The 144,179-nt window shown below is 37.4% G+C and overlaps 7 protein-coding genes across 10 annotated transcripts; 5 read left to right on the top strand and 2 right to left on the bottom strand.

Annotated features, from left to right (window-relative positions):
- The first annotated feature begins 3,351 nt into the window (after positions 1 to 3,351).
- On the top strand, positions 3,352 to 10,017 carry LOC129243401 (uncharacterized). Its single transcript, XM_054880377.1, has 3 exons — positions 3,352 to 3,366; positions 3,423 to 3,683; positions 9,781 to 10,017. The coding sequence occupies exons 1-3, from the start codon at positions 3,352 to 3,354 to the stop codon at positions 10,015 to 10,017; spliced, it is 513 nt and encodes a 170-aa protein (XP_054736352.1).
- Positions 10,018 to 17,902: 7,885 nt separating this feature from the next.
- LOC129246017 (TATA-binding protein-associated factor 2N-like) lies at positions 17,903 to 18,611 on the top strand. The gene is made up of 2 exons (XM_054884510.1): positions 17,903 to 18,003; positions 18,060 to 18,611. The coding sequence occupies exons 1-2, from the start codon at positions 17,989 to 17,991 to the stop codon at positions 18,480 to 18,482; spliced, it is 438 nt and encodes a 145-aa protein (XP_054740485.1). The 5' UTR covers positions 17,903 to 17,988; the 3' UTR covers positions 18,483 to 18,611.
- A 14,840-nt stretch (positions 18,612 to 33,451) lies between these two features.
- On the top strand, positions 33,452 to 35,356 carry LOC129245069 (uncharacterized). The gene is made up of 3 exons (XM_054883035.1): positions 33,452 to 34,560; positions 34,627 to 34,760; positions 34,828 to 35,356. The coding sequence occupies exons 1-3, from the start codon at positions 33,602 to 33,604 to the stop codon at positions 34,992 to 34,994; spliced, it is 1,260 nt and encodes a 419-aa protein (XP_054739010.1). The 5' UTR covers positions 33,452 to 33,601; the 3' UTR covers positions 34,995 to 35,356.
- A 45-nt stretch (positions 35,357 to 35,401) lies between these two features.
- LOC129243399 (uncharacterized) lies at positions 35,402 to 37,222 on the bottom strand. Its single transcript, XM_054880375.1, has one exon. The coding sequence runs from the start codon at positions 37,220 to 37,222 to the stop codon at positions 35,402 to 35,404; it is 1,821 nt and encodes a 606-aa protein (XP_054736350.1).
- Positions 37,223 to 40,214: 2,992 nt separating this feature from the next.
- LOC129243683 (uncharacterized) lies at positions 40,215 to 42,662 on the bottom strand. Of its 2 annotated transcripts, none has more exons than XM_054880886.1 (3): positions 42,550 to 42,662; positions 42,294 to 42,401; positions 40,215 to 42,224 (listed from the first exon to the last, which is right to left on the bottom strand). In XM_054880886.1, exon 3 carries the CDS (start codon positions 42,212 to 42,214, stop codon positions 40,304 to 40,306), a length of 1,911 nt encoding a protein of 636 aa, XP_054736861.1. In that variant the 5' UTR covers positions 42,215 to 42,224; positions 42,294 to 42,401; positions 42,550 to 42,662; the 3' UTR covers positions 40,215 to 40,303. The 2 variants fall into 2 exon arrangements, with proteins under 2 accessions (XP_054736861.1, XP_054736860.1); XM_054880885.1 differs by having other exon boundaries at positions 42,294 to 42,464; positions 42,550 to 42,660.
- Positions 42,663 to 42,875: 213 nt separating this feature from the next.
- Positions 42,876 to 52,888, top strand: LOC129243685 (uncharacterized). Of its 3 annotated transcripts, XM_054880887.1 has the most exons (10): positions 42,876 to 42,986; positions 44,187 to 44,438; positions 44,955 to 45,331; positions 46,788 to 46,979; positions 47,040 to 47,191; positions 47,394 to 47,756; positions 47,986 to 48,084; positions 51,058 to 51,194; positions 51,727 to 51,942; positions 52,010 to 52,888. In XM_054880887.1, exons 2-10 carry the CDS (start codon positions 44,315 to 44,317, stop codon positions 52,129 to 52,131), a joined length of 1,782 nt encoding a protein of 593 aa, XP_054736862.1. In that variant the 5' UTR covers positions 42,876 to 42,986; positions 44,187 to 44,314; the 3' UTR covers positions 52,132 to 52,888. The 3 variants fall into 3 exon arrangements, with proteins under 3 accessions (XP_054736862.1, XP_054736863.1, XP_054736864.1); XM_054880888.1 differs by lacking the exon at positions 47,394 to 47,756 and having other exon boundaries at positions 47,986 to 48,085; positions 51,047 to 51,194; positions 52,010 to 52,870; XM_054880889.1 differs by lacking the exon at positions 47,394 to 47,756 and having other exon boundaries at positions 52,010 to 52,862.
- Positions 52,889 to 58,671: 5,783 nt separating this feature from the next.
- LOC129245864 (uncharacterized) lies at positions 58,672 to 88,389 on the top strand. The gene is made up of 8 exons (XM_054884291.1): positions 58,672 to 59,806; positions 59,986 to 60,157; positions 76,353 to 76,682; positions 76,774 to 76,893; positions 81,740 to 81,895; positions 81,974 to 82,078; positions 86,806 to 86,943; positions 87,019 to 88,389. Exons 1-8 carry the CDS (start codon positions 58,925 to 58,927, stop codon positions 87,867 to 87,869), a joined length of 2,754 nt encoding a protein of 917 aa, XP_054740266.1. The 5' UTR covers positions 58,672 to 58,924; the 3' UTR covers positions 87,870 to 88,389.
- The last annotated feature ends 55,790 nt before the right edge of the window (positions 88,390 to 144,179 follow it).

Below are 144,179 nucleotides of genomic sequence, written 5' to 3'. Positions count from 1 at the left end.
GCAATATTAGCGACTGCTCACAAACAGCTGATCAAAACTAAACACGATTAAAACAGCGACTGATTAGGACATTTCGGTTGAGTTTACTATGAAAATTGCAAGTTTCAGGGTGAAGTGGACATGCTGTTAAGCCCACTCCGAACGGCAGATGGTTTGTTTTTTATGAGGACCTTTTTGTCACAGAAACACACTTGGAGTTTTACCATTGGAGCGACCACCATTAGAAAAAACTTTTCCTATCAATTGGTGTTTTATGTCCGGTGTTTCGAAACTGTGCACTTCCGAATGATAGTCACGCATCAACCTATTTTTAGTAGAGCTTCGTTATTTCCAAAAAAGTTGAATTTTGTTGCACAGAATTGTTTAAAATGTATATTATAAATAATAAAGAACGGTCAAGATTAAAAAAAAAAAAAATAGGAGGCGAAGAAGAAATTCAAAAACTAGCCTAAACCCATTGATACTGATTTGGGTTTTCCTAATCATAAAAAAAACATTTATTTATTTTGACGGCATATCAGAATTGTACAGTATACTTATAAAATTCTGTAAGCTCAAATTTTTATACCCAACGCGTAGACCGCGGCCGCCGTAGCCGCATTGATGGTGCGTGACTACCATTCGGGAGTGCGTAGGTTCGAATCTTCGTGCATGAAACAGCAATTGATAGGAAAAGTTTTGGCGGTCGCTCCTCGGCAGCCTATGGCAAACCTCCGAGTGTATTTCTGCCATGAAAAAGCTCCTCATGAAAAACAAACCATCTGCAGCTCGGAGTCGGCTTAAAACTGTAGGCACCTCCATTTGTGGAACAGCATCAAGACGCACACTACAAATAGGAGGAGAGCTCGGCTAAACACCTGACAGAAGAGTACGCGCCAATTATTTATTTTTTATTTTACCGCATTATGAAGGATGATTCCGTGTTTTGCACCTACGCAACTGGGAATGGTCAAACTGATTCTTCTACTCGTACATACGATTCCAGAGCCTCACAGCTTCCGACTTTGGTGAAATATCTGGATCGCAATACTGGATTCTGATATTTATGAGCCGTGTAAGGGTACATATAGATGGATCATAATTCAGCAGGCGTCTTAGGATATTTTTAAACGACATTCAGAATCTTAGCAGTAATTGTCTATACCTACTATCTTCTTCTTTATTTGCAAATTCTTAATACAGAATGTAAGCGATCAGAGTAATAAATTGCTCCATAATTTTAATACAAATGTGATAAATAATTCTTTCTTCTTTTTTACATTTAACAAAGCTATAAAATATTACATATAATATTATGGTAATTGTCTCTGCTTCAGGCTGCTTCAACCAACTGCCCAGTAGTCCTTAATCGTGTCCACTCTCTTATGTTACGTAGCCAAGACATTTGCTTCCTTCCAATTCCTCGTTTGCCTTCGATTTTACCTTACACAATCAGTTGCAACAACTCATATTTAGGACCAAAATATACGGTTTTGCGGCGCTTTATCGTTAATAACAGCTCTCTATCTTTTCTAAGTTTCGTTAAGGGGACAGATACCTGTAAACGGCCATATTTTCCCTGATTTTCATTAAAATTATTTAAAATGAAGAAGTCAACATATTTTTTTCAAAATTGGCATACAGTTTATTTATACATTAAAATAATATAAACAATTTTTTTTTATATTTTAATCATTTAAAATGGCGGATATATACTCAATTCTTCCAGGAAAGACGCAGCGGGGCTTCTCAATCGGCGTCAGTGACCTGAATACAAAAAACCCAAAATTTTTTTGTTTATTAATGTCCTAATTTCTATATGAATTAAAAAAAATAAAAAAAAAATCGCGCAATAAAATACTTTAAAAAATGCTTTTGGGGCGAATTTTTCTACTATGTTTGCTTCGCTAAAATTATTTTTTCGAAAAATTTTCAAAAACTTGTAAATTCACATAGAAAGTAATATATATCAATAACTTTTCGAGTTATCGTGTACGCCAATTCGAAAAATATAGTTTTGAGAAAAACGCGTCTAAAGTTTGAATACAACGTAACTATACCTTTCCCAGCGCTCGAACGGAAAAAATAGAGTCGTCATGGTTACCGATCTATAATACAAGAAATACTTAAATTTACGTTCTAAAAATTTTTTGACATATTCTTAAATGATTATATTAACATTTTATGAAAAAAAGAACATTTTTTTTTTTTGAAATTTTACAGGTATCTGTCCATTTAAGACTTCTTTGTTACTAACTTTGTCTGTCCACGATATTTTCATCATCCGCCGATAGCGCCACATCTCAAACGCCTCTAATTTATTCATACTCGTAACCTTTAGTGTTCAAGCCTCCGCACGGTACAACAGAACAGACCAAATGTAACATTTAAGGTACCGAGGACGTAATTTCATGTTCAAGCTTTTATTGGAAAAAACTTTCCTGTAATTGAAGAAAGCTTCCCTCGCTGCTTCAATCTGACAGCGAATTTCTCCTTCATTTGTCCATGTTTCGCTAAGCCAACATTCTCGGTACTTAAATCGGGACTGGATCGGATTCTAATTTACGTAAATGTTTGAATTGGTGATTTGTTGAGAATTTTTTTAGAACAACCATGAAATTGGTTTTTGGGTGTTAATACTAGTTTACGGTGTTAATACCGTATTGCAGACTTTTTCCGCTGACTTCTTTAAGGAGACATTGCAGATCAATAATTTTGTCAGCCACTATTGTGGTGTCATCGGCAAATCGTATGTTATTTATTATTTCGCCGTTGACTTTTATTCCTAAGTTGATTGATGCCAAAGCTTCTTCAAATCTATTTATATTCCGAGTATAAACTGAAGAGCATTGGTGATAGAGCACATCCTTGGCGAACTCCTCTTTTGATTGAAACATCACTCACTCGTGACATCGTTTTGTAGTCTCACGTTCGTAGTTTGGCCCCAATAAAAGTTGGAAATGCACCATATTTCTTTTTGATTAATGTCCATTTGCCTTAAAATGTCAAATAGTTTTGTCTGCAGTACCTTATCCAAAGTCTTTTCATAGTCACTACTCCATATATGCGACGATAGTTCAGAAGACATTTGTTTGAAATTATAACGTTTGCGAAATACATACATATAAATTTGTGCTTAGGGTATAAAAATTATGTTATTAATTATATTATTTATAGCAAATATTTGATTGTGCACGAGTTTAAATTTACTTACACGTTTTTCTTATTGTTGTTTATTTGGTGATAACCCACAATCCATTCACTTCAATAATCACTTACGGCTCTATAAAAGCACCATGGCCACCAAAAATTTTTTCAGTTTCAATTTAAAGATTTAATAAATAACCAAGTGAAACATTTCACGTTCTAAAAATGGTGAAAATTATGGTAAAAAGCTAATATCTCTTTAAATATTTCCTGTTACATTTTGAATTAAATTTTAGATAATCCTCGCTGTTTGTGTTGCGCTGGCAGTGGCACATCCACAACGTTACGGAGGCCATGGCGGCGGTCAAGGTGGCCACAATAGTCACGGTGGTCGAGGTGGTGGTCATGGCGGACAACAAGGAGGCTATGGCGGCGGTCAAGGCGGCTACGGTAGTCACGGTGGTCGTGGTGGTGGCCATGGTGGACAGCAAGGAGGATTTGGTGGTAGCTATCGTGGCGTAGGTGGCGGTGGCAGCCAAGATGGTCGTGGCGGTCAGGTCATATTACTCTAGCTAATAAGTCTATAAAATGGCCAACTTGAATCAAGTTTCGTTTAAATGTCAATTTTTTAAAATATAAATACATATGTATGTACATACTTGTATGTATGTTTGTAATTTTAAAGCGTAAATTTTGGCATTTGTCCCATTAAGGCCCAGTTTTTCGACACTTGGACTTAAATTTTCATTAAGAATATCGCGATACACATGCTTATCCATTGACTCATCTATGAACACGAGCTTTCCGACACTAGATGCAGCGAAGCACCCCCGAGCCATCACATTTCCTCCACCGTGTTTAACTGTTTTGAGCAGGTTGTTCTATTCAAGCTCTTTTGCCAAATCTTTTGTGCTCCATCTGACCCAACTAAATTGAATTTTAATTCATCACTAAATATGGTGGTGTCCTAAAAAGCGTCGGGCTTATTTAATGTGCCAATACTTTTTTGATATGAATTTGTGCCTTATTTTACCTTTCAAGGCTGAACTTGTAAACCTAAGTCGAAATTAATTTTCTTTTAGTTCAGATACGTAATAAGTAGATAAGGGCTGGGCCGATGTTGAATGTGAATCACACCTAAACGTCAAGTTTTTTTCTGCATTTCATTTGACGTTTTTCAATTTCAGACTAACTCAATTTGAACCATGGAAAGATACACAATCGAGCAACGCGTTAAAGTTATTCAGGCTTATTATGAAAACGGGAGTTCAAATCAAAATGCATATCGCGCACTTCGTGAGGCACATTTTCACCGCAGTGGATTCGTCAATAAGCAGAATTGCCGCATTTGGGCGAATGATCCAAGAGTGATTGCCGAGAAACCAATGCACCCACAAAGAGTGACAGTTTGGTGCGGTTTATAGGCCGGCGGCATTTCTTCCAAAATGAGGCGGGTCAGGCAGTTACTGTGAATAGTGTTCGCTATCGTGAGATGATAACGAACTTTTTATGGCTCGAATTGGATGATATTGATGTGGACGATATGTGGTTTCAACAGGACGGTGCCACTTGTCACACAGCTAACGAAACAATGGCTCTTTTGCGCGAAAAATTTGATGGCCGAATAATCTCACGTCCCGGCTATGTCAATTGGCCGTCAAGATCACGTGATTTGACACCCTTGGACATCTTTTTTTGGAGTTATTTGAAAGAAAAGGTGTACGTCGATAAGCCAGCAACAATTCAAGAGCTAAAGAATGAGATAATTCGGCACATTAACGGCATAGAACCTCAATTATGCCTCAGCGTCATCGAAAATTTCTACCATCGGATGGAGGTGTGCCGCCTAGGTGGCATAGGATAGGATTTCAGAGGATTCATTTTTTAATAAACAGCAAATGCGAGATAATGTTTCGCTCTAACGAAGGCCTTGTACTACAAGTACGTCGTTCAGTGCAATGGTGTAATTGGTGTAATGAACTTTGTTCCTTCGAGAAGCCAATCACTTGTAGGGAAGGCAGTTCGATTTAAAATGGAATGTTATTACTTTAGAATAGTTGCCACGGAGGCACCCTAGGAAGAGTTATTTTGATATGCTCGTTCACTGATTTCATTTCATTTTCGTCGTGAAGCTTATGATTCGATGTCATAAGAAGGCCTCCTGCAGCCGTACGTAGGGCCACACTCTGTACCGCTAGTCTCTATCATCCACACTCTACACAGATCAGCTGATTTCCTTTGTAAATTGTAGTCATGGCTTCCTAGTCTGTATTCCAATTGCCGTCAACGCTGGGCAGGGATTTGAAAAAGTTAGCAAGTTAGCAATTTTGGAAAAATATTTCACCTATTTCAATTTTTTCATTGCATGGATTTTTTCATTGCAATGTTTAGCGTAAAGGATGAGAGACATGTCAGTTTAGAATGGCGGATGCAAAATCAAAAAGTTGAGCTAAGGTCATCCAAGAGAACACTGAATTTACATTCGCCAATTTGAATACCGGATTTGTAATTAGCGATCCCAAAGACCCAATTATCTCAATTATATTTTTGTAATTTGGAATTTGTTTAAATCAATGGACCTTAATGGGTTAACCCCATTTTATTCAAAACTGCTTTTTTTTTTAAATACCACCTGTTCGGCCACCAATTTTAAAATTAATTAAAGCACTTTTATTTTCATACAACTTTATAATTTATTTTCCGATTTAAGATTTACGCGATCGTGTGTTTGTTGTTCTTTTTTTCAATTGCTAAAGTTAACCGGTCCCAGCAGATGTCGAAATTCAAGTCTCGAAATATTTGCTTAGCACAGCTTGTATATAATATGTATATGTATCATATTTAGAATGTAAGTCGATACGAAAGTTAGGAAATGACAAATATGGGAGAATTTGTATTAATATATATATAATATTTGCGCCATTTTCGACTCATGCATATACTTATATGTATGGTGGATTTGTTTTCTGTTCTACTATCGGGGGAGAGCCAGGTTGTTTTATGGCCGCCAATAGCCAAATCGAAGGAACTGCAGAGTTCAAGAAACAGTTTACCGCTGTTTAAGTTGGCAAGGGCATGTCTTCCCATCAGAGGCGTAGCGAGCTTTTTCAGCGCCTGAGGCAAGGTGGCAATTTAGCACCACGAAAAAAAAGTTCTCTATTATATCCGTACGATTTCGGCGCCCTCTTGGTCTGGCGCCTGAGGCGGCCGCCTTACTCGCCTCGCCCTCGCTACGCCTCTGCTTCCCATTATGTGTTCGAAGCCGTTGTTGTTGCGAGACACCAATATTCACTAAGTTACTGGTTGCCAAGATGAAATGAAATGAGTTTTGAAAAATATTATCAATATTAGGAACTGAATTAAAAAAGAAGAAGACTGTAAGACTACAAATTTTAAGAGCATACGTTTGTTAATTAGGCAAGAGGTTTGTTTAAACAATGCTATGCATAAAAATTTATTAAATAAAATAAATATAGTCAATCTGGAGCAATAACTATGTGTATGGTTGATAAAATTTTAGGAATTTTGTGCGATAAACAACTTCGACAAATATAATGTTTATAAAAATCGTTAATAACATTACATTTGTTTGTTTATATAATAATAATTAGTTTCATTCATAATCACTGTTAGACTAAAAAAATTGAAAATCCAACTGAATTCAATAATTAAATATTCATAATTCGAGCAAAACAGCTTTTGTCCACTTATTTGTTTATAACAAATGTAATAAATTTTTTAACAATGCAACCAATATCAAAATTTATTTGTGAATAATTGTTTTAAATATTTTAAGCTTCCTTAAGACAATAATATTATTTTACAAGAAAATATACTTGTATAAAGTGGAAAAAAAATTTTTTGTCAATTTGAACATTAATTAAATTATTTAAAATTTTTTTTTCAAAAAACAAAAACGGTGGCGTTATGCGCAATTTTATCAGCTTTAAGTTAAAAAAAAAAAGTTAAAAAAGAAGAAGAATTGACCTCTATCCTCACTTGTCCACGGGCACTTTTTTTGCCCCACTGTGCGGCAGGTGGTTTGTTTTTTATGAGGATCTTTTTGTGACAGAAACACATGCGCGTTGTTTCGAACCTGTGCACTTCCGAATGGTAGTCACGTACCAATACATTTTTGGTAGAGCTTCGTTATTTCGAAAAAAGTTCAATTTTGTTGAACAGAATTTTTTTGAAATGTATATTATAAATAATAAAGAACGGTCAAGACTAAAAACAAAAAAATAAGAGGTGAAGAAAAAATTCAAAAAATTAGCCTAAACCCTAAATTGCTATTAATATAAACAAGTACTGATTTGGGTTTTCCTAATCATAAACAAAACTTTTTAATTATTTTGACGGCATATCAAAATTGCACAATACACTTATAAAATTCTGTAAGCTCAATTTTTTATACCCAACGCGTGTACGGCGGCCGACGTAGCCGAATGGCGTGGTGCGTGTCTACCATTCGGGAGTGCATAGGTTCGAATCTCCCTGCATGGAACAGCAATTGATAGAAAAAGTTGTTTCTAATATCGGTCGCCACTCAGCAGACAATGGCAAACCTCCGAATGTATTTTTGCCATGAAAAAGCTCCTCATAAAAAACAAACCATCTGCTGTTCGGAGTCGGCTTAAAACTGTAGGCACCTCCATTTGAGGAACAGCATCAAGACGCACACTACAACTTTGTGTTTATTTATTCAAAATAATTGTGTTTATTTATTCAAAATAATCCCTTCTGCCCACGATACACTGTTTTGCGTTTCAAGTCATTGACTGGAATGTCCTCAGGATGTCGGTACAAGCCTTTGGATGGCCTCCACGGACGCAAAATGTTATCCTTTCATGGCAAAATGCAATTTTCCGTATAGGTAGAAGCCACAGAGAGCCATATCAGGAGAATACGGTGAGTGATTGTTGGTTAAAATCCGATTTCTAGTCAAAAAATCAGTCACAAGAGTGGATCGATGAGATGGTGCGTTGTCATGCAATAAGCGCCAGCTTCCTCCTTTGCAGTATTCAGGGCGAATCCGACGAATGCGATGCAACAAACACTTCAAAACGTCAAGATAGAAAACTGCATTGACGGCTTGGCCCGTTGGCATGAGCTCCTTGTGGACAATTCACTTGAAATCGTAAAAACAAATGAGCATCGACTTGATTTTTGACTTCTCCAAACGCGATTTTTTTGGGTGGTGGCTCGTCTGGGGCCTTCCATGCGACACTTTGACGCTTAGTTCGAGATTCATATTGGAAACACTCCGACTCATTACCCGTTACAGTGTTGTAAAGAAAGTTAACACCTTTTCTCGCCTCTTTAATGAGGTCTTTCGAATGTTGAATTCTGAGTAATTTTTGGTCCTCAGTTAACTTGTGCGGAATGAAACGTGCACGGATCTTCCGTGAGCCCAAATGATTAGTTTAAATGCGATAAATCGATGTTTTGGAGATATTCAGCTCTGATTCCATGAATTTAAACGATGATTTCGATTCATTTTTGATAAATTTACGAATAAATTTGATGGAGTTTTCGGTGATTACTGATTTTGGGCGGCCCGTATGTTCATTGTCATTTATGTCCGCACAACCATCTCTGAAATGTGTAAACCACTCATGAGCTCTGGCACGAGATCGACAATCATCCCCGTAAACTTTTTGCATCAATTCAAATATTTCGGCAAACGTTTCACCGATTTTAAAACAAAATTTGATTAGCTGGGAGCTCTTTGTTCGAAACTCATTTTTGTACCGATGACACAAACAGACTGACATTTTAGACGCAATAACTACGCTTCCACTGCACCGAATGTCACCAAATTTTCACTGGAGGTCCGCTAGGGATGCAACTTCCAACACACTAACTCATTTAAAAGATGGCGCCATCAAAAATATTTTTATGACGTCCGTCTTGTTTATTTTAGGCTTCACCTTGTACAAATAGGAGGAGGAGCTCGCCTAAATGCCTGATAGAAGAGTACGCGCCAACTATTTATTTTTTATTTTACTGCATTGTGAAGGATTATTCCGTGTTTTGCACCTACGCAACTGGGAATTCGATTCAAAACCGATTCTTCTACTCGTACATACGATTCCAGAGCCTCCCAGCTTCCGACTTTGGTGAAATATTTGGATCGCAATACTGGATTCTGATATTTATGAGCCGTGGAAGGGTACATATAGATCGATCATGATTCAGCAGGCGCCTTAGGATTTTTTTTAACGACATTCAGAATCTTTGCAGTAATTGTCTATACCTCCTATATGCGACGCTATTTTAGAAAGCACTTCTTTGAAATTATAATGATTGCGAAATATAAATTTGTGCTTTGGGTATAAAAATTATGTTATTACTTATTCTTAGCAATTAATTGCACGCTTATGTTTAAAAAATATTTGTTTGTGCACGAATTTGAATTTACTTACACGTTTTTCTTATTGTTGTTTGTTTGGTTATAACAAACAATTTATTCATTTCAATAGTCGCTTAGGTCCTATAAAAGCACCACGGGCTTGCAAAATGTATTCAGTTTCAATTTAAAGATTTAATAATTAAACAAGTGAAAAATTTCTCTAAAAATGGTCAAAATTATGGTAAGAAACAAATAACTCTTTAAATAATATATTTTCTGTTACATTTTGAATTAAATTTTAGATAATCCTCGCTGTATGTGTTGCGCTGGCAGTAGCACATCCACATGGTTACGGAGGCGGTGAAGGCCGTGGTGGACAGCACGGTGGTAGCCAAGGTGGTGGCCATGGCGGACAGCAAGGAGGACTCGGTGGCAGTCAAGGTGGTGGCTACGGTGGCAGCCACGGTGGTGACCACGGTGGCAGCCAAGGTGGTGGTCACGGTGGCAGCCAAGGTGGTCGCGGCGGTGGACATTATTGAAAAAGTTACTCTAGCTAATGAATCGATAAAATGGCCAACTTGAGTCAAGTTTCGTTTAAATGTAAATTTTTTAAAATATAAATACATATGCACATACTTGTATGTATGTTTGTAATTTTGAAGCGTAAATTCTACCTGGCATTTTTAATTAAATTGGCTGTAAATGCGATTTAAAAATTTTTTTAAAATAAGCCTGAGTATACTGAATCCTTGTTATTTTAATTGTCGAAGTTCTGATTGACTGAACCAGTGAAGCCCTTCAATCAGTCACTTCAGTAAAATGAGTTTTTTTCATTTGGATAGGTTAAAAAATCGTATAAAGCGAATTTCCCTCATTCTTCAATCCGAAGCACAAGCGCGTCCTGGGAAGTCAATTGAAATGTTAAAAAAATAAAAACTATGTGACGCGCACACTTCAGTTAGGAGTTTGGTCGAGCTCCCCCTCCTATTTGTGGTGTGCGCCTCGATGTTGTTCGGTTGCTTTTTTTTTAAATACCATCTGTTCGGCCGCCGTAGCCGAATGGGTTGGTGCGTGATCACCATTCGGAATTCACTGAGAGGTCGTTGGTTCGAATCTCGGTGAAAGCAAGGCAGGCAATGGCAAACCTCCGAGTGTATTTCTGCCATGAAAAAGCTCCTCATAAAAATATCTGCCGTTCGGAGTCGGCTTGAAACTGTAGGTCCCTCCATTTGTGGAACAACACCAAGACGCACACCACAAATAGGAGGAGGAGCTCGGCCAAACACCTAACAGAAGTGTACGCGCCAATTATTTATTTTTTATCTGTTCGGCCACGAAGCTTTTTTGGCAGCTATTAGTTTTAAAATTAATTAAAACACTTTTATTTTCATACAACTTTATAATTTATTTTCTGATTTAAGATTTACGCGATCGTGTGTTTGTTGTTCTTTTTACGATTGTTAAAGTTAACCGGTCCCAGCTGATGTCGAATTTCAAGTCTCGAAATGTTTGCTTAGCACAACTTGTATATAATATACATATGTACAGTTTGTCAAGAATATCTTTGCATAGTGAAGACAAATTTAAAATTTTAGCTTTGATCGAGAATTCCAACAACAAATAAAAAAGCAAACAAAAAATGTATACACACATTCCATTACTGTACTTGTCTACGACTATTAGGCGCCAACAGTTATTAAATAATCACAAACATTACAAAAACAACAACAAAACAAGATGTTTACTCTATTTAAAAAGTGTCAAAAAAATCTTTGCATAACTGATGAAAACAACAAAAAATGTATTGTAGTTATTTTCCGCGAATTTCATTCATTTGGGTTTTCTTGCAAATGGTATGGAATGTGAAAGGGGTAAGAAATTATTTTAAAAATAATTATAAATTTGCTTGATGAACTTTGTCTGTCAACTCCCGCAGCTTGCTTGCGGATGTATCTGCCCTGTCCAGTCCAAAGATCTGGCTGATGTGTGCCTGAAATATAATTCGCTTGTTTTAAAAACGTTTTTTGAGTAAATCTAATGCATTTTTATGATTAGCTTCATTTATCTCCAGAGATTGGATAGTGTCCAAAGCAGCACCACTCAAGCAGGAACGCAGGTATTGAAGCCTATCGCTTTACGTTAGGTCGCCATTGTTATCAATGACGGAGGTGAACATAGAGAAGAAGTTGCTCGACTCGGTATAGGCGCCACTAAATTTAGGCAACATTAGCAAAGGCAAGCGAGAACGATTGGCATTCTCGATGATCGACTGCGAGTCACCAGTGTTTGCTTTAAATGTCGAGCAGTGCTGACCTGTGCTACGTCTCACAATCTCTCGTTACAGGTTTGCCTTAAATTTCACTAATGTAGCATCGCATTTGCAGGGCAGGTCACTGGCAATAGACTCAAAGTCCATTTCCTCCAAACTGGTGTGAGCGACGGTGAATGTTGCTTTTAAATTTCCCACTGAACCCATAATTGCTGCCAAGCCGTACTCATCCATGCCTTGTAGCATTTCGATGTTCATCACTGCTGCTCAAGTCGATTAAAGTCGACTGACATTGTTTTCAGTTTTAAAAACGACACGCGATCTGAAGACTGTTGCCCACTCGTTGGTGCAGTATTCGGTGAATCGCCTCTAATGAAGGTACCATTACCTGGACTAAGCGACATGTTGAACGTTCGATTTTAAAAATTAACTGACCGATTATATCGATAGCGCACAAATATATGTATAGGTACGGTTCTATGTACACGGAAACCATTGAAAAAGTTAGTAATCAGAAAACGGCGCAAGTTAATTTTTAGCCGTAAATATAGGTTGCGGTTTCAACTGCTTTGTTTTACAAGCCCCGCAAAAAGTTACCAAACGGTTTTATTTATTGGATAGGTATTATAGGGTGGGCCATGTAAAATTTGCTTTTTGAATCGGCTATAAAAAAAAAAACTAATCAATATTTTTTCAAACTTTTTTTTTTTATTTTGAAGATTGAAGATTGTCATTTATGAATGAAAAATAGTATCGTTCAAATGACTGCCACGACTGGCTTTACAGTATGCCATTCGATCAACCCAATTTTTAAGCTCATTTTCGATTATTTGGGCTCCAATTTCATGAATGGCAACTTCGATTTCGTGTTTTAAAGCATCAATCGTCTCTGAATGGTTCGTATAGCATTTGTCCTTAACGGTTCCCCACAAAAAATAGTCCAAGGGGCTTAAATCACAGCTCCGAGACGGCCAATTGATATCGGAATTTCGGCTGATTATTCGGTATTCAAAAACGGTAGCCAAAAGTTCGAGTGTAACTTTGGCAGTGTGACAAGTTGCACCGTCCTGTTGAAACCAAATGTCGTCCATGTCATTGTCTTCAATTTTTGGAAACAAAACCTCGTTGAGCATGTCACGGTAACGCTCGCCATTTACTGTAACCGCGGAAGAAGAAGTACAATACAAGTAAAACACACGACAAGCACGTCGGGGCCACCAAAATGTTCGGCCACCAAGCTTTTTTGGCAGCTAAAAAACTTAAAACGAATAAAAATTAATTAAAACACTTTTATGTTCCTACAACTTTATAATTCATTTTCCGATTTAAAATTTACGTGATCGTGTGTTTGTTGTTCTTTTTACAATTGCCAAGATAAGAGGGAGCTTACAGCTTTGGCCTTCGGTGTGATTATAATTGGCGCGTACACCCTTTTTTTTGGGTATTTGGCCGAGCTCTTTCTCCTATTTGTGGTGTGCGTCTGGACGTTTTTCCACAAATGGAGAGACCTACAATTTTAAGCCGACTCCGAACGGCAGGTTTGTTTTTTAGTATGCCAAAATTAGACTAAGCGAATGGACCATTTGAAGCGCAGTCGCGGTCAACATTTGCATGAAATAATGTTCAAACATTAAGTTATATGGACTGCACTATCGATTTAAATAAAAATGTCACGCATTTTTCTGAATTTTAGTTGTTTTTTTTTAGAAAACTTTCCTATTGCTATTAAAATATCCTATAAATAATAAAGAACGGTTAAGATTAAAAACAAAAAAATAAGAGGCGAAGAAAAAATTCAAAAAATTAGCCTAAACCCTAAATTGCTATTAATATAAACAAGTACTGATTTGGGTTTTCCTAATCATAAACAAAACTTTTTAATTATTTTGACGGCATATCAAAATTGCACAATATACTTATAAAATTCTGGAAGCTCAAATTTTTATACCCAACGCTTATACCGCGGCCGCCGTAGCCGAATGGCGTGGTGTGTGTTTACCATTCGGGAGTGCATAGGTTCGAATCTCCCTGCATGGAACATCAATTGATAGGAATGGTAAACCTCCGAATGTATTTTTGCCATGAAAAGGTTCCTCATAAAAAACAAACCATCTGCTGTTCGGAGTCGGCTTAAAACCGTAGGCACCTCCATTTGAGGAACAGCATCAAGACACACACTACAACTTTGTGTTTATTTATTCAAAATAATCCCTTCTGCCCACGATTAGAGTTGGGTATTTCCCGAGAAAATCCCAATCTCGAGAATCGGGATTTCCCGAAATAACGAAAATTTCAATTCTCGAGATGCGGGATTTCCCGAAAATAATTTTTAAGATTTCTCGAGAATTCTCGAAAATTCGGGAAAAATTCCAAAAAATTAAAAAAAAAAATCTAAAACCAGTGTAAGAGCAATGAATTTCATAAAATATTATTTTTATTTATTTTTATTAAAGTATAAATTACATAAAAAAATATTTGAAAATATTACTATTTCAATTATTGCAAACAAAAAAGTGAAACAAAAATAATTACAAAAAAATTCAAAACAAAAATAATTCAAGATTATACTTATTAAAATAGGGGAAAAAAGTGATTGTAAACATTATTTCCCAAAATGGTGTTTTAAAAAATACAGATTCCTCTCATTTTGAGTCGATGTTGGCTTAACAGTGTTAAAAGCCCCGATCAGTCTTTCAACATTTTGTGTTTTCTCTCCAGTTTTTTCATATATATTCTTGAATTTCAAAACTATCTTGCGAACCTTTTTTACGATTTCAAATGCAGACTTTATAGTGACCGTCTTGTCAGCAACAAATACGATATTGTCGTCCTCGTCATCGGAAGCGTTTTCCGCATTAATGTCGGAAAATGAAGTACTGGCTGCATTGTTTTCATTTTCATCGGAGCCTCTATCATCCGAATCGTCTCTATCGCTTACGTCACTATCGTATATCCTGTTTGCGACTTTTCGTTTCTGGTACATTACCTCCATGACCGCCAAATGTATGCCGTGATTGTAGCAAATCTGTTGATGCGTTGGTGATAGTCTCCCAAATTTGATCATGACACTGACACCATCACTTGTAATAGCCACGATGTCGGACTGTAGTTTTATATTGAAGTCTGAAAGCTTTGCATTTACGAGCTCATATACTTTTTCAGCGGGACATGATTCCTGAATGCGAACCAGGCCAAGGTTGTCAGATTGTCCATCGTCATAATATATATGGATGTTCATGTAACGTCGGTTTCGCACGCTTGTCCACTCGTCGATGCTCAAGCTGAACTTACGCTGTGCAGTACTTCATAACCAAACCCAGAACAGCTTTGTGACACTTTGGAAGATGAAATCCTAAGCGGCTGATACTATTACGAATGAACTCACTTTTTGTTATCGCGTTTAGTGGAATTCCATCTTTTGCAGCCAATTTTGCTACAATTTGTTCAAGCGATTCAGGCGAGGAAGAAGTATTGAAAAAGTTGTGAAGAGTTCGGGTCTTCTTGGCTGGTGGCTGTTCTTTTGGAGCCTCATGTTCCCTTCGCTTCATGTTGTGTATCCTCTCCATGTGACGGTGAAGTCCAGATGTTGACGATGACTTGCATTTAATGATTTTATTGCATTTCAAACATGTTGCTTCGTCGTCAAATCGCTTGAAAAGCTGCCACACTTGGTCGTATTCGTATTCTGAACTCATGATTTTTAATGCTAAAAATTCAAAATTTGTTTTAAATTTTGTTTTTTAAAGGAAGTAACTAACCGGTACTCACAGTCAACGATACGTCGATTCAAAACTTAAAAATAAGTAATATTTGGACCACAAAATATTTTATTATACGGTGTATAATTTATACTTAATCAGGTACCACAAAATGAAATGCACCCGCTCACTACAAAAAATAAATTTACAAACGTCGTCTGTGCAGTCTGCGAACAAATTGAAATTGCTTGACTATTTTCAAAGCATTTCTAATTGCTTAACTGCTGCTACATATAAGAAACACATAAAACTAAACTTCATTAGCTTGATGTTACAGTGCTTTCCCTCGACATAGCATAGCAACGCATCTAGCATTTACTCTGTAGTCACCCTAAAACAAAAAAAAACAAACAAACAAACAAATGGAACAGTTATACTGTTGTGGCTTTTCGCATAGCAATTGAAACTATGGTGTGAATTGTATGTGATTCTGCGAAACAGTATGTAGTGTGCGATTCTTTGTAACATAATGGCCGTTACAGTTTGGTGTTTCCAGGTATTAATCATATCTATGTGTATTCTTTTACTTTTGAAAGAATTGTTTTTTCTGTTAATATTTGACAACAAAAATTAAAAAAAAAATGGATTTCTCGAGAAATCTTGAAACATTCTCGAGATTCGGGATTTCCCGAAATGCTAAAAATTTCAATTCTCGAGATTCGGGATGGAAAAATATCGAGAATTTCTCGAGAATTCCCGTCGGGAAATTCCCGAAACCCAACTCTACCCACGATACACTGTTTTGCGTTTCAAGTCATTGACTGGAATGTCCTCAGGATGTCGGTACAAGCCTTTGGATGGCCTCCACGGACGCAAAATGTTATCCTTTCATGGCAAAATGCAATTTTCCGTATAGGTAGAAGCCACAGGGAGCCATATCAGGCGAATACGGTGAGTGATTGTTGGTTAAAATCCGATTTCTAGTCAAAAAATCAGTCACAAGAGTGGATCGATGAGATGGTGCATTGGCATGCAATAAGCGCCAGCTTCCTCCTTTGCAGTATTCAGGGCGAATTCGACGAATGCGATGCAACAAATACTTCAAAACGTCAAGATGGAAAACTGCATTGACGGTTTGGCCCGTTGGCATGAGCTCCTTGTGGACAATTCCCTTGGAATCGTAAAAACAAATAAGCATCGACTTGATTTTTGACTTCTGCAAACGCGATTTTTTTGGGTGGTGGCTCGTCTGGGGCCTTCCATTCGGCACTTTGACGCTTAGTTTGAGATTCATGTTGGAAACACTCCGACTCATTACCCGTTACAGTGTTGTAAAGAAAGTTAACACCTTTTCTCGCCTCTTTAATGAGGTCTTTCGAATGTTGAATTCTGAGTAATTTTTGGTCCTCAGTTAACTTGTGCGGAATGAAACGTGCACGGATCTTTCGTGAGCCCAATTGATTAGTTAAAATGCGATAAATCGATGTTTTGGAGATATTCAGCTCTGATTCCATGAATTTAAACGATGATTTCGATTCATTTTTAATAAATTTACGAATAATTTTGATGGAGTTTTCGGTGATTACTGATTTGGGGCGGCCCGTATGTTCGTTGTCGTTTATGTCCTCACAACCATCTCTGACACGAGATAGACAATCATCATAAACTTCATAAACTTCTTTCATCAATTCAAATGTTTACCGATTTTAAAACGAAATTTGATTAGCTGGGGGCTCTTTGTTCGAAACTCATTTTTGTACCGATGACACAAACAAACTGACATTTTAGACGCAATAACTTCGCTTCCACTGCACCGAATGTCACCAAACTTTCACAGGAGGTCCGCTGCCAACGCATTAACTCATTAAAAAGATGGCGCTATCAAAAACATTTGTATGATGCCCGTCATTTTGGATCTCACCTTTTACAAATAGGAGGAGGAGCTCGCCTAAATGCCTAATAGAAGAGTACGCGCCAACTATTTATTTTTTATTTTACTGCATTGTGAAGGATGATTCGATTCGAAATCGATTCTTCTACTCGTACATACGATTCCAGAGCCTCCCAGCTTCCGACTTTGGTGAAATATTTGGATCGCAATACTGGATTCTGATATTTATGAGCCGTGGAAGGGTACATATAGATCGATCATGATTCAGCAGGCGCCTTAGGATTTTTTTTAACGACATTCAGAATCTTTGCAGTAATTGTCTATACCTCCTATATGCGACGCTATTTTAGAAAGCACTTCTTTGAAATTATAATGATTGCGAAATATAAATTTGTGCTTTGGGTATAAAAATTATGTTATTACTTATTCTTAGCAATTAATTGCACGCTTATGTTTAAAAAATATTTGTTTGTGCACGAATTTGAATTTACTTACACGTTTTTCTTATTGTTGTTTGTTTGGTGATAAGCCCCAATTCATTCACTTCAATAGTCGCTTAGGTTCTATAAAAGCACCACGGGCTTGCAAAATTTATTCAGTTTCAATTTAAAGATTTAATAATTAAATAAGTGAAAATTTTCACGCTCTAAAAATGGTCAAAATTATGGTAAAAAACAAATATCTCTTTGAATATTTCCTGTTACATTTTGAATTAAATTTTAGATAATCCTCGCTGTATGTGTTGCGCTCGCAGTAGCACATCCACAAGGTTACGGAGGCTATAGCGGCAGCCAGGGCGGTCGTGGTGGTGGCCATGGCGGACAACAAGGAGGGTTTGGTGGCAGTCAAGGTGGGGGCTACGGTGGCCAACAAGGAGGATTCGGTGGCAGTCAAGGTGGTGGTCGGGGCGGACAACAAGGAGGATTCGGTGGCAGTCAAGGTGGTGGTCGGGGCGGACAACAAGGAGGATTCGGTGGCAGTCAAGGTGGCGGCCACGGTGGCCAACAAGGAGGATTCGGTGGCAGTCAAGGTGGAGGCCGTGGCGGACAACAAGGAGGATTCGGTGGCAGTCAAGGTGGGGGCTACGGTGGCCAACAAGGAGGATACGGTGGCAGCCAAAGTGGTCGCGGCGGTGGACATTATTGAAAAAGTTACTCTAGCTAATAAATCGATAAAATGGCCGACTTGAATCAAGTTTCGTTTAAATGTAAATTTTTTAAAATATAAATACATATGCACATACTTGTATGTATGTTTGTAATTTTAAAGCGTAAATTCTATCCGGAATTTTTAATTAAATTGGCTGTAAATACGGTTTAAAAAAATTTTTAAAATAGGCCTGAGTGTACTGAATCCTTGTTATTTTAATTGTCGAAGTTCTGATTGACTAAACCAGTGAAGCCCTTCCAACAGTCACTTCCGTAAAATGAATTTGTTCCATTTGGATAGGTTAAAAAATCGTATAAAGCGAATTTTCCTTGTACTTGAATACGAGGCACAGGCGCGTCCTGGGAAACCAATCGAAATGTTAAAAAAAAAAATATTTGACGCGTACTCTTCAGTTAGGTGTTTGGTTGACCTCCTCCTCCTATTTGTGGTGTGCGTCTCGATGTTGTTCCAGAAATGGGGGGACTCTGAAGCCGACTCTGAACGGCAAGATGGTTTTTATGAGGAGCTTTTTCATGGCATGAATACACTCGGACGGAAGTTTGCCATTGACTGCCGAGAGGTCGCTATTAAAAACAACTTTTTCTATCATTTTGCTGTTGCCCGCACGGAGATTCGAAGCTACGCACTCCCGAATGGTAGTCACGCACCAAGCCATTCGGTTGCGGTGGCCATCGAAATGTTTATAATATCGCCACCTATTAGCCTTTGACCATTTTAGGAAATATTTTACATTTCCTCATCAACAGACGACATTTGTACATACAGTGGCTCAATAAAGAACTCGGACACCCAAGTGATATGGTTTTAAATAAAAAATATATATTAAAATGCAAATCTAATCAAATTTTACAAAATACCTCACAAAAAAGAACTCGAACGTTTATACAAAGTAGAGTTAGGCAAAAAATATTTGAGGAAAAAACATATAATTAATATTTAGTCGGCAAGCCTTTATTTTTTCTCACAGTATTCAGTCTTCTCGGCATGGATTCGACCAGCTTCTTGCATGTTAAAGGATCTATTTTCCTCCTCTCTTCTTTAATAGCATCTTTTCGGACTTTCTTAATTCTAATAACAAGCTTTTTCAGTGGGTTTTCCAAATGAACGCACAGATGTTCAATTACATTGATGTCTGGAGATTGTGGAGGTGATTCAAAGACTTTAGGTTAATTGCACATAAGCAAGAGACGGGCATCAAGTGCCTTATGCTTAGGGTCGTTGTCTTGATAGCATTGGAAATTGTCCTTAATTCGCAACTTTTCAGCACTTTGGACGAAATTTTCCTTCATTATTGTTAGGTATTGTTTGTGGTCCATATTGCCATTAATGAAGCACAAATTTCCAGTACCAGCAGCCTGAATGTACATACAACCCCATACCATTACCAACCCACCCACATGTTTAACAACCAAATACACATTTTTATGGGTTTTTACCCCCAATTTTTTGCAAACCACGACGAGTCCAACACACAAAATCACATCGAAAACCAGCCTCATATAAAAAGCAAATGTACACTTTGTAAGCCTCTGCTATTAAACCAAGTGTACAGGGCCCGGCATTCGAAGTGTTACCAATTAAAAAGGCCATAAATTTAGTTTGGAAAATTACTTTTATTCAATTCAAAGTAAAAAATGTGTAAAAATATAATAATACAAAATTAAGAATCAATTTACTTTTGCTCGATATGACCACCTTTTGCCTTGACTATGGCCTTGAGACGGTCCAGAAACGAATCGCAAGCTGCCCGAATTTGACTTGCAGGTATTTTGCCCTACTCACGGACAATGACTATTTTCAGTACCTCGAAACTGGTGAATCTTTTAGTTCGGACCTTACTCTCCAAAATGGCCCAAAGAGAATAATCAATCGGAATCGCGTCTGATGAATTTGAGAACCATTGTGTGGACGTTATGAAGTGCGGAACGTTGGCTTTTAGCCATTCTTGGTTCACTCGAGCTTTGTGAGACGGTGACGATTCCTGTTGAAACGTGTATGGTCTGCCACTGAAATGTTTGTCTGCCCACAGCTTCAAAGTAACGTCCAGAATATGTACCTCCCGATAATATTTCTCATTTACCTTGACGCCAGGCTCGATGAAAACGATTGGAGAGCGTCCATCTGCGGTTACAGCGACCCAAACAATTACCTGTGGCGAGTCCGGCCTCCTGGTGGCCAATCGATGATTCAAATGCACGTATGAACGGTTGGTCAAATAAACCCTCTCGTTTTGGAAGTTTACCAATTGCTCAATTTGAAAAAGTTTTTCGTCAGAAAACACAATGTTCGGAACACGGAAATTGACCGCTTTGGGCCAAGTGAAGCAACTCCTTCGCTCTCTCAAGTCTGACTTGTGGCTGCTTTGGTGTGAGATCATGCGCCTTTTGGATCTTGTAACGCTTGACTTTGAGATCATTTTTCAGTATGCGGGGGTGCTACGGTCAGATATTTCTGTTCTTTAGCCATTTAATTGGCTCTTCGTCGGGGGTCGGGGATTTCGCTCAAGTCGCTTCTTCACTTTTTGACTTTTCACGTGACCTTGCAGTCTTTTGATGACCACTTCCATGACGTTTCGCGATGCTACCAGTTTTATTGTAACGAGTAATGGTGCGATAAACAAAAACTTTATTTACTTTAAGGTGCTCGAGCTCACGTAGAATCGCTGGTTGTGATTTTCCAGCCAAATATAACCCTTTCGGTACGGAAAGCTGCTAACGGAAATAGAAATTATTATATATGTTTAATAGTTGCAATGGGTGAAATAAAAGTCTTTTGTCCCATCAAAATTGTAGGTATCTTCAAACATTGCCGGGACATATAAGTCGCGTTCGGACCGAAAGGGATAATGCAATCACACTATTATGTTTCAGATCCATTACTGATTTTCTTTTTTTGCGTTTACTCTCGGCAAAATCCTTCCGCGCGCTTGTAAACAATACTCTGGACTGTCATTTAGCCAACTTATAGACAGCTGATGACTGTGCGCGAGCGGTCTGAAGTTGGTTATACTTCGAGTGCCGGACCCTGTACTTATGTACATATGTATGTATTTATGTATACACCCATGATTATTTCTATGTTGATTTTAATAAAAATTTAATTCATACCCATGCATGTACAGAGTAATAATCACAAAGCTTTGGCCAACTGACCTTCATACTTACATATAAATATAAGTACATATATACTTTATATTCATATGTATGTATGTATGTATACAATACGTGCCAGTATATTTTCTCTTTTGAAAATCCAAGTTCAAATACGTGAAGTTAAGGGTTCACAAATAAGTGATACTGTGATTTTTATTAATTGTCTCCTTGGCTTTTGCGTCAGATGTTGCAATTATACTATTGTATATATGTATATATATTTTTTTTTATTTTTAATTAAAAATGCATGCGTGACATCTTGTTTTTGAAATTGATACCAATCGAAGTAAACAAGTACGTATTTACTTAGTATTTTGCTTTGAGTTCGAGGAGAAGAATGTTTTCGCCATAAAGAGCTATGCAATGCCTGTCCTAAATATGGGCTGAAGTAAAAAGTTCTGCATTTTTTTTGGAAAATTCTGTGAAAGGCGGCAGAGTGGAAGTAGAGGCTCTGTGGGCTGTCCTAAATATGGGCTGAAGTAAAAAGTTCTGCATTTTTTTTGGAAAATTCTGTGAAAGGCGGCAGAGTGGAAGTGAAGGCTCTGTGGCCTGAGTTTGCGAAACTGCTCAATAGCGAGGGACCCCTACAAAAAAACGTCAACGGATGGAAAGAAGTAAATGCAAACTGCAGTGTAGAGTGCAAACTCCTGATTGGCCCCATAATTGGTGATGCAGTTTGGTAATGAAGTGTGTAGTTATCCAACTACTGAGGTGCATGGTGAGATATTCATAAATTCCTTTTTGTGATATGTTGCGGATAGTATTTACATAAATTTTCTTAAACTAAGAATTTATTTTTATTCAAAAATTTAGATAATTATTATTATTTTCCATTCACAGGTATGGGCCGATTGGAGGGCTGCGTTAAAACATAAGTAACCCACAACAAACCTGAGGATCGAACCCTTTGGTGGGGCCAACAAATTTGTACTGAGAAGTTACGAGTGTTAACGGATACATACATACGTATGTAATAATAAATGTATTCAGTTTCAGATGCAGATGATCTTGTGAAACTTTGAGGTTTTTACAACACTTAAATATATTTATTTAAATTTTTCACTTTCGTAATCTGTTAATGAAATTCTTTATTCATCCTGTAGTGCGAACCAAGGCTATAAAGATAAGTCGAAATTTAAAGGTGATGACTTCTTCTTCTTCTTGATTGACGCAATAATCCCTTGCGCGATTTTGGCCGAGCTTAAAAAAGCGTGCCAGTTGGACACACCAAGTGAAGCCAATTCTTTCTCCACCTGATCTTTCCTACGGAGAGGAGGCCTTTCTCCTCCTCTGCTACCACCAGCTGGTACCGCATCGAATACTTTCAGAATCGGAGTGTTTAAATCCATTCGGACAACATGACCAAGCCAGATCTTTATTCGCTGCGCTATGTCTCTTGCGTCGTAAAGCTCATACAGCTCATCGTTCCATCTCCTGCGATATTCGCCGTTGCCAACGTGCAAAGGTCCAAAAATCTTGCGGAGAATCTTTCTCTCAAACACTCCAAGCGTCGCTTCATCGGATGTTGTCATCGTCCACGCTTCTACGCCATACGTTAGGACGGGCATGATGAGAGTCTTGTAGAGTGTTAGTTTTGTTCGTCGAGAGAGGACTTTACTACTCAATTGCCTACTTAGTCCAAAGTAACACTTGTTGGCAAGAGAGATTCTACGTTGGATTTCAAGGCTGACATTGTTATCGGTGTTAATGTTGGTTCCTAAATAAACGAAATCTTTTACAACCTCGAAATCATAATTGTCAACAGTGACGTGAGTGAATATACACGAGTGCGTCGATTGTTTATTTGAAGACAGTAGGTACTCCGTTTTGTCCTCGTTGACCACCAGACCCATTCGCTTTGCTTCTTTATCCAGTTTGGAAAGAGCAGAACTAACAGTGCGGTTGTTAAGGCAGATGCTGTCAATATCATCGGCATATCCAAAATTGTACGCTCCTATAAAAAATTGTGCCCAAGCGATTAGCACAAAGATTCACGCTGTCTAAAGCCTCGTTTGGTATCAAACAGTTCGCAGAGTTGGAGAGGTTGTTGTTGTTGTAGCAGCATAAACATTATCCATACATATACGGGGAATGCTGCTGAAGTGACAGTCCTTGGCCGGATATAAATTCGGGTCGTTGCGATAACGTAGAACCGACTGTCGTGGGAACGTTTGGAGAGGTCCTTCGACAAAAAGATGGTGTGTATCGATTATTCTTTCATAGGTCTTTTCCAATACTTGGCGAATTGTGAATATCTGGTCGATGGTGTATTTGCCAGGCCGAAAGCCACACGATAAAGTCTAATAAGTTGGTTGATGGTGGGCTTCAGCCTTTCACACAATACGCCCGCTAGAACCTTATAGGCGATATTTAGAAGACTAATCGCGCGGTAATTGGCACATATTGCAGTATCGCCCTTCTTGTGGATTGGGCAGAGTACACTTAAATTCCAATCGGCAGGCAAGCTAGTGGCAGCTCGTTAATTCTTGGTCAATTCATTCTGGCAATAAGGAGATCTAGCCTGTAATGAAATTGAAAAAGCAAGGGTGAAATGATACCCCCTGCTTTATCTTCCTCCGTTTGTGATCTCGAAAGATGACAGACGATTGCCGATCACACAGGTAATTCGCGGACCATCTCTTCAGTCCCGGCGGGGGGTCGACTATAGAATATCATCCAGTAGCGTGGAGGGGCTGAGTGTGTCGAAAGCCTTCTTCAAGTCCAGCGTTACAGTTCTCTTGAAGGGGCGATTTATCTGGATATTTATGGCGGTGAGTGCTATGGTGGTACTGTGCACTATGCGGAATTCATGCTGATGTGTCGCTGGGACAGATGTTTCATGTAGAGTAGGAGTAAGAGGATCTTAGGTGTCTGCACTACTGGGAAAAGGGGAGTTGTCAGCCTATAAGACTCGACTTGGTTGGCGGGTTTCCTAAGTGTCAGTATTGGGACCACTCTCCCTGCTTTCCACTTGTCAGGAATTATGAGAGTGGCCAAGGACACGTTGAGAACTCTTTTAAGGATTTGAGAACCCATGTTTTTCAGCATTGACATGGTAATTGCGTTGGGGTCAATGGCTTTGAAAGCTCTAGCTTTGTTGATGACTACTTGCACCTCATTGCTGTAGAAATAAAGCGGTGCTCCGTTGTTTGACAGTTTGTTCAGTCATCTGGTGGTACGACGCTTGGACCTATCGAGTGGATAGATTAGGTTAAAAAACGCTTGTGCATCTCTTCGGGGCCGACAAAGTACAACCACCGATAGTCAATGCCAGCCTGTCGTTGTACTCCGTCGGGTTCGACAGGAACCTTATTGTGGACTAGAGCTCACACCAGAGGTGAAGTTGCAGGTGCTCAGCCCATTTGATCTGCTTATGTTGAGTAAACAGTTGCCGAATCTTTAAATTGGGAATGATGTTGGTCGGGTGAGCTCCGAGTTTACTGAGGGGAAATCCAAGCCATTGCGGTCGGTAGAACCGGCTGCAATGGGAATGTCTTGTGTTTGGTAGTTCCTATTGTTTTCGCCTACCCCTCGTCCTCAGAAACAAGTAATTTCCCTTACTTTTATTTGTATATTCTCGATGCGTTGACGCCGCAGTGAATTCAGAAAACGCAATCTTGTATTCTATCATTCTTGAATCTGAATCACCCTGCGAATTACGAATAAGTCCTTATAATGCGTAGCTTTTATCGGACGTTTATCGAAATTGGCTGTCAAACTAAAATGAAGGAGTAAAAAAAACATGTTAAAAAACGTTTAATAATGACGAAAAAAATTTAAATTTTAATAAAGGTAGTAAACAAATTATTATATAGAGAAGGTTGCTGAAGCCTTAAGAATTGTGAAGGAGACTGAGAACTGAGAACTTATTCCACTCCCAGGAGAAGCAACTGCATCTTCTAAGAACTGTGAAGATATTAACCTCTGAATGTTTAACTTGGAGGAAAATTAGTCACTTGAGAAGTTTGTATAAACTTGTCAATACTTTTGTAAAATATCTTATTGCAAATATTTTACGATCGTACCGAATCTTTCTGGGAGACAGGCTAGCGGCGTGCTGATGAACTTGCCTTTAAAAGTAATTTTCGGATGAGCCGAAGGCTTTTTAAGGGGCTAGGGGTAGAGTTGGGTTTCGGGAATTTCCCGACGGGAATTCTCGAGAAATTCTCGATATTTTTCCATCCCGAATCTCGAGAATTGAAATTTTTAGCATTTCGGGAAATCCCGAATCTCGAGAATGTTTCAAGATTTCTCGAGAAATCCATTTTTTTTTTAATTTTTGTTGTCAAATATTAACAGAAAAAACAATTCTTTCAAAAGTAAAAGAATACACATAGATATGATTAATACCTGGAAACACCAAACTGTAACGGCCATTATGTTACAAAGAATCGCACACTACATACTGTTTCGCAGAATCACATACAATTCACACCATAGTTTCAATTGCTATGCGAAAAGCCACAACAGTATAACTGTTCCATTTGTTTGTTTGTTTGTTTTTTTTTGTTTTAGGGTGACTACAGAGTAAATGCTAGATGCGTTGCTATGCTATGTCGAGGGAAAGCACTGTAACATCAAGCTAATGAAGTTTAGTTTTATGTGTTTCTTATATGTAGCAGCAGTTAAGCAATTAGAAATGCTTTGAAAATAGTCAAGCAATTTCAATTTGTTCGCAGACTGCACAGACGACGTTTGTAAATTTATTTTTTGTAGTGAGCGGGTGCATTTCATTTTGTGGTACCTGATTAAGTATAAATTATACACCGTATAATAAAATATTTTGTGGTCCAAATATTACTTATTTTTAAGTTTTGAATCGACGTATCGTTGACTGTGAGTACCGGTTAGTTACTTCCTTTAAAAAACAAAATTTAAAACAAATTTTGAATTTTTAGCATTAAAAATCATGAGTTCAGAATACGAATACGACCAAGTGTGGCAGCTTTTCAAGCGATTTGACGACGAAGCAACATGTTTGAAATGCAATAAAATCATTAAATGCAAGTCATCGTCAACATCTGGACTTCACCGTCACATGGAGAGGATACACAACATGAAGCGAAGGGAACATGAGGCTCCAAAAGAACAGCCACCAGCCAAGAAGACCCGAACTCTTCACAACTTTTTCAATACTTCTTCCTCGCCTGAATCGCTTGAACAAATTGTAGCAAAATTGGCTGCAAAAGATGGAATTCCACTAAACGCGATAACAAAAAGTGAGTTCATTCGTAATAGTATCAGCCGCTTAGGATTTCATCTTCCAAAGTGTCACAAAGCTGTTCTGGGTTTGGTTATGAAGTACTGCACAGCGTAAGTTCAGCTTGAGCATCGACGAGTGGACAAGCGTGCGAAACCGACGTTACATGAACATCCATATATATTATGACGATGGACAATCTGACAACCTTGGCCTGGTTCGCATTCAGGAATCATGTCCCGCTGAAAAAGTATATGAGCTCGTAAATGCAAAGCTTTCAGACTTCAATATAAAACTACAGTCCGACATCGTGGCTATTACAAGTGATGGTGTCAGTGTCATGATCAAATTTGGGAGACTATCACCAACGCATCAACAGATTTGCTACAATCACGGCATACATTTGGCGGTCATGGAGGTAATGTACCAGAAACGAAAAGTCGCAAACAGGATATACGATAGTGACGTAAGCGATAGAGACGATTCGGATGATAGAGGCTCCGATGAAAATGAAAACAATGCAGCCAGTACTTCATTTTCCGACATTAATGCGGAAAACGCTTCCGATGACGAGGACGACAATATCGTATTTGTTGCTGACAAGACGGTCACTATAAAGTCTGCATTTGAAATCGTAAAAAAGGTTCGCAAGATAGTTTTGAAATTCAAGAATATATATGAAAAAACTGGAGAGAAAACACAAAATGTTGAAAGACTGATCGGGGCTTTTAACACTGTTAAGCCAACATCGACTCAAAATGAGAGGAATCTGTATTTTTTAAAACACCATTTTGGGAAATAATGTTTACAATCACTTTTTTCCCCTATTTTAATAAGTATAATCTTGAATTATTTTTGTTTTGAATTTTTTTGTAATTATTTTTGTTTCACTTTTTTGTTTGCAATAATTGAAATAGTAATATTTTCAAATATTTTTTTATGTAATTTATACTTTAATAAAAATAAATAAAAATAATATTTTATGAAATTCATTGCTCTTACACTGGTTTTAGATTTTTTTTTTAATTTTTTGGAATTTTTCCCGAATTTTCGAGAATTCTCGAGAAATCTTAAAAATTATTTTCGGGAAATCCCGCATCTCGAGAATTGAAATTTTCGTTATTTCGGGAAATCCCGATTCTCGAGATTGGGATTTTCTCGGGAAATACCCAACTCTAGCTAGGGGTAGTCAGAGGCTCGAAAAAATGATGACTTTTAATAATTTTATTTTGCTAGTCAATTGCTTTATTTTACAAAAATAAAAACATAGCATTAATACATCATGTTTCGACTTGGCTTTAGGAAATTTTCAAAAAAGAATTAATAATTGCAAAAGTTATCGCTGTTTGAGTGGTTTCTCCCGAAGTCCCTTGCGGTGATCAGCACAAGTTCTTGGATGCTCAATCGGGCAAGAGAAATTTGTTTTATTAATAGATAATCTTGAGCCTGATCGAAGTTTTTTTTGTTTGAAAATTAACAATATGGCGCCCTCAGGCAATATTTTTCAAATTTTCGAGAAAAAAACCGACAATTAATTATTAAAAAAAAATTTAAATTAAAAAAAATCCTTCGATCAGGCACGAGTTATTTATGTTTTTCAAAAGCAGTATAAACTTTATAGAAATCTACCAAGCGGTTTTTAAGTGGCAGTGATCACCAGTTCAAAAAACATAGTTTTGAGAAAAACGCATTTAAAGTTTTGCTATCTGCTCCGGAGCACCCGAGCGCTCTTCGTTAATTGTTGAATAACTCGAAAAGTATTTGTCTGACTCACTTCAAATTTTCACACAATATTTTTAAGCTATTATAATTTGAGAAAATAAAACAAAATTTAATTTTTTTAAAATTCTGACTACCTCAAACCCCTTAACAACAATGATAATTATAAAGTAAAGTAAAATCATAGGCCCTTATTATGAGCAACATTCGATCTTCGACTGTAGTCGAAAGGGCTGATCGAACGAATTTTCATTTGGTATTATGGTGCTCATTCGTTGAAGAATAGGACTATTGTGAATTTCGATCGCTCGACGCATTTACAATAGATAATTTTTTCTCAGCTGATACAGCAAATCAAAATAAAAGAAAAACCGATTGTATTGAAATTCTTTGCTAACAACATTTTTAAAAGTTAAAAAAAGTATTTTTTGTGAAAATGAGTACAACGGAGTTGTAGTTCGACGATTTATCGGACGATGAAAGATTAGCGGAACTAGCTAGAAGTAGAAAACAGTTGAGGGGCGCATCCAACCCCCTAGAAATGGCTTCCACTGAGTACGTTTAGAATTTTCAAAATGTGTTGACGTACTTAATATTACAGAAATTTCCTTACAGATTTTTAAAGAACTTTAGATTATCTAAAGAGGCGTTTATGAACCTACTGTCCAGTACAGAAAACCAGTTGCAGCAGTGCACCCGAGCCAAGAGCTCTTCACTATTCTCCAAAAAAAGCAACACAAATTATTAATGTGTGTGCAGCTTTGCACAACATTTGCTTGTTTTATAATGTTCAACTTCCGGATGAAGAGTTATCCGATGAGACCCTCAACGATGATGCTGAAGATATTGAAGTGGAGCCAAATAACGGAGAAGCAGAAAACATAAGAAATGAAATTCCTAGAATATTATAGAAAAATCTAAAAAGTATTAAATAGAAACCTTTACGCCACAGTTTCTGTTTTATTTTTGTTATAAATTTTCTTTATTCAATTATTCGTCATTCGAAAAAAATATGTATTTCAGTTCCTCTACGTCTTTCAGCCCAAACCTGCCAAAGGAAAATAAAAATGTATTTCTATAAACATCACAAAAAAAACCATTATTAACCTTAATCCATTTTGCTGCCGTTCTAACTGGTGGTCCCAAGCAATTCAGCTCCGTTGTAAATTCCTCCCATTTTTTTGCTGCTTGAACTTTGGTGCAAATCCCTTTTGCGAAATGTGGATTCTCTTCCATTAATGAAACTAGCCTTTCTAATTGCTGTTTGGTACTCACGACTTTCGACCTGCATAAAATTAACAAAATTAGTATATATTTATTATTTGGTTACTATAAAACCATAAATAATCGCAAACAACTTACATTTTAACAAGTTTACCCACAATACGCAACACAATCGAAAGCAAAATTGGATTCGACTCTAAATTCGGTATTCAACGAAAATTTCGACAGGGCTGCACCGTTCATAATACCAAATTGACATTCGATTTTCGATCTTCGACAACGAAAATCGAAGATCGAATCTAACTCATAATAGGGGCCATAGTGTTTAGTTTTTTCTCCACAACCGATATTCAATTCACAGCAAATAAATAAAATAATTCAAGTAACAACAACAAGAAGAGATACCAAAACGAATTACGTATACGCCATGGAAACAGGGTAATTCACGAATTACTTAGCGAATTACTTGCTGTGTAATGTATGCTCAACACAATCTCAGATTTTATAATACGTTCACATATGGCAGATCTACAATCAGCTGTCAATACTGCTTTGAGCGGTTTTTCTTCAGAGAAATTATTTAGGTGAAATACTTCGGTGTTTTTGGGGTCTTTAATTATTATTAATGATATGAAGGAAATACAAGGAGACGGAATAGCTAATTTAATTCAAGGAAATCCGTATGCGACATTTACTGAGGTTGCAAACAATTATGGCAGTGATACGCATAGGAAATTCTATATTACATTTTATAATAAGTAAAAGGAGGATAAAACGTTTATGGACACACGCTTTTTTCTGTAAAACGAATCCCTAATTAATAATATTTAACAAACATTTTATTAGAATTATGTTTAAAGACCTATTTTCTTTGGCGGCATCAATTTCATTTAGTTTTTATTACAATATTATTATTATTATTATTAAACATAGTATTAAATACAGTGCTTAATATCTAAAGAAATAGAGTACAAGCAGCTTAGGCCATCGACTCTTTAGTTTAATGTTAGGTGGTAGATACATGAAGTACGTGAAATATAAAGAAGTACGTGAAATATAAAGATAATAAGAACTAAAATTATAGGTTACATACATTATTACAAAATTTCATATACTTAAATTGCTTTCTTGGATGAAATTATATATGCTTAAAATATTACGTGATGTTACATATTTTAAAATAGACGCTGGGTTCGCCGAGCCAAAGTGTTTTTTCCTTAATCTCTCCAAAATTAAGCATTCGTTGAGGAAATGCTCCGCTGATGCTAATCTGGAGCAGAAAGGACAGGAACCAGGAGAACCTCCGGTGAGCAAATGCTGATGCGTTACGTTGGTGTGGCCAATCCTCAGGCGGGTAAAGATTGTTGATTGGTGATGGGTTGTTTTTGTAGGGTAAACTACTTTACTACGATCTGGGTTGGTACTTTTATATTTGTGAAAGAAACTGCGCCACTCTATGTCCCATTTTGAAATTATGTGTAGCTCTATGTGTTTCTTTAGGTCTTTTGACGTGATAACGTCTTATAATTCGATTTAGCCGGCTGCACGCACGAAAAAATGTGTCGTTACCTTAATCATGTATCGTTACCTTACTCATTTGTCGTTACCTTGCTCATGTATCGTTACCTTGCTCATTTGTCGTTACCTTGCTCATTGCCGTTACCTTGCTCATTGCATTGAATGAACTGCAAACGAAAGCGCGGAACGAACGACAAAGCAAACAAAGCAAACGAACGGCAACGTTCGACATCTTGCTCTCTCCTACTTAAGTGAGCGTATATGTGTATGTATATGCGCATATGTACATATATAAATTCACGTATTTGTATTTGCATATGCCTTCTTATTGATTATTATTAATTTGATTTACTTGAAGAATTTAAAATGAAACCAAGTTTGTTAATAATACCTGTTGTTTTAATGTTATTATTATTAATTTTTTTATTATATATGAAGGAAAACATGTATGGTAATATTTACCATATACCTTATAAGATATGTTGTCTATACTAATATTATAAAGAGGAAAACTTTGTTTGTTTGTAATGAATAGGCTCAAAAACTACTGGACCGATTTTAAAAATACTTTCACCATTCGAAAGCTACATCATCCACGAGTAACATGGATTATATTTTATTTTGGAAATAGGGCTCGAGATATAGGTCAAAACGTGGACCCGGGTAACCTTCGGATGTGTATGTACAATATGGGTATCAAATGGAAGCTGTTGGTGAATGCTTTAGTCCAGAGTAATTTTCATGCCACTCCTTGACTAGGGTCTCGAGATAGAGACCAAAACGTGGACCCTAGAATGTGTTTGTACAATATGGATATCAAATTGAAGCTGTTGGTGAATGCTTTATGTTATGTTATGTTATGTTATGTTATGTGATATTATGTTATGTTATGTTATGTTATGTTATGTTATGTTATGTTATGTTATGTTATATTATGTTATGTTATGTTATGTTATGTTATGTTATGTTATGTTATGTTATGTTATGTTATGTTATGTTATGTTATGTTATGTTATGTTATGTTATGTTATGTTATGTTATGTTATGTTATGTTATGTTATGTTATGTTATGTTATGTTATGTTATGTTATGTTATGTTATGTTATGTTATGTTATGTTATGTTATGTTATGTTATGTTATGTTATGTTATGTTAAGTTATGTTATGTTATGTTATGTTATGTTATGTTATGTTATGTTATATTATGTTATGTTATGTTATGTTATGTTATGTTATGTTATGTTATGCTATGCTATGTTATGTTATGTTATGTTATGTTATGTTATGTTATGTTATGTTATGTTATGTTATGTTATGTTATGTTATGTTATGTTATGTTATGTTATGTTATGTTATGTTATGTTATGTTATGTTATGTTATGTTATGTTATGTTATGTTATGTTATGTTATGTTATGTTATGTTATGTTATGTTATGTTATGTTATGTTATGTTATGTTATGTTATGTTATGTTATGTTATGTTATGTTATGTTAAAGTATATTATGTTATGTTAATTTTAACTCATTCTCTATATCCATACAAAATATCTATCAAACAAATAAAATTAAAATTTTCTTTTGAAAAATGCAACCATTCAATTAATATTTTCTTATGACGTTATCACGTTAAACTATCGTCAGTAAACCGACTTTGCAGACAACCTCTTTTTTTCTGTAAAATGAATCCCTAATTAATAATATTTAACAAACATTTTATTAGAATTATGTTTAAAGACCTGTTTTCTTTATCGGCATCCATTTCCAGTTTTTATTTTGATGTTTCTCCTTATATTCGTAATAATAGTTATCGATAACACAGAAAACACAGAGATGTATGTCAATAAATATCGTTATTATCTAGTATTATTTTATAATCTCAGATTTTGGGAGAGAAATTTTGTATGGAAAATTGCGCTTTTTAATCACGGATTTTGAGTAAAGCGCGAAAAAGTAGATCATCTACTTATATGTGAACGTATTATAATGCTGGCCGCTGTTTTTTATTATATACATCGTAAGTGGTGTCGCAGAAGTGTAGAGAGAAATCTTCGATAGTCGCCAACAACCAACGATATTTGACAAATATGCATCAAACATCGATAGCGCCACCGATGTTTGCTCCATCTCCATCGTTTTTCGTAATATTTTCCACAAGCGAGTGGAAAAACTAAATTACGTAGTAAAAGTATTAAGTTAAATAACAACAAAATATGTGCGGGAGAATCGCTTAATATAAAAGCAGTGGACGCGCAAAATATAAGTGTGGTGCAGAGTCTCCATCATGGCCATGTTAACGCGTAGTACCGCTCCCGGTTCGCCAAAAGCTTTACATCGTTTCCAAAATTGTATTGCTTTTCTTTGGCCGTCACTTCACTCTGCACCAACCCAAACACAAACACATTCATTACAACGGAAATCAACACAAATGGATCCCATTGATTGCTTAACTAATGAATTAGTGAATCGCAATTCAAAGAAGTGGGATAAGTTGAGATACTCTTTTAATAAGAAAACAAATAAAAGTGAATTAAACTCAGGTTCTTTTAGCGAATGCAATGACATTGCCTCGACTAGTTTTGGCCAGAATGTGAAAATTTTGTCCAAAGGGGTTGTGAGTGACTTGCAGTCTATTCGTGCGCCGCAATTGGGTCTAGATATACGTTCGTTGTCTCAAGCACAGCTAGACAATTTATTGTTATCAACTGTAGAAATAAGAAATAAACCCGATTTTCTGTACCTAATTCGGGAGTGCGTTCATCATCAGCAGCTACCATCGGATGAAGTGCTGGTGGATTGCCTTAAATACCTCATGCAATTGTGCCACTTTCAACAGATCGAATCATTGGCAGATCTGTGTAAATTACATGCGCATCCCCTACTTAAAGTGTATGCCAACTTTGCACCCTTCAAAGCGATGGCCATTTGGCGTAGCGGTTGTGCAGATATAGCATTGATGACTTTGCATCGCGGCTATAGCGATTGCGCGGGAACAGATGAGGGCCGTAGAATGGCGCGCTATGTGTTTCGTATCATCATTGAAGATACATTAGCGCTGAAGAGCGAAGCCGTTTTGGTTTCTCTACTCTACGTGGCACGTTCAATATACACGGACCTAAAGGATATCTTTGTTGTAGCGTGCGTGTGGAAGCAATGTTTCGCTAGTGACTGGTTTTGCGATCAGGAATCGGCGGCTGATCTATACGAAAATTACACAGAGTTGCAACAGCTCGTAGCCAGGCGGTAGGTGTGCGTAAAATACTATGTATATACAAGACATTTAAACATTTTCTTTCTTTCCGTTCGTAGATCGAGTTCGCTTTGCTCATCATTTTTACGAGCAAATAATGTGGATGCTGTGCATCGGCTTATTGAATTGTTTTTGGAAAAAGAACAACGAGAGGCGTGCGCTATCTGTCTCAGTCAATTATTTAATTATCAATGTTAGTAAAGTTTTACTATATATTTAGAAAGAAATAACACAAAAGGAAATACTTTTAAAATTTTCAGATTTGCGAAATGATTTGCGTGCATGCGCTGAGGTAGTGAAGTCCTGCAACGCATTGGATATGCCACTTAATGAAATTCAAAACGAGCAGTTTTTGAGTTTGTTCCTAAATCAGCCGGCCACAGCTGCTACACGAAAACCAATTAAAGAGTTTCAATATAAGTTTTAAAAGCTCGACGGCTATAATGCATCGCCAGATATCTCAACAGTACTGGAATCATATGTCAAGAGTTCTGGAATCATATCTCAACAGTTCTGGAATCATATGTTAAGAGTTCTGGAATCATATGTCATCAGTTCTGGAAGCATGTCAACAATTCTGGAATCATATGTCAAGAGTTCTGGGTCTATCTGTCGATATTTTTAAAATAAGTTAATCAAACTCTAGTGTTGATCTTTGAAAAGAGCGGTCATTCTTATTCACGTCATACTTGAAAATACTTATGTCTATCGCAATATTACACATGCAATGATTCATTATGTAAAGTTTATAATAAAGTAATATACTGTTTAAATGTTGCAAGTAGATAATTATTTCTTTTTATTATCAAATTCTACAAATAAAAGCTAGCGTTATTATTCGGGCAACTCTGTGACGCCCATGCAATCATTGCAACGTGCAATCAAATGGCGGTAACAAAGTGCCCGTAAACATTGCTGGCAACGCGTACGCGTTTGATATTTCGTGCAAATACAACAACGCTTACGCCGATCTAATGTTTTGGACATCAGCACTAAGCCTTCAGGTAAATTAATTTTCTCTAATGGTACAAAGCCTTTAGCTGAATTCTTTTTCGCTTCTTCACAAGCGCTGACTAGTAGTTTCTCTGTTGACTCACCCAACACTTCGCATATTTGTAGCTTTTGTGCAAGGGTGAGTTTGTTCCTCGCTTGAAGTTGCCGTTTTAGTTGCATTTGTGTGAGATAAAGACCTAGATCGCGTTGAAATTCACGTTGCGTTGGTGCGCTGCTAATACCCGATGTAGAGAGCCGTAACAGTATCCATGCATTTAAAGCGGCAAAGTTCATAATGCGATAAAATAAAGTTAAAGGCCAGTTGTTTGGCGTATCTGGGGCGGCGTTAGTAGTGCTAAAAATTTCGATAGCTTCTTCAAAGTGGTCACATGATCGTATGCTCGCTTTGAAAAGGCGCTCAACTGCTACTTTGCCAGGCAATCCATTTGATAGCAAAAACGGAGCTGCTTCACCACGCCCGCGCACTAAACAACCAATGTCAGAGTATAATTGCTGTTGTGTTTCATTTAATAATAAAGTTTTCGGTAATTCTTCGGATTCTTTCGGCAATGCACCCACCAAAGTCAATTGTCTTTCTCTCAACTTGTTCGCAATTTCCGTACTTGTGTAAAGTTCAGGCAAAACAATATTGCGATTGCTACCCTTAATGTCCGCTACCAAATGTAGAACTGAGCGTTCACGTCTATTTTTCGTACCCGTTTGATTTGTAATTAACATATTACAAATATACAAGGATTTTGCGTCGCATAATACAGTTAGGTGAAGGTTTTCCTGATGGTCGTTCATATCTACTTTCATATCGTGTACAACACAATTACCACTGGGAGAATAATACGAACGGCAGTTCGCTAGAAATCGTTCCCATACTTCTTGAATTTGCAAAAAATTCCCGAACGACCCACTCTTGGAAGCCGGTGCACCAAAGCTAATAAAAGCCGTTAAAAATTCAAATCGTTTCCATGGCATCGTAGCACGAAAAATCGAATTTCCTAATTCCCAGGTCCACAATTCCTTCAATGGGCCGGGATGCGAGGTGTTACGAAATATACCACATAAATAATTCAATCCCAACCATGCACGAAGCTCCACGATATCTGTACTTTTCTCAAAGGACGACTTCCCTTTATGGCTGCGTATCCGTTCATTAGTATGTGTTAGAATTGTAGCCAACAAACGCTCGTCCATAAGCAAATACCAAGCTTCAAGCGGATTTTTAAGCTTGGTTGCAGGCCCCTTTCCCGTTGGCAGCTGCTGTAGTACAACTGAATCAGTGGGAATAGGTCGTTTGTAACATGTTTTATTATTACTCCAAACACGTCCGTTAGGCGACTTAAACTCGTTTACAGTCTTTGACCGCTTACTACGACTAGGCATTGGCAGTGGACTCGATTCTTCACCTTCACTATGCTCATTAATAAAATCACATTCATTGTATTCTCCTTGAAATTGTGCGGATACTATATCTTGTTCTTTATCATTGAGGGGATCCGTGCACTCGTCTTCAGGGTCTATATCACTAAAAGATTGCTTCACTTCGTCTTGTAAAACGGGCTCAACATACTCTGTGCCTGCAGTAACTATTGATATTTCTTTTAAAGCTTGCAGAGATAGCTTATTATCGTCCTCCTCTGAGTCACTCATTTTTGCCGGCAATTTATCTGAGTGGTTTATATTGTTTCTCAATTAATAAAAATTGTCTATTATTCGCTGCGTAAAATCTTTGACTGCGTTTGACAACAAAAAGCGAAAAGGGTTAAGCTTAGTGTGCACGGTTGTATTTTTCATTAAGGGCTTACTTTGTTTACTTTCTTCATCCTTTTCAGTCTTTGAAATTGTTCGCCTTTAATATATGTACTGCATTGTACATATGTATATAATATATTTCTATGTATTATTATGATTGAACGTTGTAGTCAATATAATATTTTGATTACAGCGTAAAGGGTACATACACCACAATGGTTTGCTCGCGCCATCAAGCGATTGTGCCTGCCGTGGGATTATATACGGTACACTATAAAGGGCTAGTTTACTGACGATTGTGGGATTGTGTATGTGCTTCTGGTGGGATTGTACCAGCTGCTGATGCAATATCAATACGAGTATGTTATTTTTATTGTATTTTACGAATTTAGGTTATTGAAGAAGCAGTTTTTAAGTAGCTCTGTACCCAAATACACACACTTTTTTCTTTCGTTTTCTGTCCGAGGCAATAGCAATAAGAATCTCAGCGCTAATTTTGTCTTCATTCATAACGACCTTCTCCTCACACTTTATGTAAAGAAATAAATATTGTACAAGTAACTGGTGCGGTGGTAGTGTCGTGTATAGGCCCCTTTATATGATGAGCAGATACTTAAAAATGTTGCTGTTCTCTTTTCTCTTTCACTACAGTTTCTAAAGAATTCTGTTATCATTGTATCCGCTTCCGGAATACTTCTCTAAGCCTTAACGGGTTAGGCGTAGTCAGAATTTTCAAAAAATTGGAATTTGTTTTGCATTTTCTTAAAGTATCTTAAAAATATTATGTGAAAATTTACTGAAAAATACTTTTCGAGTTATTCAACAATTAACAAAGGGCGTTCGGGCGCTCCGGAGCCTTCGAGAGCAAGTAGCAAAACTATGTTTTTTGAACTGGTGATAACTTTAACTTAAAAACGCTTAGTAGATTTCAATAAAATTTATATTTCTTTTAAAAACCTTAAAAAACTAGTGCCTGATCGCAGGATTTTTTTTTCAAAATTTCGATTTTTTTTAAATGAATTGTTGGGTTTTTCTCGAAAATCTGAAAAATATTTCCTGAGGCCGCCATATTGTTAATTTTGGAAAAAAAAATCTTCGATCCGGCACAAGATTGTCTATTAATAAAACTAACTTCTCTTGCCCGATTGATTTTAGACTTCTGGAGAAATGGGCTCCACACAAACAGCGATAACTTTTAGAATTATTATTTTTTTTTTTTTAATTTTGCTAAAATCAAGTCGAAAAATGATGTATTAATGCTATGTTTTTATTTTTGTAAAATAAAGCAATTGACTAGCAAAAACAAAAAATTATTGAAAATCATAATTTTTTCGGGCTTCTGACTACCCCTAACCCCTCAACATTTTTTTCACGATACTATCGGCAGACATAGTTTAATAATTGATTTGATTCCTTTAAAATTACCCCATTATTGTCCACAGGCTACGGTTAACACGTTCGCGGACACTAAAAATTTCAAGGAGCTGCAAAAATAGACAGGCAATTATTTTTGAAACTAGTTGTAATATCCAAAATCTGAATATACATATATTATAAGAGTAGTCAGAACATCGTATTATAACTGTTATATGAAACTACTTAATGAATCAATTGTCCATTACTTTGAAATGTATATTAATTACAAAAACTTAAAGTTACATGAAATTAAATGAACAAAAGTTGGCTTTAAAATTTTTGCATCACTATAAAAATGAATGCTATAGCATTCACGTCCGCGAACGTGTTAAGTTAGTTACTCAATGATTTCGGGTTATTGTGTCCAAATTTGAGAGCCGACAAAAAAAATGGTAAAACACATTTCTAGTTAAGTTTCCAAACCATAATTTGAAACGAAATTTTTAAAACTTCTGTACACTAATTTATTAAATTTCGTTTAAATTAAATTTTCGTTTAATCAATCCATTTTTATGTTCACATTCACTTAATACAGAATATCGGGTGTTTTTTTAATTGCATGCGACCAATAACTATGGTTTGACAGCTAAGCATGGAAAACTGTGCTGACATTTCTGTTCAGTAAGGTTTGGAAAGACATCATGAATTGTTTAATACTGGAACAACGATTTGAATTTGTGGAAATTTACTTTGAAAAAATAAAATAAAAATCTATTCCCGACGTACTTAGAGCGAAGTGTTGAAAAAGACGCCGACAGTCGGTTCTACGTTACCGGAACGACCCGGATTTACTATATATTCGGTCAAAGACTGTCACTCCATACATGTATGGGGAATGTTTTTGCTGCTACAACAACAACAACAACAACCATGTCGATTCGTCCCTTGGTCTTTGCCCTTCGATCACGTAAAGATTTAGCTTCCGTACCTATCAAATACAGTTCGCGAAAAATTGGAGTTAAATGACCATCGTTTGCATCGCATTTCTGCTGGTTGGGCTCATTTAGATCGTAGCCGCAGCAGATGTATGCCGAGTATTATTTTAAAAAAATAAATACCATCTACCCCAGATTGCAATAAAAAAAATACATTACAATATTTATGTTTTATATTATCGTGTTATGTTCTCAAGCTCTTAAAACAACACCTGATACATGTGCATATGCTTATATGAAAAAATTAAATAGCTCCTGTTTTTTTACTTTTTTGCTCCTAGTAACTCCACATTTTCTATACCAAAATAGTGATTTACACCATTTTCAAACGACTCCCCTGGAGTCAGTTGATGGGTTAGCGCATACGTTTGTTTAAGTTTGGTACGCCGTTGTTGTTCTTGTTTTGGTACGCCGTCTTTCTAATCAATGGGTTTTTAGCTGTCCCACGCCCTCCACTTAACTGCTAATTAACTTAGCATGCCCCAATACAAACGTTGTTTAAATCACCCTGGTCACTTAAGAATAATTAAATATTTACATACATTTACTTTCATTTTTATCATATATGCATTATAAACCTATAATACGTTTTACAATATAAAAAAAGTTAATCAACAGACAACTGACACTATTCAAAGTTGAGAAGGTCATTATCATCTTGTCCTTGCTCTCCATCACTTTCACTCAATACAGGTTCGGCCTCCTCTACATCTGCACTTGTTTCCATTTCTGGAACACCTGTGCAATCACGGCATCGCAGTATAAAATGTTTCTGACAGAGTGGCCTTAAGCACTGTTGACATCTTGTTTTAGTTTTTCGTGAAACTTTGCTCGGACATTTCCGACAACGTGTGCGAGTTTTCAAATTCTTCGGCATTAGTTTAACACCATCTGGCAATTTTAGTTTTTCGTTGGGTATGGATGCAATAATGCTATCGTTTGTTGTTCCTGTCGTGACACTTGCAAATAGCTGATCTATTGGCTCACCCAGAACATCTGAGATTTGTATCTTCTGTGGCAACGTAAGACGATTGGAATGAAGTTGCCGCTTGAGTTGTTGTTGCGTTAGATATAGTCCAAGATGTCGTTGAAAGTCTCGTTGCTTCATACTGCCATCGCTATTCGAAGAAAGTACAAAAAGTATCCAGGCATTTACAGCAGCATAGTCAAGAATATTTTGAAAGAAATTCAATGCCCAGCAATCTTGATTGGGCTGTGCGGCATGACTAGTTGAATACATACAAACTTTTTCTTGATAGCTCCGGCTGGTGTTACAACTTAAACTGTACAGATGTTCAACTTTTATTCTATTCGGAATACCGCTGGTTAATAAGATGCCTAAATTTTGTTGACTGCATATTAAATTAGCAGATTTAGAGTATAACTTTCGTATTGTACTATTTGACGTCAGCTCTTGTGGCATTTCCTTAGCTGTATACGGCAAAATGCCCAGTGCTGACAGGTCCATGTCCAACAGTTTATTTGTTAGTTCTATGCTGGTCAGATGTGAAGGAAGTACGATATTTCGTTTGCTACCTTTTATGTCGGATACAAGTCGTAGTACGTCACGGTCTCTATAATCGTCGCCGGCGGGATTTAGAACAGCATTGCACATATATAACGTTTTGACATCGCATATCATTAGTAATCGAGGCGCATCGTTTATATTTGTAAAATTCATCAACACCTCACCCACAGAACAATTGCCGCTGGGTGCATAATATGAACGGCAATTTACTATGAACTTATTCCATATATCAATGACCGCCTGTGACTGCTGTGTCTTTCCTTGCTTTGAGTTTTCGCCAAATCGCATGCATTCCAATATAAACCTAAACCTTTTGAGAGACATTGTAGCGCGAAAGATAGCATTACCTAACTCTAGTGACCATAGTTCATCCAGTGGACCATTATGAGTTGCATTACGAAAAATGCCACAAAGATATGTAAGTCCTATCCAAGCGCGTAGCTCCACCGCGTCAATCAATCGCTGATGCGGCAACTTAACTTTCCGCTCTTTTATAGCTACATTAGTGTGGTGTACAATTTGGGAAACAATTTGCTCATCCAAGAGCAAACTCCACATTTCGAGTATATTGTTTATTGTATGTGCGGGCCCCTTCCCCTTCGGTTGAAGAAACTCTAAAGCAGAGTCAAAGCTGGCGTCAGTTGTAGCCGCGGCCTTATTTGTGCTCCATGTATAGCCATTGCGGCCTTTTAACTCATCTTCAAGCCGTTTTCTCTTGCTATGGCGACTTGTTGCATTGTCCTCATTGTCATCACTTTCATCAGTCTTTAAAATTTCCGTATCTTGATAAGTACCAACAAAACTATTTTGAACAAATTTTTCGACATTGCCAAGTAGAGGATCAACGTTGGCATCCAACTCTTCCTTGAAATCTTTGCACCTTGGAAGTATTTCTACTATCGGTTCGATTGCTGTTGTAGCTTCAGGAAAAGTTTTTATAATATCATATTCATCTTCGTCTGAATCAATTGCCTGTTTTATGTTGGCTAGTACTTTCGGCGAAAAACTCATTGTTTTTGATCTGTTGGTAGAATATACATAATCGTTATCGCACTTTGTAAAATGCAGTAGTTTTCATTGTACTACTCACTCATGCTCATCAAATTTTCATTAATCAAATGGGTTGATAGGGATATGCAGGGTTGCAACGACTTTTTAATTAATATACCAGATATTTTCATTGTAATACATCATCGTGCTAATTTTGATATAAAAGATACATTTTAAAAATTAAGTTAATGTCACTTGATAACAAAACTATCTGCAAGAGGAAAAACGCAGTATGAATATTTTTACAACCATGCAGAAACTACAAAGCAAAACAAAACGGCTATTGCGCTCTCTACCTTTGTTCAAATTCTTCTACGAATTTGTGTGCAAAACGAAATTGTAAAGGCGCAAAAGCGAAGCAAATTCCGCTTCGTTCGCTGCTTCGGCTGTCAAATCGGCTATAGCTGGTTGGTCTTTTCGTCTACTTTTTGATTGCATTTCTGGTATTCAATAGAATCGTTTCTTGTATGGTTAACGCAATCGGTGGAAAGTCGTGAACATTTCGGGAATATATAAAACTGTAATAAAAATATATTTTTAAAGTGAATTGCAGAATCCAAAGTCGCAATTCGTTGCTTTGAGTGTACACAATAACAAAATTTGTGCGTTGAAAATGTCAAATTGACATTTTTACCCAGTTGACGGACAAAACTTCATTTTTTCTGCTTTGTGAAAAATTATCGGTATTTTGCTGTCACTTCTGCTTCTATTTGACAATTGAACGACATTTGAGGTATGAAATATATCGGTGGTGTCAACGTAATATTTTGGCCATAGATGATTTCACTTAGTGCAGCTTGCTATGAATATAATGGATATTAAAGTTTGAAGTGAATTGGATGCTATATAGAAACTGTTGGAGATCCCAAGTTTGGCATTGTAGCACCATGTTGCGCAGAAGCTTGTTTCGTTGGTGTGCCTCTCCATTGACCTATTTTATTTTGTTGAGAGGGGGAGGGCGTAATATCGGTAATAGGAGCAGTGAAGAACATTGGTTATTCGTCTAGGCAGGAAATGGTTAGAAAATCATAGCTCCTGTAGCGTACAAAATAGTCTTGTTCCAAGATAGTTAAAAAGAAGTAGCCAAATAGCAGTAACTTCTGAACCATGTAATTATTGTCACATTTATGTTAACATCTGTATGTATGTATATTATATACATACTTATGTACATACGCATGTAGATAAGAAAGAATTTTCCAATGACGTTTCAATCGCCTCGCATATTTCGCATCAATTCTTTCGTTTCCGCCATTTTGACAACAGCGACAAAAAAGTGAGAAGTAGACCTGTTTACCCTTTCTTACTGAGAGAGGCTCCATGTGTCACTAGTATTGCGCTTTCACTCTTGCTTTTGCGGGGAATTGACTGAAGTGTCAAGCATCGTTCGGGCGAATGACAACTGTCAAACGCGTGCATAAGTTCTTGCTTCTTTGAAGTTTTTAGCAGGAAAAAAATTTTGAAGTTTAATTAATCAAAAATCGCAGAAAAATTGACGTTTTGTTTTTTGTTTACAAATGATTGTCAAAAGCCACTGGAGCCGGAAAACTACTGTGCACAACAGGCGCAAGGCTGGAACAATCTAGGAAAGCGATTGGCTGCATCCAAGCAACTATTGACTTGCGATTGAAAAGGCAACTTTGTTAAAAAATCCATTTTATGAAAATAAGTAAATTGTATTTAAGCGAAAAAACACTTGAATAGTAGCATATCAGTCAGATAGCAGCCGTTTGGCGCACATTTCAATTTTGACTAAAATTGAATATTTCACTTTTTGATTTTTGAAGGCATTAATTTGTCGCTTGGAAGCAACCATTTTATTAAACAAAAAAACATTGTTAGTGCATCTGCTTTATTTCAAATACAACTAAAGTTTATGGATAAAATACATTCGTCAAAAGGGGATACTTATTTGAAAATTTTTCGTTTGCAGGTTTACCAGTTGGACCGTTTTATATAAAACGTGAATAAGCACGTTTGAGCCATTACCTTCAATGATACTGTGGTATCGATTTTGTTAATTACGGGGAAAATACATATTCACAAATATAGTTTCTAAAAATGCTTTCGCCGGACACGTTGCACCACGAAGAAGTCAATCTGGCGCTGGACAGACAGGTGCGCCAAGACATACAAGATATGGCACAGGAGGCGCAAATTCAAGCACAAATTATAGAGCACGAAGGTATGTAAATATTCTTGATAAATACCATTTAGATAACGTAACGAAAAGCTTTATAATATATTACATATATGTATGTATATACATATACTTGAGAACTCAAAAAGTCTGCACTGCGTTCGGTATATGATTCCTTACTAAATATTAGTATCCAACATTTTACTTTGATAAGAGGCAGCAAGCAGTGTTGGCATTACCTCAAAAAGGAATATCACAATATAAGATGGGTGGCGCTTGACACCACCACTGGAGATGTCAAATTTTGTAATTTGACATAAAATGTCATTTTCACTTAAAGTCGAAATCAATACACAATTGCCGCTATATTTACATGCCATTTGAGGTTGTTGATTTCGTGAAGAGTGACTTGTTACACAAAAAACGGTGCCAGTTAGGTTGGTGGTTACATTGTTTAAAGCACGTATCACAAACTCGCCCTATTTCTTATTGAAAGCTCGAAAATTATGTTAAAAGTATAAGTTATGGAAACATGATTCTATTTTTATTTTCATTTTCTAGCGCGCGATCGTTTTCAGTCCACATCAAGCGTTGAGGAAGATGGGCATGAGGACATTGAACACGACGGCGTTACAGTGCTGGGTGTCGTTGAGGCGGATGACGATGACGATGGCGATCATCATGAAACCATTGTTGAAGAAGACTTGACCGAACACGATTTGTCCGATATGCAAGATGTTAAAGATTTCAAGGACATACTAATGGAGTCCAGTGACGCCAATGCGGACACTTCATCAATGCGCAAGCGACGTGGCAATTTGCCGAAACAATCAGTGAAGATTTTGAAACGTTGGTTGTATGAACATCGTTACAATGCATATCCAAGTGATGCAGAAAAGTTTACGCTCTCACAAGAGGCGGATTTAACTGTGCTACAGGTGAGTTACTAAAAAAAAAAATGCCGTTTCCACGACAGTCGGTTCTACGTTACCGAAACGACCCGGATTTATATCCGGTCAAGGACTGTCACTCCAGCAGCATTCCCCGTATGTAAGTATGGGGAATGTTTATGCTGTTATAACAACAACAACAACTAAAAAAAAAAAAAATTATTAAATCTAAATCTAAATTGGTGGCCGACGTAGCCGAATGGGTTGGTGCGTGATTGCCATTCGGAATTCACAGAGAGATCGTTGGTTCGAATCTCAGTGAAAGCAAAATTAATATTGGTGTGATTTACCATTCGGAATTCACCATGAGAACGTTAGTTCGAATCTTCGTAAAACATCAAAATAGCGGTCGCCCCTCAGCAGGCAATGGCAAACCTCCGAGTGTATTTCAGCCATGAAAAAGCTCCTCATAAAAAAAAATATCTGCCGTTCGGAGTCGGCTTGAAACTGTAGATCCCTCCATTTGTGGAACAACATCAAGACGCACACCACAAATAGGAGGAGGAGCTCGGCCAAACACCCAAAAAGGGTGTACGCGCCAATTATATATAATATTGGGTAGTCGAAAAAGTCTTCTCATATTTTGTCAATAGATGTCGTTGGAGTCATCTATCTTAAGTGGTGTTAGAAAGGTGACATTTTAAGCTTCATTTAACAAAAAAAAAAAAATTAAATTCGGAGAAGTTGAAAAAAGTTATAGCTGTGCGAAAGCTCAACAAATGGTCGCAAAGCCAGGATTGACGCCTCGAAAGGTTATGCTGTGTGTTTGGTGGGATTGGAAAGGAATCATCCACTATGAGCTACTCCAGCCTGCTCGAACGATTGATTCTACACTTTACTGTCAACAACTGATGAGATTGAAGCTAGCAATCGAAAAAAAAACGGCCAGAACTGATCAGCAGAAAGGGCGTCGTCTTCTATCAGGACAACGCTAGGCCACACAAATCTTTGACGACTCGGCAAAAACTGGGAGAGCTTGGCTGGGAAGTTTTGATGCATCCACCATATAGCCCTGACCTTGCACCATCGGACTACCATTTGTTTCGGTCAATACAGAACTCCCTTAATGGCGTAAAGTTGGCTTCAAGAGAAGCCTGTGAAAATTACTTGTCGCAGTTTTTCGCCGAGAAACCACAAAAGTTTTACACTGATGGAATAATGTCTCTAGAAGAAAAATGGCAAAAGGTGGTCGACCAAAATGGTACATATTTGGTTTAATAAAGTTCATTATAAATATAAAAAAAAATGAGTTGAAGTTTGATTAGAAATACGAAAAGACTTTTTCGACTACCCAATATACATATATATTATATATAAATCTAAATAATCTAAAATAAATTATTAAACCGATAAATCTAAAATAAATTATTGAACCGATAGCATAAAAGTTGTAATGTTTTTAAAATCTCTTACATACATTTTGTTTTTTTTTTTATTCAAAAAGGTTTGTAATTGGTTCATTAACGCACGCCGACGTATACTGCCCGAAATGATACGCCGAGAAGGCAATGATCCGTTGCATTTTACGATTTCAAGACGTGGCAAAAAACTCAACACATCTATAAACTCATCAAACAATCTTAGTACGTCTGGTATTGTACCAAATCCTATTACTGGCAGTCCAGCTTCGGAAGTGGTAAGCGAATGTTGTGCATGTAAATTCGTCAAACTTAACTAAAATATACTATCTTTTTAGATCGTTGGCGCCACAGAGGAAGTGGAAGGCGATGAGGTACATGATGGTGTGGCAAATGTGCTTACGGCCTTAGGTCATTTTGTGCAAACGCCAGGCGGCCACATGGTTAAAGTCGAACCGGATATGGATTACGATGATAGCGTAATTTACAGGTATAAAACACTCTTAATTTCACTCTCAGCCAAACCAAATATTCTCTATTTATTTGCTGTATTTAATTTGTTGGACCATTTCCTAACGCTAACATATCCTCCACATAACAACGCCATCCATTAATGTTTATAAAATATTGCGTTTATTTCCACTGTTCATCAATCAATCAATCTAATTGTCCAAACACAATCATGTATGCAGGTGGCAACAGGCGATTGCCGCCAATCCACAGGGCTTTCAAAATTTACATCCGCAAATTCAAGCGAAAATTTTGGCAAAGATTCAAGCAGCTAAACAAAGGCAAGCAGCGACAGCTGCCGCCGCCACAATGCAACAAATGCAACAGCCCTCATATAGTACAAGCACGGGTATAATGCAAGATCCGAATAGTGCTGCTGTTGCGGGTGTGTCAGCTACTGCTCTACCATCTTCAAGCAACTCTGGCGCGGCTGTCGCACGTTATACCAATAATACGAAATATTTCTATTCGCAGACACTCAATCAAATTTTTCACATCCAGAATAGTATGCCGCCTTCGAAGAATTCACATTTTAATGCGTTGAGGTAGAGGGACGATTCTCTTTTGTTATTCTTGTAGGGTTGATTTGCCTTGCCGTCCGTGGGCTTGATTGATTATTAGCGTATCATTTTGCTTTGAATTTGCTTCATTTATCTGTTTGCATAATTTTTTTTTTTTATTATTTCACCTTAATATTTCTAATTTACGTAATAGTTTGTATTTTGCACGAACAGTGAGTAATATGAATTAATTTTTCATTTTTTATTTTTGCAGATCTGAGGATGATAGTGTAAACGAATATGATTCATGCGAGCCACAGAGTGAAGAGGAAGGCAAATTCGAAAGCTCAGACGCTTGGCAAAGTGTTATGAAGTAAGTTAACTATTCTAAATACGCCGCTAACTACACCTTTTGCTGAAACGAAATCAAGTGTAAAATTTTAGTATATTTTTGATAACCATTTTAATTTATTATTTATTTATTTATCTGTTGGTTCTTGTGTTTGGAGGTTAATATTGGGTTGTCCGGAAAGTAATTGCCGATTTTACGTATAGACGTCGTTGATAATTGTTTTGAACAGCTCGTGGCTGTTTATTTTAATTTTTTCATTTGACAGTTATTAGCTGTCATGACTTAAACATCTACACAGATGGCTCAAAACTGGAGAACAAAGTAGGTGGAGGGGTCTACTCCGACAAACTCGGAGTATGCTAATCATTTCGCTTACCTGATCATTGCAGTGTATTTCAGGCGGAAGTCACTGCCATAAAAGAGGGACTTAAAGAAATAAAAACGAGAGTATTATCCACAAATGAAGTCTTCATTTACTCGGACAGTCAAGCAGCAATAAAAGCGCTGGAATCAAAAACGCACTCGTCAAAAACAGTTCTAGAATGTTTTAAACTACTAGATGACGTATCTAAGTGCTACAAGGTGCACCTTATCTGGGTACCAGGCCACAGGAACATCGCAGGAAATTGTAAGGCGGATGAACTTGCAAGAACCGGTATAACGCTCGATCTCGAACCGGATAAGGCGCTGATAACCATGCCCATAGCCATTTGTAAATTACTTATAGACAGGGAAACCATCAAAAAGGTAAATACAATCTGGCAAAACCTCACAACATGCGAACTAAGCAGACAGACATGGCCGAACTGGAATAGCAGTCGATCGAAGATCTTGCTAAGATTCAACAGAGAATCTATAAGAAAAATGATAGGTGTTTTAACTGGTCATTGTCTAATAGGCAGCCACGCTAGAAGGTTAGGACTCCCTTACTTCGATTTCTGTAGAAGCTGTCTTAATACAGAAGAAGAGGAAACAGTCAGACACCTTTTATGTGAGTGTGAAAGCCTAGCTATGAGAAGGCTGCGCACTCTCGATACAGCATTTCTAACCGATGTAGCGGATATAGCCCATCTAAAACTAACGAAGCTCTGCTCGTTTATTAAAGCAACCGGATGGTTTGAAAAGGAACACGTAGAGTAAGGATAAGCTCCAGTGGTATCACAATGGACCTGCCTAAGGTCTAAGTGTGTCTTACGACAACCACCCTACCTATCTACCTAGCTGTCATGTTTAGCTTGCTTTAGAAAAAAAATGCACGTAATTTTGTTTACATATAGTTGTTTGTTTGGCGTCAATTTTAAAATGGAGCCCACAAAAGAGCATTTTCGTCATAATTTACTTTATTATTTCCATAAAGGAAAAAGCGCAGGGAAAGTTGCTAAAAGGTTGCGTGATTTGTATGGCGATAAAGCCTTAAAAGAAAGACAGTGTCGAAATTTTTTTTATCAAATTCTGTTCTGGAGGTTTTTCACTTAAAGATGAGCCACGTTCAGGTCGGCCCAGTGATGTCGATGAAGACGTTATCAAGGCTTTAATCGAATTGGATCGTCATGTAACTTTGCCTGCGATTAGACAGAAGTTAAATATATCAAAATCAACCGTTCGTGAGCATATAAAGAGTCTTGGACTGGTGAAAAAGCTTGATATTTGGGTACCACATGAATTGAAAGAAATTCATTTAACAAACCGAATCAACGCTTGTGATATGCATCTTTAACGCAATGAAGTCGATCCGTTTTTGAAGCGGTGATGAAAAATGGATTGTTTACAATAACGTCAATCGAAAACGATAATGGGCCAAGCATGATGAAACGCCACAAACCACTTCAAAGGCTGATCCACTCATCTAATACCCTTCTCCCTCTGGATCCAACCCATCAAACAAGCTAGTTTCCTGGACCTACCGTTAGATGCGCTAGACGAAGACGACCGGTGATTACGCTACACTGACAGGGCAAAGGTACTGCTACAACAACAACAACTTCAAAGGCTGATATTCACCAAAAGAAGATTATGCTGCCAGTTTGATGGGACTGGAAGGGTGTGTGTATGTCTACTACCAACAATTGGACAAATTGAATACAGCCATCAACGAGAAGTGACCAGAATTGATCAATCCTAAAGGTATCATATTTCTTCAGCACCACGCTAGACCGCATACATCTTTGGTCACTCCTCGCCAAAACTTAGAGAGAGCTTGGCTGGGAACTTTTGATGCATCCACCATACAGCCCTGACCTTGCACCGTCAGACTACCATTTGTTTCGGTCTTTGCAGAACTCCTTAAATGGTAAAACTTTCGGCAATGACGAGGCTATAAAAACGCACTTGGTTCAGTTTTTTGCAAATAAAGTCTAGAAGTTCTATGAGCGCGGAATAATGAATTTGCCGGAATGATCGCAAAAGGTTATACAACAAAATGTAAAATATATAATTGTTTAAAGTTCGGTCTAAGTTTTGATAAAAATGTATTTAGTTTCTTTTAAGAAATCGACAATTTCTTTTCGGACAACCCAATAGTTACGTTTAAGTTTTTGTTTCTTTTGCGTGTTTTTCTATGCAAAAAGGTGTAGTTATTTTCCATTTACTCTTATATTCTTTTCATGCTTATACTTCTTTTAAATTTATTTTTTTTCTATTTTTTTCACTGAATATGATTTTTCTCGAAAAATTGCGTTTTTCACACGTTTTTGGTCTACAACCTATGATTTGCTCTTAAATTTTTCAACGTTCTTACCACTACTACTGCTATATCACTACCGCAAACATATGTTATCCAAATACCTTACACGCCACACGGAACCACGCCCTCATTCCGAAAAAAAACCTCTCCACCATTGTATTTGTGCGTTGTTGTCCGCCTTAAATTAACCATCTACCACTTGGTTTAAAATCATTCTGATCCATTTCGTTTGTTCGCTCTACTTTATACTGAAATGTGTGCGTACAAATATTTCGTCTATTGAACGTTTCTTTTTGCGGGACTGTTTTCAGTACCGAGGAAGTAACGACCTCTAGTCCAACAGCAACGAATAACACCTACTGGACGACAGCATCGCATCCGCATACGACGACAGCGCAGTCGCATGTGATAGGCGCGACCACCGGATCGACGACAACGGGTGCTATTGGTGAGTACATGATAACAACCGAGTGTTTAACACATTCCCGCCGGCGACCGAATTTGTTGTTCTCAGCATGTGGCAGCTCTGTAACGCCAAGATTGTTTCATCGGACGGCGCTGTTGTAACTGTAATTGCATATCGCTCAGTGAGAGTTGCCGACTATGTCTGCATTAGATGTAAACTATGTATCTCCTTTTTGCTCAGACAAACGTTACCAGCATTCTCAGAAAACCGCCCGATGAGACAATTGCGTATGTACCACCAGTGGTACAAACTGTCCAATGGGGCAGGCCTCGTTTCCACGACAGTCGGTTCTACGTTACCGAAACGACCCGGATTTATATCCGGCCAAGGACTGTCACTCCAGCAGCATTCACCGTATGTAAGTATGGGGAATGTTTATGCTGCTACAACAACAACAACAACACAGGCCTCAATGTACCACTGGTGGTACATGTCGGCGGGAACGTGTTAAGACCTCAGTGATTTAGAATGTGTCAGCATTTGAAAATTTGTCTTCAAATATTTTGCTTAACAGGCAACAATGTGATAGCTGCTGCTAATGTGAACGCGCTGGTGACACCCGTTGAATTGACAGCTGAAGCTGGTGTTACAGTTGGTGCCGAAGCCACGGTGGTAACGTCGGGAGCCTCGAATTTGGTCAATAATAACAATAATAGTGCGAGCGCCACCAATAACAATGCGATTACGTCATCTGTACAAGTCATACATCCTGGTAGTCATTTGGTGAAAGGTTTGTGTGCATGCCATTCTTTTTGATGAAGTCACTGTGTTAATTATTTGTTTAAATTGCTTTATAGGCGTTATACGTGACGATAAAGATAAATTCAAATGTCTGTACCTGCTGGTGGAGACGGCAGTTGCCGTACGCCAACGTGAAAAGGAACACGAAGATGATGATGTGCATGTGCTAGGCAATTAATAGAAACTGAAAATTAAGTCAATCCTTACACACATGCAAATTTGCATGTATGGAGCTTAAAAAGTGGAGAAATTAGTTTTGAAGCTGCGCTAGAATACGCAAAATATTGATTGCTCGCTTAATATGGGAGAAAACTCTGAACTTTTGATCATTTCTTAATAATGACGTGTGTGTGTAACAAGTGCTAGTAGTTTATTTTAGTTACTAAAAACAATTTTTCATATGCGCATTTATTAAAGTTGGTGGTGGCACTAGATCAACAACAATGTTTTGTACGTTTGCTTGTCACGGCAAAGTATTGGAAAAGTAGATGAACAAAAAATTTATACGCCTTGTTTTATGCTGTGCTGACAGCCACAGGGACGCAGCGAAAGAACAAAAGAAAAAAAAAAAAAAAATCAGCTGATTTACCAACACCACCTTTAATAGAGATTCGCCTTGCCTTAAATGCGCCGAATGCGGTGAATATGCAACACTTCTTTAACTTTAAAACTTTCAATCTTCAATTATCCAAATAGTTATTTCATCTTCATTTAGACTCAAAAATGCATTAATTGTTAAATGTTCAACATGAACTCTATTAAATGCGTATTATAATATTTTTAACTGAAAAAATTAATAACTGTGTTTTGCGCTAGGGGTTTTTTATATATTCATATTTATAGAAATTTGCGAGTTTTGTCGAAAAGTGCCAAATGAAAGTTTGCTAGCTTAGAAGCCTCGCTGTTCTTTTTTTTTTGTGACTAAAATACGAAAAGCGAAATTAAGACGTTTTCAATCTTTTTTTTTTTTCAAAATAATGGATTCAACTTGACAGTTACAATGGGCGAAGCATGGTTGGCTTGAGAAAAGGCTGCGCTTGAAACATTTCGTATGCAAAAGAGAATATCACTTATTATAAAAAAGAAGAAGAGTATAAAGAAGAGCCTTTTGAAAAACAAACAAGCAAAGTGTCGAAAGTGGACAGATGTAATAAATTGGAAAAAAGGAAAAACAAAAAAAAAAAAACGTAGCCAGTTAAAGAATTGCGACAATGCTGCTCAGCGCGCACTGATTTCTTTTTTTACTTTATAACTAAGTAGTTAAATATGATTTGAGTTTGTCATTAATAAGTTTTCAAATTTCGTGAAGTAACAGTACACAAAAATGTTATTCTGCACGTGCCCTAAAATATTCCCTAAATACATTTCACATGAATTGCGTGCATTTGACACTTGAACTTTCTAAATAATCAATTCATTCGTTGATTTTCAATAAATCTCTATAAAGAATTTGTGTTTCAAAAGCAATTGGACTCAATGCGCTGCCTGGTAGCCTATGTGTTGAGTAAAATTTTTGAAACGTTTGCTGCTTTATTTATTGTGGCTTCAAAAATCTCAGAAATTTTGCAAACAATTTAAGTAACCAAAACAAACGTGTAAAAAAAAAGCTGCAACTGCAATTGCGAAACAGTTTTTATACGCTTTTCATATTAAGTTTTAACATTTTAGCATAAAATATACGACATAACATAAATAAACGGCAAATTTTTCCCCATTTACCTTTTTTCAAAAATTCATTTTAAAGCAATCGCCTTCTTCTAAAATGAAATATATGCAAATTAAACCAAGAACAAAAAAATAAATAAATAAAAGTAAAAATAAAAAACACCTACACACATAAAAGTATAATATTCAAGAAATTTTACTTACAAATTAGTTTGATAAGAAATTTATTTAAGCGCATACATTTGTAAAATAAATTAAATGCCGGCTAACTTAGCGCAGTTACAAAAACAAAAACTGCACTCGTTTAAACAAGATAAATATAAAAAAAATATATATGCATAATTCTAGTGCGTTTCGTAAATAAAAAATAAGGAAATAATAACTTTTTGTACTGTACCAACCAACAACTAAGCAACTAAGCGTAGTTATTAAGGCTTCTTTGATTGCTAATTTTCGATTCAATCATTTTTCAGTTCTATGTCATAGATATAGAGATACATTTTTCTACAATCCTTTATTTCGATTTGTGTGCATGATGACGTCCATTAGTGGAAAAATTTAATTTTGCATTGCAAAACCTGCTATTGAAATTTAGCAATCAAACTATAAATTTATTATCTAAAATTAATTTAAAAAATATGATACAAAAATAAATATCCAAAATTGTTAATCATAAAATCAATGCATATATACAAAACACAAAAAACAACAAAAAAATCGAAATTGCGAATTGAAATAAAATTTTAAAAGAAAATACAATATGCTAGCTTTTAATTATTCTTGAAATTTATATGAAAATTTGTTGATGACTGCAACATGCACCCACAGTCAAAAATATTTACACAAAAGTCTTCACAATGTTCACCAGAAAGCCTTTCTTTGTTGTTGTTATGCAACACTATTGAAAAATGTTTTTGTTGTTGAAGTATTTAGAGTATGCAAAGATAACTGGTGCAAATTGAAATGCAACAACAGTATATTTCACATTAAAGCAAGCGTTTGAATTTATGCGAAATTTCAGCTTTGTGTAAATACTTTTGACTATCGCTGTCGTGAAGCTGCCCAAGAAAGGTGACCTGCGTAACACCATCTACAATATTGTAGCAGTGGTCATACAAAACAGGTCAGAGATATCGAACTCTCCTTAAGACTGTCACTGTATGGGGATTGTTTATGCTGCTACAACAACAGCAACAAGAAGTTTTGTTACGGTATCTGCTGCTCTCTGCCAATTCGTTTTAAACTGCTGTTCATTTCTTATTCCTTTTTTCTTCATTTTTAGCAATTTTTTTTTTTAACAATTGTCCAATATTTTTCAATGGATCGCAATTGTGGACAGTTTGGTGGGATGTGATCCTTTTGGACAACGCGTAATTTTCATAACAGTTCATAGCCAGATGCCTACACTGACACGATGCTAAATCGGACCAGAACAGAACTTAGCCTTTATGTTGTTTTATGAAGCAAACGTTTTTGCCAACACTGTTTCAAATAAATTTCTTGATTCTTAGTGCCCGTTGTAATGAACATTTTGCTTTTCATACCACACTGGCAGTTGGCTTGCCAAGCAAAATATTTTTTAGTGCACTTTCTTCAACAAGTTTAGCTTAAAAGCATCTGGAACTCTTCCGCTCTTCGTAGCAGTATGAAATTCAGCGCGCCGAATCTGCTTAAAGTCGACTTTGACTTATGCTTCATGGCCATATGGACCTGTTTGTCAGCAACTCGAAGTGAAAGGCGAGGAGTTTTTTGAAATAATGACACCACTTCTTGGGCTTTTGACTGCGGCACAAATCCTTTATTTCTTTCACATCCAGGCCTTGTTTCACCGACAAGGTTTTGTTACACTTTTTTAACTCATAAATTATGGCAATTTTCGGACAATTTAAAGTTTTTGCTATGCCATTGTGCGACAAATGACCATTTTCTTGCTTTTTGCGCACAATTTTCTCCACAAGCTCACATCTAACCGAATTTTGAAGAATGCGTAGAAGTTGCGAAAAGTGAATACGCCAAATTAATATTGACAACAAACACTATGAATATGTGTAATATTTTTTATTTACCGTTAATTTTACGCAAGTGATGAGTGAACACAGTCGACTAGTTTTCTACCTGTCCATTCTTTAATTTATTTTTACTTCCTTTTAATTGACTTTATTTAGCTTTTTCTATATTTATTTTGTGAGTTCAAGGCCGGTTGAACAAATGAAATTATTTTTTTATTTATTTGTCGATATTAGAAGGGCTCTATATCAGGGACCCTACACTTTGCTTTATTTTATTGTATTTTATTTTATTTTGTTTTAGTTCATTTTATTTTATTTCGCTTTATTTTGTTTTATTTTACCCCTTTTGTGTTACATTTTTTTATTTTACTTTATTTTATTTTATTTTATTTTATTTTATTTTATTTTATTTTATTTTATTTTATTTTATTTTATTTTATTTTATTTTATTTTATTTTATTTTATTTTATTTTATTTTATTTTATTTTATTTTATTTTATTTTATTTTATTTTATTTTATTTTATTTTATTTTATTTTATTTTATTTTATTTTATTTTATTCTATTTTATTTTATTTTATTTTATTTTATTTTATTTTATTTTATTTTATTTTATTTTATTTTATTTGGTTGGTTGGTTTAAGGGTGACCCTTTATTTTATTTTATTTTATTTTATTTTATTTTATTTTATTTTATTTTATTTTATTATATTTTATTTTATTTTATTTTGTTTTACTTTATTTTATTTTTTTTTTACTTTTTTTTATTTACCCTCTTTTATTTTATTTTCCTTTATTTAATTAAACTTAGTTTACGGTTATTCCATTTATTTGATTTTCTTCGTATTTGAATTTATTTTTATATGATTTTAACTTTCATCTCTTCACCTAATTTACTACATTTTCTTTGTTAGCTCTATTCTTTAAGGCGCCATATACTCGCAAGTAGTTGTTTCTCCGCGTTTGTAAATGTGTATGTGCGTACGTATCTCTGTGTACGGAAACTTTTATTCGTATGCGTGATTATCATTCGTGTATAACGTATCCGCTAGCACTCTCGCAACCCACTAAATACTCATACAAATGAGAGTATCATCAGAGAATTTATATACAAGTTATAACCAAATTCGGTCATAGGCGAGTATAATGAACTCTACGGTCAGAATGGCGGTAATAGACTGTTAGTTAGTTGTTCGAGTAAATTAGCTATATTCTGCTGGTAGATTTGTTTGTGGCATAGGCTGACAACAGAATTTGTACTTACCAAATTTGGTTTCGAAAAAACTAGACTTGATATCGATTTGATGATTGAGCGAACTCGAGTGGTTTTCGAGTGTATGGCGGCGGCTTAGCTAGACGATGACTTGGTAGACGTGGGCTTGTACGTCGGCGAAAGAGCCGGTCGAAATGGTAGACCAGCTGTTTCAAGAAATGGTTAGGGTGCTACAAGTGTATCAATGTCGGCTTAAAAAGAAAAAAATGATATGGGTACAAGTAAAATTGAAAGGAAAAACAAGTAAGCTCCTTAGTTTAAAATAATTTGCTATGGTAAAAAAAAAATATATATATATAATACTAGCTTTAACCCGCGGCCCCGCTCGCGTAGGAGTAGTTTTGAGGGATTTAGGATATGTGTATAAAATAATTACAAACAATAATTTCATAGAAAATAATTTTTTATTAATAACCATAATATTACAATAGCCGGCATCCGTTGCTATGCCTCGTTGAATAAAATCAAAACAACCAATCAGAAAAATATCAAGCAAAATTATTTTTATTAATTTTTATTAATTTTCTATCTCAAACCGTCTTTGAACTTTGCATTTGGGCCATAGTTGAACAGTTTATGCGGATTATGAAGTCTAGAGTGTGCTATAAATAGTGGAAATAGGAAAAACTAAGATTTTTTAGATTAAATTTAAGCAAATATTCGATTATTAGTGACGAATGAGAGTGGTGGCGCGGCATGGGGGCTGTGGGAAGGGAGTTCCATCAGAAAAACATGCCTATAACCTTCATTGGGTAAAAATATGAATGTATAAAAAATTTTACGTCATTTGGTGTTGTCGTTTCGTAGTGATGCGCGGACAACGTACAGACATCCACCTTTATAGTATAGAAGATAATAAAATAAATAAAAATAATAAAAAATATATATTATTTGGCATTTCAAACGATTTTTTCAAAAGCTGAGTGATTTTTTATTAAAACAAGTTGCCGACTTTTTCGTGGAAACCAAATTGTTGTCAATTTTGCTTGTAACAATAAATGAGCAAACATAAAACTTTAATATTGATTAAATTAATTTTGGCTCCTTCCCGCACTTGTCAGTATTGTGAAGGGCATCTCTCAATCCAACACATCTGTCCAACATCTCTGTCCAACACTAACCACCAAACAATAATAATAATAATTTAACTTTATTTTTGAATTTTTTGAAAAACAAAAATGAAATAAAACAAAATTAAAAAAAAAATAAAATTTTTCTTGACCACAAATTTTTTCAAAGCGTTTATATTAATTTACAGCTAGCGCTTATATTTTTATTGGCAATATATTTAAAACAATTTTTTTGGGCTAGACGGAAGGAATAAAAGGGCACTAAAATTGTATTTCTTCGATACTATTTTTATTTTAATTTTATACGTAAATTTATTTTATAGCTTCAATGAATCACGCATCTGATGATCGATTCATATTCCCTAAATGAAACGTGTAAGGAATTTTAGAGTCTGTTTGCTGTGTACATCTAACCATTTCGGCTGTAGTCACTCACTTCCGGTTTGATTTAAAACACAAGTTACAACCATCGATTCCACATTTTAGTCACATTCTCCAGTATTTGTGTGAGTACACATTCATACATACTAAAATGCAGTACTACTATATAGTATTAGTTAGGGTAGTCCGTGCAACAACAAATGCCACTCAAGTAGCAGCTGTTGTCAGCAATGCGCATGCCCACCACAAGTCGGTGTAGCGTACCGGCTGGTCGATATGCACGCAGCAAGGTCGCCTTCGTCAGCGGCATAGCCATCGCCATCGCCATCGTTTGCCAACTCGTTGGCTTTTACACTCATATTGCAGCAGTAGAGATTTGCTCATCGACGTGTACGTACTCATTTAAGTGAAAACGCGGTGCGAACGCAACTGTTCCGAAGCGGCGATGCTTGTACGCGAGTTGCGCTAATTAACATTTTGTTTATAAACAAAAAAAAGCCGGGACGCCAAAAATAAGCTAAACACGCCCCTTCGCAGGTGAAAAATCGAGTAGATTATAGAATAAAATGCAGCGATGGGCGGCAGCAGAAGTTACAGTGTGAGCAGCAATGGCAGCACGAGTAGCGGTGGCAGCAACACTAGCGGAAATTATAGCGAATACAGCGCCGCCGGCAGTGACAAGCTATGCAAGGCGACGGCAACAACACCAAAGTTGGTATACAGCAGAACTGCCAGTCAGCGAGGACCAGGAGGAGGAGTGACAATGGCGCCACAGCAGCAGCAGCAGCAAACGTACCAACGGGTGCGGCCACGTCGAATTATGTGTCGCTGTTGCCTATCTGAGCAGCAGCAGCAGCCCACAACACGCCAGTCACTGGAGTCATGCTCTGATGAGGATGCCCCACTCGTGGAGTTTGTGCCGCTGGACACCTTGGCCATGGTGGATTTGCGCGATGATAAGTTCATAACTTCGTCAGCAACCGGCAGTGCCAGTGATTCATACAAATCGACGTCGACCAGAACAGTATCGGCTAGAGGAAACAAAGTCAATGGCATGCCAACAACAACAGCAACAACGTTGGCCAACAGTAGTAGTAGTAATAGCAGCAGCAGCAGCAGCAGTAGTATCAGCACCACAACCCTGCTCGATTGCTTGAACGCGTGTGCGCGCATTGGCGCTTCGCTTGCGGACATTGAACTGCCCCAGCACATCTGTCTCGATTGCTGTCATACGCTGGAGATGTGCTGCGAGTTCATACGCTGCGTACGGAATGCGGACAAAATTCTACGCAGACGTTGTGCATTGCCGGCAAAACGGGCGCGACAACAACAACAACAGTTTCTGCAACAGCAGCAACTGCCGCACCAACGGCAAACACCAGGAATACCGGCTACGGGCAGTGATGTGTATGGTGAGGAGGGGCCAGCAGCGAAACGTAGGCGCCGTCGCGAAGAGGTGTGTGCGTGTGTATGCGCGTAGTTGTATACTAATACAGATGTACATACATATTTACTTCTAAATGCACAATTTCCATCCATAGCTGTATCATTTGTTGCTGAATTTATTTTGTGCTACTAAAAAATTGTGTAAATATTTTCATTGAAAGGAGTGCAAAAACATTTATTTTATAACAGAAAGTTCAGCAAGAACACCGCTTGAGTGTCGGTCGTGCCGGTGTCAGTGCAAAAAGTCTCGGCTACAACACGCCCATATCAATATCCTTGCCGAAGTCAGTGGCTGTGACGCCGACGGCGACAGCAGCAGCAGCAGCGGCAGCGATTACAACGACTAAGTGCGCTGAGAGAGGTAAGTGTGTAAAGACGACGACGATATAAATGCATGCATATACTAAGCCATGTATAGTATGTATGTATGTATGTATGTAGGTATGTGCATGTGTGCGTCATGAGTCAGGCAGTGCCATTTGTTTTTGTTTATTTCTTATTGCTGCTGTTGTTTTTTTGTGTCGTGCTTAACCCACAATTACGAAGAGCGACAATGTCAGCTGTGCTATTGCAGGTGTTTTTTCGATAAAATTCTGCGTAATTCGAGTTTTTGGAAATCTAATAGTTTGAGTTTAATGAAAAAATAATATGTGAGCTTAAGAAAAATTATATTTTGTGCGTTATTTAAAAAACTGTGTGGCAAAATGTAAAACATGCGTTGGAAAAAACGGTAACATCGTTCGTTAAGTGTACAGCGGGTGAAAAGCGAAATAAAAAAACTGAATTAAAAAATGAATATAAATTTTCAGCGCTTAGAAATTATAAACGCGAATTACAAATGAATTAAAATGTAACAAAATTATTTTTTTTTTATGTAGAAGGCGCTTTAAAATGTGAACTTCACAAAATAACTGCTGTAATATTTTTAAATACTTTCATAACCGAAATAAATAGTGAGAAGACATGAAATTGATTTTAAAATTTATGTTGTTTATAAAAATAAAAAAAACAAAAAAATTTATAGATTAACGAAACCAACGCAAGACGGAATCTTGTCGAGGCCCTATGCGAGGAGTGAATAAGGAAATAACCATCAGCGATGCATTAAAAACGAATTATTCAAAATTGCTTAAAACAGTATTTATGAATAATTGAAGTGAAATTCAGATGAAAGTGAAATTTAGCTAATGTTTAATGTGCCTAAAATGTTATTTTTAATAATCTATGTGCATGTATGTATGTATAAATATATGTATGCACATACTCCTGCGTCCAAAATAATAGGAAAGCTACATACGAGTTACCCATTTTAACTATTCTTTTAAATTAATTACTTTTGTTTTTATAAAAGTTTGGCAGAATTTTTAATAAAATCCATATAACTCAAAGCTCTAAACTTTGCACAAAAATTTAACAAAATTCAAAATATAAAATACATCAAATGTACGAACTTTTTATTTCAGAAAGCTGGGTATGCAGTTTTGTAGCTCATTTAATAAAGGGTTATCTAATAGGAGGTGTTATTTTGATATTCAAAGAAAAATTCTATTTTTTAATATCATATAAATGATCGGATGTTTATTTCATTATAAAGAGGAAGGTATGCCGTTAATAGTGGAAAATAACGTCAGGCAAATGAAGACCACAACTACGCTTACAGGACAATATCCTTTTCACGAAATTTTCCATAACCGAATTGCAAAGTGGCTGCCCTATGTCCTCGATAGCCTCACGAATTCCATCTTTGAGGTCTTGAATCGACCCTGGACTGTTGGCGTAGACCTTTTCTTTCAAGTGGCCCCAAAGAAAAAAGTCACAAGGTGTTAAATCACAAGATCTCGGTGGCTAATTGTGATCACCTCTTCGAGAGATAACACAGTTCGGAAACTTTTCCCGTAAAATATCAATGGTTTCGTTGCTTGTGCGGCACGTAGCGCCGTCTTGTTGAAAATAAACTTTGTCCAGATCAATACCATCCGATTCCGGCCATAAAAAAATGTTAATCTCTAATCTAATCAAAAACACCTGTTATTGGATAACCCTTTATTAGTATAACAAAGTGCAAGTCGCAAGTGTCTCAAAACTCTCGTTGATTTTTGACAATTTTTTCTGAACACTTGCAAAAAAAACAAAATTTAATTCACGCGATTTTTGAGGATTTCAAATCTACACTTTGTTATACTAAAATTGAATGGGCGATAAAACTGCATATATACATATATATATATAATTGCGATTACACCCTTTTTGGGTGTTTCGCCGAGCTCATCCTCCTATTTGTGGCGTGCGTCTTGATGTTGTTCCACAAATGGAGGGAACTACAGTTTTGAGCCGACTCGAACGGCAAATGGTTTTTTATGAGGAGCTTTTTCGTGGCAAAAATTCTCCCGAAGAGCGGCCGCTATTAGAAAAAACTTTTTCTTCGTAAAAAACTGCCTACTCAGAAATTTTTTCTGAAAATTTTGATTAAAACGTTGAACAAATTGATGAAAAATTTGTTTAAAATGTGTTAAATTTTTGTAAATTTGGTACAAATTTTTGTGCTTTGAGTTATATGGGCTTTGTTGTAGAATGCACTATTCTTTTATAGAAAAATAGAAAAAAAAAATGAAATGAAAAAATGAAAGTTAAAAGTTAGTAATTCGTCGCACTTCCATTAATTTGGACACAGGTGTATATGTAGTCTGGACTATTGTGCTCAAATTGAAAGGTGACTTTCCAATTTCAATCATGCGGATGCATCGATTCGATAGAACTGTTGTTGTTGTTATAACAGCAGAAATATACACCGAAAAAGTTCCGCGACTGCTGCTGAAGTGGCAGTCCTTGGACGGACGTGTGTGTAAAATTAATTGTCATACTCTCGATTGCTGTTTTTTACAATGGCTGATTTTAGTGAGCAAAGAATTTGTATTAATTTTTTCCACAGAACGAAATTTTCGATACAAAGAAAGTGGACCGCCGTCTCATCCTCCTCTCCTCATGCTGGGCAGAGCGTACTTTCTGAGATGCTTTCTTTTCCATGTGCTTCGCACACAGAAAGTGTCCCGTCATCAGTACAACCAGCTGCCTAGAGTCCCTTTTGTTTAATAACAGAGGGACCTGCAGGTAATATCAGTTTTGTTCATCTGCAGCCTCTCTCAGCCTGCCAAGCTCGCTTGTGGGTTGGCAGTAACATATTTGCTAACCGTGGCTTTGATGGCTGCAAAAGGATTGGCAGAACGGGCTCCGTGCCAAAGAAGTCGGCCTCAGAGACCATCCTAGTTAAAGAGTCAGAAATCTCGTTACCCGCGATACCCACGTGTCTCGGGAACCATGTTAGCATCAGGATATTATGTCTGCCGACATAGTTCAATCTAGATTTACAGGACTCAACTACCTTGATGTGGTTGGAGGGCTGCCCAAGGCCATGAGCGCAGCTTTGCTGTCGCTGCGGACACATACAGATCTGCCTCTTTAAAATTTGTTTACATGAAAGTATGTACAAAACTACGAGTCGTAATTACTTAATAAGCCGTGAAGTCTCCATCGTTGTGGAGTGTAGCCTGGCATCTTCTTCCTGCTTTTAACCAGATTTCCTGCGTAGCTCGTCGATAAACAGGACTACATTTTGCGTACTTGACACACGAGTTGCTTTAAATCATGGACTGGCCTTCCGGCAAGATGAGTTTTCATAATTCCCTACACATTTTCAATGTTTTGTTGTTTCTCAATGTGTTTTTCTGTGGTGTGCAGTGGTATTGATGATGTGGGACGATAGGATATGTTCGCCTCCTTCAGCCGACGTTCGATGGTGTTGATACTCACATCTATTCCCGATTGTGCTTGGCGTAGTCACAAAGATGGGTCCCCCTCAAAAAGTTGGACGATCACCTCATCCTGTTTTTTTGTCGTCACTCGCTTCAAGCCGCGCTCGGAAAAATCATCAACTTTTTTGTACACCTTACACCGCTGATTTTACATCATAACAAATTTTATTGATTTTTTAACCACTTTTACAGCCGCGGCGTAAGATAATTTCGGCCCTTTCGAATGCGTGCATAAAAATACCACCTCAAAACGCTTGGCGTACTTCTCACTCTTTTTTGTTTGGTTGCGTTTACGGGAAAGTTTCGAACGACACTAACCTGAGTTAGCATTGGCGTCCTAGCCCTTGAGTGGGACTATTATGCAGCAAAAAGCAGAACGAAATATAACTTGAAGTTACAAGGAAAGATCCAGCGGCTACGTTGGCTGGGTCATGTCGTCCGAATGGATACAAACGCTCCGGCTTTGAAAGTATTCGATGCGGTACCAGCTGGTGGTAGCAGAGGAAGAGGAAGGTCTCCTCTGCGTTGGAAAGATCAGGAGGAGAAGGACTTGGCTTCACTTGATGTGTCCAATTGGCGCTGCTTAGCACGAGAAAGAAACGACTGGCGCGCTTTGTTAAACTCGGCCAAAATCGCGTAAGCGGTTATCGCGCCAATTAAGAAGAAGAAGAGTTTCTCTCCCATTTGTCGTGTGTGTCTTCATATTTTTGCGCAGATGAATGGTTCGCCCCTGAATGTCAAATGGTTTTTTATGAGAAGCTTCTTCGCGGCAGAAATACGGTCGGAGGTTGGCCTGTCGAGAAGCGATCGCTATTAGAAATAATATTTTCTGTCGTTTGGTGTTTCATGGCCACAGTGGGTTTCGAAACACTGCTAGCCACAAAAGCTGGTAGCCACGCACAAACCATTCGGCTACGACGGGCACTCTGTTTGTATGTATGTTTATCTAAAAACGTTTAACTTAAAAGATAAGGCTTTTAGATCAACACCAACCGCTTTGCTCCACTTTTCAGCAAAGGTCTATAATTTTAAACCGAGTCTAGCTGTTAATACTATTTCCGTTGTAGTGAAATTCTTTCTCTCTTTCTTATGTCTTTCATTTTTGAGTATCTGAGGCATTCAACCGTTGAGCAGCTCTTATTTTTCTTTCGGTCATTAGCAAAATTTTTCCGTACAATATCGTTAATACCCTTCCCTTTCACTATTCGGTAGGTAAACTGTTATTTTCTTTCCCTTTAGTGGTTTAGGCTTTTTACTTCTTACTACTCTTTAGCCGGAAGAAAAGAATGCCTGCATGTAGATTAGTAAAGGTTAGGCAATTTGGAAATTAAGTGGAAATTATTCACATGTGTAAGTGCGTATGTGGTTGCTACCTGTGGCGTGAATGTTCAATTCATAACTACAGCGGCGGCATGGCAGCGAAAAGTGGTCAGTTATGCAAATTTCATCAAAAGATATGGGCAGTTGGAGTGAATGCAAAGAAGAAGTGTCAAGCAACTGGTGTGAATTTGAATGACTGACAAAAGAAGAAACGTTCCAGCTGCCTATGCTCAAGCTAAGCTTTTAGAATTCGCAAGCAAATAAGAAGAATAAAAGTCTGAATTGGAGTAAAGCGCAGGAAAAAATAAAAGTAAAAAATTTTATATACTTCTATTTTCGTATACTTCTGAACCTACTCCCAAACATGTAGGTTTTCTGGTTTTTTGGACACAAACAGCCGCACTTCCTTTGCCCACGTCGCAAACAGCGCCTGGAAACAAAAATCCGAACTATACTAAAAGAACTTTTTGCCATAAAAGCGTTTCCACTGCAACGATTAAACGTCATTTCCCATTAATTAAATATGATTTAACACATACTTACATACATGGTTGCGTATATATATTGGTGCATGTGAGCATACATATATATGTGTGTATGTGTGTAAAGAATGACAATTGCCATTACTTATTATTTTATTCACATATCCATTTTGGTGTATTAAAAGCAAATTGTATCAACATTTTGAAGCTTAATTTGGCCAGCAAAAATAGTAAAAAGTCAATAATGCTAAGCGGCAATAAGACACACAATGACTGGGGTGTCAGAAGTTGTTGGTAAGTACCAACCAGAAGTTGTTGGCAGTGTACATTAGGGTGGGACGAATTTTGGTCGCAAAAATTACTATGGGATTTTATGTTTCAGAAATTTTTTTTCTAATTTTATTCTTCTTAAAAATCGAAAAACAACGCATGTTTCAAAAAAGTCTCAGAAAAAAATGGATAACCAAAAATCTATCGCACCGGTACATTTTAGATTTGCGTAATGATTAATGGTATCGTGTATTAACGTGGCATTTATGTAAAAAAATATTTGAAAAATACATTCTGTCAAAAAAGTACCGGGAATTGTTCAATAAAACGCAAAATAAATGTTTAATCATCAAAATTTATTATGTCGCCTTCAAAAAAATATTTGAAAAATATATTCTGTTAAAAAAGTACCTGGAATTGTTTAATAAAACGCAAAATAGACTCCATTTGAAGCAATACACATATTCCAACTGGACTAATCGAGTCATCAAAGCACCTTTGAAACGCGTTTGAAGAGATCTTCTTCAGCTCCTTCAGCGAATTCTCCTTAATGGCCTCTATCGACTTAAAGCGCATCCGCGGAGTGGCAATTTAAGTTTTGGGAAAAGGAAAAAGTCACAGGGGGCTAAATCCGGTGAATACGGTGGTTGTTCAATGATATTTGTCGAGTTGTGGGACAAATAAAGCTTCACAATATGAGCCTTGTGAGACGGTGCGTTATCATGGTGCAAGATCCATGAGTTTTCCTTTCACAAATTGGGCCGTTTCCTACCCCCATTCTCTCTAAAATGTCGCATAACTTCCAAATAATATTCTTTATTTACGTAGAACTATTTGGAACGAGTTCCGAGTACACAACACCAAGATAATCAAAGAAAACGAGTAGTCTGACTTTCGTTTTTGACCGACTTTGAAGTGGTTTTTTGGGTTTCGGCTCATGTGGATGGCGCCATTTAGCCGCCTGTTGACTGGTTGCATGTCAAACTCACATACCCACATCTCATCACCTGTTATGATGCGCTGGGTAAAGGTTGGATCCGATTCACTTGATCAAGCATGTCTTCAGCCACCTTCTTTCGATGCATTTTTTCATAGAAATTCAACTCTCTTGGAACGAGACGAGCAGTCACGCGTTTCATGCCCAATCGGTGGTGTAAAATGTTGCGAATTGCTTCGTGAGACACACTAAGGCCACGAGCTACCTCCCTCAAACTCAAATAATGGCTTTCCAGCATCATTTCCTTGACTTTGTCGACGTTTTCATCCGTTGAAGACGTTGATGGACGACCAGATCGGGGCAAATCTTCCACGACTTCTCGGCCCTCTGCAAAAGCCGTATACCACTCGTAGACTCATGGTTTTGATGAAGGATACTCGCCATAGACTTTCTGCAATATTTTCAACGATTCGGTATACGAAATCCCGTTCAAAACACAAAATTTAAGACAAATTCTTTGTTCGGTATTTTTATCCATAGTGAAAATCGTAGAGCGCACCTGCGGTTTCCGATATTTTTTTGACAAATCATACATATAAAAATTTAGAATTAGCAAAGGTATTTCGTAGCACACACCCCTGATGTACTGAGTATGCCAATGCTATGTAGCGTCCACCGAGGAAGTGTCCCACTCTGTTAGCTAGATGAGGACTGCTATTCTATAGGCAGCCAATTCTTTGCATATTTGGCGTGTCAAAGTTCTTCTACTGATTCTGCTAAACTGAAATTGGTTTTAGGAGAGAACGGACTCACAATCCCAATGGATCAAGAACGTGAGTCCTACTAAAGGTCTTTTACTAACCTAATCTGCACCGAGTAAGTTTTTGTCGTTCTTGCCTGTTATGGAGCTTTGACCTTTTCTGTTCTCCAATAGCAGCTTTCGTTATATATATTCATCTTAGTCGTGCGACCATTTGACTAACGTAGCGGACTTGGGGATCGGGAAGCGTCGAGACTAACGAAGCATCTCAGATAGTGTACTCCGCCCAGCTTGTGAAGAGGAGGATGAGATGGCGAACCACTTTCTGTGCGTCTGCCCTGCCTTTGCTCGAATCAGGCCTGAAGTCTTTGACACTGATGTGTTAAGAAGCGACCACCTTGGCTCCTTGACATCACAAGATCCACTCAGATTTTTTCGGAGGTCGGGTAGATTTAAGTAAAGTTAAAAGGGAATCCGAGTACAGCACAATGAACTTAATGTTGTCTGTGTGCTGTACTTGCTAGTTGTCCCGAAAAAAAAACAACAAAAAAAAAATTAAACAGTTGTCGTGTTGCCTAATTTCAGATTCGGTCTGTGTATCGATTCCTTTTAAGGCTCCGCTCCAGCGTCGCGGTATCTTCCATAGTGGCGTGCGCAAAAAACTTGCAAAGAAGGGTAATTTGTGTGACATTTCATTTATGAGGCGAACACATTTTTAGTTGCAGCAACTTACCAGCAACAGAAACCGCCCTTTAGAAGCATTTGCTTATAGAATAAATAAATAAAATGCTGAATTTTGGCAAAATCTGTAGAGATAAAATTTCAATAAAAACTATTTAATAAAGCAGGATTGATTCCAGATATAAGCCGCAATTTTCCATTTTGACTTCTTTGAATTGCAAGTTTTGCGCTCTGTTTTTTGGATATTTTTCTCTTTGAGGGCGACTATTGTAAAATATTCAAAAATTTGGTTACTGCGTGATTTCAGTAATTCTTATTGAAATGTCGTGAAAGAAATGTATTTTGAAATTTTTGAAAAAATGTCGTTTAATTTCAGAGAGGTTTCCGTTAAAAGAATATTTACTTATTTCAAAACAATACAAAAATTTTTAAATTTAAACACAGTTTTATTCCTCAAATAGCAAAATAATTGCTCGAAAGCTTTGTGGGGTTAATATTATATATTATTTTGGGGAAAAATTAATCCATATTAAACTAATTTTCAGCGTCAAAATATCTGCCGAATGATATATAATTGTGTATACCTTAGAAATATAGTTTAGCCGTAAAGGGGATGTAAAGAAATCACGTTTGCCAGGTGGCGCAAAATTAATCACTCTATTGGAAAATTTATAATTTTTGGAAATGGCGTCGTACGTTGCTCATATTTGGCGCTTGTGATCTAGACGGCTGCAGTATGCAAATCTACAAGCATTGGAGTGCGGAAATGTGAAAAAAAAGATTTCCATCATTTAATTTTTCTTGCTTAGTGAATTTTTTTTCTAGCTTGAATGATTAATTTTGCGCCAACTTGTAATTGTAAATAGTTGCATAAGATATGTACAAATGAAAAATTTCGTTGGTCCAAAAGTAATTCACTATTTTCGTCGAGAAATAAGTTGCTCACCCTAATGTACAAAACAAAGTACATACTCGTACATGTATGCATGTAGGTTTGTACGCATATGTATGTATGTATGTATTTGCGGCTAGCGCATTCGAGCTGCGTTCATAGACAACAATGCCGTTAATTAATTTTCGAACGTAATATAATAGTTTTGAGTAGGTGTTTCAATTCGAAAACTCCACTGTCAACAAAACTGCCTACGCGTTGAAGCCGCAGCCGATATCGGGGAAGCCTACGCTGTCTGCTTGGCTGTCTGATGTAAAAACATACATACATAGGTACATATAAGTGTATGTATATACGCTCCCTGCTGTTTCTGCATACATACAAATCAATGTCCGGCGGACTTAATGAATGATCGTTGGAGTGTTGGAGTTGGAAGTCTTTGGTACGCGTTTCGAGCAGATATTGAGTTCATTTGCTTATACTCGTATTATTTTTTCAAGTATCCAAAAGTTTCGCTTTCGTTTGCTGGAAAGTGAATGCAAAAGTCACTTGCAAATGTTTGGCATGCGATTTTTATTTATCTTCTTTATTGTGCCTTCCATTTTGCTTTGAAAAAAAAAAATGTCATTGCAGCAAATACGTTTTGGGCTAATTTAGTTATTTTTGTTTTTTCTTTCGAATATCCCATTAAAGCACGTCCCCTTTTCGCTGCTTGCTGATAAGTATTTACCAGCCCGCACACAACAATCTCTGAAGTGGCATTTCGAATGCATAATCCTAGTTTTCCATGTATTAAAATTTCCATAAGACATGCACATACAAATGTATGTACATATATGTACACATCTATGTGGGTGCATACAAGTAAAAATGTAAAAAATGACGGAGATTCCGATAAAGCAAATTTTCGTATTTGAAAACAAAAGAGCGTACTTACATGCATATATATGTACATATGTATGCATGTATGTATGCACATACTCTCACAAATTGAACTTGATTTGGTAAATGCTTGAAATAATTCAAACAATTTATTCATGAAGTCAGCTACCGCACAACATCTTACTCATAAATATTTATCTACAAGCCGTATGTTGAGTAGTAGAAAAAATTCAAATGCCATGTATGAATGTACAGTGCGCGTTAAAATTAAGTGTGCCCGCTGCAATGTAAGATGGTTTCAAGAAATATTTCAGTCTTTCGCAAAATAGTACAATAATTGAAAATTTAATGACGAAGGAAGAACGTTTTTGATTTATTTCGTGACAACAACAAAAAAAATATATATACATAAAATATATAAAAAAATAAAAGAAAAACAAAAACAAAGAAATTAAAAAAAAATCTTCATATTATAGAGCATCAAAATAAAGTGTACAGTTAAAATAAAATAAGATTGAATTAAAAATCACTTCTTCAAAATCTGTTTCCTTCCTTTACCTTAAGGGGTTATATACAGTTAGAAGGCTGAAAAAACCGAATTTTCTAGAATTTTTTCTGAGAAAACTTTTAAATTTATTGATCTAAAAATTTGTACACATATTATGTTATCTTTTAACTGTATTTTAAAGTAGTATAAGTAAAAATATTTATTTGGAAAGGAGTTTCAACTGATCTCCGAGAGCTCTTCTCAAAAAAGCCGTTTGGCCGTGACCACTATATCTCTGAACTAGATCCTCTGAAATTAAAAACCCAAACAGATTTCGTTAAAGTAATGTTAAATCTAGTAATTCATTGAAGGAATAAGCAAAATAAATTGCTATGACAAAATGGCGGTTTCTCAAAAAAAAAATCGAGTTTTGACAAAAATTTCGGCCTTAAATTGAGAATTATCAGTGAGAAAAAATCTTCGATTAATTACTAAAAAATATATTTAAAAAGCTCGTGCTAAAATTTGAGACTAATCGCATTGAAATGAGACTTTTTTTTCAATTTCCAACCTTTATTAACAAAAAATGGTTACAAATTTAATCTTCAGAATAATAGCCATCGCTAGCGACACATTTTTCTCATCTCTCAGGGAATTTGTGGATGCCTCGCCAAAAAAAAAAAATGGCCGTCTTTGCCGCAAACCAATCATCGCGCCATTTTTTGACTTCTTCGTGAGAATTGAAGCGCTGCTCGGAAAGTACGCTGCCAATCGATGCAAGCAAATGGTAATCGGAAGGTGCCAAGTCTGGTGAGTAAGCCGCATGCACCAGCGGTTCCCAATCATTCATTTTGTGGTGTGCGTTTGTATGTTGTTTAACAAATGTAGGAATTTACAGTTAAACGGACTTCGAGTGGCAGTTGGTTTTGTATGAGGAGATTTTTCATGGCAGAAATACACTCGGAGGTTTACTATTATCTGTCGAGGGGCGACCGCTATTAGAAAAAACTTTTTCTGGTGCTGAGATGATTCCACCTCGTCCTCCAAACAGCGTCTGCAGAAACGACCTGAAGCAATCCTAAATCTCATGTATGTACATCTAACGGACAATGTCCAGTAAGGCTACTTACAAAATTCAAGAGCTGCGGCTTTGTTAGCCTTAGAAGTTACCTCGAGCGCCAGCGATCTAACCGTGGCCCGAAGGATCTCGCGACTTCGCCCAGGATCTCGTGCACTAGCCCAGTGCTCGGTGAGTTGACGCGAGGCCCATCTTTTCAGCAGCAGACCACAGGTTCGCGAGGAAATCCCAATCCTCTTATTTTGCAATGAAACCGACTCCAGGGCCCCCTGTGTAACCAGCACAGCGGCCGCCATCTAAATTACATCACGGAAAAAGTGCTCTCGAAATTTCCCTAGCTAGGCGCACTATGAAGAAAGCAAATGGTGAATTGTCTTAAGATTGTCCAGAAGTGAATAAAGAATATCTAATTTGCAGGGTCCATTATTTGAGCACAAATTTTGACAGCTACGAAATAAAGGAAATTTTTCTTATGCGTTTTTTTAAACGAATTTTGGATTAAAAAAAATTGGGGACATTCGGGAATTAAAAATAGATAAAAACCCAAGTAGCGTACTTGATGAGATTCCAAAAATAGAAGAAGAAAAAACACATAAATTACTTGATAACAATCTGCATGTTGATCAGAGCTTAAGTCGGGTGCGTATACATTTTATTTTGGCGCACACTGTACGCACATCCAAATGTATGCAGCTAAGCAAACACTGGCCTGATATCCAAATACCCATGTTGAAGCGCGTTAGCTGCTCTAGCAGAAACTATCACAATAACAATAAAAATCATAGACCGAATAAATAATGGCACACAAATTAACAAAGAAATCCATTCATACTAATTAATTGATAGCTCCTCTCCAAAAACGCGTATGAATCATACAATTGTGGTGGTTGTTTTTGTTTTTTTTTAACCGTTGTTCGATAGACTTGTATGGGTTTGTAAATATTATTCGATCTTTAGCTGTCAATAAATTAATTGATGATCTACGAGCTGCTTTTCAATAGGAAAGCGAAGTGAAATTCTTGGTGCGTTTATTACAGAATTTATATTAACTGTGTGACAGTAAAAGTTTTCCAAGATAAATTGCATTTTTTTCCTTGTTCACTCCTCTCGGGAGCATAGGGCCTCGCCAAGTCTCAGTCTTGCGTTCGGGCAAGGAGAGGAAATGATGGGATACCAGGCTAAGGAATAACAGTGGGATCGTCGGTACGGTAATCTCCGCATGGTGATTGAAGAGCCAACGCCGTTCAGCGGATGGATGACTAGCCAATACCCATAGGGAGCTTCCCTCTTAGTTCGTGGTGGGTTAACTTTCTTAATATGGGGGCTAAACCGACGCTTAAGTCTCATCCCCGCGCCAAGGAGACCAACTTGATGAGGTCACCTATAATCAATTCAAAAATCGTTAGACAGACATCAGTGCACACGACAGAAATCACACTCATCTGGGTACCTGACCATACGCAAATAGAAGGAATAAAGAAAACTGTTGAACTAGCAAGACAGGGAGCATTCTATAACGAATCCGCAACAGGCTGTCCCCAGGGCGTGCGCAAAAGAGGGATCTTCTCGCTAATGCAGAAGCAGGTCTTTGTCAGATGGACTACCACGAATACCAGTAAAATAACTAAACAAACGTGGCCCATTTCAACAAATCCAGAACTGACGAGTCGTTAAGAAAGCCACGAACAGACATACATATTCAGAATTACGTCAACAACAACCGGCCACTGGCCCTGAGGAGACCATGCTAGGAAGATGGGGTGGCCGTACAACGAGAGACGTAGAAGCTAGATTAGATTAGATTCGATTTGTGGGGGGTTGGACAAGTGCAAGCACTCAGTCAGGAGACCATTGTACTACACCCGGATAGATTTCAATAGAAAGAATAAAGATAGGAAAGATGAAATGTCGGTGGTAAGACGGAAAAATTAGTTTGAGGTCACTTTTCCACAAATCTCTTGGATTCATTGATGAATCTTAAGAGATCCGAAAAAGGAGGAGTATGAACCTCAACCATACTCAGTATATCGCATCTCATTATCCTAAGTCTGATTCTGGGAAACACCGAACACCTACAGAGAAAATGCTCTGAAGTGTCGACGTAGAAGCTGCAACCAAGAAGAATCTAAAGAAACAGTCTTTCACTATCTGTGTGAGCTCTCAAGTCTGGGTGCTCTTCGACCTATAATGCTGGGGGGATCCTCGATGGTTAACTTGAAGGAAATTGCAGAAAAGAAAATGGTGCCCATTTACACGATGTCTCCACTGGAAGGGAAACATTTTGTTCGGGGGTGAAGGACGGCCGGGGAAGAGGGAAGGGAATTTGTCTCCTGTACTGGCGACACGCTTTGCTCTTCTTATTCGTATTTCCAATCTTAAAGCAATTTTTGACAGTTGCTTCATTCGTTTTCTGCTTTTGTGGAAGAAAGTTCTAAGTTATGTGTTGGTTTTCATACAAACGGAAGAAAACAACGATGACAAACATCCGAACGCTGCTTGGGAAATGCACGATTATTTTTGGTAGTAAATTAGGTATAATTTAAAATAGTTATGGGACATGTTTATGTTGATTTCTAATTTTTCCCTGCATTTCTAGATACTCAAGTTAATTTTAAGTTAATTATTTACATATGAAGTATTTTTAATTTAATTTTTTTTATTCAAGTATAAGAATTTATAAATATATTTCAATAAAAAAAACAACAAATTATTTATTATTTAACCAGTTTGCATTTTTCATTCATATATTTAAGAAATTTTTGACGAACGTTTTCCGCTTTACATGTAAGCGCGTGCGAGAATACTTCCGAACCATACGATGCTAAAGTATTAAATGTCAAAATGTCGCCGAAAACAATTTTGTCCGTGTGCCCGCGAATGAGACATGAAAAGAGAATTTCCAGTGTCTCCATTCCAGATGTCTCCGTGTGTAAATGAGGTGATGGACAACATAGACAAATTCATAGTCAACTTAAGGTGGATCGACCAATAAAACGCAGTGGCTCTACAAGTGGTGAAGTTCAAAATAAACAAGACTGCGCTAAAATAGAAACGACAGGAGCTTTGTTCTGAAAACTTCGAGTTTATTTATTTACAATAGTCCCCTTTGGCCTCGATACACTGTTTTGCGAGGTCTAAAAGCTTTTCGGAAGAGTGTTTCAGGTCATTGACCGGAATCTGGAATGTTCCTCAGGATGTCGGTACAAGTATTACGAGTACGAGTATTTATTCATTTTTGCCTTCGAAACAACAAAAAAAAAAAACAACAACCAAAAAATAGCACAGTTCACTGTTTCCTTTGTTCGATTACTGTCGATCGACCATTGAGAGAAGAAGACCTGTGCCCAGGGTAGTGCTTAGTTATTGGTTCTGCTTATTTGTGTACATTTTTCAAGTTCTTAGTTGAGTAATATTTTCTCCTCTGCCTTTGTCGCGGTCTAAACTCTTACCACTTTGGATGTCTGGCAGACTGGGGATCGACGGTCCCGTTTTGTGTGTCTGGCTAAGCTCCTTCTATTTTTGGTGTGCGCCTTGATGTTTTCCACAAAGGGGGAGTCTTACAGTTTTACGCCACCTCCGAATGGTAGATGGTTTTTTATGAGGAGCTTTTTTCATGGCAAAAATACACTCGGAGGGTTGTCATTGTCTGCCGTGGAGCGACCGCCAGTTTCAATTGGTGCTTCGAACCTGTGGACTTCCGATTGGTAGTCAAACACCAACCCACCCGGCTAGCGCGTCATTATGAATTTGTATTTATTGCTACTTAAGATGATTTTTCAATACTTTTATTATGGGGTTAGGGGTAGTCAGAGGCCTGAAAAAATGATGATTTTCAATATTTTCTTTTTTGCTACTCAGTTGCTTTATTTACTAAAATAAAAACATAGCATTACTACATCAGGTTTCGACTTGACTTTAGCGAAATTTCAACAAAAAAAAATTAATAATTGTAAAAGTTATCGCGGTTTGAGTGGGGCCCGTTTCTCCAGAAGTCCCTTGCGATGATCATTACAAGTCTTTGGAGATTCATCTGAAACCAATCGGACAGGAGAAATTAATTTTATTAATAGATAATCTTGAGCCGGATCGAAGCTTTTTTCAAAATTAACAATATGGCGGCCTCAGGAAATATTTTTCAGATTTTCGAGCAAAATCCGACAATTAATTGTTTAAGAAACATCGAAATTTTTAATAAATAATCCTTCGATCAGGCACAAGTTTTTTATGTTTTTCAGCAAAGCAGTATAAATTTTATTGAAATCTATCAAGTGGTATTTAAGTTGCAGTGATCACCAGTTCAAAAAACATAGTTTTGAGAAAAGCGCATTTAAAGTTTTTGTTTGTTTTTATCCGAGCGCCTTTGTTAATTGTTGAATAACTCGAAAGTATTTGTCGGATTCACTTAAAATTTTCACACAATACTTTGAAGATATTATACTTCAAGAAAATGTAAAAATTAAGTTTCTTGAAAATTCTCACTACCCCTAACGCCTTAACTGAAGAAATAACACTTTTTTCGGCCAGCTTATACGTAAAAATTCTCGACGTCGATCCGGCGAAGAAGTAACAACTAGGGTCACATTTTAACATTTATGTTAGTACTAGAGAGCCTTGTCAACAATTGCATCGCTGGCAATTCTTTTCAAAGAGGAAAAGAGCGCGGAACAACGAAATAGTCGCGTTCTGCAGAAACTCGATCTTGGGTGCTTCACTTATCATGTTTATGATGTCATTTACGTCTTTTGTTTTTATTACTTAATTACGACTTAAATCATAAAATACATATCTACATGAATACATAAATTATTTATCCATGCATACATACATACATAGATATTATATATAATAACCTAATTCAAATGCTCCAATTATGAGCATGCGAGATGACCTCACGACCGACCGTAATTTTGGCTTTCGTTTTCGTTTTCATTTTCTTTTTTGCATTATTGCATTTTCAGATGAATTACTGGACATTAGCCCAGCATTGGATGGTGCTGAGAGTAGTTTTGTGCGTTCGTTTGACAGCGGCATTGAAATCGACGAAGACTTGTGTTCGGTCAAATCGAGTGATTGTAGCGCGAATGAGCATCCCGTACGCTGCCATCTGGCGAAATATGAAGGCTACACTTATGTGGTCGCCGAAATGCTTTCAGATGATCTCGAACGTTTTCACAGGAGTGGGCGCGCGCAGACTGCATCTGGCGCTCCGGCGACATACAAATGCGGTTTCTGCATTTTTGAGTGCAGCGTGCGGCAGGAGCTGAACAAGCATTTGCAAATACACTTGGGTGAGCAGGCAGAGCGAGTATTCACGCTTTTCGCTTTGGCAATGCATTCATAGATTAATTACGGTAATATCTTTTGTTTGGTGCATTTCAGGCCCGCCACAACACAGTTGTCGCAAGTGCAATTTCGTTGGCCACTTCAAATTTTTACTGGCACAGCATATGCGTAATGTACACCACTGTACGCTGGAGGCGATCGGAACGGGTCAAGAAGGTATGCAATATTTAGTACTTTCTATGAATAACGCTTATAGATATGAACGCGTGCAATCGCTATAAATAAATAAATTGAAATTGTTAGTGCCCTTGAACGCAAACGGTCGTGCAAGGGGGAAAATAAAAAAAAATTGATTTTGATGTTTAAGTGCGAGTAGGCGTTAAAGTAGCTTATCGCACGGCAGAGTTGTCGAACGACGTTAAATAATCCTAAATATCTTTGTATGTACATGTCGCTCGTTTGGTGGTAGAATGACATAACTCAAAAAGTGAAAAGTTCGAGAAAAACGCCTTCAAAGTTTTCCATTTACTGTGCAGCCCTAAGTAAAAGCAACGACAAATACTCATCTAATGCGACTCTGTTAGTGAGATCGCTTTGCATTTTTTATATACAGGGTCCGGCACTTGAAGTGTAACCAATTCAAAAGGCCATACATTTAGTTTGGAAAATTACTTTTATTCAATTCAAAGTAAAAAAATGTGTGAAAATAATACAAAATTAAGAATCAATTTACTTTTGCTCGATATGACCACCTTTGGCCTTGACTATGGCCTTGAGATGGTCCAGAAACAAATCGCAAGCTGCCCGAATGTGGCTTGCAGGTATTTTAGCCCACTCGCAGGCAATGCCTTTTTTCAGCGCCTCGAGACTGGTGAATCTTTTATTTCCAACCTTGTTCTAAAAAATGGCCCAAAGAGAATAATTCAACAGATTCGCGTCTGATTAATTTGAGAGCCACGTTATGAAGTTCGGAACGTTGGTTTTTAGCCATTCTTGGTTCACTCGAGCTTTGTGAGACGGAGCCGAGTCCAGTTGAAACACTCATGGTCTGCCACCGAAATGTTTGTCTGCCTACGACTTCAAAGAAACCTCCAGAATACTTTCCAAATAATATTTCGTATTTACCTTGATGCCAGGCTCGATGAAAAGGATTGGAGACCGTCCATCTGCGGTTACAGCGGCCCAAACCATTACCTGTGGCGGGTGCTGCCTCCTGGTGGCCAATCGATGTCTCAAATTCTCGTATGACCGGTCGGTCCCTATCCTTTGAAAGTTTACGAATTGTTCATTTTGAAAAATGTTATCGCCAGAAAACACAATGTTCGAAAATTTTGAAGTCTGACTTGTTGCTGCTTTGCTGTGAGATCATGCGCCTTTTGGATCTTTTAAGGTTTGACTTTGAGATCATTTTTCAATGTGCGGCGGATGCTCCGGTGATATATTTTCAGATATTTCATTCGCCATTTGATTGGCACTTCGTCGGGGATTCGCTCACGTCGGTTCTTCACTTTTTAAACCATTTCACGTGTCGTTGCAGTCTTCTGATGACCCCCTCCATGACGTTTCGCGATGCTACCAGTATCTTTGTAACGAGCAATGGAGCGATAAACAGAAACTTTATTTACTTTAAGGTGCTCGAGCTGCGCGAGCGGTCTGAAGTTGGTTACACTTCGAGTGCCGGACCCTGTAGCATATGACACTCTTGTATCAAATGACACTCTTGTATCCAGAATTGACCCTGACATACTAAACTTATGTCCAGCATGTGAAGGCACCCCACACGACACTAACCACCTTTTTACATGCCCCATCAAACCTACTCATCTAACACCCCTCTCCCTCTGGACCCAACCTGTCGAAATATCAAGTTTCCTGGGCCTACCGCTAGATAAGCTAGACGAAGACGACCCGTGATTTACACTAGGCTGACTGACAGAGCAAAGTTATTGCTACAACAACAACATGTAATGGAAAAAATTGATGGATTTTTAGGTTGGCGCACTGCCCCAGGCTGTCGAAGAAAGGAGTACCCAGTGACCTTAATCGTCTAGCGGTCAAACTCGGACATTTACTGAGAAAATGCTCAACAGTTTGCTTCTCTGAAAGGTCCCCTCAGCTTCTGCAATGAGGGTTAAATGGTAAACCTAGCTTTTCCGCGTGTATGTGGATCGCCCAATGACGGTAAACACAAAGCTACGAGTTCGGAAATTGAATAGCGTGGAGTCCTCCTTCTATTGTACTGAGGCCAAAGTATTTTCGAAATAGCACATGAAGAAATGGAGCTCTCTTTTCTGCCCTTTTCTGAGAAATAGGTTGTGCAGTTACTCTTTAACAACAGTCGACAGATGACGATGACCGGCTGGGAGATCTCTAAGCTTACCAATTCAGTCCCCTTCCTGGCAAGCTCATCAGCAATTTCATTTCCCTCTGTATTTCTATGTCCTGGAATCCAGAATCAGTGCAAGTTTTACCTGCGCACCCAAGAGATTTGATCTCATCCTTGCAGGAGTTGACTAGTTTGGATCTGCATCATGGCGGCGTCAGAGCCTTGATCGCGGCTTGACTATCGGAGAAAATGTTAATATTTTAGGATCGCAAAGTCTTCCGAGGCCTGAAAAACACTAGCAGTATTCGGTAATCTTAAGAAAATAGATAAATTGACTGATTTAGCGAAAACCCCTGCTCCGACTCCCGATTCCATGTTGGAGCCGTCAGCGTTCCAATACCGCCTATTTGGAAAGATTACCCTAGCACGACCCTCAAACTCCAGTTTGTGCACAGTGAAGACCTGTCCGAAGTTCAGAGTAATATAGTTTTAACTGCTTAAAAATGCTGCTATGTCATTGAGAGCTTGCCTCCAGAGGCCAACCTCCTTTAACCTGATTGCACTTTGAGCAGCGCGTAAAAGTCGATGAAGTCGGCGAAGTAAGTGCAAAGCGACATTTTAAGACGTCCGCCAATATATTTCAGAAGAATATTGAAATTTATGTGAGTTGGATCGGCTTGAAAGTACAGTGAATCCTCGATATAACGAACTTTGATAAAACGAAAAACTCAATATAACTAAACTTTCGCTGAGTCGTCTTCTCGTTGTTGCAAATTTTTTTGCATAAAAAATGCTTCATAAATATAACGAAAAAATGTTAAGCATGAAAACCATCGGAATATATGTCGGTTAAAGTATCGTTAGCAAAAGTTTTTATATAACGAAATGCCGACTCAAAAGCGTGAGTCGAATTACCTACGCGACAAAACTGGACCCATAAAGCTCTAAACACTTTTCGAGGCCAAGAATTTTTACTGCATTAAAAGAGTTTTCTAACAAGAGGTGCTATTCCCGTAAAAGATCAATGTTTCGTTGCTTGTGTGGCACGTAGCGCCGTCTTGTTGAAAATAAATGTTGTCCAGATCAATAGCATCCAATTCCGGGCCATAAACCGCACCAAACAGTCATAGAGTCAAAGCCTCTATGGCTTTTCAACAATGACTTTTGGATTTTCTGAGACGCAGATCCGACAATTTCGTGTATTGTCGAAGCCACCGAGGTGGAAATGGGTCTCATCACTCAAAATGATTTTTCGATGGAGTTCCGGATCATTTTCATGCATTTCAACGACCCAATCAGCAAAGACTCGACGTTGTTGATGACCTGCTGGGTGGAGTTCTTGTGTTAACTGGACTTTATATGCCGTAAGACCCAAATCTTTATGCAAAATATGGCGTAATGACGTTTATGGAATGCCACAAATTCCAAAGAACGACGAGGAATGGACAAACCTGGGTTTTCTTCAACACTTTTGGCTACAACAGCAATATTTTCGGTTGTTCTTGAGCGACGTGCACGAATTTTATTCTTCACATCACTAACTTGTCCCAACAGCTCTAATTTTTTCACCAATTTCTGTATTGAGGTCCAACAAGGTACTTCACGACGACCCAAAAATGTTTGAGTTTTATGAACCGTCTCTGCCAAATTTTCACCATTTTTATAGTGAATTTTAATAATTTCAATGCGTTGTTTAAGCGTGTATCGTTCCATTTTTATTAATGGCGTCGTTTCTATTTGAAATGACAGCTTCAAAAGTGACATCTACCGAAATAGCGGGCTATTCAAAATAACACCTGTTACTACAAAACCCTTTACATAACGAATTCGGAATATGTTGACGTTTAGAGTCATCAACACTTTTCGAGCCCAACATTTTTCGCCTTGTATTAGTTTGGGAAAAAATATATCCATTATTTTTGCGTAAATTTTTTGTGCAAATGGTTTAAAACTATGGTTGATCTTTAGCTCCGAGCGATGCTCCGACTACTTACAAGCCGGTCGACTTCGATTATTTCTGTGATTTTATCTACATTTCCGACGACGGGCCTGGCTGTGCGAGGTGCATTTTTAACTTCAAAATTTGCTGATTGGAGTTGACGAAATCAAAATGTACGTAATTAGCTGGTGCTATTTCAGCGGCCTGGCAAAAAAAAAAAAACTAATATATTTATATTTACTTATGGATTTTTTCAAAAATGTTGCAGTTTTCGATGTATCGAGCTTTGTATGCTCTGTAAATATAACGAAAATTAAGATAGAACGAAGTTTCGTTATGTCGAGGTTTCACTGTACTTCCGAAAATCTCATTATTTTGACCCAGTTGGCACATTTTTTAAACATTTTTATGCACAGCTTAAACTTTTCAGTCATCTGAGGTGACTTTTTGGAAAACATATTTCTAAAAACTAATTTTATGTATAAAAAACTCGATTTTTGGAAGTATTTCTAAATCAGTTCCACTCACATAAATCTTAACATTTTACCGAAATATTTTGCAGAAAATATTAAAATATAATAAATTTCATAATTTTCGTCGAAAAACACCAAGTGTTTTGGTACTCGGTGAAGCACCCTAATCTACTTATTTACGAATGCTTTTCCTTTACTCACTCCTTCATGAAATGTTTCATTCATTTGCCCTACAAGAGGTTCAACGTGCACTTACCACAAAACTTTAACGATTATTTTTTTTCAATATTTGTTTATTTTTTTCTCAATTTTATTTACATGCAGTTTGCCAAAAGAATGCCGAGAGGGGCGGCGGCGATATCGCGCGCGGTAACCAACTAGCAGGAGCAGCAGTGGAGGGTCCAAAATACCACTGCCACCTATGCGGGGAATGTTTTGTCAATTATGATGCCTTGCAACAGCATCGAAAATCGCACAAAGGTGTGTTATTGTAGTGAATATTTGCTTAATGAATTATTGTATTTAATATCGATTTTTTTTCTTTCCTTCTTTTTATAGTTTTTTGTAAATGCCCAATGTGCGCGTTCAAAAGTTCGACGCGCGAAAATGTGCTGGAACATATGGCTAAAGAGCACAAAGTACTTGTGGAGCGGCGTTTGATTGGTGAGTAAATTGTGTGGGACGGATGTGCATAAGAGTCAATAAAATTGAATTAGGTGGGAAAAAATTAAAGACAAACTGATTTATTCATGCAGAGAGAAATTTATTTAAAACACGTGGCAGTGCGCAATCTAATCTTAACTGTTTTTTTTTTTTATTGAAGTGAGTCCTACAAATCTAAGGAAATTCTGAGCGTTCTTCCTTGCACATATTTAGTAAACTTAGTGGTTGGCTTTCATTATTTTTTATCAGAACATCGTGTGGCGTCTTCTCACATTTATTCTCCGAGATCGAAGCTTATTGATTTCTCGTACTATTGTACAGACATATGAGACTATTGTACTCAGACATTAGAGATCTTGTGGGTGTGAGGATTAGATGGACCGATGGACGGTATGATGTGAGTGGTGTTGTCTTCAATCGTCGGAATGTCAAACCGTTAGGTCAGTATGCGCGTGAAGTTTTAGACGTCGAAGGAATTTTTACGCGTGCAGTTGATTAGTTTTAGTTTGTGCGTGCTCTGCCAGTCCAGAGCTGTATGGAAGCTCAACTGCTAGTAGTCTTGGCTACGAAATCTGACTGGAGACTTAAATCTGGTACCATGGCGAACAGGAGCCCTCGGAGCTTGCGCCGACCTGTTCTTGAAATAAACCCTTCGGGGAGTATCGTGATGGTTGTGGTTTAACACCCAGGTAGATCCGTTTTGGCTCGATGTGGAGTTGCATTGCAACCGGTTGCCGGACCCATAGTACGACAGAGGTTTAGATAGGCCTCGAACCACACCAAGGCGGTCAGTGTGTTCATTCCGCACTGCCAATTGGTACCGTTAAATGCTTTTTACGTTTTTGGGGCGCTGATCAACGCATTGATTTGATCCGTTGTGCTTTTGAGCACCGTGGTGTTGGACTGTCGTCGGAAGGTACTCACGTTAAAAACATCGGAAGCTGTACAGACTATTTGGCATGACTTGATTTATGCAATTGGCATGTCACTGGAAGTTGTAAGCAAGGTTGGTCACTGTCCTTGAGAACTTTTCTTAAACAAGCACATTTAAAATACCTGCTATAGGATATAAACAGGGTATCCAAAAGGAGCCCATGGCTGGGGGTAAAAACGTGCAAACAGACATTTTTTTTTCACATTTTAACACATGAGCTGAAAAGTCCTGGGTCTAACTCAGAGATGGTGGTTGGTCGGTCTTGGTGGTGCTTACTTATAGACTCTCTACAAGCGGAGATGCAGGAACTCGGTTTTCATGTCCAAGCATATGCGGACCGGACGATGTCTGTGCGCTAACATCGGATAAATCGCTCAGAAGGCCTTGCACGAAAGTGTAGAAGATTCTGGACAAAATCGATGACTGGTGCATGAGACAAGGTCTTTGCGTTAATCCGAACAAAACCACCATAATCTTGTTCACGAGAAAACGGAAATTGTATGGACTTATGCCCGAATTCTGTAAGCAGTCTCAAGTCACTAATTGAGACTTTTCGTGGTGAAATTTGATTTTGAGACTAGTTGCAATTCAATTAGCAATCTCACGTCATTCGTCTAAAAAAAAGTCACTAATTAATGATCTACTTCTGAGCAGCTCACAAAACGAAGAGGTATTAATTATTTTATATATTGTATATTGCAAAAAAAGCGCGAAAATGAAGCGAAGTAATATGTTTTGGGTAAAAATTTCTTGAGAACACGAATAATTGTGTATTTATTGACGTTTTAGAAATATGCGTAGACGAATTCCGGCAAGTTTACGCAGCACGGAAGACCCATTCCTTCTGGAAGAAGACGTTTTCAGGAGGTTTTTTAGATTCCCGAAATCCTTCTGCTGGGAGCTTATTCAAGATCTCAAACCACTTGACAAGTTTGAGCGGAATTTCCAGCTCGTTCATTTCAACGGAATGTATATAGAGATGCAATTCAACATTTATCGATTATTAATTGTGTTTGTCTCAATTGAATTGTTGATAAACCGATTCAGGTAAAAGGTTTATAAAACGTTATTTTGTATGAACGTTATTTTGTATGAGCTTAGTAATATTCATATTCTTTATGTTTTTGATGAAGAATTTCGCTAGATAAATGAGTTTAAAAAATTCCATTACATATGGAATGGATAAGTGAATTTTTGCTCAACTTTTTGACTATATCTAGTCGATACGTGCCATCAGCTGACTGTCTCTATTTATTTTCACCATGATATTTGGTGAAATTTTTGTGACTTTCCCTTACTGAATAGCAAAATCGTCTCAAGTCACAAAAAGAGTCACTAATTTATAATCTCAATTTTTGTGACTTGAGATGAGATTCGCTTACAGAATTCGGGCATTAGTCTTTCAACAGTGAAAGGTGGAACACTTGGTCTTTCCGATGAAGTTAAATATCTAGGAATAATCTTGGATAAGAAGCTGACGTGGGAGACACACGTTTCACTGAAGGTGAATCGCGCATTAAGGATTTTTCAACAATGCCGCAAAGCCTTTGGTAAAACCTGGGGTCTGAAACCTGCTGTGGTCCTATGGATATACACAGCACTTATCAGACCAATCATAACTTGCGTCTTTGTGGTCTGATGGTGACGGACTATGGTTAAGTCCACAGAGCGGGAACTATACAGGCTACAAAGAAGTGCATGTTTATGCATTACGGGTGCCATTAGTATAACCTCTGGCGATGTTCTAATCTTAAGATACAACAGGAAGCAATAAAAGCAATATGTAGACTCCATAAATATGGTTTCTGGCACGAAGATGGAACTTTGGGACACATAGAAATCGTTAAGATGCTATCTGAGCAGTATCCACTGTTTTTGGCAGCTAAACACGACCTGATACCCATAGTTTCATTTGAAAGGAAATTTGATGTCAGATTTTCATTGCGTGGACAATGGAGCAATCCAGAATGCATTCAGGGAGGTTTGACGGATATTTTCTATGCCGATGGGTCCAATAATGAAATATCGGCTGGAGCCGGATGGTACTTAAACGATGGTAATAAGTATCGCTATGCTATTGGGGAAATGGCAACTGTTTTCCAAACAGAAATTTTTGCCATCCTGAAAGTAGCCGCATGGATAATCAAGAGGAGATGGAGCGGGAGACAGATTGGAGTTTTCAGTGACAGTCAGGCTGCACTGAAGGCCGTGGAGAACGCGAAGCAAATCTCGAAGATTGTTCAAGAATGTAAGAAGAAGCTTAATTCTGTCGCAAGACAAAACAGGCTTGTACTTATATGGGTTCCAGGACACTCCGGTGTTCAAAGAAACGAGATTGCCAATGAATTGGCCAACTGTGGATCAGTGGGCCAGAGCCAATAATCGAAATTAGCTCTGCAGGAGTCAAGAAGTGGATCAGCGATTATGTATGCAATTTATATAAAGTGCGATGATTCGGTCTAGAGCGCTGCACAACTGCAAAGTGTTTTGTGACAAGTCCGAACAGAAAACTGTCAAACTTTCTACTAAGACTTAGAAGGAAATAAATTCGGTTGATGGTTGGTATAATTAGAGGACACAACCCATGGGGTCAGCATATGACCACCATTGGAATCATTGAGGAGCCGATGTGCCTGTCTTGCTTGGAGGAGGCGCATAGCACTGAGCGCTTCTCTGTGAGTGTTTTGCCTTTGCTAGAGCAAGGCTACGAATTTTGGGTGCCGATGTCATGAGAATGAGTAACATTCGTTCTCTCATACTGGAGGATATTTACAGATTTGCCAAAGAATCTGGAAAGTTCTCACAGGACTAACTATCTTTGATTCTTTGGTAAATCTGTAAAATTCTCACAGGACTAACTATCTCTATTTCTGTCTCTATTCTTTCCTATCTCTTTCTCTGATACTTTTCTCCTTTCCTCCTTGACAATCTACCCTCTTTCCAGAGCTCTAAATACAATGGGTTTTTTAGCCTGAGTGGTTTAGAAGCCACCAATTCACTTGGTGATCCTTGGCTCGACCTGTTCAAATTTCAATTTTTTCGGGGGAAACACACTTAGAATTTAAGGGGGGAAGCTGGTCTAGAGCGCAAAAAATGGGCATATTTTATGAATTTATTTTGACTCAACAAAGGAATCAATCGAAAATCTGTGGAATAGCTTTAATAATATAGCTTTCATGGTACAAATACAAAATTTTTCGTCTGAATTAATTTCAAAATGGCCGCTGTCCAGCAGTTCTCCTAAGGCGCCTTTTTTTCTAGTGGGTCCATTGCCGAAGACGTAAACTCCTTAATTTTTGCCCTGGATCAAAAAATACAATTTTTTTAGTTTCTATATAACAACAGAAAGAGACGTACGTAGGATTTTTTCGATATTTTGTTTTTTCGCGAAATGGTGCACGTTTGTAATATAAATAAAAAATCCTACGTACGTCTCCGGAGAAAGGTATTTCGAATGTATTGTCAAAATTTCGTAAGAATCGGTAAAGATTTGTTCGAGTTATGTCTTCGGCCAGTTTAAAAAAAGTGATTTCGAGAAAAACGCGTTTAAAGTTGTAAGTAGCGTTCGGGGCATACCTGCGAGGCACTGCCGTCGAATGAAAAATTTGGGCATTTAGACATTTTTGCTGGCATCCCTCATTTGGTATATTATTTCTAAGACCCTAAAGCACCTTTTAAGACAAAAAAAAATTTTTCGATTTTTTCAAAATTCTAGACCAGCTTCACCAAATTTATGCTCCCCGTTAAGCCATTTCGTGTGTACCAATTTTAATTAAAATTACATTTTTTTTAGTAAAATATATACCGCTTCAACGAATTAATGCCGAACAACTGCAAGAACTGGCGGCCACAAGAAATACGAGCGAGTCTACAGAATTGAAATTATTACCAAAGGACAATAAATATCGCAAACATTTATGCCAATTTTGTGGTTAGTATTACTTAAAAGTATTCAACACCTTTGTTTTTGTACTCACTTTTTCCAACTTTTGTTTTTTCTATACAGGCAAATGCTTCGATCGTCGCTTCCATTTGCTTAAGCACGAATATGGCGTGCATCGTCTAGAAATCGAACAGACGAACAGCGCCGACGCGACGACGCGTGCAAAACTGGCCATTTATGGTGTTGGTGGTGGTGGCACCTCAACAAAGCATACCAAACTCAAATATTTGCGCCAACGCAACGCCGTGCAAGCGGCACGCCAGCAACGCTGCATCGAGGAGCTCGCGCAGCTGGACGACCAGCAGCCAGGCCAAGATATTACAAGTAAATTTCAATGCGAAATTTGTGCGGCCGTATTTATGTTCAACTTCGAATTGAAATATCACATGCGTACGCACAAAATCAGCACGCACACCCAAACCGTGGAGGGCAAGGAATCAAATGATAAGCGTACCGGCACGCCTACTCCTCCTTTAACGCCAACTGCCACGGCGAAGTCTATGCAGCAACTATCGGGAGTTAGCACAACAACAGAACGCGGCGCACTGCAAGCAGTGGAAAAGAAAGCCAAGTATGGAGATGAGTGCGCAGATGCCGATGGAGAAGGCGGCGAAAGTGATGGTGATGGCGATGCTGATGGCGATGAGTATGCCGTTGGTGAAGCTGAGGAGGTCACATTAAAGTATGCGCATGGATACTCGAATAGTATGGATGCCACCTTGCCCGGCTTGGCGGGTGGCGTTGATTTGGATTTGATGGCATTGGTGGCACCGCAAATGTCGCCATTGGATTCACTGGATGCTAGTCCAACCAGCAGCAACAACAGTTTCGACATCAACTACGATGATCAGTTGTATTTGAATGATTTCGATTTGGGCCTGCTGGACTGCGGTGCAGAATTTGGCGGATTTTAGTTGTTGGCGTAGAAATAGATTTTAATTAATAGTTACTTATTTTTTTTTGCATTTTGTGTTTGCTTGTTTTGTACGAGTTGGAGAGTTAAGACATGGAAAATATTTGTGTTTTTGTGTATTCGAGGAGAACAAAAGTCAGAGACTGAGAAAATTGAAAAGCAATACAAAGACAATTGTTGCAATATTTTTTTTTTTCGTTTTTTTTTTCATGAAATTCAATGCATTAAACCAATACACACGCACGCACGTATAATATAGTATTAGAATTGATTTAGAGATTGAAAAGTGACAGGCGTACAAACATTTTCAGAAATGCGTCAAAAATTTTAATCCCCAAACTTAAGCAATCTAACTCACGTTTTTGTTGTAAATTGCACAATTCTAGTATTTTTTTTTAGGAGCTTATTTGCGCAATTAATTTTTACACTTTTTAGAGTTTAAGTTTTGCAAATCGTCAATATTTATTAATTACCCTGTATTTATTACTGTTTACAAAAAGTATACAAACGCAATACTAACGACTGCCAAAATATTCTTGCTAATTTAATTTAATTTATTTCTCAAAAAAAAAAAATTAAAAAAAAAAATCAAAACAAGAAAAAAATCAAAACAAAAAAAAAATTTTTAACACGTTTTGCGCCTATTTCATTCAGCATTATTTTTGTTTGCAAATTTCGCTTATTTTTTCATTTTATTTCGCATATTTATTTTGCATTCAAGCACATAACTTTTTTTTTAACTCCTACAAAGTACCTTTTAAGATTGCATTTTGCGTATTTTCTTTCCCAATATAGTTTTTTAGTACTTAACCTGCAATTAATCAAATGACTAATGATGAAATCATTTTAAAAAACATTAAAAAAATTTACATTCACAAACAAACAATGTTTTTTTATTGAAAATGGCAGAGGTTGGATAATAAGGTGCGTTTCATAACCATAAGACAGCTTTGGTACACAATTTTTGAACTACTATAAGGGGTTATACATATAACAGGTGGCGCTAAAGTAATCCTCCTATCAGAAAATGCTATAAATTTTGCGATTGGCCCCTAATGTCAGTTCTGTTTTGACATTTGTGTAGTAAACACATGCGAAATACACGTTCATAAACAATGTTACGGTACACTGCTCCAGAACGCGGAATATTGCTGACTATTTATTTGACCAATAATCGATCGGTGACTTTGGCACAACGTAAATTTCGTCGCAGATTTCTTCGCCGTCCAACGCCTACTGGTGAAACACTGCGACGTTTAGCCGCTCGCCTCGAAGAGACTGGCTCAACACGAGATGCTGCCAGGCGTGGCAGACCCCGGAGTAGCCGTTCTGCAGAGAATATTGCTGCTGTAGCCGAGGATGTCATGGAAGTGCCGTCGACATCGACCAGACGACGTGGAACGCAAATGGGTATCCGTCGACGGTCTTTACAGCAAAATTTTGGTACAAAATTTGAAGATGTTTCCGTACAAAGTCCAGACGGTGCATCAGCTGTTAGCTGCTGACCGCCAATCGCGTCTAACATACGCTCAAGCCATCCTTAATCACCACCAAGAGGAAGATGATTTTTCATAAAAAATAATCATCAGTGATGAGGCCCATTTCCATCTCAGCGGGTACGTAAATTAGCAAAATTTACGCTTCTGGTGCACTGAAAATCCGCGTGTAACCCACGAAGAGCCATTACACCCGCTCAAAGTCACTGTATGGTGTGCTGTTTTCGCTGGAGGAATCATCGGACCTTTTTTCTTCGAAGACGTTGCGGGCCAAACGGTTACTGTGAATGGTGAGCGCTACAGAGCAATGATCAACGAGTTCTTTTTGCCGCAACTTGATGAATTGGGATCGGAAAACATGTGGTTCCAACAGGACGGTGCAACGGCACACACTGCACGTGCCACAACCGATATGCTGAAGGATGCATTTCCCGGGCGCCTAATCTCCCGTTTTGGCGATTTGCACTGGCCATCAAGATCGTCTGATTTGACCGCTCCAAACTTGTTGTGGGGCTTTTTGAAGTCGCGGGTTTATGTCAACAAGCCTCAGAATCTTGCAGCTCTTAAAGACAATATCCGTCAAGAATGTGAGGACCTATCGCCAAACACAAGAAGAATCACAAGAATTCACAAGAAGAATCAAAGTTTTTAATTTTTTTTACATTACAGCCAAAAAACATCGCAAGGTTACTTTTGCGCCACCTTGTACCTTGTGAGCCCGAAAAAATTTACGATTGTCATAATTTTTTTAAATATGTTTTAGACTGTTATTCAAATGAGGCATAGGTATACCTTACTGAAGGGTAACTCTCGAAGAATACATTTTGGTGTTTTTATTTTAAAAAATGTTATTATTTATTGTTGATATCGCCCCTCCCCCGAAACGCCGTTTTTTAGAAGAGGCTTGCGGTGATCACGGTAGCGCATGAGCAGCTCAACTGAAATCAAAAAAATCAAATGATTATTGTAGAAAAATGTTTGTTAGCGCATCTGAACGGTTTATTTACCCAAAAAAAATTTTTTTCTCGATATGAAAACCGCTTTGCACCAAAAAAAAAAACAATTTTTGAGGGGTTGAAAAATTAAAAAAAAAAATTTATTCCAGCGAACTATGCAAATATTTATAAAAAGATTCACGAGATTGTAACTTCGAATAATTAAAAAAAAATTTATGCAAATCGGTCAAATAGTTTTTGATAAATAATGATCACCGCGACGGTAATTTAAAAAAAACACGACGTCGAGATAATCGCGTCTAAAGTTTTGCGTGTACTTCTCGTTCCAAGAAGGATCCCGCGCTTCCACAGTCTGTAACTTTCTCTTCTAGTGCTCCGATCTTTATGATTTTTTGAATTTATATTTTTAAGATGATGCACTTTTAGAATATGCCATAAAAAAATTTCCGATTTTTCAGTCCAACACAAGGTATACAGGGTTTGATTGAAAAGTAATGAGCCTTATTTTTTTAAAGCAGTTTTATTAAACCTTTTGGCTTATACAACTAATATTCTTCAAAATAGGACCCTTGAGCGTCAATACACCGCTGGTAGAGGTCCTTCCACTGCAGGAAAAATTTTTTTAAACTCATACGCCGGAATCGCGTTCAGTTCGGCTGTCACAGTTTTTTGGATCGCCTCGATGGAGTCGAAACGCCTCCCATTCAGCTGTCTTTTCAGGCGCGCGAACAAGAAGTCCGGAGGGGACAGGTATGGGCTGTAGGGAGGGTGAGGAAGCACCGGAACCCCCATCTTGGCCAATGCAGAGGTGCAGAGGAAGGCGGTGTGCGCCGGCGCATTGCCGTGATGAAGGGTCCAATTGTTGACGAGGTCGGGCCGAACCCGGGCGACGCCGTTTTTCAGCCGAAGGAGCACTTCTTTGTAAAATGCCGCGTTTACAGTGCTTCCTGGGGGTGCAAACTCCTTGTGGACGATGCCTCGAGAGTCGAAAAAGATGATCAGCATGGTTTTGACCTTGGATTTCGTGGATTTTGACCGGGATTAAAAAACACACCCTTCTGCTCCACTAGGTAAGTAGGTGAAATGGTTGAAGTGCACCTGGCACTCCTCAAGTAGCACTAAGGCGCCGTTTTGATACCATTATGAGACCTCCAACTGGCAGATATCTATAGCCAACCAGAGCTGTGGATGAAATGAAGAAGGTACGGTACCCTAAACAGGGCTAGTTTACTGGGCGGCAGCCCTTGATCGGGAAAAACTCGATTCATTCCGGTAACGTAGAACCGGCTGCCATGAGAATGAGAAGGTCTCATCCATGCAGATACCTGCTTGAACTGAGCCGCCTCCCAGGCACATCAGGAGGCATCTCCTCAATTACGCGGACGAGATCCAGGACAAAACAGGCCGACAATTACTGGATCGGACAGTGTACAGACAGACAATAAACAACATTCATCGGGAGACTCTTACCACTTTCTTAAGCTCCCGATCTCCGAATGCCGTCATCGGTGTCCAACTACCATCCATTGCAGACGAAGAGCTCCAACTTCTCCGACAGTCCCGCGTATCCTTGGCACAATTACGTTCTGGATACGACCAGCCTGTCGAAACAGCAAGTTTCCTGGGCTTACCGTTAGATGCGCTAGACGTGGACGACCGGTGATTTACACTACACTGACTGACAGGGCAAAGTTACTGCTACAACAACAACAACATGAAATGTAGAAAATGTATGGATTTTTAGGTTGGCGCACTGCCCCAGGCTGTCGAAGAAAGGAGCTCCCAGTAACCTTAGTATTCTAGCTGCCAAATTGCTGCCGGACATTTACAGAGAAAATGCTCAACGGTCTCCTTCTCTGAAAGGTCCTCACAGCAACTGTGAATGGCAGCCGATGACCGGGTAGGAGGTCTCTGAGCCCAGTCCAGTCTCCTTCCTGTCATACTCATCAGCAATTTCATTTCCCTCTATGTTCCTATGCCCTGGAACCCAGATCAGAGAAATGTCACCTGCACACCCAAGTGATTTGATCTCCCCTTTACAGGAGTTTACTAATTTCGTTCTGCACCGTGGCGTCTTCAGAGCCATCGCGACTTGACTATCGGAGAAAATGTGAATATCTCCCTCGCTCCCGCGTTCCTTAAGCATTTTGCATGCCTGCAAGATCGCAAAGACTTCTACTTAAAAAACACTAGCAGTGTTCGGCAGTTTAAAGGAGATAGATAAATTGGCTGATTCTGGGAAAACCCCTGCTCCGACTCCCAATTCCATCTTGGAACCGTCAGTGAAGCAAGCTCCGGTGCAGATTTTCCCCTCGCTCCAATCCTGCCTCCAGTAACTCGCCGCTATATTTTGTAATCTTACACGCCACTTGTATTCGACGTTCAAATTCCTGTTTACTTCCAATCCTTGCCTTTATTTCCACATTTTTTCATCAAAAGGAATACTTATATGTGTACCGTTGGTCATTTTTCGTAATCAATTTTAAAAAAATGCACACTGTTGGTGGAAAAATTAGCTATTATTAGAGGCTACTGCTTGTGAACGATGAACTAAGTGAGTGTTAGGTTTTAAAATTCACAATTATATACATTTTCATATTAAGTTATAAAAAAAAATATAGTTGAGTACTTTTAAAACAAAACCAAATAATATTTGTTATAAAATTGTTTTGTTTTATTTTGTTGGTCTGCCTTACATTTGAGTACGACACACTCACCTTACAACTCCCCAGGCACGCGCCTCACATAATTTTCCTTTCGTAAATTGAGCTAGAACTGACTAGTATAGAAACTCTTGATTGATGCACTTTTATTCCGTTTTTTTATGTAGCTTTACACTTCGTGAGATATTTTTTCTCTTTTAAAACTAAGTAATTTTGACTTAAACTACAATACAAATGCACAACGGATATTTTGCTTTGGCTTTTTAAATGCAAATGTACTTCTTAGCGTAGACATAAACCAGCGAAAACTCACTCAATTTTATGCATTTATGTGTAGTGCTGCTCTTCTCACTCTCCCACTCACAGGTGCGGGTATGCAACAAGTGGTACGACGACGAAAAGGTTTGCCATATTTATGATAATTTTTTTATTTTTTTTAATTTTCTTCAACATTTGAAAATGATTAAAAAAAAAAATAAATAATTGGCGCGTACACTTCTGTTAGGTGTTTGGCCGAGCTCCTCCTACTATTTGTGGTGTGCGTCTTGATGTTGTTCCACAAATGGAGGGACCTACAGCTTCAAGCCGACTCCGAACGGCAGATGGTTTGTTTTTCATGAGGAGCTTTTTCATGGCAGAAATACACTCGGAGGTTTGCCATTGCCTGCCGAGGGGCGACCGCTATTAGAAAAATGTTTGTTTTTTTTTTTACAATATTAATTTTGCTTTCACCGAGATTCGAACCAACGATCTCTCTGTGAATTCCGAATGGTAATCACGCCCCAACCCATTCGGCTACGGCGGCCGCCTTTTATACTCTTAAGGGATTATAAACAGTTAGAAGGCCGAAAAAAGCGAATTTTCCAGAATTTTTTTTGAGAAAACTTTTAAATTTATTGATCTAAAAATTTGTACACATATTATGTTATCTTTTAACTGTATTTTAGAATTTAGTATTAGTAAAAATATTTGTTTGGAAAGGAGCTACAGCTGATCTCCTGGAACCTCGCAAAAAGACGTTTTGCGGCGACCACTATATCTCTGAACTGGATCCTCTGAAATGAAAAAACCAAACAGATTCCGTTAAAGCAATGTTAAATCTAGTAATTAATCGAAGGAATAAACAAAATACATTTTTTTTGACAAAATGGCGGTTTCTCAAAAAAAATATATATATATTTTTGACCAAAATATCGGCCTTAAATTGTTTAAAAAAATATTTATCGGTGAGAAAAAATCTTTCATTAATTACTAAAATATTATATATATTTAAGAAGCTCATGTTACACGTTTAAAGGTTGAAAAGCACTTTACATAGGATAAACACATTTTTTTTAACTTACATGCAGTTGTTTATTCCAGGGCCATATAACCATATAACCCTCTGCCGCTTCGGCAGTTTCTAATAACTCGAGCTGATGTTGTTTGCGGGCCATTCTTCCATCTCGGGTGCTCTCAGGCGAGATTTATATCCGGCCAAGTTCTGTCCCGACAACAGCATTCCCCGCATATGTGTGGGAAATATTTATGCTGCTACAACAACAACAATTTGTTGCACTATCATATAATAGTTCGGAGGGGAAAATCCATTATTTTGTGTCTAATTCTTACGAAAATGGCTTAAAACTGTTTGAAGATCGATCTTCAGCTTCTGGGCGATGCGACAACTACGAACAAGACAATCAACTTCGATTATTTCAGTGATTTTAACGACATTTTCGACTTTACCGCCATTTTCTTGCACATCAAAAATGCCTGAACGGAAAAAATGTCTCGACAAAGCTAAAATTACACGTAATTAGCGGATACAGCATCGGCACCATAAATAGAATTTACAACTACAGCGGCTTGGCTTGCATTTTCGCCTTTATTCGAGAAAAACTGTAAAATGTGCCGAATTTTCTCTATGTTGACTTTCATGGTTAACACCCTGTAAGTCACAACAGAGTGTAACAAGCAAAAAGCAGCAATCGAAATTTTTTTAGTGTGAAATATCACCTTGACAACGAGCAGAAACCTAAAATTGTATGGTCGATACTTTACGCGATATCGATCCCTACATCCATCTACCGAGAAAATAATGGATTTCTTTTTGCCCAAACTAATAGATATATTTTGTTATCAGCCGCCATGTTTAAAAAAAGTATTAAATAAAATTTAATATTTTTTTTTTTTGGTATTGTTTCACCTCTTTAAAGTATCGTCTACATTTGCAATGATGCAAAAGAAAAAAATCAGACTAAATCCTTTTCCCTCTGATCAAGTCAGCGCTTGTGTTACTATACTTTAGCAAAGATTATATAATAGATAGATTATATAGATTCTTTGCATGCGGGAACGCTCTGCTCTACCTTCTGGTTAAATATTGTAAAAGCTGCTAATCTGACGCCTAAGACCACTTTTTTTGTTATTTTGTTTTGTCTGATTCTTTAGTGTGACACATTTCTTCTTCTCCTTTTTCTTCTTATCGTCACAGCAATGGGTCACGCTCCCTTCACAGCTTCTTCCCATCGTTCTCGATTTACAGCCACTTCCCTCCAACATTGCACGCGCATGTTCCTAGGAATAGCTTCCACATCTTCTAGTCACCTTTTCCTCGGGCCCCTATTTCTTTCTGCAATCGGGCGAAGATCTAGTGCCTTTCTCGTTGACCGCTCCCTTGGCATTCTAGCCACATGTCCCAGCCATCTAAGTCGTTGAGATTTAATAAATTTTATTATAGTTTCTTTCTTAACTATGCCTTCCAGTTCGGCATTGTCTGCCAGTCTAAGTGGATCATAGATGTTTTGGAGCACTCTTCTTTCAAAGCACATAAGCTGTTTTGTCTCGTTAGCTTTCAGCGCCATAGTTCACAGCCATATGTAAGTACAGGTCGTATCAGTGCTTTATACATTCTTAATTTTTGCTCACGCGATAAGATCTGAGCAATTTTAGATTAGCATTATGTGATTTGTTGGCTGCCCGTATTCTGTCATTGATTGCTACCGACTTGTCTTGTTTGGCTGATAATGTAATGCCCAAGTAGGTGAACTCATTTACACATTGGGATGTGTATGCCCCTCACTCCAGATCATTGGATACCATGTTTGGTCTTGATCGGACCATATATTTAGTTTTTTCTGCATTGATTATCAGTCCAGCTAGATGTACGAGGTGTGTTCAAAAACTACCAAAAATTTTGAATTTTCGCAGGTTACGTATATTCGAATTTCGATTTTTTTGTGGTGATATGTTGGTACTCATGTCTCTCACTCAAGCAGACGAGTTCGACCATTTTGAAAGTTCAGTTAATTGTTGACAGCTGCTTTGCTTGCACGTGTTTCGCCTCGTCTTCGATTTTTACCAATTCAAAAAGATGGATCAAAGAACCTGTATCAAATTTTGTGTGAAAAATGAAATTAAGTGCGCGGATGCATTCCGAATGTTGACTGTGTCATACGACGGAGCTACTTTGGACCAAAGCAACGTTTATCGGTGGTACAAAATGTTCTCAGAAGGCCGAAAAGATGTGAATGACGAAAAGCGTATCCGAAAGCCGGACGCCCGAGCACTTCAACAACAGACGAAAAAATTGATGAAGTGAAGAAAATTGGGCATGAGACGGGTCGTCGCAAAATTCGTACCAAAACTGCTCAATTTCGAACAAAAGCAGCATCGCATGAACATTGCTAATTAGATGTTGGACTCTGTCCGCGACGACCCAAATTTGCTCCAGAGGGTGATAACAGGGGACGAATCGTGGGTTATGGTTATGACGTGGCAACCAAAGCTCAATAATCTCAACAGAAGCTGCCTCACGAACCAAGACCAAAGTTCGGTCGTATATAAAAGTTTTGCTTACCGTTTTCTTCGATTGCAGGGGCGTGGGCACAACGCTGGCACAAGTGCTTAATATCTTATGGGATTTACTTTGAAGGGGACAAAATAGAATATGAATGAATAAGAATGAATAAATAAATAATTTGAATAAATAAATAATTTTTGAAAAAATACAAAATTCGCGATATTTTTTTTAACAAACCGCGTATTCTTTCCTCCAGCTTTTTGAACGCAGTCTGCAGCTCATTTCTAGTTCTTGTGCCATTATTAGTATATCATCTGCATAGGCACACATTTGAAATGGCTTGTTGCAGATGCTTACAATTGGGTTTATTTGGTTTAGTATTGCATGTAGCACCTGGTTAAATATCAGCGTTGAGAGGTCATCTCCTTGTTTAACTCCTGAGGAAATAGAGAACGGTTCCGTACATTCTCCTTGCACTATAACTTTTGCTGTCGTATTTGTAAGGGTCATAATAACGAGTTTACTATGATTGAATATTTTTGATAATATAGAATATGTTTTAAACACGTTTATTTTTTAATTTGACAAATAAGAAATTTTTGAAATAAAAATATTTGGTATGTATGGGTTTGCAATTAAATAAATATAATATTTTTTAATGTTTTTGTAATGTTTGTTTTTGTAATGTTTTTGTTTTCATTTTACATTTTAATGCTCATTAGGGCATAGTAAAGCCTATATACAAGATATTATACCCAACTTAAAATTCATAAATTCTCCACTTCTGGCAGCACTCTCATTGCTTTTCACTCATTTCGTACGAAAGAGACAACATTAGCCTACATCGTATTAGCCAAATGCAGGCACTAGCCGCGACTATAGCAGCGATACCGCAGTCAAACCAGTTTCAGTTTAGTTTTTTCCATTCAACGAACAACTATAGTGAAAATTAATGGTCGGTGTATTTGGCCAATCATGTTAGTGTGTCGTCGTCGTCGTCGTTAATTGTCGTGGTCAGCGTGCTAGTAAACGAAATTGGGAAAGTAAGCGGTTGGAGAAATGTGCGGAGTGATCGTTCGTTCTCTTAGTTATTTCATAACAATTTAAACGAGACAATAATTCGACTTTTTTACGAAATATGTAACGAAAGTTCACAATCAAATAAGTTTTTCGTAAAGTGAATGTAAACTTTCTGTAAAGAAAGTGCAAAAGCATTTGCAAAAAAAAGCCGATATTTTCTGCATATAGTGTTTACTTTGTTGTTGTTATTGTTACGTGAATGCGTTACGGTTGGAAGGTGTTTGTGTGAAAAGAATGCGGGCTATGCATGAGTATTTGTGTTGATTTCGATGAGTGTGGTTTGAGTCATACCTGAAGAAAACAGAAAAGGAAAAAAAACAACCAAAAGCCAAAGTAGCAGCGCAATATAAATAAAAATAAAAAAAAAAACGTGCGTAATACCAATTTTTCGCAGAATTCAACGAGTGCTTGAATAAGTTATTAAGCGAATAGAAATTTATTCCATCAAATATTAGCAAACACCGGAAGTAGTAAAAGCGTTAAAAAACGATAGCAACACAAATGTTAGGATGTATACAAAAAACAACAACAACTAAGCGAATAGAAGATTCAGCAACTAGGCTGCTCCTTTACCTTTTGCCGGAATTTTGTTGACGTAGGTCAATAACTTATTGAGCCCGTGCATTGATTCAAACACAGAAGATAGTGCCGAAGTAGGAGAGGCACGAAGAAAGATCAGTAACAAAAGCAAAAGAAAAGAAAAAACGGTTATTTGAGCTGTTCAAACGATCATAACTACTAATTGAACTGGCAACAAGCAGCAGAAATAGATCCCAACAATTTATGTGCCTTTGTACGTTTAAGGTACGTGCAAGAAACCAACAGCACAACAACAAAAATAGCAGTGGTTACCGGGTATTTTCTTAACACACGGCTAATCTTTATTCACAAACACCGAAAAAGATAGCAAAGGCAATTGGCGGAAGAAGTAGAAGCTAGCGCACGAAAAGTGGTAGCAGCAACAACAGCCAAGCGCCAACGAGTTGTTTACACGCACACTTATGCACGTGCGAGTAGTAGTTCTCCTTCCACTTTGCTCGCATTCTCAAATCGGCTGTTGGCTGTCTGGCGAAGGCATGTAAACGGATTGGTTGGCAGAAGTGAGCAGGCAGAGAGCAGGTTTTTCTCCAACAATGCAAGGCGCAGGGGAAATAAACACACAAAAAATACATGAAAATAAAAATTGAGTGATCAAAAAGAGCAACAACGAGCAGCAGTAACTGTTTTGTGCGAAAGAATTGTGTAAATTATTGTAATAAAAAAAAAAATAATAAATACGAAATCTATGTATGTATGTGAATCAAAAAAGTGTTAGATAAAATATAAATAAATCTGAATAGTTACGAATAAGCAAAATATTTCGACAATTTGTCTAAATTTTTTGCGCTATTTGCTCACTTCAACTGCAACGAGTTGGTTGTAAAGTGAATTAGCGGCAAACAAAAAATAATTAATCATACAATTAAAAACAAAAACCTGCAAATTATCTGTATGCACAAATGCATGTACATTTAAAAACCAACGAAAGTTGCTAACCCAAGTGTTTTGCCGCAATTGTGTGCCTGCAAAGTTGTTTAACGACTTTACACAATTTCTCGACTTCGTTTCTTTTTTGCATTCGTGCCACCACCACAACAACAACAGCACTACTTCAACGCAAAGCCACTTCAAGTCTCACCACAACGCCGTGCTGCTGCAGCAACAAAAATAACCAAATAACAAAGCTAACAAAAACAAAGCAACAAGACTTAAAGCAGCATTCAAAGGAAGACATTGCAAAAAGTTCTGACTCTCTGCAGCACCTACTTTCGGACACTTCAATTCGCATGCACAGACGCATGCACGTTTGTTAGCCGGAAATGCCAACGTGCTAAGTAACTTGCGACTCGTCAACAACTCCTTTGTGTGCCTTTGCTCTACAATTGGGTGTACTCACTCACTTAATCCTTCTGCATTGTGCCTCGATTCTGTGTATTCTTGGAACTTTGAGTCATTCATTTTCACCGCACTGATCCATTTGCTGGTCGGTCGAGGGGACAATAAATAAGCAAATAAGCAGTGAATACATAACGGAAGCTGCAACATTCGCAACATTTTCAGTTGTTTGGATTTCTCTACGTTTTGTTGTTGTTTTCTTCTTCCTGTGATTAGTGGATTGCTTTGTACGCAGCGAGTCCACTTTGCATTTTCTGTCCCCAAATTTTTAATGGAATAATTATGTCATGGGATCGTGTACGCGACGACACTTTATGCTGTCAACATGCCTGCTGCAAATGGTGAGCACTTAAAGAACAGATGTTTTATGCAAATTTATTGTAGGCCAACTTTAAAGAGTATAATTTGAGCTATGAAGAGAAGTTTCGAGTGAATTTTAAATGCAAATATAAAAAACAAAGAAAGAAAACTGGTATTAATCAAATGTTTGTTGTGAAAAAAGTAATTTGTGCCTACATAAATATATTTCATTTTTTTACAATCATTGATCCGGAAAAATCAAGAAGAAGGTCGGGAAAGTTTCTCAAATTATGGTAACAATAAAAACTTCTCAAAGGGTTTTCACCGGGGCTGCTCGAGTGACGAAAGGACGGCTAAAGGGGGGAGCACCACCCACCACGTCCAATAGAAAGAGCAGGTCACACCATTATAACGATGAAAGTCCCAACTCTTAGGGACCCTATAGACCCCCCAGGAAAATCTTATAAATTAGGTTTTTTACGACCGTATTTGCATCTGGTACTGAAATATCGCTGAAGAAAAATGCAAAAAGAAACTGTTAACCCAGCACGCATTTAACTTAGGTTTTATAATTCATACTATTTATGAAAATTTTGTATTATTGTAAAATTTCTAAGTGACGCTGGCAAACAATTTATTATTTCTAAAGGGTGGTTAAATTTCAAGGGCCGATGTTGAAAGTGAACCACACCTAAACGTCAACGACACCGTTGGACATCTTTCTTTGAGGTTATTTGAAAGGAAAGATGTACGTCGATAAGCCAGCAACAATTCAAGAGCTAAAGGATGAGATAATTCGGCATATTAACGGCATAGAACCTCAATTATGCCTCAGCGTCATCGAAAATTCGAACCATCGGATGCAGGTGTGCCGCCAGGGCCTCGGCGGCCATTTGGCCAATATTTTGTTCCATACGTAATTGAGCCCTAACAATATTATTATAATAAAGAGAAATGACAATAATTTCCTAAAAAAATTGTATTTTATTCAAAATCAACACCGGCCCTTGAAACTTAACCACCCTTTAGATAAGGAACTATTTGCATTTGGTGGTCTTTGGAGGCATGCCGCCGAGGCCGCGGCGACCATTTCGCCGATATTTTGTTTTATACGTAATTGAGCCATACCAATATTATCGTAATAAAGAGAAATGACAATAATTTCCTAAAAAAATTGTATTTTATTCAAAATTAACACCGGCCCTTGAAACTTAACCACCCTTTATAAAAATTCTATTTTATAAAAGTCGCCGCAAGTTAAAATTTGGAATAAAAAATCGCGTGATTCAGTACTTGCAAAAATGTCTTTGTTCCTGTACTAAAGGGTTTTCCAATAAGAGGTGTTATTTCCGTAAAAGATCAATGGTTTCGTTGCTTGTGTGGCACGTATCGGCGTCTTGTTGAAAATAAACGTTGTCCAGATCAATACCATCGAATTCCGGCCATAAAAAAATCGTTAATCATCGCGCAATCCATTCACCGTAACTGTTGCTCCAGCTTCACTTTCGAAAAAGTAAGGCCCAATGACTCCGCCTGACCATAAACCGCTTCAAACAGTCACACGTTGAGGATAGAGAGGCTTTTCAACAATAACTCTGGGATTTTCTGAACTCCAGATCCGACAATTTTGGTTGTTGACGAAGCCACCGAGGTGGAAATGGGCCTCATCACTCAAGATGATTTTTTGATGGAGTACCGGATCATTTTTATGCATTTAAACGACCCAATCAGCAAATACACGAAGTTGATGATCGACCGGCTTGAGTTCTTGTGTTAACTGGACTTTATAAGCCTTAAGACCCAAATCTTTATGCAAAATATGGCGTAATGACGTTTATGGAATGCCGCAAATTCCAAAGAACGACGAGGAATGGACAAACCCGGGTTTTCTTTAACACTTTCGGCGGCAACAGCAGTATTTTCGGCTGTTCTTGAGCGACGTGCACGGGTTTTATTCTTTACATCACTAACTTGTCCCAACAGCTCGAATTTTTTCACCAATTTTTGCATTGCGGTCCAACAAGGTGCTTCACGATGACCCAACATTTTAGAGTTTTACCAACCGTCTCTGCCATTTTTATTAATGGCGTAGTTTCTACTTGTCAAATATCAAAAATTACAGCTTCAAAAGTGACATCTACCGAAATAACGGGCTATTCAAAATAACACCTGTTATTGGAAAGCCCTTTATATATATATATTACATTATGAACAAAAAAGCGCCGCAGCGAAATCTTTCACTTTTTATCAAAATATTATTTTATGGCGATTTTTAGTTCAAATTTTCACTATTTTTTAAAAATCGAAACTACAGCCCTTTAGAAAATCTAGAAAAGTATTACTGAGGCTAGATGAACTCTTCCACCTTCTTGATAGGATACCTATTCTGGAAGCACTTGGAAGTTTGTACGGTTATGTTATAAAAGCTATATGAGTCATTCGACCATACGACGAGCTTTTGTAGATGCGTGACTCTCCACACTTCACAGTGATTTGGTAAAATAACTTATGTTTGAAAGGTTAAGGAGCCTACGGACCCTATAGTCAAATGAATTTATGCTGTAGGGCTCATGTTCAAACACCTCTGTGGGCATCAAATACCAAAAGGATTGAAACGGATTTTTCTAATAGCGGTGGCCTCTTGGCAGGCAATGGCGAACCTCCGAGTGTATTTCTGCTATTCGGAGTCGACATACAATTTTGAGCCCCTCCATCTTCTTAACCATTTCAAGATGCACGCAACAAAGATATTTTTGACGCCATTTCCTATTGTAGCCTCATATTAACTTTTTTGCTTGATGCTCTCAATTTCATATCTATTCTCTCAATATTCTCTTCTGAGCTTTTCCTTTGCGGTGTGTAGTCTCACTCAAAGAAGATTTCAGACCATAATAGCGCTGCTGCTGAAGCTCCTCCTACCAAACTATCTACATTCTCGATTTCTCTCTCTGCTTTCATGGCCTGAGATCCAGAGGTGTCCACTAGTATTATTCGCAATTAGAGAATTGAGGCTCTCTTCGAACTTAAGTACCAATGAGGATTCTACGCCATATGAGGAGACTTTTGAACGATGCCTCGAGCTAACATCGAGGCAAAGTGATTTAAGCAAGGCTCACTCCGAAGCAACGTAAGTGAAAGAAGTAGAAGGAAATCCGTAGCTATAGTTACAGAGCATAAAACGCACGCACTAATGGCTAATTTGAAGTGAAGTCAGGTCCCTGCACGAGAACGGATTGCCTGCTTGCTCAGATCATAGTCTGCATTCTAGTCTTTTTATGGAAATAAAGGGGTTGAAGAATCCCAACTGGCTCATGGCACTATTAGCCGCTACAACAACAATAAGACAGTCATCCACTTTTGGCTCATTCGAAAGCGTGCCAGCCAAATATACTATTTTAAAGGGTGATCAATTTAGTGGTATCGGGTTTTAGATTGAAATAAAACAACGTAAATTCAAATTTGTTGGGCCATCTTCTTAATTTTTGTGTAGAACCATTGATGACATTTATTTTTTAAAGATAATCTTTTTCAAATGTTGGTCGCAACTGCGCCGTAATCCGGCCAGCCGTAAACACCAATTTTGAATGGCTCGCTGGAGGACTTCGGGGTGTATCTTGTGAACAACTTTATGATTGTTGGCATCCAATGCCTCAATCGCAGCTGGTTTATCTACAAGGTATTTAGAATTTACATACTCCCACAAATAAAAGTCTAAAGGTGTGATATCACACGATCTTGGTGACCAATCCACTGGTGCGAGACGAGAGATAAACTGCTTACCGAAACGACAACGCAGTAAATCGGCCTTGGTAGTCTAGCGTAAGTGCTCTAGCCTGCCATCCCAGAGGTTATAGGTTCGAATCCCACGTAAAGCACGGCCCTCGCACTTTTCCAAATTTACCTACTTTTCCTGATTCCAAAACAAAAATAATTCATTCTTCAACCCCAAAAACTTATCCTTTCCATCCTTCCTCCCGCACAATAGTCAGCGCACTAATTGCATTGTGACTGCTAAAATAAGCAAAGTCAGTGGCATTGCATCAGTGGCGCCAGCAAGAGGAAGCGGGTGATCGCGGTAATAGCACAGACACACAAAATTTAGCGAAGTCCTCAACCATCCTTCTGCCAGAAAAATGTGAAACACAGATGGCGCACATAGCAGTAAGAAGGCGAGGGCATTCCCACTACTGGTAGCGGCTGGTAGCGGCAGGCTTATCACGTACGCTGTCAGAAATCAAAATAGATTAACGAAACCAACGGAGGAGTGAACAAGGAAAAAAAAATGGCAGTAGCGCTGTGCGCCGACTTATTGGAAGCAAATGTTGTGGAGGTTACGGACTTCAATTTTCGGCGTCAAAAACTCGTTTAACATGGCGCGATAGCGTTCGCCTTTCACTGTTACATTGGCGCCAACCTCATCTTTGAAGAAAGATGGGCCGATGATCCATCCAGCCCATAGGCCCAACCAAACAGTTGTTTTCAATGGATCTAATGGCTTTTGGCTAATGGCTTCTTCTTGCTCTTCAGTCCAAACACGACAATTTTGTTTATTGACGTAGCCATTAAGCCAAACATGGGCCTCATCGCGGAACAGCATAAGTTGACCTGAGCTCGTGATGAACCCCTTTAACAGAGTGTCGATTTTTATAATAGAATTTTACGATTTGTATTAAGTTTGACAGTAGTTTCGCGTGATCTGTCAAAAAAAAACTCTATTGGAAAAAGTACCTCCAATCTGATCACCCTGTACATTTGATGGCCTGTACATCCCTGGTCGCATACGTTAACGACTGCACGATAATGGCGTCGGGCAGTGACATCGATGGCCTGTGCTCTCGCTTTTTCACTGCGAGGAATCTTCAACTTTACCCCACTAAGTCCACGGCGACACTCTTTACCCCCTGGACAAAGGAGGTCAAACTGCCCCTCAAGGTAAAAGACGATGACACACCAATTCCGACTGTTAACAGTCCCAAAATTTTCGGCGTAACCTCCTTCTCTGCGCACACAACCGCAATTGCCACTAAAGTCCAAAATTGCAATAACGTCCTCAAATCGCTTGCCGGCAGCACTTGGGGCAAAGACAAAGAATTGTTGCTATCGACATTCAAGGCAATTGACCGGCCGGTTCTAAACTATGCTGCGCCAGTCTGGTCGCCTGAAACCAGTGACACGCAGTGGATAAAGCTCCAGACTTGCCAAAAAAACCGCCATTCGGACAGTGACGGGTTGCCTTCTGATGCCCCCAATACAACACCTTCACGACGAGGCCAATATGCTACCTGTCAAGGAGCATAACAAACAGCTCAGCAAGCAGCTCCTGTTAGGGTGCTACCGTAGGTTCCACCCTTGCAGATACCTGTTTGAGCCAGATCCGCCTCCCAGGCACGTCAGGAGACACCCACTACACTATGCCCACGAGATCCAGGACTAAACAAACAGAGACCTACTTGACCGGACAGTGTTTAGACAGATATTAAACGACATTCATAAGCTCCCGTCCAGTGAATGCCGTAATCGGTGTCTAACCACCATCCATTGCAGATGAAGAGCTCCAACTTCCCCGAAAGTCCCGCCTAACCTTGGCACAATTACGTTCTGGATATTATAGCAGGTTAAACTCCTACTTATCCAGAATTTACTCCGACATACTAAACATGTATCCGACATGTGAAGGTACCCCGCCCGACACTAACCACCTTTTCACTAGCCCCATCACACCCACTCATCTAACACCCCTCTCCCTCTTGACCCAACCTGTCGAAACAGCTAGTTTCCTGAGCCTACCGTTAGATGAGCCAGACGAAGATGACCGGTGATATACTCTACACTGACGGGGCTTCTATTACTGCTACAACAACAACAACAACATGGTAAGGACACGCCGATAATATGTCAAAAGCTGATCAAAGCGTAACGCGACATAACTTCAGCTCCTAATAAGATGAGATTAGCAACGCGAAAGAAAATTCACTTCGAAATGAATAATTCTATATTCTCGGTTCTTTTTTTGTTGCAAAATTCCCGCAGTGATACCCATAAATATCGAAGCATTCAATGCAAGAAGCAAAAGTAGATAAAAATTTTGCTTTCAAGTGTTGAAATGTTGAATTGCATAATCACTTTAACATCGACAAGGCGACTTGCAGCATTGGCGCAAAATGTTTTTCGTTTTTCGTTGCAAAATTGCTGCCGTCAGATGGAAATCTTTAAAACCTAGCTAAGTGGGGAGTGGCGATAGTTATGGCAAAACCATGGAAGCGCAGTAACTTAGTTGCACATTTAGAGCGTTGTCGTTGAGGTTGGTTGCCAACGACCGCAGCGCAGGAACCCATAAGAAGACGCGAGTTCGTAGATAAATGCATATACGAGTATATTCAAATATAAATATGTATGTATGTACATAGATATGCATGCATGTGTGTATATGGTTGCTTGCACGTGTGTGCGCTGCATAAATCCAGCGTAATGCATAAAGGCAAGAAGCTAAGCTGTTGCTGAGAACCGGAAAAAAAACAAAATCCAAGGAAATTTTCCAGCAAACTTGCATTTGTATGTATGCGTGTATGCATGTATGAACATACTTTTATTATATATGTATGAACGTACGTATGCGCATTTGTTGCTGTGCCATATGGTGCACTGAATGATTCTATGGCTCCTTCTTTAGTTTCTTAGTTGCTGTAGCAGCGAAACAGCAGGAAAAATACTTTGGCTTAAAATTTCGATAAGGAAGCTTCAAGGAGCGTAAAATTGTACCCTGCAGAGAAATGAATTGGTTAAAATTTCATTTCGGGTGCTAATCCTCGTTTAATGTGTGTGTTAAAATGAAGAGTTTCAAGAGGTGGTGTCTTAAGCTTCACGCAGTTTTTCTTATAAAACTTGCGGCTTTTAAACCTGCAGCATTGGCACAAGTGGAAGATCCCAAAGTCCGTGGGATAATTGAAAAATGCTTTGAGCTTAAAAATGGAGTGCAGGCCAAGTTGTAAGGACCTTCTTTACTCTGAGAAGAAGAAGACATCGGTATAAGGGTCGAGCCAACCGCCACTGAGCCGTTCTTAAGTAATCCCGAAAATAAAATTATAGAATTTCAACTTCGCCTTCTCGATCCTAAAAAACGATCGTCTAAACATAGAAAAGACGAGGCTATTCAAAAAAAGACGATTGAGACCAATTATGTACTTATATTTTAAAACAATTGACATTTAATATACTTTTATTTTAAAACAATTTTTTCAACAGAAAATGGGGGCTAAGATAGCAGTATTCACTAATACTTCAGTTTCTTAGAAGCAGGTATTCATTAAGCCAAGTCTCCCATTCGTTATTAAATGAAAAGTAAATTTGTTCAATATTATTAATGCAAATACTATACATCAGATTGATGCTAAACCCAAAAGTTTTTTTGAAGTTGTTTCAATGCAATAAAAATTAAGAAATGTTCTACTCATTTGACGAACTAGCTTTGTTGGCCGAACATGGCCGAAGTGCGGTCGTTGTCTATTAAAAAGCTATCGTACGCAAGGCAAGTGAAGGGAAGAAAAGATGTCAATCGAAGATCAATGGGTGCGAGTATTCAAGAGAAGAGAGTGGCGAGTGGAGAAATTTCGCTCAATTGATAGTTGGAAAACGCACTCTTCCTTCCACACTCCTCAGCTGCAGTTCAGCGTGCATTTTATTTGGTAATTTAAATATGTACAGTTGATAAAACTCATTTGTAAGTTCAAGCCAAATATTTAATGGATGTAAAGTATAATTTGGACGGATGCGATTTTTAAAAACACAAACCAAAATTTTGCGAAAATTGGTGACATTGAAAAATATGATTTTAAGAAGGCTTCAAATATTTTGTATGGATATAGAGAAGCAGGTAAATGGAATGGCAATGGAATTGATCAAGTTACATTTACACAAACGTGAAAAATTACGAAACTTTTATCAAATTCATGAGCGATTGTGCATCAGACGTTAATAAGTCAACAACACTAAGAGGCAACATCATTTTTCAAGACACATTACACTCGAAAGACCCTCTTTCATTTCCTACTTTTCCTATCATCGTCTTATTCTCAACAGAGAAATGGTTCATTACCATGCACACAGGAAGAAGGCATATGCAAATACAAATATGTTAATTTATATACATATGCGCATATACATACCTACATACATATACATATATGCTCACTCAAATGGGAGAGAGCCAGATGTCGAACGTTGCCGAACGCGGGGGCCGATTGTGCCCCTTTGTCGTTCGTTCCGCGCTCTCGCTTGCAGTTCAAGCAAGGTAATGACGCATTTTTTAGTGCCGTTCACGTCAAAAAGAAAATTGTAGGAAAAAATTGTATTACTTTTAAATTGTATAACCCCATACATTCGATTACGAATAGCTAATAAAGAAGAATAACATGCATAGAATTTTTGTTTAATTCTTATGATTTAATTTTACTGCTCTTACTTTTTTATTTAAGGGATGCTTTCGTATTCCTAATCCTTTTGCATCACCGCTAAAAATGTGCGATGCACTCAAAATACCTTGCGTTGACAAAACTTTTGCTGTTTGTTCTAATGAAAAATATTTAAAAAATGTTTTTTTTTGTAATTCTCCTCAAATTTTAATTAAAAAATTGTTTATTGCGTTTACTCCGTGCTTGGTGATAAAAGAGAGCTTTTGTTTGCCGACTATTCTATCGAGAGGTGAAAAAGGGTTAAGCAGGAAAAGTTTATTATTTAATATATTTACAGCTCATTTGTTTAATGAATACAATGTTAATGTTTTTGTATATTCTGCTTTCATATTTTTGCATTACTTTGATATTTTCATATTTTTCGCAGTACTTTCGTATTGCTCTCATATTTTTCTCATCACTGGTTGCATTACTCATGCCGTACCACCGCAAAACCATCGATATATTAAAGGGATTTTTTGCTCTTAACACTCTCTTCAAAAAGCAGGTTATTTCCAGCCATTGGACTAGTTTTTTTTGTAAGACCTGTATACGCAAAATCATTTTCCATCATTAATATTATTAAATTATTTAACTTCGCTAACCTTTATGTTTTTTTATTGTAATTTTTAAACATAAAAGAAAATACACTCTCAGTGTAGGTGCCGATGCTGTAGAACAGAATACCAACAATAATAACAGCAAATAGCAGTACTCAACGACATGAAAAGTGAGAAAAGTGAGTGTTAGATCACTGCAATAACAGTCCGAGTGGTCGGGTAAAACCCGAGTCATTCCACTACACTTATCCTGTTATGTGTTGTACTGTTGTTGTGTGGGTGTGAGAGGGAATGATCAATCAACTAATCCACTTTGTATCCATGTCGCACTAGTTTAGAGTTTGTTTAAAAAGCGAATAGGTTGCTATACTTTTTTACTGCAGGGCATGTACGACTATGTGCACATACATACATATGTACATATGATATACGTTTGGGCATGTGTGCCGTTATGAAATAGGAGTAGCAGACGTAGCTATTGAATAGCGTAAGCGACCTTCGGGGAGGCGCAATGCTGCAATTTATGGCATTTATGAAAAAAGTAAAAAAAAAATGTGCTGAAAAATATGCATATAAATATACACACATACATATACATATATATATAGTATGTATATATGATTATATGCACATTTATATAAATTTATGCATATGTGTGTGTATGTCAGAGGACATACACTTTTAATATGATTGCCTACATGAGAACATGAGAAGTAAGAAATTTTGGAAGCGCATATTCAAGTCGTGCTAATCCTTTTGAAAATGCTACTACTTTAATTGCAAAGCAGCAATGCGCTTATTATATGTGGGATTTTTGCATAAATCAAATTGCAAATTTGCATGCAAAATCTATGTTTTACTTTCTATGAAATTCGTAGAAAATTATTCACGTTTCGTGTTTCCCCTTTTTGTGTGTGTCTGTTCATCTTCACACAATAGTGAAAGCCGAAAAATTGTTCGATCGACAGCAAATCGAAAACCGGCCAAGCATAACGAATCGAGGTTGCGCTTGAGCGGCAAAAAAAATAAGTTTTAAAAAAAGTTGCTTTGGGTACAACAAAGTCGCTGTAAAGTGATAGCAAAAAAGCAAAAGCCAAAGAGACCGTTAAATAGCAGCGCAGTAGATGTAAGTAAAAAAAAAATTAAATAAAAAAAAAAAATCATTTATTTCTGTTTTGTGTTATTTTTGCATAAACACAAAAAAAGTCTCAACTATACGACAGTGAAAATCAGAAAACGCATGACGGCGCACAATAAATAAAATCCAGTTGCAGCAGCAGTAGCACAACAACGGTAGAATGTGGTTGTTGCTGCAACAACCCAATGCGCCAGCGAGTGCTGCATGTGGCAACATATGTCCTCTCCATGCACTTGCAGTTTGTCAGCTTGTTTTTTTTCTCCTTTGCTGCTGATCTTTAACGTTCGCTCGGTGTTGTTTGCACTTTTTTGCCCGACATTGCAATTTTTATTACATTTATATTGTTGATCACTTTGCCAGCCTCGCGGCTGTTGATAATGCGCACGACATGGCTTCTTTGTTTGTACGTTTGTTTGTCTCCGCTACGAGTATGGCGATTGATGCCAACAAACTTACTGATGCCACAGCGGTTGTTGCTGATGTGCTTGATGAGCGTGTTGTTGTTATGCTGTTATTGTTTTGTTGTTGTTGTTATTGTTATTCGGTCATTGTTGTTGGTATTCTGTCATTATTTTGTCGTAGTTGTTGTTGTTGTTGTTATTCTGTTATTGTTTTGTCGTCGCCGTTGTTGTTGTGGTTGTTATTGCACTTTGTTGTTGTTGTTATTGTTATTGCACTTTGTTGTAGCTAATGTTGCGCGCCGCATTGCCACTGTTGTTTTTGTCATTGCCGCTGCTGCTACTGTTGCCGCGTTGTTGTCGCTGCTGATGGACCTCATTTCGCCCAAGCGTTCCAATTCAGTGGCTTTCTTTGGCTCTGCCAACAATGCCAACTACTACAGTAGCGGTTGCAGCATCACAAAGTCGAATGGCTGCGTTGTTGTAAAACCGAAAGAAAGGCGAACAACAACAACAATCAACTTGGTTTGTTGTAGCGCGCATTTTTATGCGCGTTGCATGGGGGCCAAGTGCAATTTGCTTGCAACGCTGTCGCAAAGCATCCACTGCAAAGTGTTATTTTATAGCACAAAATTCGCACTTGACAACTGGGAAGCCGAATTCACGTGTTTCAAGTGCCAGCAAGTTGAGTGGGTAATAGAAGTTGAGTGGGTAACTCGAAATTTTCCAGTAATACAAAGTATGCAATTTTTAAAATTCTAAAACTAAATACTAAAAAAATATATGAAACAAAAAAATATAAAATAAAAAATATATATAAAATAAAAAAATATAAAATAAAAAAATATATAAAATAAAAAAAATTTATAAAATAAAAAAATATATAAAATGGAAAAAAATAATATATATAAAATAAAAAATATATAAAATGGAAAAAAATATAAAATGAAAAAAATATATAAAATAAAAAAAAGTATATAAATAAAAAAAAGTATATAAAAAAAAAAAATATAAAATAAAAACAAAAAAATAAAAAATATAAAATAAACTACGAAAAATCCCTAGCACAGTATACAGGTAGTATGAACGAAAGCGCTGCCATCTTTGAAAATTAATGTCCATTTCGTATAATTTCAGACTGCTTTTGCTTTCCCAGCATTTCTTTGACTATCCTGTCTTCCTGAATTCCCCTCAATTTGACAATATTGTTAGCTCACCATTAGGGTCCCCTCTAATCTTGGCTTGCGACTTGATGTTGTTCCATAAATGGAAAGACCTACAGTTTCAAGTCGACTCTGAACGACAGATATTTTATAGGAGGAGCTTAGCTTTTTCATGACAGAAATACTGTGGGGGGTCTCTTCCAATAGGGTGATTAATTTTGCGCCACATTGTATGCTTGTGCACACTACTCTTGCTTTTAATGAAAAACAATACTAATATTTCGCAAAAGATCTCGCAAAATGCGTTCTATCTCATAAAATGTACATACATGCATACGAGGTGTGTTTAAAAAGTATTACGAATTTTGTGTTTTTTCAAAAATTATTTATTTATTCATTAATATCTATTTTGTCCCCTTCAAAGTGATCCCCATGAGATGTTATGCACTTGTGCTAACGTTTTTTCCAATCTTTGAAGCAATTCAAAACAATATTTTTGAAGTGAAACTTCTTATGCGTCGATGGGCGAGCGAGAATAAAGAGTAAAATTTCAAGGCCATGCAACGTTTTGGTAATTTTCGTTCCGCGAGAAAGAAAGAAGATATAACGTAGCGGAAAAGGAGAGAGAGAACAATACCTTATATATTTTATCGTAATTTACCATCATAAATCCATCCATTTTCTTTTGATTATTTGCTGTTGACCATCTGATATTTGACAGTTTATATATTGTATTATTTTATTACGGACATCAGTCACAGCGCCGTGTTTAAATATCGGCTTATTTAAGGTTTTTCGCAATGTTAATCCTTTACGTGGGTTTTCCAAATTGTTGCTGCAATGAATGAAAAGCGTTAACCAAAAGATTTCAGATTGCTCAGACTTGAACACAGGCTGCTGATGGTCGAGCAATCTTTTTGGTTTTAATTATTTCGTCCAAGCTCAGATCAATAGTCGTTGCGTACTGTTTTTCTTTTTTCCTCGATAATTGGTAAATTAAGGCTTTTTAACTAATTTACCTTCAAATATTGCGAAAAAGAAACAAATTTGATTGATGTTTAGTGCAAAGTTGGATGCCCTTGCTCTATTGTGAATAGTATGTAAGCAGTGCTATTAGGTTAAAGCAAGACACTTATGGTGAAGAATGTTTGGGAATTAACGCAGTAAGGGCCTTCGCACACGGGTCATATCGTCAGTGGCTTGTCCGCACACAATGCAACTATCTATCGCAAAAGTACGAGTTGTCAATATGTCGAGCGATGAAGGGGAATTTATTTGTAAATTTTATCTATTTGTATTCTCTGCAAATGTTTTGAATTTATTTAGATATATATTCTCTCTTTCTCTCTCATTCCCTCGCGGGTCTCTCCCTCTTTCTTTGTCTGCCTTGAAAGTTTCACTTCTGTTATGTGTACTACGCTAGACACACTTTTTTTATCTTGTTCAGCTCCTCCTTTGATGCCGTCTTTATCTATTCAATCGTAGCGTAGCGTCGTCCTTTCGTGGGGCTCTTCAGTTTCGGGGAAAATAAAAAGTCACGGGGGGTCAGATCTGGGGAATAAGGTGGCTGTGACATCATTAGTGTGTTGTTTTTGGTCAAAAAGTCGCGCACAAGCAACGATGTGTGAGCATGGGCGTTATCGTGATGCAAGAGTCAATTTTTGTTCTTTAAAAATTCGGGCGTTTCTGACGGATTGCTTCGCGCAAATTGCGCATAACTTGCAGGGAATATTCCTTATTGACCGTTTTACCCTGTCGGCAAGAACTAATGATGCACAACGCCCCTGCAATCGAAGAAAACGGTAAGCAAAACTTTTACATTCGAGCGAACTTGGCGTACTTTTTTTCGGTTTTGGTTCGTGCGGCAGCTTCCATTGACATAACCATAAACCCACGGTTCGTCACCAGTTATGACCCTCTGGAGCAAATTTGGGTCGTCGCGGACAGAGTTCAGATACCAACATCTCATTAGCAATGTTCATGCGATGCTGCTTTTGGTCGAAATTGAGCAGTTTTGGTACGAAATCATTGAAAAAATCGAATGGCACGAGGAAATCGATATGTCTAGGTCCGCAGCAACTTCTCTAACGGTGATTTGACGTTTGACCAATACCATTTTCTTCATTTCATCAATTTGTTCGTCTGTTGTTGAAGTGTTCGGGCGTTCGGCACGCTTTTCGTCGTTCACTTCTTCTCGGCCTTCTGAGAACATTTTGTACCACCGATAAACGTTGCTTTGGTCCAAAGTAGCTTCGCCGTATGACACAGTCAACATTCATTCAAACAAAATTTGCTACAGGTTCTTTGATCCATCTTTTTGAATAGGTAAAAATCGAAAACGAGCCGAAACACGTGCAAGCAAAGCAGCTGTCAACAATTAACTGAACATTGAAAATGGCCGACTCGTCGGCACGAGTGAGAGATATGAGTACCAACATATCGCCACAAAATAATCGAAATCGGGGCATACGTAACCTGCAAAAATTCAAAATTCGCGATACTTTTTGAACACACCTCGTATGTATTGATTTCTTTTCCGCGTCTTCATATATCACACGTATGAAGAAATACTACTGCGCTTCAAATAATGTGCCACTAAATTGCTCTTCATCAATTAACTAATTAATTAAATTGCTCATTAATTGGCAATAGAACAAAAGTTCAGCACGCTTGACATTCATTAAAAGCCTCCCACATGGGGAAAGGTATACTACATGCAAATATGTATGTACGCATATGCACCTACTCATATATGTAAGTACTCGCATCACAACATACCGAATTTCATATCTCTTTGCTCTCTCTTTGCTCAACCGCTTTCACATTATATTCGCATGACATCAATAAATGATAAATTTAATTAATCCAATGACTACAGCGCAGTACAGAAAAATCACACATACACACACTTATATAAATACATGTGAATTGTATATATCAGCAACACCACAAAAATGCATATTATCAAGAAAAATTGGCGGTTAACATCTTTGCTACCATACATACCGTCAGCGTCAAAGTAAAGTGTACACCACAAATTTACTATTTATTTTTTAATTTCAATTATTTTTTTATAAAAATATAGTTCATATTACAACATTAACCATATAAAGCAAATCCTCGAATTTAAAATAAAGTTTGTAAAAATTCGTCAAACTTTCATCAAAATTTCAATCTTTTTACTCAGAATTTTTGGAAAAAATTCAGGTATGCTGTTTTATGGGTCATTTAATTATATTATAATAAAGTGCAATCGACTTGTCGGTTTTAGTTTACCCCAACGACCCAAATTTGTATTGAACCAACGACTGTCACTTCAGCAGCATTCCCCTAACATTTGTAGGTAGTGTTTTTGTTGTTACAACAACAACACTTTTCATGACTTTGCTACAAGAAACTCTTCGGACCAAAAATTGAAGCATTTGACGATGAAAGACAGCTCTAGTCGGTTCTATTTTACCAAATGTTAAAAATTTGTATCCAGGCAATGACTGTCACATCAGCAGTATTCTCTGAACATTTATGGGTAATGTGCTAATGTTACAACAACAACACTTTTCATGATTTTGCCAGAAAAATCTTAGCACTAAATCTGCTGTTACAACAACAATACTTCTTATGATTTTTCCAGAAGAAAAACTTGGAACAAAATCTTCTAAACTTTTTACTAGTAAGGAACCTAAGTTGCGCTTGCAAATGTGCGCTCAGTTACAGTTATAGGCAGGGTTTGCATTAACTATATTACTTTGTAGCAGCAATATTACCGAAAACGTTGCTCTACTCTCGCTACTAGTACAGATGAGTAGTGGAGCAGGTAGCGCAAAACGCACTACCAATCGTTTTAATCCGCGCCAAGCTATGATTCGTTACTGCTAGTAGCTCAGAGTACTAGTAAAAAAAAAACAAATTTCAGTAATCTCTGTAGTTGGAGTCGGCCGGTGCGCTCTTTGCGAAGTTATTCCTGTGTACTTCAGCTACCGTTACTATTCTCACTTCTGTTTCACTACTACTACTCCCACAACGGCTACTTGAACAGTGTTCGTTGTTGTTTTGTTTAATACATTTTGTATGCGTTTTTGAGAAGGCACATTGAAAATATAACCTACAAACTAGGTATGTCAGTATACTGTATAATGTTCGAATACCACTTTCAAGTTCAGAGTAAGGCGAGAGCAAAAATGAGAACTAGGAAGTAGCGGAGCAATTTCAAGTTCTGGTTATAGGCATTTTTTTTACATCGGAGAACGACTTTCTTGTAAATTCTCTAAAACCTGTAAATTTTAAACGTAAGAAAACAGAATTAATGTATCAAGTTTGTGTAAACATCGGTAATAAGATCAAGCTGAATTCTCTCGATTGGGTTCTGCGTGAGTTTTTTTATACCACCTATTATTATAGTATAAAATATAGAGAGGAATATATTGTACAAGTTAAGCAGAAATAACTGCTGGTCACCTACGTGAACGAACATGCTCTCTGCTGTCCAACTAGCGAACATCATACACATACGACTCTAAAGCATCCCATGCAGTTACAAAGCAAGTGTGAGTCTGCTGCTATGAGAGTCAGTGCAGTTAACAGCGAACATCATACGCATCGCTTGTAGTTGCTATGCAAGTGGGAGTCGACTGTTGTGAGAGCTAACAGAGCAGTTAACAGTAAAGAGCAATTAAGTGTGAAGTTTACCTTCATCTATTGGTTAATGGGAGTTCTTTTCAAATGGACCAGCTTGGAGATGACTACGATTGCTAGCTTTACTAAGTTTACAACATTGTTCTAAATTCTTTCGTTAAGAAATAAATATTTTACATTTACATATGTACATATTTAATATTCGTTGTTTTCCTCATCGTCTTTATCATTTGTATTCCACTAGCAAACGTCATATTTTACGTTTACGGTTTTATTGTTTGTATAGTTTCTGATTTTGGTCTGCATGTAACATTTTTGGTCAGCCAAACTGGTGATTATTTTATTTTCGATTTAAGTTTCCATAAGTGGTTACAAAAAAAAAAAATACAGAAACTTTTGCTTTGTTCAAAGAATAGAATTCGAAGAAAAGGCCGCAGATCTTAAAATTCTGCGATAACAACGAATTACGATTTTCGAAGAACATAAGTTTGGTCACCAACTGTGCAGTAAAATTATTTATAGTTAATTTCAATTGACGTAATTTGTTAACAAAGGCATTATCGGTTATCAGTGGAACTTATCAAAAAACCAACAAAAAAAAAAAAATGAGAAACAATTGAGAAATTGATAGTAAATGAGTGTGCATTGTTTGATTACACTCAGAAATGCATAGAAATATTCCATGTAGTTTGTTATATCAGCAGTTAGTTGTAACAGAGAGTAACTGAATTTGGCAAAAAATCATTGGGGTACACGCGCAATTTCTATTCTGGCTTATCTCTACTACTTTTGAATAATTTTTGTGCCTTACCATTTTCGGTTTGTCCTACAATGAAAATTAATTTATGCGCAATAGTGTCTTGAAATCAATAACTTCAATTACGTGCATTGAATGGTGACCATACATACATACATACATACAAAATAACACAGCCAACCAAATTTGAAATAAGAAATGAGTTGATTTCCAAAGTTTTCATATGTACATACATATGCAGGTACATACATGCATACATACATATGCAAAGCGACTTTAAAGAGTGACGCCTAGAAGTCAGTAGTCAGTAATTCTTAGAGCTACCAGGTTAATGTTATTGAATCTTATAATGAAAATGGGCGATCTTTTAGAACAAAATATTCAAAATTCCTAATTTTTTGGTGGAAATAATCGTCCAAATCGTCCAACAATTCAAAGGTTCTGTCGATGGTAAAAAAGAACTGACTGATCTAAAACTAGACGTAGTAGTTGTTGTTGTTGAAGTGGTTGAGTATATCTACTGAAATAATCCTAATTAGCGACCAGCACCGTTTTACTACCACAGTTCTCGTGTGATGATGTCTTGTTTTTTTTTCTAAGTCAGATCCATTTAGTGAGATCTAGGTATAGCAACAAATTCTTTATCTCCATGCCTGAGATCTCATTAATTTGCTGTAAAAAAGGCTTACCGAAAGAGCGAAGTCTTGCCCTAGCTAGCCATGCGCATTCACATAAGTAGTGGAAAAGACTTTCCTATACCACTTCCGCTTGACAGCTTCTGCAGATGCGATCGAAAGAGAGGTTGAGTCTGGCTGCATGATCCTCTACCTTCCAATGACCTGTAAAGATTACTGTTGTGTGAAATGTTTGGTCGAGAGCATTCTAACAGGTGACTCGTCCTTTGGAGTTTGTAAGACGGCCATTTGTTTTTTGTTGTAATACATGTAGTTAATTGCTTCCCGGCTAAAGCAAGCTAAAATGTGAGGCAATGGATGCTTTTATTGTGTTGAATGGGGTGGAGACTGCCACCGCCTCTACTATGTCTAGTGTCGAAACTTTTGTTGCTAGCTCATCCGCTATCTCATAACCCCGTATGTTCCTATGAACGGGAACCCATATCAGAGTAATTTCAAGCCAATGACTTAGCAGTTCTAACTCCTCTATACACTGTAAGACTGGTTTGGATAAAATGGAGTTGGAGTCTAAGGCCTTGATAGTTGCTTGACTGTCTGAAAAGAGAGCTACTCTTGCACCACTTCCTTGTAGAGTTTTAGTGATTTGCAAGCTTCTCTGATCGCTAATATTTCTGCCTGGAACACGCTGGCATAGTGAGGAAGACGAATTGACTGAGATAGCTTAAGTGGCTCCGAATGGAAGCCAGCTCCCACACCACAGTTCATCTGGTATGATTTCGATATCTTATCTTCCAATCACCTTCCCTTTGCTCCATTCGGCTCCCGGTGGGAAACGCACCGTAAAGTCTTTCTTAAAGTTAGGGTCGGGGACAGTGTAGTCTGATCTGCTTTTGAGCAGCGAGGGTCCTTGTAGGAGGATCTTACTGTGACCGTACGACCTTGTTGTCCAGCTTCCTATGTCTCTGAGTCTCGCTGCGCTGCAAGTAGCGATTGTTTTGATGTGTAAATCTAATGGTAGCAGATGAGTAAATACCTTGAGCGCTTCAGTAGGACTGGTGCTAAGCGCTCCTTTAGTTAAGATACACGCTGTTCTGTGTATCTTGTTCAGCTTGGTTTGGTTGTTTTTTTTTCTATTGCCGGCCACCAGACTAGTGCCGCATATGTTAGTTTTGGCCTTGCAATGGCTGTGTAGGACCAATTAGATAGTTTTGCTTGGAGACCCCATTTTTTAGGCAATATTCTCTTACACGTGTATTCCATGCTATCTTCGCTTTCTTTACCCTGTACTCTACGTTGGACCCCCAGCTGAGTTTGGGATCTAAGATGACACCTAAGTATTTTGCCGGTTGGGTTAACGTAAGACTAACGCCGTTTAGGTTTGGGAGATTAAAGTTTGGTATCTTGGTTTTCTTAGTGAATAGCATCAGTTCAGTTTTCCTCGGGTTTACACTTTAACCACAGTCTGTGGACCAATTAGTGAATAATCCCAGAGCTCCTTCCATAATCTCACTGAATATGGTTGGAAACATTCCTGAAACCATACGCACTTTCGTTTTGTTAAACACTAATAACACCACCAAAGGGAATAAGACCCCTCCCTGAAGGGTTTCCCTGTTGACAGAGCGTTTTGCCGTGCTGTACACCAATGGTATGTAGGGTACGTTTCCATTAATACTATAACAATCCTCCATCCACCTCGGTAGATTCTACCCTGGGAGCACTAAAATATCCACTTCTGGGTAGAACCGCGTTTATCTCCGAAGACATAACCGGTACTGCGGTCAGATTCCTCTCCTGCAGGCATATGAAGGCTATACACCGTCGACAGCCACAATTACTCCCACTGTTTTCATAGGTGGTTCTAAAGTAAAGGAAACATCGGAAAAGTTGCAGTAGTATTTTATTATCGGACTGCCGTCTTGTCTTCTGTACGAGATGGTATTGAGTGTTTCACTCAAAAGTCTGTGCTGCTGTTGCTGCATCGCTTTGCGCTCCCAATCAATGTCGCGAAGTCGCATCATGATCTTACCTGAAAACGGTTTGGGCTGCCTCCCACTTACCGCTGGTCGCGCACATATCTCGTATGAAGGTGCTGGGGGATGGTTGATGACCCAGGTCTTGTTCGAGTATTGCTCGTTTCTCTCTGAAGCGGTTGCAATAAAACATCACGTGTTCTGCGTTTTCGTCAGTATTCGGGCGCTTTAGACAGAGAGGGCTGTCTGCCAGCTTAAAACGGTGCAGGTATTCCTGAAAACTGCTGTGTCCGCTGAGCAACTGCGAGAGGTGATAGTCCTTGTGTCCATGTTTTCTCATTAACCACTCATCCAATGCCCGCCTTGTGACTGATCCCACCGTTGCTCTGCCACCAGCCTATTGTCAGCAGTCGTTCAACTGGGTTTTGTACTGGACTAGCTCCTTGCTCCCTATAGAGTCGATACATTTCATCTGCGTAGAGGACCAGAGGTATCTTTCTAGCTATTACGCAGTTTGCATCATCAGACACCGTTCTATACGCGCAAGCTACACGCAGCGCGCTTTGCCTGTATGCCTGGGTGACTTACCATAGATTGGACTTCTTGGCCCCCGCCCAGATAAGTGCTGCATAGACAATTATGGTGTCAGCAATCAATGACAGTAGTCGCCTGTGATTTCCCTGAGACCCTCCTATATTAGCTGCATGTCAGGCCACCATTGACAGAAGCCGTCTTGCAACTTGCATTTGTTAAATCGCAGTGTTCGGTCACTCAGATAACTGCTGATAATGCGGACAAGGTAGGCTGGTACGTTGAAGCCTTTGAGGGCCGTGATACTGCTAGGCCAGTTTGCCGAGTTAAAACCATTTTTAACGTCTAAGGTGGTCACAGCGCAAAACTTTCCTGCCGATCTTCCCATACCTATAGCCATTTGTGCTATTTCCACCACCGTTCTTTTTGTAACGACCGTTGATCTAGCTTTCCGGCAGCCGAATTGGTTGTCAGAGAGACCTGTCGAGCCTTCTAGATGCTCTTGAAGTCGTTCACAGATAATACGTACGAGTGGGGAATCACTGTGTCCAGCATACATAGGGGTCTGTATGACAGAGATAGGTTGGGTTGCTTACCCGGTTTAAGCAGGAGAACCAGGAGAACGTTGTATTTTCCATCTCGCTGGGAACTTTCCTTCGGTAAGGCATGCCATGTATAGATACGAAAAAATAATCGGAGTCGACTGTATTGCTTCCTTTAACACTATATTGGCTATCCAATCAGGCCTGAGAGCAGTCCTTTATCCTCGTTAAGGTCGTTCTTCCTCTGTCACTTGTGGAACCTTGGGAATTCGAATTGTCATGAAATATTCCATAACCGAATTGCAAAGTGGCTGCCCTATGTCCTCGACAGCCTCACGAACTCCATCTTTGAGGCCTTGAATCGACCCTGGCCTATTGGCGTATACCTTCTCTTTTACGTGACCCCAAAGAAAAAAGTCACAAGGTGTTAAATCACAAGATCTCGGTGGCCATTTGTGATCACCTCTTCGAGAGATAACACGGTCCGGATACTTTTCCCGTAAAAGATCAATGGTTTCGTTGCTGTAGCGCCGTCTTGTGGAAAATAATCGTTGTCTAGATCAATACCATCCAATTCCGGCCATAAAAAATCGTTCTTCATCTCTCGATAGCGCAATCCATTCACCTGTTACACCTGTTATTGGAAAACCCATACAACTGTCTTATGACTTATTTTGGGTGTGAAAATCTCTAAAGCATGGATCGGTACATAGACCAATTGCTTGACCTTCGCATGTGCCAGACCATAATATAGACCTTTCGGCATCTAACGACCCGCTCTCGCAGGCGGCGGCGTATAGAGTTAGGTTAGGTTAGATTAGGTTGAAGCGGTTGTCTATTGTAGGATACACTCAGGCGCATGGCCCATTGAGATGCCGCGTGGGGAACTAGCCCTTATCCCTCCTGAAACCAATGTGTACTATTCAAAAATTTCGAAAAATCATTAATATCGACAAAGCCGAGGTCTTCTAATTCGTTAAAGAAATGTCCGCCCAAAATGGCGAGTCTACGTCTGGATAGAGCAGGACATGACACAGAACGTGTGGGATCGTCTCTTCCTCTTCCGAATGGAGTTATAATTCAATTAAGTTAAACCAGCGTCACATAGATGGCTCGGTAGTCTTACTCAGCTGATCTATATGTATGCACACGATAATATGTGACGCTTGGCAGCGAACGTGTTAAAAACTCCAATTAGTCTCTTATAAACTTTCATATCCGAATTTCTGTCAGCCATATGTCCATCTATTTCTTCATTCATAATTCCAGGAATAGTTTTCCTATGAATGGTGTGAAATTAAAGTAGTCAATAAAGCAACAAACAGGAAGTGAGTGATTTTTTTCAATTCATTTTTCAATTCGCACTTCCTTTTCAAAACATATGCACATACCATACATACATATCTACCACATATGTTTTTGTGAATGACATTTCGCATGACTTTCAAATAGTCTTCAAATTTTTTCTCAAATATTTGCCTTGCTACATATTTGTATACGCGTATGCGAGTCTTCCAAGTGACATTTAGCAAATGCACAAAAAAAAACAAACAGCGCTAATTTGCTGCTCATACGGGCTATACATACAAAGAGTTGCATACAAGTTACCATGCTGAGTTGTCGCTGACATTTTGCAGATTTTCTGTTGGTGGCATTTGGGAAAAAAGGTCAGTCATATCATTTCTTACGCCACGCTGTGCAAGATTTTTGTGCGTGCGTATGCGTATGAAAGAGGAGTAGGTATACATACATACACACATACATGTGTTGGCCTATATGGAAGTGCGATATGGGGAAGAGATATGTGCATATATGCGATGCATGTATGTAGATACTTCAATGCTCTGAGTACGAAAGAGCGGTCTGTGAACTCATAAGCACATGCATGCATACACACATACATACATAGGTACATGTGAGATGGATTGTAACAGGCAGGTATTTACTTGCTCGCATATGTGTGTATGTGTATATATAAATTTCGCTTGCCGTTTTGTAGTTTTTGTTTTATGACTCTACTACAAATCCCGCCTGCCCTTTCAGTGCTTTTACGCTTTCATGCATAAAACGCAATAAAAACTGCTCATAATCTGCTTTTGCTTACATTTTTTATACATACATACATACATTCATATAATACATTGAGTAGAATGTGCTTAATTGCACTAACACCTTGAAGATCCAAGATAATCGTGCCAAATTTTTTGTTAATTGAAAAAAAAAAAACAAAAAAAAAATGATTTTTTTTATTGAGTAGTTTGCGCAGTTATATTAGTTTAATAGCCTCATTTTGGCAGTTGAATGTTTTTTCATGTGCAAAAAAATAATAGTGTGTTTAAATATTCAGTTTGGTTTTCAAAACATTTTTTTCACAACACCCATAGACGTATTAAGGTGCAAAATCCAATACACTAAATACAGTGGCCGACATAACTATGCATACTAGGGTATGTCGATTTAAAACTCGCTCATTGCTCTATGAAAATCGTATTCTAGGGATCAAAATAAGAAACTTTGCGGAAGGAACCATACCTCTATAACGAATTCTGATATCTCCCAATTTGGGTCGAACGAAAAATCCCACTTTGACCCATTTAGAGTGCTCCAATCGAGTCCAAATGTATGACCGACCCCCACTAACTTTGGACGGCCGATCCACCCATGTACAGTGGCACACCCCCTGCAACTCCCCTGGGGGTTTCCCCATACAATCATTTCAAAATATCACCATTTTTGGCCTTTACATGAGAAAAGAAACTAAAAAGTTCGACCCAAATTGGGGGACATCAGAATTCGTTTTAGAGGTATGGTTCCCTCGGCAAAGTTTCTTATTTTGATCCCTAGAATATGATTTTCACACAGCAGCGGGCGATTTTTTGCCTCCCTAGAAATCGACCCGGCCTAATGCTTACCGTACCTAAGGGAAAATTCAAACACAAATATTTTTTTCTATTATATCATTCGAATTTCGATTAACTTATTAATTTATTTATAATATAGTAACATTTTAAAAACACAAATCAAAATATTTCAATTCCAAAAACAAAATATTATTATATTTACATATTTTTTTTTATAAATGCTCGGAAACTTGTAGCGACAAAATTGGCGTACCCTTGTACCCTGCTAGTAATAGTAAAAGTAATAACGTTATGCAAATGACTCAATTCTTAGTGTTGCCGCCTTTTGCGTTAATTACAGCCAAAAGGCGGCGTGGCATACTGTGAACTAATCTCTTCAGAAGCTCTTCAGGTATTTTATTCCAGGTCTCTTGCAGTTTCTGAAAAAAACTGCTTTCTTGGAGCGGCAACTTGATCGACCAATTTTTTCGTCTAAATATTGCCATAAGTGATCGATAGAATTTAAGTCGGGGGTTTGAGCGGACCATTCTAAAAGCTCTATTGAGTTTTGTCTAAAGTATTCCTTTGCTACGCGACTGGTATGTTTGGGGTCGTTGTCTTGTTGATAGATGAAATTGTGTCCAACACCCACTCTTCGTGCCGAGGGCTTTAGGAATGTGCTTAGCATATTGACGTAGGACTCCCAGTCATTTTTCCTTCAATATGTACCAGATCTGATATACCGCTATAGGAGAAACAGCCCCAGATAAGCACACTTCCTCCGCCAAACTTAATTGTGCTTTGCACGCACTTTGATTGGAGCCTCTCATTACTTTTTCGCCACACTTTTTCTCTTCTTTTTGTATTTTTAAACTCAAACTTACTCTCATCGCTCCATATAACCCTCTTCCAGAAACTCAATGGCATATTGAAGTGCTTTTTGGCAAATGCTAGTCGCGCTTTCATGTTTTTATTGCTGATGAAAGGTTTCCTGATCTTGTAATGACTAGAAATTCTCCGCTGAATTGTTTGCTCGCTTACATTAATTTGAAGACTTTCTTTAATAAATTTGCCGAAGTTGTCGGGTCTTTCTTAATTTCTCTTACTATTTGCGTGTCATCGCGAGAATTGGTTACCCTTGGCCGACTTGTTCTTGGAGCGCTCGCAAAGCCGCCATTTTTTTTGAAACTTTTTATAACTCTCTGGATTGTTGACTTGCATCATTTATGTATTTTTTAGCAATTTTGCCATACCCCATTCCAATTTTGTGGTCCTGAACAATTAGTTTTCTTAAATCAATGCCTATTTCCTTCGACTTAGGCATTACAATATGCTAAAAGTATATTTGTTGTAAAATACAAAGTAAAATAAACACCAAAAGATTCTTTTCATTACCTTTTCACTACGAATTTGGGAAATATTTAAAACGAAGGACAACACACGCGGATATTTTAGTGGTATGCACACTTTGGTCGAATCCGAAAAGCAACTGAGACGCAATTAGTGAAAATTGTTCTGCCATGTGAAAAGATAACGGCAAATTTTTAACGGCACTGGCTTGCTAGCTCACACTTAGAAAAAAAATGTATGCAATCTAAAATTCGAGGAGCAGCTTACGGACTTATTTTCATAACAAAATATTTTTTCAAGGGGTATTCATAGTTATGTCGGCCACTGTATTTATTTTTTTAATATACATATTTTCTGCCTACTGACAATATTTGCTTAGCACACCCACTATTACACTTACAGCTTGACTTGCGGCTTCGTTAGCCTTAGAAGCTCTCTCGAGCGTATCTGTGATTAGAAAAGCATCGCGGCCGATGTTGTTGTTGTTGTTGTTGTTGTTGTAGCTGTACGCGGCCAATCGAATGTTTTGAAATCAACTATACGGAAGCCTATCTAATGGGAGCTAAAAGGTTTAATTTAGAGATCTCACGGCATGGAACTGGCGAATACATCCAGCTTCCCAGCGTTGGTTTTCCTCGTGTTTAACAGATTTGAGGGAATTTTTGAATTCGTGACTTTCTTTGTCAAAATTGAAATCGAGATTTAAATTAACTTTTACAGAAAACCACTTTCTAACTAAAATACAGTTAGCGCCACTATTCTTACTCAAAATCATTTGAAAATCGTGTACGAGTATTTATCATTTCATATTAAATTGTCTTTTAATGCAACATTTTTGTTATCTTTTTACTTAATTGCTCGTTGTCTTTACTTGTATTCATTTACTTGTTCAAACGTAGTCTACCTTGAAGCGCCTACAAACATATGTAACTGTAAATTCCGCTTTACCTACTGAAATTTATACGAAATTGTAATTATGTACCCACTCAGTACCTAAGCTCAACAGCAGAACATACCAGGTGTGTGTTGAGCTTGATTCGCAACATGCTGCCATCAACACATAATGTTTATAAACATATGAGTGAGCAGCATTCTTAACCCATCTTCGGCCGCTACAAGAATTCGACATAATTTTTCCATTTCCTTTTTAGTCAGTGCTTATAGGACCATAATCAAGAAAAATTAAAAAAAAAAAAAAAATTCTGACCATCGGTGTTTTAGATATGGACTGGTCGAAAAATCGACCACTGGCCAAAAACCGTCAAATATATTAAAAAAAAAATACAACATTTATGAAAAAAATTTAGCACACGAAGTCAATTTATTTCATTTTATTTCAAATACAAATATTTTTTTTGTTGTTTTATTGATAGAAAAGTCAGCTTACAAATTTTTATGATAATCATCAAAACATATAGTACATATGTAAATGAATATTGCACTTTTTGCAAGTAAAAATAGTATGTTTCTTGCAAAATTTACACCGCCAAAATTTGTTTTCAATGCTTCTCATGTCTTTCATTGATCCGAGGAAGGTTCGATGGACCTTCATCTCCATGTTCGTTTTCATACTCGTCCTCGTCCTTGTCGTAATTCAATAATTCTGTTGTGACTTTATTCTATACTTTGCCACCGCATTATCATGGAGATCCACACCACCCATGCCATGATTATACTCTTGAATAGCTTTTGGCTGCGGGATAGTGATAGTTTGTTTTTTCTTCCGAACAATATCTGTTAGTGCTAATAATTGGATTGACTGTGGAGTTATTAGTTATAACTTTGACTACAGCATTATCATTCCACCGAACAGTAAATATTTCTTGCTGATGATCAAGTAGTTGGTCAAATGTTCCTCGTATTTCTTTTTTTAAATTTCTCTAAGGAGAATCGCCCATTCTATTTTCGCGAATAGTACCAGTTGCAAAAAATCGACGTTCGTTCAGAGGGCACATTAGATGGTATGAAGAGAAAAAAATTATCAAAGAAAATGATGTGGCACTCGGGGTCAGATACATTGGCAAGCAAGTCTAAGACTGTTTGTGCGCCTAGACCAATAGTTTTATCGTGAGGGGTTGCTGCTCCCCCGTACAATGAACTAGAAAATAAGCACTTTCAGATCACAAGCACCATGTTTTCAACCCAAACCGGATTGGCTTTCCCTTGATAAACATTTTGCAGGAGTGGCGTCCAAAGTATGGAATCATCTGTTCGTCTATAGAGAGATTATGGCTAAAGACTCCAAACTACATAAACTTTTTGTTGAGAGCGTCAGTAATAGGACGAACTTTCGCAAAACGGTCTGCTGCGTTTAAATTCGTGTTGTCAGCGAGATGGAAAAACTGCTTAATTTTTTTAAACCAATTACGACTCATAGCCTGCTTCACAATTGGAACTCCCATGTCCGGTCGAACAGACCAGTAGTGGTCAATGTGTGGCAAAGTATGGTACCCCGATAGGTACAATATTCCAATAAACCTACGTATTTCGATTGGCGTGATGGTAATTGGAGCATTGTGTTGGTTTGCATACTCATTTGTGAAAGTGGTAATATTTGTGATCAAAAAACAATGTAAAGAGATCATAGGGGGATTTTGAGCCTACAAAATAGTGCAATTATAATTATTATATATACGTATACAAAAAGGATTAATTGCTTACCAATTTCAGAAAACATTTCTTCCAATTTGATTGCTTCCACATTTATTACGGTCCTTGTGTATTGAAAATCTCTGGGTTTTCGCCATATGGGACGGGCGAAACCCGATTTACTCAAGCGAAAAACTCTAGAACTAAAAATCTTAGCGGAATGCCAACATTCCACCGCTGCATCCCTTTTAGGATAGTTCTGCCCTAGTTCGATATTAGACGAATGAGAACTAGTTCGATTTGTAGGTATTTTCTAATAGTCCCGTACCATCCAATATAGGACAGGTTCGATTTTGGAGGTAAGGTACTAGTGCTGAACTAGAATTTTGGTTCACTAGTAGTGATTTTCCCTGAAGGGGTAGTACCTTTCCTATACCACAAAGATAATCACTTCCATCTCTTTCAATAAGAAAAAAATATTGCTAGATTTTGTTCTATCCTACATGACAGTTCCTGGCCAGCGGTCGATTTCTCGACCACTAAAGTTTACGTCCATGAAACAGTAAAAATTATTGCAATATCGATATGTTACTTTTTTGATTCTCTTAATTTCATCTTTTCTCTTCCCAATAAATTAGCAACAATTATTTGTTTTTTTGTTTTTCATTATTTTTTCATCTGCACAAAAAACACGTAAAAATAGTGATAATTTCATTCTTTTACAAAAATCTGCCCTGAACCTTTTTTTCTTAAAAAATTATGCTCTGGAAATTAACTAAATTCCAAATTTAAAACTTGTGAAAACTGATCAATAAATTTACATTTAGTTTCTGAGATATTGGAGTCCGAAGTTGGTGGTCGAAAAATCGACCAGCTGCCGAAAATGGGTTAAACGTATGCTGATGCATGCCTATAGGCAAACACATACAAACAAATGACAACCTTTATCTATATGGCGCATCATTATGCGCTCACAAAATCCCATTTCGTAGCTGTCATCGCTTGTTTTGAGGAAACTTTGTTCGTTTTGCGCATAAAATACTACTGCCCTGCCAATGCATGCCAACAGTTTCCTTTTCATATGTGTAATTAATTTATATCTGACATTTAAATTTGCATTGACTCATTTCTTGTTGCGCCTTCGATTAAATACATAAATATCAAGGTAAGAAACTTCTCAATCAGCATTTCAACTCACACCTATACGTAGAATTACGGAACCTACATACACATATGAATGTTACATGACGGAACACTTAGCGCTGAATTATGTATGTAAATAATTAAGAAATAAAAGTCACACTGACAAACTGTTACATACTTATGTACATACATATGTTGGCACATAGACACGCAGGCGGTCGAAGAACTCAGTCAGTGGCGTGACGCAATCACAGATAAAAATGAAAATGTTGCTGTGTGTGAGCCGATGAACTCTATTGAAAATTGTGTGATATTTCGTGAAAGAGGATTTCGTTGGTATTATTCGGATGCGCTAATAGACAATTCGATTAAGCTAATCACAAATCAAATAATGTAAGATAAATAAAAAACAAAATAAGAACAAAAAATAAAAATAAATGAGAGAAAAACAGAAATAAAAAATTAAAAAACAGTAAAGTAATAAAAAGAATAAAAATAAAAAAACTGAATGAAAATGTATTTTTTGCGAAAAGGTCGTTCGATGGTACTTTTCTGATACAATAATAGACAATTGGATTAAACTATTCAGAAATAAACTGAAAACAAAATAAAATATAATAATATAACGTGAATTAAAAAGAATTAAAATACAAAATAACAGAATCAAATATAATTAAAAATCTATAAAAAAAAAAAAAATGCCTGCCTAATGCCAGTGGTATAAATAAAAAATTTCAAAAATCTAATTTATCAGCTATTTCATATCAAATCGTACCAAAATAACATAATCTGAAGAGATTAGCAGTAAGCCATGGAAATTAACTCGCTAAAATGTGTTTATTTTTTGGTTGGTAAACAAAATACGGATACTGCTTTTTTTGATAGTGGTACAGGGTTGGCCATATAGGGTTTGCTTTTTGAACCACCTATTTTTTGAGAATGGTAACACAAATGACGTGTCAAATGTGTTCATAATTTACTTAAAGGTTTGACATTTACGAATTGGGACGCTATACGCTTGAACAAAATTGGGAAATATTGAAAACCTATTTCCAAAGTGGTAAATCTTCTTCTTCTTTTCTGATTTTCACATCGGTGGCTACGTCAATAAGCAAAATTGTCTGATTTGGGGCTCAGAAAATCCACTCGCTACTGTAGAAAAGCAAATGCATCCACAACGAGTCCCTGTTTGGTGCGGTTTTTAGTCTGGCGGCATCATCGGGCCATTTTTTTCGAAAATGAGCGAGGAGCCGCGGTTACAGTAAATGGCGAGCGTTACCGTGACATGCTCAACGAGTTTTTGTTTCCAAAAATTGAAGAGGATGACATGGACGACATTTGGTTTCAACAGGACGGTGCAACTTGTCACACTGCCAAAGTTACACTCGAACTTTTGGCTACCGTTTTTGAAAACCGAAAAAGCAGCCGAAATTCCGATATCAATTGGCCGCCTCGGAGCTGTGATTTAAGCTCGTTGGACTATTTTTTGTGGGGAGCCGTTAAGGACAAATGCTATGCGAACCATCCGGAGACGATTGATGCTTTAAAACACGAAATCGAAGTTGCCATTCATGAAATTGGAGCCCAAACAATCGGAAATGTGCTTAAAAATTGGGTTGATCGAATGGCCTACTGTAAAGAAAGTTGTGGCAGTCATTTGAACGATATTATTTTTCATTCATAAATGACAATGTTCAATCTTCAAAATAAAAAAAAAAGTTTGAAAAAATATTGATTATTTTTTTTATGGTCGCTTCAAAAAGCAAATTTTACATGGTACACCCTATATGACTTATACCTTTCAAAATCAAGGGCTTATTTAAAAAGAATAAATTAATTAAATCTAAAAAAACCAAAAAATTAGAGGAAAAAATTCAAAACTATTTAATAAAATAACATTACGAAACAGATAAAAAAAGTTTATTAAAAATAAATTGAAAAAAAAAAATTAACACATTGTATGCTCTTTGCCAAGCCGGCTATTTACACCATTCTTTTATTAAGATGTCGCGTGTGCCATCGGCGGTCGCATGTATGTCTGTATGTCACATAGAGCTTAACCCAAACGCGATTATTTCCTCTGGTATTAACCGTTTCAGTCCCACGTTTAAAAAAAAAAATAAAAAAATAAAAAAAAACTGTCGAAGAATTCCCAACCACGCCTTATCTAGATGAGTACGAAAATACCAATAAAATTTTATTTTGTAATGCATTATTGCATTATTACAGTATTACTCTATGACAATATTTTTATTAGGCTTCTTCTATTCGCCACTTCTCTGCTAGGCTCATTCGACAAATAATTTGCATGCGAAAGCCACAACAAAGCTATCGAATAAGACTCCGAGTATGGCTATAGCTCATTAGGCCGCACTGCCTTACCAGCGCATGTAATTTAAGGCAGCTCTCTTTCTCTCTCTCTCTCTCCCGCGTTACCGACATACGTTCATTTGCTTCATCTATTCACCACTTGCTAATTCTTGGCGAAAAAAAGAGGCTTATAAATTCTGACTACAAACTCAATCGGGCCAAAGTACCTTCTTTTGGAGTGCAGATTTCGAAAAGTCGAAAGAGTCGTCTAACACTAAGTCAAAGTTCTCCGAGGCGATACGGCAACTAAGAGGCTCCGCTTTAATATTGAGAAATATTGTCTGGCAGCCGAAATCTTTAACTCTTTGCTGATAGTTTTGCATTCACTGTTCCGTAATACAGAGAAAGTAGTTTTGGATGTTTTATTAGAATTACGTCTTTTTTCAGCTTTTTCCACTATGCTTCTTTATATGCTTCGGCTTGTCATATCGAGTACACATATTCATACATACATATATTGTATATCAATATGTATGCATCCATATTCGGGTGTTCTCTTGCCTTCCATTATACTCGTAACTCATTTTACAGTCGATTAGATGTCGTCATTATCGTGCAAAGCAAAAGTAAAGGAAATAAAAAACATAGCAAAGCAGCAATGAGTTGTAGACGAGTATATAAATAAATCGCTAATTGTTTTATTTGTATGTTGTTGTTTTAGTTTTGTATTGCTTGTAAATGAACACAAATTGCTGGCAACAAATTAATGAGAATCGAATAGAGTCATTATGCAATACAACTACAAAGCCAAAATGCAAGCGAAAAGCAAAAAAAACAAAAAGGCAAAAATTACGTGTTGCGCGTGTGCGACAAAAAGAAAATAAACAAGAATAATAAAGAACCGGATACTTTTAAAATTTTCAGAAGTTAAATCCGATTGCAAATTTTCATTACAGTAAAGATGAATTGTGTATAATTTGAGATATGTTTTTATACACATTAGGGTGACAATAAAAGGAAAAAATTAATATATTGCAAAATCCGAAACTGCATTTTTTCATTTTTATGAGAAATAATGTTTGCTATTTTTATAAATGAAAAAAAAAACAAAATAATAAAAAAATAAAAAATACTATAGAAGTCGCGATGAGTAGTTCGTTTTGTAAGTAGGTACATTACTTTATATATGTATATGTATGTATTTATATACCAGCAAATACCCGGAAAGCACCGTTCTGCTGTTAAGGCAAAGTACAGTGACTCACAGCTTATTTGATGCAGGCCATACTTTTTTAGAAGAAAGAAAATGACTTGATGTTTATTAAATCTAATAAAAAAAATGTATACGACTTGTAATGAGATATGTATGTATTGTTTACTACTGCAAAACAATAACAAAAACAAAGCTTGCTGAAAAAATATAGAAACAAATAGTTTTCTCATGAAAATATGTTCACAGCTTAAATGATGCAGTGTATTTTATATTTTCTCTGAGAATGCGTCTTAAGTCATTCTGAAAAAATTTTTGTAAAAAAAACTTGAAATTTTTAAAATGGATAAACGGACCTCACTGGAAAAAAAGGAATACGTTATTCGTCATTATGAAAAATTGTTGAACGATATGAAGTGTTACCTATTCGAAACACCATAACTTTTTTGTGTGAAATTAGTTTTTATTGATTTCAAAGACAAAATTGTTCAAAAATGATTACAATTTTAACATACAGGGTTGTTCAATAGGTGCGCTTCAACTTTTTTCCGATAGGGAGGGCGGACGACGCAATCTTTTTATTTTTCGCTTGTCATTTGTAAACTTCATTAGTATACATTTCATCATGGAACGCTACACACTTGAGCAACGATTGCAAATCGTGCAAATTTTTTATGAAAATATTCGTTCTGTTGCTGCTACTTTAAGAACATCATGGCCGTTCATTTAGCAAGCCATCCCGTTTTGGGGTTATGTGAACTCATTGGTCTACAGTAACAAGCCGGCGACGATTTGTGAGCTCAGAGCCAATATTGAACGCGAAATTGCTGGAATTTCGGCCGATTTATGCAAAAGAGTGGTCGAAAATTGGGTTCAACGATTGGACTTCGTAAAACGTGCACGCTGTGGTCATGCAAAAGAAATCGAATTTCATACTTAAATGTATATGTTCAAACTCGATAATAAAAAAAAGTTAGTTAAAAAAGTCAAACCGTTTGTGTTTTATTCAAAAAAGTTCAAAAGTTGAAGCGCTCTTACTGAAAAACCCTTTACATATATTCACTTTAGCTCGATATGCCCATCTTTTGCCTTGAATATAGCCTTCAAACGGTCAAAAATGAGTTGCAAGCTGCACGAATGTGATCTTGAGGTATTTTGGCCCACTCTCGTATAATCGCTTTTTTCAGCGCATCCATACTGGCATATTTTTTAGTCCTCACCTTCCTCTCCAAAATGGACCAGATGGAATAGTCCATCCGATTTGCATCTGGCGAATTCGAAAGCTATTGTGTGGACGAATTCAAGTGTGAAACATTTTTTAACCATTCTTGGTTCACACGAGCTTTATGAGACGGTGCCGAGTCCTGTTGGAACGTCCATGGTCTACGACCGAAATGTTTGCGTATCCACAGCTCTAAAGCAGGTTCTAAAACATTTTGCCGATAATAAGTCGCATTCACTTTGGGACCAGGCTGGATAAAAACGATTGGAGAGCGTCCATCAGCGGTCACTGCGGCCCAAACCATTACTTCCGATGGGAAATTGCTTTGAGTGACCATACGTAGGATCAAATTCTCAGATGAGCATTCGGTCAAGTAAACACGATCGTTTTGAGTGTTTATGAACAGCTCAATTGGGAAATTTTCTTCATCACTAAACACAATGTTAGGAAATTCGCCACTTTCGTGCAAGCGCAACAACTCCTTTGCTCTTTCGCACCGAACGTTTTTTTGCTGGGGTGAAAGATCGCGTGCTTTTTGGAACTTATAAGCCTTGACCTTGAGCTCATTTTTCAATATGCGTCGAATGCTGTATTGCGATATTTTCAGTTCTTTGGCCATTTTTTTCCACTTAGACGTGGATTTCGTTCAAGTCGAGCCTTCACTTTCCGAACCATTTCTGGCGTTGTTGCGGTTTTTTTTAGTCCACCTCCATAGCGTTTTGCAATGCTACCAGTATCAATGGAACGCTTTATAGTGCGATACACAAACATTTTATTCACTTTGAAGTGACTGAGCTCACGAACAATGGCTGGTTGTGATTTTCCAGCCAAATATAACGCAGTCACACTATTACGTTTGAATTCCATCACAGACAAAAAAATTCAACAAAACTGAGACGCAAATACTTTTGATGGCTTATAAACAATATATTGAACTGTCATTAGAAAAATTTTGACGTTGATGTCATTAGCTGTTTTACAGATACAAGCAGTGTGAAGCTGGTAACACTTCATCTCGTTCACCCGTTCATATCGTATACTCGAATCAGGTATAGCTCTCTCTCCCTCCTTTTCTTCTACGTTATATCTTTTTTCTCTCTCGCGGAACGAAAATGCCCAAAACGTTGCATGGCCTTGAAATTTTACTCTCCATTCTCTCTCGTCCATTGGCGCCTAAGCAGTTTCACTTCAAAAATACATGCACAGAATTCACGCCGGAGCTTAAATGATACAGTTAAAAAAGAGCAAATATTTATTTCTAATTTTTAAAATTTTAATGTATTTAGTACTTTGTTCTTTGTCCTTGTCTTGAGGTTTACATGGCATGATTTCAACCAATTTTTGCATCTATCTCAACTAATTTGGTTTCAGTCTTCTATTATCGCCTTTTTATGGGCAGATTTGTTTGGGATGCCATATTTTCGTACATCTGTCTTCAAAACCGACCACAAATTTTAGAGGTATCGGATTTTAAATAGAAACAAAACAACGAAAACTCAAATCTATTGGGCCATCCTTATTATTTTTGTGTAGAACCATTCATAGCATTTATTTTTTAAAGACAGTCGCTTTCAAATGTTGGCCGCAACTGTGCGGAAATTCGGCCATCCGTAAACACAAATTTTGAATAACTCGCTGGAGGACTTCGGTCGGTGGAGAACTTCTCGTGAATAGCTTTAGTAATAGTGGCTTCTAATGCCTCAATCGCAGCTGGTTTACCCACAAAGCATTTAGACTTTACATACCTCCACAAATAGAAGTCCAAAGGTGTGATATCACACGATTTTAGTGGCCTATCCACCTGTCGCAGACGAGAGATGACTTAATCACTGAAACGACGACGCTGTAAATCCATTGTTTCACCGATTGTATAGTAAGTAGCACCATCATGTTGGAACCAAATGTTGTGGAGATCACGGGCTTCAATTTTCGGCATCAAAAAGTCGTTTATCATGGCGCGTTGGCATTCGCCCTTCACTGCTTCATAGGCGCCAGCCTCGTCTGTGAAGAAATATGGATCGAAGATTCCTCCAGACCATAGGCCGCATTAGACGGATGGATCAATGGATTTAATGGCTGTTATTGAATAGCTTCGATTTGCTCTTTAGGCCAAAGACTGCAATTTTCCGTATTGACGTCGCCATTGAGTTAAAGAGTGGCCTCATCGCTGTACACCATAAGTTGGTCTGAGCGCGTGATGAAGACCTTCCACAGAGATTTTCCTAATAGAATTTTAATTTATTTCAACTTAATTCAAATTTCGAGCACATCACCGCCCTCAATAGGGAAAGAGACCAGTTTTATAAAATGAAATATGCAACATTATTCTATAAAGAAAATTTTCTTAAAATACTCAACATAAATATGCGGAAAAAAAGATGTAAAATGCTGAGAAATTATGTAGAATTCGTTTCTTCTTCATAAAACCACAAACTAAAGGGAAAAGATAAGCCAACGCTTTCACTTTAAGCTGCTATGCACATCAGCCAGCAGTGAGCCACACTACGAGTTTAAACTGATAAGCAAAACAAACAAACCGGTTTGATTGTAGATTTAAATCTAAATTTTTTTTTTTTACTTTCTCTGCTAGCCAGTTCGCTGATTAGGAATCTTGTGCAGCGTGCCATTGCTTTGGCTGTGTTAGCAAATAATTTTTTGTTTTTGTTTTTGTTTTTGTTTTTGTTTTGATAACGAAGCTATTCATTTTTGTATTTAGTGGCACACATATTTGATTTAGCGATTTCATAAGAGCTCGCGTTGTTCCTAAAAAACAAAATTGATAACCAACTCAAACAATTTTTTCCCCCGTTCAACTCCAGCTTAAGTGGCGCGACTGTATAATTTTTGGTTTTGTTACTTGTGAAAATGCAAGTTATAAACGAAATCACATGCAGCTATAAAAAAGTCAATTTATTAAATGAACTACTTAATAAATTTAAAATTTTATATACCAAATAATTTTAAAATGAATTGCCAGCACGAAACTATGCTGAACACTAATGCAACAAGAGCAGAAAACAGTAATAAAAAGCAAATTAAAAAAAATAATAAAAGAGTAAATAAAAAAATAGTAAAAGAGTAAAAAAAAAACAAAAAAAAAGCAAAAGAATACAAATAAATTAAAACAAAACAAAAGTCATTTAACGCTCGATTGGCTGTGTAAATGAATTTTGAATGAGTGAATGAGTTGGGCTGGGCGCGCTTAGCCAGCTGATAGACGTGACAGCAGCGAAGATGCATCGCCATTAAATGTCACTTTGAAATAGCCTCAAAAGTATGTCGAAGTGGTCATTTGTATTTTGGTCATAAATTTTTGGCAGACACCAGAAATATTCTAACCGAAATAAATGCAACTAGAAATAGAATAAATACAAAGGGAGCGGAGTAGACACTTTTGTTAATGTAAATGATGTTAAAAATAAACATTTGACAGTAGGTGAGTTGAGGCGCAAATATTCATTTCATTTTAGACTCATGGAAGTGCTCCGCTCCACGGAAATAAAAGGCGAACGATTTATTCCTTCCCCCGACAGTCGGGGGATTTACGTTACCGGAACTGCCCGGATTTACTATATATTCGGCCAAGGACTGTCACTTGAGCAGTACTCTCCGTACATGTGTGGAGAATGTTTTTGCTGCTACAATAACAACAACAACTGGCGCAAATATTAAAATATTTATTTAATATAATAATAATAATATTACATCCCCTGCAACGAAATATTTGAAATAATCAGGCATTTGTATTTGAAATTTATTAAGCGTTGAGTGGGCGAGTGTGGCTATTATTACATTCATGCTTTCCTGCCGCCACATTAATTAAGGGGTAGGAAAGCACTGATCGGAGGGAAATTAGACGGTTACAAATATTTTGATTTTTGTTTTACGAAACTACTAGACAGAATATTTTTAAATTTATTAACGTTTAGTATATGAAAAATTCGAAAAATTCTGGTTACAAAGTTGATGAAATTTTGAAAAATCTAGATGGGACTTTTGAAAATTTTTAAAATTTTTTTACCAAATTTGAAACTTTTTTTGTTGTAGTGTTAACTACATTTTTATAACAAAAAAGGTGGGTGGTGTATGATTTTGCAACGATGTGTATATGGGAAGGAATTGTAGGAGTACGAATTAATACTGACCACGGCAAGTAATGTTTGAAGAATTATAATTCTTATATATAATTCTATAAAAAACCGCTGAGATTTAAATAAAACTATTTTGCGAATAGGAGCACTTCGAATTTGTTTTTGTTGCTAAAAAGTTAGATACAAGAATTAAAATTTTGTTTTTAATTTGTAACATTTTTTTTATAAATCCTAAACATTTTTGTTTAAATTGATCAAGTAAAGAGTGATTTAAGCGCATAAAATATGTTTTTGTTACTAAAAAGTTAGTTAAATTTTTGTTTTTTAAATTAGAAAAAACAATTTTTTTTTAATCAGTAAAGTTTTTTTTAATCTATACATTTTTTTTGAAGTGAAACTTCTTAGGCGTCGATGGACGAGTGAAAATGGAGAGTAAAATTTGAAGGCCATGCAAGGTTTTGGGCATTTTCGTTCCGCGAGAGAGAAAAAAGATATAACGTAGAGGAAAAGGAGAGGGAGAGCTATACCTATCTTAGATACACTTTAGGCTATTTTTCCTTGTGGTTGTTAATTTCTAGTGATAAATAACACTGCCTGCTTTTTGGAGCTTGCTTGTTGGTGCAAAATTGTAGGAAATATATAATTTTGGTGCCTACTTTTTGGTGTTATATTTCCTTGGTGCCTACTGGTTGGGGCGTTTTTTGGTCCCAATTTTTTTGGCGTTTTTTTTTTTTTGGTACCTACTTTTTGGCGCCTACTCTCTCTCTCTCATTCTCTCTCGGGTCTCTCCCTCTTTCTTTGTCTGCCTTGAAAGTTTCACTTCTGTTATGTGTACTATGCTACGCACTGTTTGTTTTTAATAAAAAATTAGAAAAAATTAAATTTTTTAATTTGAACATTTTTTTTATAAATCATGTTTGTTTAAATTTATCAAGTAAAGGGTAATTTAAGCACATAAAATATGTTTTTGTTACTAAAAAGTTAGTTGAATTTTTTTGCTTTAATTGATCATGTTTTTTCAGTGTTAAGGAAAGAATTATAATAACCTATAGAGATTCAGATAAAAATTTTTTTTTTAATTTTTAAAAAGAGAAGAGATTTAAGCACATAAAATATGTTTTTGTTTCTGAAAAGTTAGCTAAAAAATTAAAATGTTTTTATATATTAATTTTGTTGTTAAAACAATATATTTTTAAATTTATATTTTATTTTTTATTTTAAAGGTTATTATTTTTAAAAATTTATATTTTTTGTTTTATTTTAAAGTTTATTATTTTTATAAATTTTTATATAATTCATAAATGTGTTTTGTTTTTAATTTATCAAGTAAAGAAATTGGATAATTATAATTACCTACAGAGATTTAAGCACATAAAATTTCGTTTTGTTGCTAAATACTTAGGATTAATTAAATTTTTTTTGTTTTAATTTGTTATTCTTTTTTAATGCAGGTTTTTGTTTTTTATTTATCAAGAAAATTTATTTTTTTAATTTATAATTTTTTTTTCAATTTATATTTTTTTTTATAGTTTAGAAATAGTTTTTTAATTCATGTTTTTTAAAATTAAGTAAAAAGTGAAACATTTTTATTTTTAATTATTAATTCTTTTTTGAATCTAAATTTTTTTTTGATTTATCAAGTAAGTTCAATTTTTTAATTTATATATTGTTTTTTAATTTATAATTGTTTTTTTTTTTTGTAAGATATAAATATTTTTGTTTATAATTTATAAATGTTTTTTTAATTAATGTTTTTTTAAATCAAGTAAAAAGTGAAGAATTATAATTATCTACAGATGTTTAAGCACATAAAATTTGTTTTTGTTGTTTAAACGTTAGATAAAAATGTTTGTTTTTAATCTATAATTTGTTTTTTAATTTATAACTTTTTTCTAATTTATAATTATTTTTTATTTATATTTTTTTATTTATAATTTTTTTGTTATTAATAATTAATTTATAAATCTATTTTTTCAATAAACGATTTAAGAAAAAGCTCTGTGTCGACTTTAGTTAAGAAGATGTATACATTTTTAAGTCGATCGGTTTCAATTTGTTGCAGTTATCATGCCGACCGTTGTGAAAATTATCGTTTCGAGAAAAACGCAAAAGGAGATAAAAAGCCCTGTGCGTTCTCCTATGAGTGATAATTAATAGGACTATGAATAAGTTCGTGCGGTTTTTTTCGAAATTTGAATTTCGGATCATTCCCATGGCTTTTAAACGTTTGGAAATGGTTGATTGATCAACTCCCAAAGTTTTTGCAACCTCTTCTTGCGTTTGAGCCGGATCTTGATCGAGCAATTCCTCCAATTCGGTATCCATGAACTTTGGCGGCGCGGCCAAAATCACCACTTTTAAAGCGTGCAAACCACTTCTGGCACGTTCGCTCAGCTAGAGCATGCTCACCATAAACTTCCACCAAGATACGATGACTTTCGGCTGCTTTTTTCTTCATATTAAAAAATTCCCCGCAAAAACACATTATTTGGCACGAAACTCGACATTTTCAAGTGTGGTAAAAATATTGTTGTTTACGCTTCAAATAAAAAACTTATACTGACGTTTGTGCCTTACGACAGTAGCTCTCCAATGAATGTTTGGAAATGTGGATCGATGGAATAATAATCAAGTTACGCCATCTGTTGTAAAACCGCACGAACTTATCCATAGACCATTATTTTCAAATTTTTATTTATTTTCTAAACACAAAACGCAAAACAACAAAAACTTAAATTAAAAAAAAAATTAAGTTAAACTTTATTCAATTTAAACTTAATTACTTTCATCATTACCCGACAATTGATCCCTTCAGAGTAAAGCCTACCTATCCAACGGAATCCAAACATGCAGACATTTTGTTGTTCTCACGACTTCACTTAGGTCATACGTAGATCACTCACAGTTACTTGTTAAACTTTGGAGACGCAACCTGCTGTTTTTGTCGGTCATCTAGAACACCAGTAAAGCATATCCTAGATGAATGCACCCAGTTTACCAATACCAGGCGAAGGATTTTTGGAACAGCTCTCCCATCATAACTTCTAGTAAATACAACATTATCAAATCTAAATACTATATCTAACTTTCTTGAACTGTGTAACATAGCTCATTTAATTTAATATACCTATACTTAGACATATTTTATATACTTATATTACACATATATTCCTTATTTTAAATATAAGATTAGCAAATATTGTAATTAATCCTAGTTTATTGTAAAACCAGCTGATGGCCTTGAGCTAGTGCTGTTTTTTTTCCTATTTTCTGTATATCATATACTTAAAATAAAACATGATTCTGATTCGTAAACTTAATAATACTCAAAGAAAGTTCGGATATTAAAATTTCATTTCATTACTTTTATTGCTAAATTCGAATTCAGTGCCTTAACATATTCTCTTGTCGAAAAGAATTAAAAATTCGGGGCTTGTTGCTGCAATTAAAATCAAAGTTTCTTTACTAAGAAGAGGCCTTCTATCTCTTCGATTCGCCAAGCGTTAGCAAGTGGCGGATAGATGAAACAACAAAGTTGTTGTTGTTGCTGGAAAGAGCTACCAAGAACTACATTTCTTAGGAAGCACTTAAGTATTAGTATAGTAAGACCGCGCTCATACAGGCAAACATTTGTTGCCTCAACTTGCTTTGTGTGTTTAGACTAAAAACTAAGAATTGCAAGGTGTGTAAATACGGTGGGCAACACACAAAGGGAATGCGCAATGCTGAAGCAACAAAAGTCTCCCTCTATGAATGAGCGGCGTAATTAAACTCTCTTGAAAGAAAGTTGGCAGCATTGAAAATAATGAGTTATAGCAGTTTTATGAGGTATAGCCATACAGGATAGCGGTGAATCTTGCTCGATAACTTTGTTGTTACTTTCACATGCAAATATTTCGTCAAGTGAGCAGAGTCCAGAGATAGAGAACAGAGAAGTGGCGAATCGAAGGCGTCGGGATTTGCTTTGCTTACACTCTGACTCAACGAGGCTGAAAAACGAAGATCTTGGAAGAAAACATGTGCTACTCTAGGGTGTTTCAGCAGTCAATTTTGTAATTTATGATAGAGTTGCGGAACAATTAAAGATTGTATCAACAAAAGTTTAGAAAACTCGAAGAAAATTATATAGCAGAAATATGTATGAAGGCATAATTTACTAATATTTTTCATCATTTCATTTAAGATTAGCATTTGTGTACTTTAGTATTACGTTTTTATTCAAAAACGAACCCTAATTACTTATTTCTTTCTCAATTTTCTTTACAGGTATGTAAATTCTTCCTAAAAATTTGAAGATATCATAATTAAAGTGGTAAGCACTATTGCACAGAAAAATGATTAACAATGATACAAATTTAAACTCAATACCCTTATAGGAGTTTCTAATACAGACAGTTCGACGTTGACAGGCTGTGGTTGCCATATGGTTTGCTGGCGCCTACCAAATCATTCAGGGACTGATGCAAAATCACCATGAGCGAAGTCCCTGGCCTATGCTAATAAGCAGCAATTCAATTTATCGATGCCCTTAAAGTCAATAAACTTAGGCCATTGCTCAAATGCAACCGAAACTATGCAGCAGACTGGAGGCTCTGTGGTACTGAAAATGATACTGTAGTTGAATGGAATTCGGACAGTAGTTTGAAATGTCTAACAACGGTCGTTAAGTCCGAAGTTTTTGCAGAAATGAAAGTAGCAAACTGGATAAAATGCGATAGGGGGCGAGTACATAAAATCATTGTTTGCTGTGAGAGCCAAGCTGCTCTAATGGGCTTAGAATGTAAATCGAGGCCAAACTCCATTACGAGGTGGTTTGAGCGTGAATTTATGTGGGTATCGGGATGCAATGGTGTTCGAAATAGCGAACTGGCTGATGAATTGGCGAACTGCGGTTCTTTGGAGTGTACAATTTTAGGACTAACCATCCAAGTTTCTATTAGTAAGACTCGTAAGAGTCGAGTAGTGACAAATGCAAAATAACCAAGTGTTTCCTGAAAAGGTCTGACTGGGTGGTAGCAAATATGGGGGGGGTTCAATAAATACCCGTGTTAGAAATGAAGATACCATTTTTTGGAAAAAAAAATCATTTTTCAACCCACTCCCCCTTTAGAAAGATACTTTTTCTCAAGCGTTTTTTTACCCACTCAAAAAAAAGGATTTGTCGACCTCTCCAAAACACGCCTCTGTCGCGGCGATGACTTCCTCGTTTGAACTAAATTTTTTTCCCGCAAGCCATTTCTTTATGTTAGGAACAAGAAAAAGTCGCAGGGACCAGATCGGTTGAATACGGCAAGTACGGCAGCAATTCATAACGCAATTCATGCAGTTTGGTGGCGACAATTCCGGGTGAAAGTGCTGGTGCCCTATCGTGGTGAAACATCACCTACTTTTTCGCCAAATGCGGCCGTGTCTCCTTCATTTTTTTCTGAAAGCAGTCCAATAACTCACTGTAGTATTGTCCAGTGATCGTTTTTCCTTTTTCTAAAAAAGTATTGAGGATGACGCCGTTCGCATCCTACAAAGTCGTCGCCATGACCTTTCTGGCCGATGGGGTTGTCTTCGCCTTCTTTGGAGCAGATTAACAATGAGAAATCCATAGTTTTAATTGTTGTTTAGTTGTCTAGTGTGTAATGAGGAATCCAGGAATCAACGGTGACAACTCGACACAGGTTAGGTGAGGTTAGGTTAAATGGCTGCCCTAGCTTAGGGTACATTTGGACAAATATTGAAAATTCGTACGTTGTGATGCCATACGGGGGAGAGGAGAAAGGAGAAGGGAAGGGAGAAGGAGCCTTGGGATTAGAGACGATGATGACCATGCATTTTACGACGACGCCGACGGTGGCTGATTTGCGTTCATAATTAGCCCCAACAAGCTACTGATGAACTTCACCAACTTATATTTAGATCCGCTATATCCGCAGGCGTAGCGAAAAAATGAGAGCCCAGATGTCTAAATCATTGCCAGACGATAGCAGGGCAGCTGATAAGAAGGTGTTGAGATGATTCCACTTCGTCCTCAAGACAGCTTCTGCAGAACGGATTTGAGGCAATCCCAAGTCTCTCCGCATGAACACCTAACGGACAATGTCCGGTAAGGATACCCACCGAATTCGCGAGCTGGGGCTTTGTTAGCCTTAGGAGTTCCCTCGAGCGTCCCCGATCTACCCGTGGCCTGAAGGATCTCGCGACCTTGCACGTTTGCGCACTAGCCCTGCGCTGGCTGAGTTCACTCGAGGCCTATCCTTCCAGGAGCAGGCCACAGGTTCTTAAGGGAACCCCAATCCTGTCATTTCGCGACCAAACCGTCTCCAAAGTTCTCTGTCTAGCCAGCTCATCAGTCCAGCAGTTTCCCTTTATGCCGCTGTGACCGGGAACCCAAATGAGCCTGATGTCGAAGTATTCGGATGCAATCGAGAGAGAAGCCAGACATTCCCCGACCAATCTCGAAAACACAAACAACGAGCCCAAGGCCCTAATTGCCACTTTGCTATTGGAGTAAATATTTACTTCCTTAACGGAAATTACCGAGGTAAGCAACCAATCCACTGCTTCCTTAATTGCGG

This window comes from Anastrepha obliqua, chromosome 4 (assembly GCF_027943255.1).
Source record: "Anastrepha obliqua isolate idAnaObli1 chromosome 4, idAnaObli1_1.0, whole genome shotgun sequence".
Taxonomy (NCBI): Eukaryota; Metazoa; Arthropoda; class Insecta; order Diptera; family Tephritidae; genus Anastrepha; species Anastrepha obliqua.
This window is presented reverse-complemented; position numbering and strand designations above follow the sequence as displayed.

Bases quoted from the DNA above. Each gene is read 5' to 3' on its own strand.
- LOC129243401 (XM_054880377.1), top strand. The intron at 3,684-9,780 runs GTCATATTACTC...ATTAAATTTTAG, and splicing joins AAGATGGTCGTGGCGGTCAG to ATAATCCTCGCTGTATGTGT.
- LOC129245069 (XM_054883035.1), top strand. From the start codon at position 33,602: ATGGCCATGTTAACGCGTAGTACCGCTCCCGGTTCGCCAAAAGCTTTA. The intron at 34,561-34,626 runs GTAGGTGTGCGT...TTCCGTTCGTAG, and splicing joins CAACAGCTCGTAGCCAGGCG to ATCGAGTTCGCTTTGCTCAT. The intron at 34,761-34,827 runs GTTAGTAAAGTT...TAAAATTTTCAG, and splicing joins TCAATTATTTAATTATCAAT to ATTTGCGAAATGATTTGCGT.
- LOC129243399 (XM_054880375.1), bottom strand. From the start codon at position 37,222: ATGAGTGACTCAGAGGAGGACGATAATAAGCTATCTCTGCAAGCTTTA.
- LOC129243683 (XM_054880886.1), bottom strand. From the start codon at position 42,214: ATGAGTTTTTCGCCGAAAGTACTAGCCAACATAAAACAGGCAATTGAT.
- LOC129243685 (XM_054880887.1), top strand. From the start codon at position 44,315: ATGCTTTCGCCGGACACGTTGCACCACGAAGAAGTCAATCTGGCGCTG. The intron at 47,192-47,393 runs GTATAAAACACT...TCATGTATGCAG, and splicing joins GATGATAGCGTAATTTACAG to GTGGCAACAGGCGATTGCCG. The intron at 51,195-51,726 runs GTGAGTACATGA...TTTGCTTAACAG, and splicing joins GACGACAACGGGTGCTATTG to GCAACAATGTGATAGCTGCT.
- LOC129245864 (XM_054884291.1), top strand. From the start codon at position 58,925: ATGGGCGGCAGCAGAAGTTACAGTGTGAGCAGCAATGGCAGCACGAGT. The intron at 60,158-76,352 runs GTAAGTGTGTAA...TTGCATTTTCAG, and splicing joins GACTAAGTGCGCTGAGAGAG to ATGAATTACTGGACATTAGC. The intron at 81,896-81,973 runs GTGTGTTATTGT...TTCTTTTTATAG, and splicing joins GCATCGAAAATCGCACAAAG to TTTTTTGTAAATGCCCAATG.